The 144,179-nt window shown below is 39.7% G+C and overlaps 2 protein-coding genes across 2 annotated transcripts; one reads left to right on the top strand and one right to left on the bottom strand.

Moving 5' to 3' along the window:
• The first annotated feature begins 58,281 nt into the window (after positions 1-58,281).
• S1PR3 (sphingosine-1-phosphate receptor 3) lies at positions 58,282-59,424 on the top strand. The gene has a single exon (XM_008506024.1). It carries the CDS (start codon positions 58,282-58,284, stop codon positions 59,422-59,424), a length of 1,143 nt encoding a protein of 380 aa, XP_008504246.1.
• Positions 59,425-68,892: 9,468 nt separating this feature from the next.
• SHC3 (SHC adaptor protein 3) lies at positions 68,893-133,842 on the bottom strand. Its single transcript, XM_030467454.1, has 12 exons — positions 133,303-133,842; positions 111,110-111,180; positions 95,747-95,810; positions 93,241-93,360; positions 88,488-88,541; positions 82,956-83,007; positions 79,103-79,229; positions 77,821-77,974; positions 76,663-76,759; positions 75,557-75,751; positions 73,264-73,559; positions 68,893-69,021 (listed from the first exon to the last, which is right to left on the bottom strand). The coding sequence occupies exons 1-12, from the start codon at positions 133,840-133,842 to the stop codon at positions 68,893-68,895; spliced, it is 1,899 nt and encodes a 632-aa protein (XP_030323314.1).
• Between the last annotated feature and the right edge of the window lie 10,337 nt (positions 133,843-144,179).

The raw sequence follows: 144,179 nt of genomic DNA, 5'->3' as shown, positions 1-144,179 counted from the left end.
ATATATGATGGTGCCCTGCAATCATTTGGATTGGTGTCACCACTGAGAGGAGTCAGCTGAAGAGCTCTTGATGAGAGCACCAAAAAACTCAGCTGGCTGGACTGAATGGTACCATAGGGGATGGGAATCCCAGCTGCACTGCTTATGTCCTGCCACTGAGACTGTCAGTGTCATTCCCAATTACTTCCTATTTTATCTGTGCTCCCATTCCTGCAAAAATCTTTGCACTCAAATCACTGTGCTGCTGAGGTCTGGCAGAGCCTTCCACACTCAGAGGAGGCATGAAACTGATGCTTAGGTTGTGCTGTCAGGGTGGTAGATTTTTGTTTGTTCACCAATAGTGCTGTTTGATTTTTGCTGACAAGGTGAGTGCTTCAATTCATCTCATATCAAAAACCAATCTGTTCCTCAGAGACCCAGCCCAGCAGTGCTGTGTGTTTTGGCTGCTGGGAATTGTTAATCATCTGGGCAAGTTCAGCTCTCTCACAGACCTGGAGTACATCATCCCCCGTGACACATGCTTCCTCTGGACTGCACTCCACCTCAGAACATCCTTACAGAAAGGCTATGTGAATTCCACCAACACAAGCAGGACCCTGCCAAAAAAACCCACAAACTTCTCATTTTGGGACCGAAACATCATCTGCTGAGTATTTTCTTGATTCTGAACACTGCAAAGTCTGCAGTTTTTCACCAAGTCTTTTATTAGAAGAGGGGATGTGTCTTACGATCTTTTGGGAAATCTCTGGACAACTATTTCCATTAATATTTTTTGAGGAGGGCTTGAATCCCTCATTGACTAGGATAACATTCCCATAGTGTGTTCCAACTTCTGTGAAAGCCATTAACACAAGCTCCTTTGAGCAGTACAGTTCTGTTGGCTAGAATACAACATTGGTTATGGAGAGTATCTAATTGCCCTGTATAACTTGAATGCATTACAGAACAGTTGAGGGGAATAGAATATTTCACCATGTTCTGATGGGTGTATTTGTTTAAATATAAAAGGGTGTTTTCTTATCTTACATTTCTGCAAGTATCTTGAATATTATAAAGGAAAAAAAAAAAAGAAAAGAAAAAAAACCCAAAACAAAGAAACAAAAAAATCAGTTCAAAAGAATGTGTGATTTGTGCTGTATTCCCCACATCAAAACAGCAAATGAACAATATGCCATTGGAGGTTTGTGACAACCTTTCAAGTACACAGGGTGGAGTACAGGCAACAAATGGGCTTTCAAGTACTGCAGACAGGTTTTCCAGAATGAGCTGTATTTTGGTGGCAAATATTCTCATGGTATCATGTATCTCTAAGAAAAATCATCCAGATGATGAATAACAAAAATGAGGGGCTACTTTTTAAAAATCTGACTGTTCTTGGTCTATTTTTCAAGTTATAGTGATCAGAACTAAAAAGAGAGAGGGATTATGGGCTTTCTCTGATTACCTCCAAGCCTTCATGTATCACCCATTACACAAAAGGGAGCTCAGAGACCATATGAGCAACTGGTATTCTTGATACCTGTCAGAGTCAAGTGAATAAAAATATATGCTTCTATTTATAGACATAATAATGAATACTGCAATTGTTAAGAACTTTCCCGTACAACAACAAACCGTGGCCTTTGAAAATTTTTTGTGTTGCTTTAGATACATCAGTTCTTTCTGAAATTTAGAACAGATTTGCTGTATTCCAAAGATCCTTCACAAGAAGTAAGCCTGATATAAACTTATTAATGGTTATTACAAAGAGCTTTGATCTGGAGCTCCTTTGTATTGGTTTGCCTCACTATCATGACTGGAGAGAACCTAGTGCTGCAATGCACAGTTTAACAATGTCAGTTTGCAAAATGGCACCACTTTCCTGGCCCCACTAGAATCTGCTCTTGGTTATCAAATGTATGACAGGACAGGCAGCACACCCTTCACTTTCCAGATGATAGACTTTGTTTGCTATCTATATATGGAGGTATGGTATCTCGAAAGTAACTTCTGGTGCTCTTAAAACTGTTCTCATATTTGTTCTTAAAACTCCATACACCAGTGCTGAATATAAGCACACAGCCTGCCTATGTCACCTCATTCATTCAGTTTTTAAATACCTATAGTCACGTGTGTTTTACTAAAACCAATTAGTTTGATGAATGTCGTTACATAGAAATTCAGATGTTTTCTACTATCTTGCCTGTTTTTCTACTTCAGCCATGTTAGTAAGACAGAGACAAAGACAAGCTCTCAGAGAGGTTTCCAAGCCAGATTTAAGAGCAGTGGAAAATGAAAATACAAAGAATAATGGCATAAATAGCATCATTTTTTCTTAATTCTTAGCATAAAATGTCAATCAGTTTGTGTTTCACAGGTGTTAATCCAGAGAAGTCTTATTAATGTGAAAAAAACAGAAGAATTTTATTGCTCTTTCATTAGTTATACTTTAGAGTCAGCTATTTCCTTTATGTGTAAAGAAGTATGCATGTTATTAGGAAGCGCTTGTTTAGCACAATCGATTAGGATGATGTCTGGAGGTGCTTTTAAAGGCCACATTTTTCTCTTGGACAAATGTGTTTACCTCATTAATGTCACGGTGTTGAAATCTGTGAAACAATGATATGGATATTTTTTATTGTCTAGCAGTCTGCAAACAGATTGCATTTCTGTAACGGAATTATATCTGGTGATTAAGCCTTCCAAAAGTTATACATTCAGGAGCAGTAATTGCTCACTTTCAAGGCAATGTAATATGTGACTGGCTCTGTACTCACTTCACACAGTCCCCCCTTCTTTCTATTGACCACATCTGCTTAGTTTCTATGGAGGAATGCTGACAGTGTATGACACCATGGAGTTTACACTTGTGAAATCTCTTCTACTCTTTTGGAACATGGAGGTGTGAGCAGTAAACCATGATTTCCAGGACTATCTCATGGAACATTCCCCTGAAAGGTTGTAATTCCAGAAAACTGCCAATCTGTGTGAAAATTTGGGGTTTGCTTAAATACAGTCTGATTAGTCAGTCCTTCCATGTCAGTTTTAACTCAGTCCTTCCATGTCTGCTCTGCATAGATGGTCTAGTCCTTTTGCTCTCCTGAACTTCTATGAACTATCTTGGTAGGTGCTGCCACTGGCTCAAGTGGATGGGAGACCAGTGGACACCAATAGACAAGAGTCTGAGATCAACTTGCCAGAGAAGGAACATGTAGCAGATGAACCTGTGGCACAGTTACCCCCAGGAACACAACCAAGAGCAGTAATTTGCCCTCTGAGATATCACGGGCGACCTCTCAGGGAGAATTTTGGAACTGGTCACACCAGTGCTTTCCCCTTCCTCTCTCCACAGCCACTGGAGTGAGGAGGAGCTTTAGTGTCTGAGTCCTTCTTGCCTTTTGGGACGATCTCTCTCCATGTATGAGGCTCTTAATTAAATGGAGGCAAGGGCAAAAAAAAAGTAATGATTGCACCACATCACATACATGGAAGAAATCAATTAGAAGGAAGTGATAAAATGGTGTGACAGGGCTTGGGTTGGGACTTCCAGGTGTGCTATCTAAAAGGCAAAACAAGATCTTTAAAAATTAAATATGAACAGTAACAATTTAGATAAAAGTGATCAGGCAGACAAGTCCAACAAAATGAATATTACAGAAACATCAGTGGCCAGAAGTGGCTTCAGAAAACCATCAAGAATTGTAACCAATTTATACTAAATGCAGTCTAAGTATTGAGGAAGCCATATCAGACAGAGAGACCAAAACAGAGAGATGATGTAAAGGTTACAAATAGGCTGCAAAGGGAAGACTTGTGAGTCACTCATTGGTTAGTCATATAAGCAGATTAACAAATTCAAAGAAAGAAGGAGAAAGGCCTTGACTTTAAAGGGCAAAAAAATTAAAGGATTATCTGGAACACTGCAGGATTGGAACTGAATGTCTAGTGTCCCTTTCAACCCAAACCATTCTATGATTCTGTTAATATGGAAGATGGGATACTTATACAAGTTTACAGAAAAATTACAAAGATTTTGAAGATTCCAGCAATCACTATCACACCCACTTGGGCAGATCTTGTTAGAAATTCCAGTGTCTTCCTGCTTCATTTCTCTTGTACCCTTTCCTCTGCAAGTTTTGTTTTCTGGCAGCCCTATAGCGTTTGGCAGAAGGGGAATTTTTTCAGTAATATCCCCTGGTGGCTGAAAATGCTTGATGTTTGTTGGTGTCAATGGCAAAACAGTTATCAGTGTCGTGGGTATAGTTCTGTCAACATGGAGGAGTGCTAAATGTCTCAGCTGATACTGAATTTTCCAAATTGATAAGGGATAAAGGACAATAAAACTCTACTGTCCTAGTCAGATTAATAGAGCCATAAAGACTCATGAGTTTCTCGGGGCAGATGATAAATTTACGTGACTAGTGGATTGTTGTCCCCTCCTACTGTAGACCTATAGTCTCTAGGAGAACAATTAAAAGCCTGTGGAAATGATGAGTCTTTCTGCTTGCTTCAACTCAGGCCTTGGTTTCTCTGATGTAAATGCAGCAGCTGGAAACCACATGGAAACTCGTGTAAATTTTCTTGATCTAGAAACTAGCTCACAATAAACCAGGTGATTTATATTGTACATCAAAATCCTACAGCTAATCTGTAGATATGAAACATCTATATCACACACAAATATGTGTGTGTGCCATTGCTTACCAGGGAAATAATCTAGAATCAGCTGCAGCATTTGCTGACCTCTGTTACCAGAGTTCATGTTTTCAATTCTCAGAATGTCCTGCCTTTATGGGAAGAAATTATTAGAAATTATTCTAAACAGGAAAGTATCCTTTCTCACATAATCATGATGACAGTAAAGTGAATTTGTTTAGGTTTTTTTTTTCTCCTGAAAGCTCTAATATCAATGTTCTAAATATTATTTCAGTTTCCTAAGGTGTTAGTAATACATTCATTCCAAAGTCACAAAACATGCATACCAGCTGGTACTTATGGCCTGACAAATACAAAGTACAAAATGGCCTTCCAGCTCACATCATTCAGGAAACTCTATGTTCAAGTTCCCATCGATTAGAAATAATCTGTGTTTATATTAAAGGACAAAAATCCCTATGCCTCTTAGGACATTCTTCTCTCCATTGTAATGATGAGCACCCAGACAATTGCCTTTTGGGAAAGTTGATATTCCTCGCACAGCATCTGTCTTGCAGAGTGTCATGGCTTAGCAGTGTGGGCGGACCACAAAACCTAAGGGCAGAATTCTTCTCTATCCACCCTATCCCCACAAAGGGAAGACAAAGGAGAATAAAGACTGGAGACTTTTGGAAACCGAAAACAATTGGGTAGAAATTTACCCCCAGATCTAACCCTACCTTAAGCCACAATATCAGCTCTTTCACCTGTTCTTGGTGCTTATTCCTTTTGCTGACTGCTTAGACTGCAAACCTGGCCTTCTCTGCCAAGTCTTTTCCTTCCTTTCATGTTGTGAAGCACTTCATAATGCCATCCAACTCTAGCTCTAGGATAATTTTGCAGAAAACAGAATCATTATTTCACATCAAGCTCATTCCTCCAGAAGTCTGAAGGAAGCAAAATGAAGTCTAGATTAAAAGTTGATTTTTGGTTAATAGGGTTACAGTGGTGAGGTACTAGGCTAACAGTGTTATAAAAGTAAAATTGAATCTTAAATTGCAGGATATTAAACATTTCCAAAATATTTAATCAAGATGCTTCCAGTCCATTTGAGATCTGACAAGGGATCTGACTACCTGAAAAATGTGGAAAAAATAGACAGATCCATCTTATGATGGTGGATTGAAGACTGTTATGTCCATCTCCTTTATTATCAAGTTTCAAAACCATTCAGTAGCTTTCTTTTCAGCTATAAACTATTTTTCAAAACACAGAAGTTATACCTGCAAATTATTGCTTTTCCTAGACTTCAGAAAAATGGGGAAGTCCACATAGCATCTCTTATCAGCAGGTGATGTGCAGGACTTGTAAGAACACATTTCTATATGCTGTGAACATGAGGCAGACAGCTATTTGGAAAGACAAAAGCTCTCCATACCTGAAAAAAAAAATGCTGAAAGACTGTGAAGTCACTTCTGTGGTTGGTGGTCTGAGGGGAAAACTCCCCTGATGGTGCACCTCAGTAGCTGTGATAGTGACTTACAACACAGAGACATCCTGGCTGCCTTGGTCATCTCTGTTCCTCTGGCTTTCTGAAGGGAGCCTCATGAATGGCAGTTTGGTGCTGCTAAGACTGCTCCTCTTCTGTACCTGTGCTTCAGTGCAAAGTCTTAGTTCTAATATTACCTACATTACATTCTGCTGCTTGAGTGCTCTGAATGTGCCTCTCGTCCACCAGGGGACTTCGCAGCTGTGGTCTTGCCATTCTTCTCACACACACTTCAAGTATTTTTTTCATGAACCTACATCAATTGTACCGAGCAGTTCTCTGTGTTTCACATTATATTTATTATGGGTTTTCTTCATCCTATGATCCTTCCATTTAGGTTCCATTTCTTTGCTTGAGCTTGGGTTTTAGACTTGCTCAGATTTTCTCACCATAATCCTGGGAAACTATAGAAACTATTTTTACATTTGCCAAATACCTTACAGAAAATCTCTAGGCACACAAGCTTCTGTATTGTTTTGAAAATTTGTGAAACTCTACTTTCCCAGGAAAAAACACAGGGTAATACTTGCTGCAAACAAAAGCTGCCACTTTTCCAAAGTCAGATTATATACCATGTCTGAATTGCAATTACATCTTTTGTATACACATGTAAAAATATCAGCCAACTAGGCCCTCAAAACATTTCTTTTTGGAATTTAATTTTGGTAAATGCAACTGGATGTCTTCCTTTAAAGTTAGGCTGTGATTATAAGTTATGCCTGCACAAGCAGAGATCCTGGCTGCCCAGAGCAGCATGGGCTTCTCATATTTTGGATCTAAGTGAGTGGAAGTAATCAGGTATAATCACTGGCTTCTTCTTGCATAGGTGCATAGAGAACAAACAAGAGATGCCCTTTTCTAAAGGCTCGTAGTTGAAAAAGGCATAGATGCTACCATCAGAAAGAGACATAAAATGTTATTTTCAAACATTATTCCTGCAAACAAAGCATACCTTCAATGCACTTAGAATGAGGCAATAGCAAGCATACATGCAACATAGAAAATGACGCATTGATAAAAAGATATCAAAATACATAGATGCTTAGGCCTGAAATCTTTTAATTAATTTGGGAATGCTACAGACACAAATTCAGTAGTTAGTCTCTACAAGGTAGGAAAAAAAACCCTAGGAAGTTGGGCTCTTTCACATACATTTTTAGTAGCTAATCTCACTGTAGCACTATCACTCTGCATCATTGATAGCCATTATAATGGTAACCATATGTGCCTTGGTTTTAAACCAGAATTTAGGGAAATCTTCAGGAATCTTAATTTAAGGTTCATAGGCATATTTAAGATTCATCTCCAGGCACATGAAATTTGTTTTTCCAAAGAATGTTATAAATCTGATAACATACTCACCATACAAAGTTTTTTAGGTTTTAAATAGCAGAATTTTTAGGTTTAAATAGCACCCAACGTAATTTGTTATTAAGTGCACCTACGAATTCTAAGATATGCATAAAAACACATGGCCCTTTGATTAAAGTACAAATATAACCAATGAACTTATGTCACTGTCCAAGCAGCACATAGTATGTACTAAAAAATATATGCTGACACACGGGGAAGCAACTGTGTAAAAATATTAATAAACCTCAAACTTTGCTATTATCTTTTAACTATTTTGGTTAAATAAACTTGAATGTGTCTAACTTGTCATCATAAGGAAACCTCCTTCCCAAGTAAGTGTCAAACATATGAAGAGACCACAGCAGAAATTGTTAACGCAAGGAAAAAGTTAAGTAAGGACCTATGACAGAAAAAATAAGAGCAATGAAAGGCTTTAGAAGAAAAGATGCATCTTGGGCCTTGAGAAGGATGAAGAAGAAACAGTCTGAGCAAGAGAAAGAGGCAGAATAAAAGACTGTGAAAACAGAAGTTTAAAAACCAAACAGTGCCCTCTGTAGTACCACATCTCCACCATGGAGAAATCTAGACCAAAACATTGTTTCAGTTTTCCTGTTCCCATCTCATTTTGTTTCATTGCTCCTGTTGCTGGGGAAGAGAGAAAAGAGCAGGGATTTGTTAATATAAGTATCTCAGTTCGATTTTTATTTATCGGGGGGGAGGTTGGCTTGGGTTCATTTCTGTACTCTTGTTTTCTAGCTATCCCTTCTCTTTTCCCCTGTGAGCAGAAAAGCATTTGTTTCCCAGGGATAAAATGTCTCCTTACTCACTTTTGATGGATATGCTGTGTTCCTTACCAAGATGGAAAAGATGATTTAGATGATTTAGCCTACAGGCCTGCACATGTGAATGACTGTTCTGAACATGCTGCACCAAGACACCTGTTGGTTGCCTTCAGGCTATTCCTTTAGTCAAAATATCTAGCTGATTTGACTTTGTGAAGGAGGATTAGCATGTGAGGTAGGATCTCACCACTGTCTCCATATATGAAGTTACCTCACTAGCACTGAATAGCGGAAGCTGAGACAAGCCTGGGAAGATCTGGGCACCATCCAACAGCCTGTTGTGATGTTTCAGCCTCGCCCTCACAAGTTCTCACTTGTTAATGTTGCTTGTATCACGTGTCATGTGCTACAGGTACAGACATAGAAATTAAAAGAAAAGAAGCTTTTTTTTTTTTTTTTTTCTTTTGTCCTATGAGAAAACACTAAAAGGAAACCACAAAAAAACAACCATGATCACTTCAGAGGTATATTGGCTAAATGTAAAATAAAGCCAAGAACTATTTGTAATGCAGGGCAGTTTTAGGGAATTTCATAAATTCTCTTCTCCCCTTTCTAGCCTCACAGAGGAAGCAAGTAAGGTGAGTAAGCATATGAGTCACCTGTCAGTCCATATCTCTGAAGGTCTTTCAGAGCCTTGATTCCAAGAAAATCAATACCATGGCAATGAAGAGCTGAGAGCAAGGTAACTTTATCCATGCTTAGATTTTTGGTAGATCTTTTTTGGCTAGTTTTTGTTCTCAGATGGTTTTCAGGATGGGTAATCCAGAAAGATTTTTTTAACTGATCTCCCTGGTTTTCTGCTCTGACTGAGAAATATGAACACCCATGTACATTTTCATTCATGGAAATGGTGTAGGACTACTTCCTGCTTCTCACTATCCTACAGCTCCCTGTGTCTTCATTTATTATCAATAGTATTAAATCTATGTATGTTCATTAACAATGAACTAGAAAAATCAGAGATGCACAGAGAGTAGTATAAATGTTTTTCACAGAGATGTAACGATTGAAATGTAAATCTGCCTCCTGCTGAGATGTAAATTCAAACCCCAGTGCAGCCTGGAAGGCATTTGGAATCAAAGCCACTGCTCTTAATCTTAATATTTTGTCTCCTCCTTGCTGGACTGGCAGTGACAGCACCTTAACTGTGTAAGTGCCAAGCACAGGAAGGAATTGAGTTTTTTCAGTTTGGCTTCATTTCTTAAGTCCTATATGAATATATATTCCTGAGGAAAGACCAGAGATTAACATATCAAAATATATTTGAGGCCCAATATTTATAAAGACTTACTGTTCATGGTATGAGTCTATGCAGATAAGTGAAGTAGAAGCTGTGAAGTAGAAGTGTGAATACTAAGAATATTTAGCCTGGGATATTAAAACAGTATAGAATATATTAAATGTTGAAGGTAAGCTGGAGGTAGTCTGAAGAAAACAGTGGGAGTGATAAGAAGTTAAGAAACATGTCCTGTGAGGAAAGGTTGAAGAGAAAAAGAAGTTTCTTTAGAAGGCACAGGAACATGATAACAGTAGTCCCAATGCTTTGAGGTGTGTTGCTAAGAGTCTGGTGGTGTCTCGTGTGTGAGTCTCTTGTGACCTTGGAGGAGGTCAAGAGGTAAATTTGAATTGTTACAGTAGTGATTTGTAATAGATGTTATAATTGTTTTTCTCATATCAGGATGGTAGAACATGGTAGGAATAAGGTAACATATTCAGCAGCAAAAACTGAGCACATTTCAGGCACAATTAATGTAAATGTGCCCTGGCAATACTCTTTTTCTCCCCTCAGGCTCTGAAGAAAGCCAGGGGTGACTAATTCCAGTGTAGTCACCCTCATTTCATTAGATGACTTCCCATCCCAGATGTCGAGTTTGGCTTGATAGTCCCAAAGCACAGGGGATGTCTTGGCACTCTGACAAAATATAAGGATGTTATTTTTTTCCTGAAGCTTTGTCAGGACACCAGATTTTCCCTGTCTCTTCCTGTCAAGCTGCAGCCCTGAGAACAGATTCATTCCCAGCCACATAGCAAGGGAGATGTCAGGACCTCTCATGTCTCAGTTCTTGACCCAGCAATACAGCCTGCTGCAGGACACGGATGTTTCCACCTACCTTACACCTCTTTAAAAAAGCCACGACTTAATACTTTTAAGAAGTGATGAGAGAAGTGCTATTTGTGGTCAGTCCAGGTATGATTCATCCTCTTTCTGTGCTGGGACTCTAATTAAGCTCATCAACTGAGATCTCATTTTTTCTAAACTCATGGAGTTAATGAGAGAAATGTGATAGCAAAGACCACAGAATACTGAGTTCGTAAAGCACTGAAGTTTACTTATAGTAAGATTTGTTAGAAATAGAAAATTATCTCAAGGATGGAGAGGAACAGCAATGGATCACTTAAAAATGGATTGGGAGCATGTAGAATGTGAGTAATGTTCCCAAGAGGACCTTGAGGGCCTGGATCAGAAGTAAATTAAGAGGTCTTTTTGATCATTAGCCTCTACAAGTTTCAGACTGCACTGACACAAAGTATATTTCTGTCACAGGTAGGAAAAAAAAAAAAGCCCCTGTAAAATAGTGGTATTCAGCTGAGTAAAATCCTGGAAGGTAGCTATCCATATCTGTTCACATGAGGATGGTACCCTCTCTTTCTCATTGTCTGGGCTGGTGCAATATTACAGGCTGATTAATCTGAAACACCTGAAAATTAAATCCTCCCATCTACAAGCTTTTCTTTTAAAGCTGTGTCTCTACATATCAAAAGCTGCTTTCCAAATGCAGTTTCAAGACATGCCTTTATTTTAATTTTTTTTAAAAGTTTTCCTAAGCACCTGGTGGAAAACTTGAGCATTATTGTAAGGCATTTTAAGGCAACTGAGGCTGAAGTCACCTCCTCTCCTTTTTCCCCCTCCTTCACTGCCCAGTTTCCAGAGACTACTGTTTACATGACTAAGAGTAGGTGCAGCTCCTTTCCAAACTCACTCTACAAATGACCCTTGTCAATCTGGGTGCTCTAAGAGAAAGGTAAAGCCTTGAGTGTTTATATGGGAAGGGGGGAGGTGGAGGGCTGGTGATGGTGGTCTTTTAACACTGCTGTGTCAAAGGCAGAAAAACACAGTTAAGCCGGGATAACCAAGTGCAAATTTATAGAATGAGCATGAAGGAAATGGGACTGAGTAGAAACATGGAAAGGGTGTCAACAAAATCTTTTTCTTAGTGGAATGAATGCACTACACCTTCATGCTGCCAGAAGCTGCCTCCTGAGCCTCCCAGTCACTCTGGGGAAAGCTATCTCAAGACATATGGAAGGTTTCTTTGAGAAAGGGTGATGGGTCAAGCCTTGGTGTCTGCCAAAGACAGCAGTATGGTTGGGTGAAGCCTTTCCTAAGAGAAAGCACACAATACAGATGGCCCAAAGAGTGATGATGAACCTTCCTGAAAGCTGTGGATTTGCATGCAGGGCCTATTTCTGACTGTTCATACTGACACTACTTTCATTCAGTAACTCTCATTCAGTAATGATAATTTAATTCCTCTTAATTCCTAACAGGTGTGCCACTCCTGCTAGCTTCGTGAGAAACAGAGATACACACTTCAGTGCTGAAAAGATGGAATAACAAGGGGTAGCATTACTTTTATTTGTTCTTCCAAAAATGTACCTGTGTTCTCCTCAGGAGAGTTTCTGGACTGGTAGCTCAAAAGAGCAGTGCTCCCTTGTTATTCAGCAATCCCTGTGGAGAGATTCTCATGCCCTGAGATGAGTATGAGCTTAAGTGGCTTGATGGATGAAAGTCAGCTTGCTCAGCAATATCCCTGTTGGATAAGGCAACCAGAAAGTAGATTGAGAGGGCAGATGAAAAATTCATCAGTCATACATAGCACATTCCACCTACCCAGGATCCTGCTCAGAGGCATTAAGGATGTATTTTAATTTCTCAAAGCAAAGTCATTCTGCTTTTAGCCAGTGCAATATTGCAAAGGAGCATACAGTGAGTATAAGAAGATGTCAGTGAATATAAAGGTACACAACCAGGAAGAGTTACGTAAATATTAAGAATACTTGGTCTGAATCAGAGCTCTCAAAAGGGTTTTATAGAGGCATAAAGCTTTAGTCCCAACTCACATACATGAATGTCTGATGTCACTTTACTTCAGTAAAATGGCAGTTAATGCAGTCATAACAAGAACTAGAAAAGATCACTAGGGGAACTGTAGCAGCACTTTGTATTAAGATGCACTCTTATTCATCATTGAAATTAAACTTTGCATTTGTTTTCCCTTATGGTGACCTTTGATTTTTAACCATTTTCCTGTGGCCTTTTTCAGATGTCTCTATTCATTTTACATGAATAAAGTATGGATTTTTTTTTCAAAGGATTTCAGGATTTTCATAGCAATTCTGTGCAATAGAAAAAGTTTAGGTCTTATATGAAAAGTTATTCCATCAGATTTCTCTTTCCATAATCTCACTTCTATTTCAATAGTCACTTGAGTAACTTTATTAAAAATTTAACCTTTCAAAATGTGATGCTTCTACCACCTTTGACCAGAGAGAGGTTTAGAACTATTTCACAAATGTTCATGCATTCCTGTGAGTTACAATTAGATAAACATTACAGTAATGTTTTTGCAACAGAAGAAATAGAAGTAGATATAGGTACAACAACAAAGAAACAGCACCTTTGGAGAAAACTGAACAATGCATTACTATTGTAACAAGATTAATTTCTTTCATTCCAAGAGCAACTGAACTGAAAACCTGGAAAACCCCATTTCTTTGCCCACTAAGTAGAACTTGCAACATCATCTTTAAAAGGGATCTTTTTGTAGAAGATATGGAAGACTTTTCATTCATGCAGTTCTTCTATAGTTTTTTCCAATCAAGGTAATTTTTCCAACCAGGACAAGGTTAAAAAACAAATTTGAAAAAAAAGCTAGTGTCTGGCCTTGATGATCTTAAGGGTCATTTCCAACCTAAATGATTCTGTTATTACATGAAAATGGGAGGTGCTAATGCCTGAAAGCTGTCAGAGTCAGGCTGAAGGTATAGATCTTGAAAGGTAGCAGCAAACATTTATAATATAGAAGACCCCCATTACAAGCAGAATTTAATTATATTTCTAATTGCAGCTGAATGTTGGGCAATGAGGAGGGACAGGAAGCAAGCTGAAGTTTACTGTTCCCCGTGCACCTAACTATGAAACTTGATAAAAAGGCAAAACAGTGAGTGAAGTGACTTCATGTGGTTTGTGGGTAACTTTAATATTAATTTTCTAAGGCTAAAGCCAGGTGATATCCCTCGTTTCAAAATATACTTCTTTTGTGCTTGTTCTTAACCTACACGTCTAACAGGAGTAATAACTTGATGGGATGTTGGGTGTCAGAGTGTGCAGCAATGGCAGTATACTATTACCTTATTTCCTTTTTCTCATACATCAGCTTTAGCTGCAGCAGTGTGCTGAGATGGGTAAGTGAATGAGGAAAAAAAGATATAAAATAGAGACCTTCCACAGAGAGGTAGAAATCTAGATTTTTCACTCCTTTTCATCAGAGAGATACTAAACCTTTGATCACAGTTTCTTTTCTGAGGCAATTCACCCTGAATCCATGAAAACTAGGTCCCAGACTCTACAAGCAGCTGTGTGTAACAAGTCAACTTCACAGGCAGAGAACTGGCAAAAAAACACAGCCTTAATGTGAGGACTGCATAGCTGTAGGAGTTTACAGCCTCCTTGTACTCACTGGTCATCCCTGATTTCGGTTAAGGCATGGATTTTCTTTAAGCAATCTTAACTGCAGTAATTCTAGATTCATAGAAATCCCTTCTGAAATTTCCTAGGACTGCCAAATATGAACTATAAAATGACATAAGATAAAATACCTCAAGCTAGCCCCAGACCATGTGGTGGGGCTGGTTTTCTACCATGGGTATCAAATTTGAAGGAAAGTATGTGCCTGGATGTATGTGCATATAGGGAAGTATGCTGAATAATAAGGGACTACTGCTCCCTCATTACTGGGGCTCCTAGTCCAGAAAAGAAAATTAATTGAATTAATTGAAAACTATTCTCCTTACTTTTCCGGGACCTGATATAAATCAAAGATCAACCTTCACTACAAGTTTATTTTACAGACCACTAAGTAGGGCTTTATTAAGAAATTAATGCGGCTACGTATCTCTTCTCCCTTTTCTTACTTGCAGCAAAAAAATGATGCACATGGGAAACAAATTGTGAAAGGCTGCTAACAGCAATGTGTCTGCACACTGAAATATTAACTGCTATAGACTGTAAAAAGAGTTATTACTCTTTTACAGAACTCTTTTACAGATCTGGGACTCTCTGAGTCTGAGAAAGAATAGGTCATTAAACTAAATAATGAAAATAACAGAGAAGGTGTAAGTCTTCTCATTAACAACCAGGTATAAAAAGACAAAAATCATTGCAAAAGCAGCTACCAGTAATTATAGCCAGATAAACCACCTAGAACATTAGGTGATTCTTGTCATGTAATGGTCACCATGGGCAGAGAACACCCAGTTCAGCTGCGCCTGCATCTAATGGGCTGCAAGCCTCAGCCTCATGGTTATTCTTTGCAGGGAAGTCACAAGGCAGTCATTTGAACCAGCCACTTATTTTTCATCACATGAAGGTTTTAAAATACGCACAGTGCTAGCATTTGGTGTGGGATAGGGGAAAAAGTGCTGGTGGAACTAGGGACAGGAAGGTATGAGTCTGAAGAACATAAGTTGGCAAGGATGTAGGGTCAATTTTATTTGGAAGGCAAAAATACACAGGTATACAGAATGAAGAATATCTCATCTACTAAAAAACAGGCACCACAAATAGCTTTTTGGATGATGCCAGCACAAAATTAACCTTCCTAACAGCCAAAGTTGTGTTGCATTTATTGACTTAGACAAAGGCAAGGTATATTCAGCTAATGAAGATCTGTGTCAAGACACAGGTTTTCAGGTCCAGCTGTCTCCAAAAGAACTCCAAAAGGTCCAAAAGGAAATTATCAGGAGAAGGAAAGAATTTCATCCCCACTTCTTAGAATAGAAGGAGTAACACAGATGAAACAAAACAAAAGTAGAATTAGCTGTATTTCTTCATGATTTAAGTAAGAATGATAGGAATGCTGCTCAGAAAAGGTGCCAGTTAAAAGTATGCTAGTCCCACAGAAGGAATTATTAAACATCATCTTTTAAAAAAACAGGAAATGCAGAATATGCCAAAACTGCATTTGGAAGAAAATCCTCCAATAAGACTAAATTTCATGAGCTATTGAGACAGTCATCATCACTCACTAGCCACAAAAAGGCCTATGAATTAAATATTATTTGTGTATTTATTATTTATTTACTAATTATAAAAATACATTAATTATACTAAATAATTTATTATTAATAATCAATAAATAACATTTAGTATTTCTTAATGTACACTAAATGTACAGCATGTTTCATATATCTCAAAATAACATTCTCACTTAATTTGTTTACCACCTTGTTTTGTGCTAGCTGATTATTTGACAAAATATTGAAGAATGTTCTTCCACTTTTAACTTTGATGAGTTTATTTATGTTTACTACTTGTGAAATTAATTTTGAAGAGAACTGACTTACAGGTTTCATAGAAATTTTCCAAGTAGCAGCTGGTAATAAAAATTGCAATCATTAGTTTAGATCAAATACTTATCGAAGGTGTTTGCTTCTCTAAATGGTAAGTGGAAGATTAATCATAACAGACTATCTGCAGTTTCCTCCTTTAAATGTTTTAAATGTTTGTTTTAAATGCTTTATCTTGATTTCTGTAAGGTATTTGACACCATCTCCCACAGCATCCTTGGAGCCAAACTGAAGAAGTGTAGCCTGGATGATTGGGCAGTGAGGTGAATCAGGAGCTGGTTGAAGGATAGAAGCCAGAGAGTTGTAGTCAATGGGATGGAGTCTTGTTGGAAGTCTGTTTCTAGTGGGGTCCCTCAAGAGTCAGTAGTGGGACCAGAACTATTCAATATATTTATGGATGACCTGGATGAGGGAATAGAGTGTTCTATCAGCAAGTTTGCTGATGACAAAAAGCTGGGAGGAGTGGCTGACACCCCAAAAGGCTGTGCTGCCATTCAGAGGCACCTGGACAGACTGGAGAGTTGGGCAGGGAGAAATTTAATGCATTACAACAAAAACAAATGTAAAGTCTTGCATCTGGGAAAGAACAATCCAAGCTAATCCTTCAAGAGATTTTGCAATCTCACAATACTTTTGGAGGCAAGAATACTCTTTGATATTCCTGTAGTGACAAAGATTAGGATGAGGATGAGTCTTTTTTAATCTATGTCAGAGTGGGAGACTCTGACTGTTTCACATGACCCCTATCTCATTTTGAGACTGGACTACTGCTCTGTACCCTGAATTAACCTAGCCATTAAGCCAGCTAGGAAATTGTATTTGTATACAATGGAAAGATTATTTTTTCATGTATTCATGTATCATCAGTGTATTGCAGGTTGGCCCTCTGCACTCTTTAAGAGAGACAACACTTGAAGATTTGGCCTGATGTTGATCTGAAGAGCAGGTAATCCATTCTGAACACTTTCACAATCCCAGAATTATATTTAGATCTAAAATTGCTCGCAGATTCTGTCCAAGGAGTATCTCTAACTGTGATGTTAAAATATTGATTTACATTATGGAATGCTGTAGCTTCAGAAACCATAGTCTCTGATGCCAGTTAGAGTAACTGGCCAAAATAGTAGCAATAAAAAGGACCTTTATTTTTTGGAAAACACTCACCCAATTTTCTCTTCTCCTTGTTCAGATTTTTTTAAAAATAGCCTTATATTTAGCACCACAGATCTCTGGGTTTTCCCTGGAATCATCTGCTGATAGGGTGAAGTTTTCTGCTCTCAGACAAGCTCTGAGCCCTTTTTTTAAGAACAATCATGTTCCCAAAACCTGGGAAATTTTCTCATGCCACCATTAATTTGTCAGAGACAAGCTATGTAGCCATCTGAATTTTTTGCTAAAATCCCACCAAACACTCCTTAAACAACTGAAATGTGGCAATAACACAGAGACAAAACCTGTGATGTGGCAGCTATGGCTCTTCATCCTGAAGCTTATCCAAGCTTACCCAGTTCTGGGACAACCACATTCTTCATTGTATGAGATTTATTAATAAGGTCTGAAAAGAGGGAGAGGAAAAAATAATCCTGTAGGCCATTTTGCCTAAGTAAAGAAGTCCTGGCTGTCCATGAATGAACATGACTACTGAACATAAAATAGTTTGATTTTAAACAAGTTCAGATTTTCTGCCTCTCATACATGACAGAAGTATTTCTTGCTAGGGCTGACAATATTCTGGTGTTAAAGGAGATTCTGGAAGCAAAGAAATGCAAAGACAGGTGTCAGTGTCAGAGAAAACCCAGGTTTATAAGCCTCTTGGCCACTCCCCTTTCACTACAGTGATGTTACACAGCTGTGTGCTGACAGGATTTATGAACTAAGGCTGGCTTAATCTTGCAATTACCTGCATGGGTGGCAGCAACTATATTACAAATAGGTGCGTACAAGAAGTATGTGAGCCATTTGAGGCAGTGTTTGTGGGGGTGCATAGGCATATGCAGGCATTTAAAAGCAAATTGGGGAAAAATAAACATAAAACATAAGACCCAATGAGCAACAAGTTTCTTTTTTGTATTCTTCCTCTCTCATTGCATGAAGAGTAGACAAACAGAATTTTCCACAGCTGTTCAGCAGTGGCTTTTCACCCAGCAAGTCACACACATGGCTGTTCTCAAAGTAGGAAAGCTGCAGCAGCAATAGAAAAGGTGTTTTTTTAGTTGCACTGTTCCTAACAGAGAACATTGCAACTGTCTTGAGACAAGGCAGAGGCATAGTTAGCACTTACATGGTGGCATGATGGCCTGACGAAGGCTGACTTTACCAAGTCAAACCCAGTAAAGACAGATTACAAGTGCCTAAAAGAGGCAATATGTTTTACTTGTTGCCTAGTAGCAGAGGCTTTGGAGTATGTTCTGTGAAGCTCCAGCATGCTGAGGTGGGTCTTAACTAGAAGTGCTATTTTATTTACATGCCAGGAACACAGATCAAGACTTTATTTCACATTAAATTGTTTATTGTTAGTCCATCACTTTCATTAGGCTCCTGAGCAGAGAAGTGAGCACCTCAAAAAATCTAAACCAGAACATCAGAGCAAAGCAGGGACTCAACATATGGAAATCCAAGGCAGTACTCTATTTTATAGAGTGTGCTGTTGAAGTAAAACCCTTTGATCCCTTATATCCCCAGCATGTGAGCTTCCACAACAGCAGATGCACTTACTAATTACTACTAATTGCTGCTGTCTAGACACCATGAGAAGACTTAAATATCAGTCTTGTTTACAAATCAGCAAATACCTGCATACTCTTCTGGTATTATTCTGGATTCCTGTGAGCTAAGGCACTAGTGCGGAGCTTGTATATAATAGTGCCAAACAGAGTATTGATTTGCATCATTTTTGCAGGAATTTGGACAACTGCCTAAAATGAAGAGAACTGTAGTTCTCTGTTGCTAGCAACATTTATTTTCCTACGTCAAATCCTTACTGAGTTTATTAGTTTATACCACAGCATTTATACCACAGCAAGCATTTCTCTGCATTACATTCTGGTAATGAGAAATGCTCACAAAGGCAGCTTCACAGTTTTCTGACAGAAAACTTTTTGTTCAACCTCTTTCAAAACTGGTTGTACTTGATGATCTTAAAGGTCTCCTTCAACCAAAACAGTTCTACTGAAAAGGTGGAACACTCAATTTTGTGTGGTTTCATTTAAACTGATACCAGTTTAAGAAGAAAATTATAGTACCTGTCATTTTTTTGTAAAAAATCTCCTTGTGGTTGCTTTCACAAAGAAAAAAAAATCCAACTTTTTTTCACAAAGTTCAAAATTTTTTACTCTACCTTTGTATGTGGCTGATATGAAGTCATGAGGTTGTTTCTCTGCTCATCTTTCCTCTAGATACTAATATATGGATGCAAATAAGGAATAATATCAAAAAGCTTATATATGGAACATGTGGAGTATCTACCATCTTACCACCACTGAGAATTAGTGTGTCTACCACTCTTCTGCTTCATGGTTCTTTCTCCCTTTTTAGCTGTCACAAAAACTAAATGCAGTATTTTATGTAGCAGATGGACTACGCTTTGAAATATCTTTTATTGGCATCTGCACAATAGCATCCTACCTGCACCACACTATTCTTGCACAAGAAAACCTGCCAGATTAGACAGCACAACAGAAGTTTAAACTGAGAAATGGGAGTAGTAAATTAAAACAGACTAATGTGCAAGTACACAGAAATGAAAGAAGTAGAAAATAGGTTTTGGAAAAGTAAAAAAGCTTATCAGGAGGGATTGAGTTCATTTATTGTTTATCAGATGGAGTGAGAGTTCTTTTACATGTTTTACTTCCCTAAATAGAAGAAAAGCTGACATCAAGAAACTGTACTATAAGCCAAAATGAGCCTGTATTTAAATTGGTGTTACTGAAACTGAGGCCTTTCTACAACTAGAAAGATTATTTATTATTTTAGGCTATTCATGTTTTCATTTCTGTAGACTGCACACAAACCTTACGTAAGGACTAACAAGAAGATACTAAGGTCTGGCAAATAGAACATAGTTACTGTTTGAACACAGTTGTGAGATGAACTGGATGACCCAAGGCTAAAATTATCTGAGTTAGCATAGATTGAGGGAAACCATATCCAGCAACCAGCCAGGAAAACACAGATAAACTCTGCTTTGAGAAATAGTGCAAGCTGAAATGTAAGGTTTGGGATAGCTTCTTTTTAAATCATCAAGAAATAGCAAACTGGTATAACCAGTGACAACCTCCTCTGTCAGCCCCTTGTACAAAATATCCTCATGGCATGGTTTGTCCACACTGGTCTTGCCATGGAGTGACACAGAGCATCTGTTCCCTCACTCACTGTGTGGAGAGGAGGAGAGGTGTTCAAGGCATCAGTTCCCTGTGCATGCCTTCCCTATCTATTATCACACATTCAGTACTCTTTTTTCCATCTTAGCTGAAGTATAATTACTGTGAAACTGACTTCCCTGAATAGCTCAGCATTTGGAAGTCTGAAACTCATTTGAGTTAGAAAGAAAAACTGGTGGAAAGGACATGGGACACAAACCTTCCCCTCTATTTACAAGAATGAATGAATGCACGCTTTCCAGGGCACACAGGGGACCCAACAGCCAGAAACAGAATTCCAGCTGATGACTTCCTGTGTCCTTAAAAGAAAAGCATCCAGATGTACTTTGCCGAGCCTTTACTTAGTGCTAAACTGGTGTTTTTCTGGAAGCTCTGGAAAATTCTTCTCTATCTCCAAAGCTTTACACTTTCCTCACTTCTATTCTCCTCCTTTTCTGAAAAGACCTTTTCAAACCTCTTCTGTCTAATCCACCTGAGTTTGTGAACCACCACTTATTTATCATTTGTTTTGGTTGGGAGAGCATACTTAGGTCTCTTCTATAGTTCTTAGAATTTCCAGATAAATTCAATTTACTCTGTAACTCTTGGAACCCTTCTACTTCAGACCAAAGTGCATATGCTCTTATGTTTCCAAGCCTTAGCCCACATCCTTATAAAACAAGCAAAGAGGAAAAAAAATAAAAAGAACACTGCTTGATATTAAAGTTCATACTCTCTCCATCCACTTCTGGCATCTCCTCAGCTCTTACAAGTCCCAAGACACAATTTATTTACTCATGTTCTTAACATTTCCAGAGACGTCAGTGGCTGTTCTCTTCCACATAGGAGAACTGGACTTTCCAAATGCACAATTATGACTCAACAAAGCAAAAACATCTCTCAGCAGCAATCATAAGAAATAACAAATCAAAGTAAAAAACAAGTTGCAAGCTATTGTCAGGGTCTGAAGGGATGAAGAGTAAGTCTTTATGAAGGCCAGAAAAATGGCATTGAACCAACTGTGGTGGTCAGTTAGATAGTACTTGGTCATTATCTTATGAATAAAGGTTAATTGTGGTTCAGTAAAACTTTGTATTTTGCCATGTATTTCATCAAGGCCATTAATTGTTTTATAAATCTTGAGATATTCTGATAGTCCTGGAGGCTTAAGAACTCCTGAGTGTATGCCAACACAAAAACAGGAGGTTACTGAGTATTTGAGAGCTTAAAATAGAGAGAGCATACTAGAAGACTGTGAGGACACTTACTAAAACTCGTAAGACAAGTAAATTAGAAGTTATATGGATTTTCTTCCTCTGTGTTAGCACTATGAAAAAACCCTCTCTTGACTGCAAGGTGTTGTCCCTTGCTTGCTATAGAAAGAAGGATGTACTGAGCTCTCAGAAGGGCATTGTAACGGAAATTAACAGCAAAATAAAATAGCTCCACAGGACAAGAAAGCAGAGAGCATTGTTGATAAGAAATAGGAGAGACTGAGAAGTGAGCACTTGGCTTGAATTCAAGAGCCAACTGCAAGATTTACTAAGGCTGAATTTCTATCCCAGTTTGTGGAGATGTTTTCTAGTCACCTTGGTTGAAACTGCTGTCAGTCATAACAGGGTGCTGTGGGAACCACAAACCTCTTGCTTGCAGCAGCCATCAGAGCTCAAGGGAGCCACTGGTGGAAGACAGAGGGTGGCTGTGCCTGACATAGGCACCTTGCTGCACCCAGTTTTGTCCAAACTACTGCTGTAATTCAAAAGTTTATCAGGCCCAGGCCATGCCCATAGCACATGATCACAGCTGGTATGAGCAGCAGCAAGGCTGGCTGGGGTCTGGAGAGTGGGACAGAGCACAAAGTGTTATTTTTGGTTTGCTTCATCTTGTGTAATCAAACATCAGGCACTTCAGTGCCAGACCCCATTCCTGGGGCAGTGGAGGGATAGCATGCTGTGTTCTTTGCACCCAGATGCTTCAGGATGTTGCCCCTTTCCTCTGGGGACCGTGGGCAGTATCTGCTCTAAGGATGGACATGACTCCTGGGACCAGCAGATGTTAGTGTTTATGAAGGAAATTGTTTTTGGCAGGAACAGATTCCAGAGGACTGTAGCTAAAATTTAAACAGTGACTTTTTACCCAGGGAAAACTGAAGCCCTTTACTCTCTAAATGAGAGGAGAGCATGCTAGTACCACCACAGTGTGTAGGCAGGATGTCTCATTCCAGACACCAGACACCTTCCTTCTGGAGCTCTCCTGAGGGAAGCTGTGTTTTTACAGAAACACGGGCTGCAGAGAGGTAGGCTCTAGTGTGGATGAAAGGAGGGAGTCACCAAAAACCAGGCACAGCTCTGGCCCTGGGAAGCTGCTGACCCTGGGTCAACAGAGACCAGGGAGAAGTAACATCAGGTGATGAAGAAATAGTCTCCAGGCCACCACAGAAGTTTTGAATGAATGTCTTCTGAGTCTCACAGATATAACCAGGGATGCACAAAGCTAGTCTATCCCAGATGCTCACTGCAAGAGGGTGCATTATGGTTAGATAACCTTCTTTCTTAGTTTTGTTTTGGTCCCTGTGAGCTGCTCTGGAGAGTCATGGAAAATGCAGAGCTTATTCAGCCCAGTGAGCACAGTGAGGAGCACAGCACATGGCCACAAAATGTTACAGCTGTTGGTCCTGTTCCCACCATGATGTTAGCCAGCTGGCTGAGATGTAGCCAAGTGAACATACACACATTCAGGGAAAGCAGTAAATCAGGATGTGCTATAGGTAACCCCAGACATACAGAAATGATGAGTCATGCCCAGAATAAACCAGAGATTAGCTTTAAAATTTGTGAGTGTTGAAAAGCATGAGTATTGAGTATTGTACTGCTTTTCTCTTCGTATCATTCTTTAATATTTCACATGCACTTTGCCTGGCTAGTAAGTAACCATATGGGTTAAAACTTATATTTCAGAAGCTAGATCTTCAAAGACCCTATAATGACCTGACTGACGTTGCTAAGGCTTTCACCAAAAATCACCATTAACAGTGATTTCAGTGCAATTGCAAAGGCTGGTAACACTGAAATGCCCTCAACCTCACCCTTAACAAAGTCTAAGAGAGGAACAGCCTCCCTGACTTTGTGTCAGGATAAATATCCATGGAGAAGTGTCATGGCTTAACAGTTTAGGTGGACCGAAAACCAAAGGACAGAATGGATGAGTAAATTCAAAAAAGCAGCATATAACAAGTCTTTTACCAATGCCATTTTGAAAACAATTTTTTTTTAATCCCAAACTTCCCAGCAATTTCAGATAAAATGAAAAGAAAAAATTGAATTTGTGCCACACATTCAAGCACCAATTATTCTGTCACAGCTCAGCAGTTTGGGCAGGCCAAAAACCAAAGGACAGAATTGTTCTTTATTACCCTTTCCCAAAGGGAAGATAAAAGGGGAATAAAGACTAGAGACTTGAAGTTGAAAATGAAAAAATCTGTAAACCGATTTGCCGGCACAGGTGAAAAGCAACAACATAAGGGACAAACAAAGATACAAATATATATATATATATATGTATATACACACACACACAACCCGATCTCAATGCTGTCAGGGATAGGTGAGCATGTGGAGACCTGGGGTAAAGGAGCACAGGGGAACAGCAGCGCAGCGATGAGCGGGTGGAAAAATAATAGAGGATTGGCTGCTGGTCTGCCTGAGCTTTATAGGGTATGGGCAGGAAATGGAAAGGAATAGACGCCTCTGTGTTCTGCCTCTCTCAGAGTCTGAAAGCCCTCCTTCTTCAGTTCCTCAAACTATGACAAGAAGTCATCAAGTTGTGGTTATCTTCCCACAGCACATCAAATTCTAATATGTCAACAACTTGAAAACAATTATTCTCCTCCAGATAGCTTTTACCACTTTGTCTTAAAATAGGGCTGTGTGTTCCTCTTTTTCTGGCTTTTTAGGAAACATCAGCCTAGTCTTTGTAAAATCTCTGTCCCAAGTCTCCTGATAGTTTAAGTTGCATAAGTAAGCCACACTCTTTTAACTCATGGTTTCAATTCCTTTGTTTTTGTCACAACTAAGACATGGCTGAGAAAATGGAGTCTTAAATAAATATCCATGTATTTCCTAATCTGCTGCTCCACTGATGAAATCTGAATACAAGGAAAACTTGGACAACCTTTGAACTACTGTGGAACAACTACAGTGAAATGAGATACAGCAGCTGATTTGCCTGGGGCAGCCATAAAACAACTGGCATCTTCGTCATTTGTGGTTCATTGTAATGGGGCTTCAGGTTTAGCCACTCCAGCCAAACCAGTCCCTTTCTAAATTTGCTATGTTTTTTTATTTAAACAAAGTTCAACTCTCCCAGGCTCTGTGAGGAGCAGCAAACTCGGTGGTCCTTACTTTCTGTTTTCTTTTAAAAGCTGGGACATAATCCTGTATTTGCCCCCTTACCACCTGTGCTCTCCCTCTACTAGCTTTGCAGACACCTCAGCTGTTCATCCCAGGGAAACTTCCTCTGCTACTACTCCCAGGAAGAGAAGACATTTGTAGCCAAGCTGGTAGTAACTCTGTGGTTGCATGCATATTTGTAAAGTTGTTTTTTGGGTTTGTTGGTTTTTTTTTTTTAATAGATTTAGTCTGAGGCTAAGTGACTGGATGGAAGTTTCTGCTACTTTAGTCCATTCACAGATATTTTGCCTGAGGTTTCCCTATCTCAGCTCACATGACTTTTCATTCTGAATGAAAGTGAAATACTCACAAGCTGAACATTCAAAAGAAGAAAAGCTTAATTAATTTTCAAACTTTAAAAACATTTCAGACTCTCCCAATCTTCAGAAAACAAACAAACCAAAACCAAACAAACCTTATGTGGGACTAAAAGAGAAAAGAGCTCATTCTCTAACTCCCTCCTCCTGTCCCCAGCAGCTTGCCCTGGAGGAGAGGACCTCTCTTTCCACATCTGTCAGAGAGAGACATGGCTGAAAGGAACAAAAAGCCAGACCCAAAGCTTGTTTATTTAACAGAAGCTGCTGACCTGAGGTCAGGAGGCACTTCTAGCAAAGAAACAGCAGGGAGGCGCATCACAGAATGGGGAGAAGTTCACAGCAGTCATGGTCAGAAACCTGAGCTACTAGCAAACATGCAGGTGTGCCCCAAGTTAGTAGTCCTCCTCTCCAGGGAAGAGGTTCTTACCTTGAAGCCTACAGGGTAAAACAAAATAAATAAAAAAACCCAGAACAAACAAAAAAACAGAAAAAGAGCCCGAAAAGCTCTAACAAAGCCAAAAAAAAAAAAAAAAAAAATCCATAAAATCCATTTAGGGATCATCACAGAACTGAAAAGATAAGATTCCTGTTCTTTTGAGACAGCATAGTTCCTTTGACAGTAGCCTTATTGTAAAATGGAGTCCAATTTTGTGTTGCTTAGTTTTCACAATGCGAAAGAGCGTAAATGGCTGGACAAAAGTGCTGCTAAAGCATCTGAGTAGGACACTCAGATCATCAACACGTGTGGTGGTGTGTGGGGCAGGACTTTGTGAGGGGTGCAGGGGCCTCGTCGCTGGATGCAGCCAGGCTGATGCCACAGCAGGAACCAGAGAGGAGAGCAGCAGTAGGAAGATCTGCAGATATTCTGAGGAGTAATCCAGGTATTCGTTCCTTTATCTGCCGACTGCTTTGGCCTCATAATTTTTAGTAAAATACTAAATTATGTATGTAAATTATGTTTGGCAAGGCAATTATTTTTCTTTATAATGGGGAACATTAATTAACTAAGCAGCAAGTTTTATTTTCCCAAACATCTCGGTAAGAGCTTGAACTGGTCTTTTATTTGTGATCCCTCAAATTTGATCCTGACCCTTGGAAGTCTGGCAGTCGATCTGGGATACAGGGCCATTATGTATGTGAAGATGCATCTAGTGTCCATGAACTGCTTACAGAGTTTCTAGCTGATCACTGCTTCGTTAGCATGTTGGTGTCCATTTGTATAAATTGAAATATGTGGTGATGCAGTACTCCACTGTTTCAAGAAACTTTACCTTCAACAGATAACACATTAGCATTTTTTTTCCTCATATCTTTTATTTTTTCTGATTTAAGTAAAGCTTCCAGTTCTGTAAGTATTCATTCTGACAGTGTATAATATCTAATTAGAATCAGCAAATGGTTTGGATTGGAAGGGACCTTAAAGATCGAGTTCTAACTCCCCTGCATGGGCAGGGACACCTCCCACTACACCAGGCTGCTCAAGACCCCATCCAGCCTGGCCTTCAACACTTCCAGGGAGGGGCAGCCACAGCTTCCTTGGGCAACCTGTGCCAATGTCTCACCACTCTCAAATTAAGGAACTCTCCCTAATGTCTAACCTAAATCTTCCCTTTTCAAGTTTGAAAACATTTCCCCTTCTTCTCTCACTATGTGCCCATGTAAAAAAACCAACCCCACCTTTCTTGTAGGTCCCCTTCAGATAGGGTTGCTATAAAGTCACCTCAGAGCCTTCTTCTCTCCAGGCTGAACAACCCCATCTTCTTTAGCCTGTCTTCACAAGGAGGGGTGCTCCAGCCCTCTGATCATTTTAGTATCTCTTCTCTGGACAATGTTGTTTCCTGATGTGCTGGGAGCAAAAGGAAGCTAGCAACTTGTGGTTTTTATTAGGGCTTGCTCACAGGACAATTTCAGCTTAAATTTGATGCCTCATGATGGTGCCTTCTATTTGTGCAGATGTGAGGCTGCAAGAAGCACAGCTTTTGTGTAGATGTCCATATGTTTGGAAAATTTAAATGGTGTGGCATGGCATCCATTAAAGAAGGTAAGATCCTGGTATATTTCAGACATGTAACCCATACAACCATATTATCAATGTAATGTTCTCTGTATTTCCATAGATTTCTCCTTCTGCCTGTGAACCACATCCTACTCTTTTGAGACAGCATAGTTCCTTTGACGGTAGCCTTATTGTAAAATGGAGTCCAATTTTGTGTTGCTTAGTTTTGACAGGAAAAAAGGGCAATAATATGCATTCAAATGTCTCTCATTTTATCTTTCCTCCTAGTTAATGTGTTTATTACGTACTCATTGCAGCATCTTGGCATTTATATTAGCTGTTCATCCATAGGAAATACATTAAAAAAAAACTATAGGAAATAGTTACATTTGTATTGTAGGTCCTTTTGGACTATGCACAGCTGATGAGCAGTGCAGAATGTTCATTATAATAAGCAGGCCTTTGCTTACAAGCTGTCCAGGCTGCTTGTATTTATCAGCAACACCAAAGGTGAGCTCTCAGAGACTCATTTTTCTATTGGATGGAAACAAAAACTGGTTCATCAGCCTTTCAGCCCAAGGGTGGGCCCCTTTTATTCCTATTGCAATGACATCTTCAGTTTGCTTGGAGTCTTTGGGCATTACTGCAACAGAAACATTAAGTACTGATAAGAATCACAGAATCACAAAATTTTAGGAGTCCAATGTCTTGGCCAGGACAGGTTCACCTGGAGCAGGTTGCATAGGATGGCATCCAGGTGGATTTTGAACATCTACAGACATAGAGATTCAACCGGTTCTCTGGGCAGCCTGTTCCAGTGCTCTGGAAAACCTTAAAAGTAATGAAGTTTCTCCTCATATTTAGAGGAAACTTTCTACATTCAAGTTTGTGCCCATCTTGTCCTGTTACTGGGCACCATAGATAAAACACTAGATAAAACATAGATAAAACCTCATCCTTGCTCCCCTTCAGCCTTCTCTTCTCTAGACTAAATAGACCCCAATTCCTCAGCCTTTCTTCATAAGACAGATGTCATAGTGCCTTAATGATCTTTGTAGACCCTTGCTGGACCCTCTCCAGAAGTTCCCTGTCCTTGAACCCAGGTGCTCAGAATTAGACATGGTACTCCAGATGTGGCCTCACCAGGGCAGAATAGAGGGGGCGGACAACTCCCTTGCCACACTCTTCTTGATGCACCCCAGGATGCCATTGGTCTTTCTGGCCACCAGGGCACATTGCTGGCTTCTGATCGTCCTGTTGTCTGCCTGGGAGTCTGTGGCATCTCATTTGCCACAGAGATGCTTTCAACCACAGTGGGTTTAATTCCCCAAGCCACCTGGACACAGGCAATGGTGTGGGTGCTGGATCATGCTGGGGAAGGAGTGAGCAGGCAAGGACCAATAAGGTGGAGGCAGCAAGTGGGAGCTGCTGGGTCTAACCCTGCAGCCAGGAGAAAAGTCCATGGATGTGTGGTCTCTGAATGAAAACACTTGAAATGTCACTCCTCACAGACTCCAAAAGTTTAGCAGAAGTAGCAAGATTTGCAAATAAACTCTCAGATGAGAGCCAACAGCAGTGCTCCAACATTCTGAGCATATTTCTCCATACTTCCTGCATTGTGCTACGAGGGCACTGGAAGGTTGCTCTTTTCCCCAGCAGAGACCCTGTTGCCATGGATGCAATGCACAAAGTTTAGTCCTGTAATGAAACTTGTGTGTGGCATCTCTGCTGATATAGTATGATGTGTTTGCATTTATCTATCAAAAATACAGAAACTCAAGACAAGATCTTACTGGAAACAGTTCTGTTTAATCTAGGGACTATCTTTAGTCAAGTCATTTATCAATCTAGAGTCCCACAGTTTCAGCAAGTTGTTACTAACGGAACAGCCATTACTGGAGACAAAAAACAGCTCCCATCCAAGCATCAGAGCCAAATATATCAATAGCAGTAGAGTTACAAGCTCCTAGATATGTATCATAGTCTATACCAATGGCTATGGACAAAATAGCTAGCAGAAAAACTGTGATTATGAAAGAAAAGTGTTAATGATGGGTGAAAGCTTGGGGCCAGCAGAGTCAGGTAGGCTGATTCCTCACCTATCTCATACAGCAAGCTTCTCACTCTAACACAGCAACAATATGGGAAATATTGTCTTGGCTTGGATGCACATGGATTTTCATGGCTGATTTACTTCAGTCACCCAGTTACAATTTCAGTAAAGCAATGAATCCAAAGAACTGCATTATGAAAATAAGCATAAGCTGTGTCACAAACTAAAACCTCAGAAAACATATCCAAAAGAAAAAGGATGTGGTAAGCATCTGTCAGTCTGCGTCCTTTTAAAAAAGCACCCAGGGGAATACATTTCATTACTGACTACCCATATTTACCACAAGCTTAACCTTTTCATTGAGTAATTGGGTCACCTTTATATTCTGAACCAGATGAATGGTTTGGGAGAGTTAGGGAGATTAGGTGGCCATGTAAATAATTCTGGCATCCAGCCATTATGTTCTTCTCTCTAGAGGGAAAAAAAATGTCCAAGAATGAAAGAAGATGACTGCAGAGGGACCAGTTTCAGAGTAGTGGGTCATAAAGTCTCAGCTGTTCAGGAGCTGTTGAATCACTCAAGGAAAAAAATTAGTTTGTGCTGACTGAGACATATGTCCTATATTTATTTCAGAAGATTTGGAAGCAACCTAGCAGTCTTCTATGATTTACAATGCGAAAAACTTTGCATGTAAAAACTCCCACTGTATGTGAAAAAAAGAAAAGCCAGGAAAATTAATAATTAAGTATTGTTGCAGGAATGCTATTAATCATACATACAAGAAAGGATTAGAGTTGTTTGGATTTATATTAATATTAGGTGAAAATTTTCTGTCTATGCAAAGCGTTATTGTTTGATAAATACAACATCTTCATAATGTATTTTAGAACATATTATGTCTGTATATACTCTACATCTTAACACCATTTTAACATACTTTGCCTTTGAAAACCAAATCAGGTCAAAAAGGACAGAGGTACAGTCCACTGGAATTTTATAAATCTCAAGAGGAGTTGGCCCTGTTTGGTTTTCAAACAGACTATTTTAAAAAATCTTTTCTACTGTCAGACGAAGTCACCATGAATAAGGCACAGGAGAGGAAGCAATTGCCCAGCACCTAAATTATACTTTGCCTTTTGCATAATTCAGGTTAGCATTTTCAGTACCTCAGAGAAACAAGTTTTGCAGTTTTTTTGACCAAAGAAATTAAGAAGTGGTGCCACAACTCAGCTAATCTTTGGATGGGTACTTAAGATAGATGAATAATTACCTGAAATGGGTTCACTAGGGTTGGTAGGGAGAGAAGGCATACAGGGAGACTTGTCCACCAGCCTTTGGGATGTATGTGTGTGCATGCACACGCGTGTTTGTATGTGTCCCTTTAACTAAATGGCTGTCATCCCACCCAACCACCTCAGCTTAGGACTCACAAGGGTGGGGGAGTGAGATACAAGTGGCTTTCCTTCCACAACAGCGCTAAGACTTCCATATAGGGGAGTATTGCCTTTATGTTTACATACTTGTTAGACTCCGAGTCTGCAGAAGGAGTCAGACATGGTTTATAGCTCTGTGTTTATTTCTCTACACCACTAGAAAGCTATCACCTCTTTTTATACCAAATGAACCTTCACAGCCCTGATGTATGTTTCCAAATGGCATGAGGTCAACAAGTCTTGAGAGGAGAATTTACCCAAAAGACTGAAGGGGCACTTTACATAACCAAAACCTTCAGTTTTGCTCTTAGCAGACTGGAGCTTGATGAAAGATAAGCCTTGTTTCTCCAGTCAGGCATTCTGATCCAACTTGTTGGGCATTTTTGTCCAGTCATGGCCAGAAGCACAGGATTTGATTCCTTCCAAAATCAGCAGTCAAAATCTGATCATTCAGATGCATCCATCTGTGCTATTGCCCATAAGCATGTAAAGAAGCTAACACAAAATTGAGAAGAATTAGAAGTGGCTGGATGCTGTGCCCAACCAGTTAGCTGAAATACTACAGGTGAAAGGGTGAGCTAGACCAGGTAAGTAGAAATCTTCTAAAACTTCTTGCTTTTTCCAGACACGGCTAGCATGAGCTAATAATTCTGCTCCATCAAGAAATGTATTACTTCCATGTGAAGTGATAGTGGGCAGTTGTTATGCAACAAGACAACTGCTATTTTATTACCCATCTATTTTGAAACTGCAGTTTCAAAAAACACACCCTTCTTGTATTTTCTACAAAATAAGTAGAATGATAATATCAGATGCAACTCATTTTACTTTTTTTTTTACTTCATTTTTACTTTTTTTTTTTTTTTTTTTTTTACAAAGTTGATAAACCCTTGGGTTTTTAAAAAACAGAATTACAATATAGGAGCAAGGGTTTATTTATATTGCATAACAGAAATGCTTAAGATTCACTGATGGACCTGAATCTAGAAGCAAAGCTATCCCATCAGTGCTGCTCCTAAATGAACCTGATTAGTTTAAAGCAACAGATGCAGTTTTTCAGAATAAGGTAGTATCCATTAAATGTAGATATTCTGACTTAGACTGATGTCAGCAATTGCATCAGTCTCATATATAACTATATCCTGAAGCCCAGAGTCAACCCCTCTAGCTTCAGGCACCTAACTGAGACACATTTATTAGGACCATATTGCCCTAGTGTCACTGTACACTGGAGAGACAGACACTTAATTAACACTCAGACACTTAGGAATTTTAAGACACAGGTTCTCATTTTACTGTGAAAATACTGTCCTTTCTTTCCAGCTTCAACAGTTTTGAACCTAGACTCAAAATTAAATGATAGTTAAGTTTTCTTCTGTAAGTCATATTGCTCTCCATATGTTTATTTATCAGTTTATCGTATATTATGTATATTAATACAAAATAGCATGTGAAATATTTGGAGCATCAATGTATTCGACATCATTTGGTACAGAACTTCAAGTGCAGTGCATCAAAACCAGTAAGTATATTACATATGCCTTTACTCCGAGGTGCTGCCTAGAACCCAGTTTCTATTTGTAACATTTTCTCTGAGCATTTACTTTCAGGAGCAACAAACAAAAGACAAACTGCAAAGAGTTTCACACTTCTGAATCCCAAAGTTCAGTGGAAAAAACAGTCATACACAGGAGAGAAGAACAACGTGTTGGACATGGATTGTACTGAATATTTTATACTGAAGTAATTGATATAACTAGAGAGTGATTTCAGTGCCTGCTGTTTGCATGTTGTGTTAGAGACAATAGGGAAGAGGCATCAGTGAGGTTAATTCAGAAGGCATTGATGACCCTGGGCTTCCCTGACTCTGACCCCAACCCCAGCATCATTCTGCTCTTCAGGTTTCCATGAATTCAGAAGTCCACATGGCGCTTAATCAAAACATACTTGAAATCTTGAAAACAGAAAAACAAGGAAAAAAAATTTTAAAAAGCTGCCCTTGGGGACTTGGCAGGATTGGTTAGCTGAAGCTCAGTACCATGCTGACAGATTCATGTGGTCCCTGGCTAGCATAGCATGAATATACAATGCAGGCATACTGGCAGCAGGGTCTGAACATTCAGTGAGATGATAGTGATTTGGAACTGCACAGCCTTAAGCTACTTCAAACATGCACTAGAGCTAGCAGCACCCAGATGTCATATATCTGAGCAGTGCTGGGTTGCATGTGTAGGCTGCAGTTGCATGTGTATGCTGCTTCGGTTCACATTAATTGCAATTTTGCACAGTGGAAATCCCAAAAGAGAAGGAAGGAAGTCTCCTGGGAGCTTAACTTATGTGTAAGCCAGGTTAGTTTACAAAAATAAAAAAGGAAATTCCTCTTGCCAGAATGCCATAGAAGGAGCTATTGGAGTTTCCTATTAAATATTTGCTTGCTAGCCATGAAGCACACTCCAAAGAGTATTCATGTAACATCAGGGATTTGCATGCCTTTTCCCTATGTCCACAATCTTCTGTCACTTGAAGACATTTTGAGAGTTACTCTAATCTGCTTCTGTCCAGAGCTGGCTCTAGCATAAAGGGTGAGCCTGTAACCTCTGTGATTCGTTCCAAAATCAAATTCCTTGAATAGTTATTTCAAGCACATTCCCAGGAAGCAAGACTCAGATGTAATTGCATTCTACATGAAATTTATTATAGGTTGGCACTACATGTTGCCCTTTTAGTGCCTGAGTCCAGAGATCAGTCAAATGATACTTTACACACTCATTGCAAGAACAAAACCTATTTATGAGAAAAATAACAGAGATATTTTGCAAACAAAAACTTAAATGTCAGACAAACTTCAGCAAACACATTGCACCTTTCATTGCAGCCCCATGAATTCATACGTCTCTTTATATTTCAAGATGTTTAAAAATTACAATCAAACAATTGCTGAAAATGAAAAATTAGTATTTATTCTTTTTCAGACAAGTCTTCTTAAGCGAAGGAAGGCAATGAGCACAGTGGCATCACTGCATGCCCACACAGCCTCCCTGCTGCCTTTGGTGCATATTTGCTGGATGCAGAAGTAAAGAGTTATTAGTACAAAGAAGAGATCTTGAAAGCAAGCTTTAACACGTATTTTCTTGGCTGACTGCTTTTTGCTTATCACACCCTTTATGTGGAGTTATGCTGTCAGATTTAATACCTGTTGAACTGTGCCTGAAGGTGCCTCTGGCTCTCCCTGTGTAAGGAGGCATGGAGGGCTGGGCTGGCAGACCCTTCGGGGAAAGGTGCCCTGGCTATGCCACTGCTAACATTCCACCCCCAAAACCTCAAGTTTACACTTGGGTCCTTCCCCTCCACAGTCCCAGTGGTGTGCATCAGACCTAAGATGCAGAAATCTTCCCTCTTCTATAGTAGCTTTCAGTGTTTCTTGCACAGACACTGCATCATGACAGCATACCATACACAGACATGAAAATAGAGAACTTGCACAAAAATTATCTCAGAAACAGCAGACTGATCTGTTTGCTCTAAGCAGCACAGAATTCACTGTCACTTCTGCAGCTCTCTTGTACACAAAACCATAGTACCTTTGCCTTCTATGTCACTTCTCCAACAAAAATTTCCCTGTCTTTTGTCTATATTCTTAATGGCACTATTATCCAAGCCAAGTGTTTTTTCTCTGTTATTATTAATAATTGTCTGTTGTCTTCATTGTTTATTTCAAGGTCTTTGGAGCTATCTTTACATCTGTAGTTTTGAATCCTGAGCCATTAATTTTCTCCCACTTGAACAGCATAAAATGTGAACAAGCTTTACACAAGAAATCCCAAATGCAATATACTAAAAACTTCACCAAAAGAAAAAAAAAAAAGGTAAATATTAGATAAGATAATAGATATTTGCAGTAGTCATCACCAAAGGCTGTCAAAGAAGCATATACATTATTCCCAGGTTTTCTTTTTATAGGAAGAAGAGTACAGAACACCAAAGACTCTGTTTGCAGAAGCTGTTACAGCATTTTCCAAGGCAGTTCAGTATGACTGATGGAAATGCTCAGCACTCAGCCAACCTCATCCTGCCTTACAGTTTTCCCTACTTTTTAAAAAGTTTTGGAAACTAGCAAGAAGCACCCATAGTAGGCAGATATTTCAGAACATAACAGAACCCTTGCAGGAATATCTGTATATTTTTCATTTCTTTCTGCAGCTACGGGTGGGTATTACCATAAAGGAGGGTATTACCAGATCCTTTCTGCCACCCAAGTGCAAAAAAGATTCTTGAGCTCTAGAAATAAAATGTCTGCTTCTCCAGAATGAAGAATGAATTCCCCAGAATGAATGAAAGCATCTCAATGCCATAGGTGTTTCTGAGCACAAATCTTCCACTTGCAATCACAAAAACCAGTTCAGATCTTTTACTGTTCTTGGTGTCGTAGACCTTTTATGATGTCCTATATAACAACTCGGACATCTTCCATGGCAATCAAATGGCCTTTAAGATTGGGAGGGGTAATTACTTTTTCTGTACATAAATTGATGTTTCTCAGCAAAGAACAGACATATGCTTCTTATCAGTAGTCCCAACTTTACTCAATAATACTCACTGTGAAACTTTAGAAAGGCCCCAGCATGAATGGCTAGTCCTAATATTAAGGACAATAGCAATGCATACACCTGGCCCTACAGAACCACAACACTCATTACTAAGCCACTTAGCAACTAACCAATTATAATGAGAGATGGTAAATTTCTATGTGACTATTGCACTTTCCTTCATAACAAGCAGGAGTTCTGCGAAGGTCTTTACTAGGAAGGTGCTTGGAGCAGCTCTGTACATCACTGACGAAGTGGTCTTTGACATCCAGGAACTAATCTGCTCCTACTCATTATGCTTCTTCAGCTGCATCCTGCCTCAGATGTAATTTTATTTCTTCAGCCAAGCACAGAAGCTCTTCTTCAGAAAATGCACCCACCTGGAACCCACTGCCTCAGGGCTTGAAGCACAGTCCCAACCATCTGCCATGGACTGATCCACACTGCATTGGAGAAGGCTGAAGCTCCAGACCATCTGCAATACAATACAATGCAATATGTTGAAGGTATTGCTCTATGAGGTAGGACAGCTGAAGAAATCCTTGAAAAAGGCAGGAAAGCAATTTGCATGCTACCAGAAGCTGGTTTTGCTGTAAAATGAAACAAGGTCAGGGGACCTGCCAGAGAGATCCAGATCCTGGGAGGGAGTTAAATGGGAGCCGGCACATCCCTATGGATGCAGTCAGCAAAACTGCAACCATGTCTTCACCCTCTCATCAGAAAGAGACGCAGAGCTTCTTGGGTGCGGTGGGATTTTGGAGGATGCACATTCCTGGGTACGCTCCCAGTGTCAAACCCCTTTATGGCGGCACCCCAAAGAAAAACGGTTTTACATGGGGCCCTGAACAGCACCAGGCCTTTGAGCAGCTAAAGCGATAGTCAGTCCATGCCGTGGCCCTGGCCCCTTTCCCTGTCCTGAACAGGACAGGAGAGGAAAAATGTGCTCTCCCCTGCAGCCCCTGTCAGAAAGCACCCAATGAGACTCAAGGTTGAGCCCTCAGGTTTTGGAGTCAGCAGTATCAAGGTTCAGAGGCCAATTACACTGTGACTGAAAGAGAAATATTGGCTGCTTCTGAAGGAGTTTGAGCCGCTTCAGAAGTGATTGGTAGTGAGGCAACGCTCCTCCTGGTACCCTGCCTGCCAGTTCTGAAGCAGATGTGCAAGGGGAGAATCTCATCTACACACCATGCCACTGATAGCACCTGGAGTAAGTGGACTGCCTTGATAATATAGCGAGGTTCAATAGGGGGCCCTGATGGTCCAGGCATTGTAGAGGTGATTACAAGCTGGCCAGAGGGTAAAGATTTGTAATGCCACCAGATGAGATAGTGAACCATGCTGAGGAAGCCCCTCCATATAATGAACTGAAAAGTTTGCTCTCAAGATAGATCCTGCTGTCTTGTAGGAAGTCAGCAGAGGTGGACAGCAGCAGTTTGCAGTCCTACATGAGGAGCTGCTCAAGCAGTTGAGAGGGATGGTGAATCCAGGCAGTTTGCAGAGGTAAAAGCCATCCAGCTGGCCCTGGACATTGCTGAATGGGAAAAGTGTCCAGTGCTTTACTTCTACACTGATTCATGGATGGCAGCAAGTGCCCTGTGGGGGTGCCTGAAGGAATGGAAACAGGACAACTGGAAGTGCAGGGGGAAGCTTATTTCGGCTGCCACTCTGTGGCAAGATAACACTGCCCAGTTAGAAACACTCAGGGTAAGAGTATGGCACATGAACACCCATGTACCTAAGACTGGGGCCAGTGGGTGATTTCAAAAAATCTACTTTCAAAAATTGAGGTATGCATTTGGCAGAAGCCTCCTGGCTAGTTAAGACTAGGGGATCTATCAGTTGAGCTGGTCCTGTTCAGTCAGACCTTCTACATACAGTGGATGGGGATAAAGTCCCTGTTGTGTGTCAAAAGAACCTGTTTAGATCTATCCTGCTTTGGGCCAAGACAAACCCATCCACGGGATTATTTCTGCTCAAGGTCCAACACAGGTTTGGTAGGTTATGCAGTAGGATGGGGAAGTCCATTGTGTACCACAGGGGAACTTAACTCTAGCTGAGAGCATTTAGTTTCACTTTGTATAGCTTTAATGGTTATATAATTGTATTATTAATTATTATATAATCGTTGTAATAAGTGTTTTTTCCCTAGGATAATGCAGTGGAATGCAAGAGTCTCAGGAAGAACTTGCAGCACATTAGGGCATGAACCCTGACAGACCCTGTACCATCTGTCTTGCTTTGAGAAACTGCCATGATGAGGATCTGCAGCCTGGACTTAACAAAAATCTTGTTTAAAGACAGGGCATCGCCGGGTGAATGAGCATGGAGAGAAATGGAATGGAATAAGGGGTGGAATGTCACCATTTGAACAGGAGGAACTAAAGAAAGAGGGCTTTTGGACTCGGAAAGGGGCAGAATGCAAAGGGAAGGATCTATTCCCTCCCATATCCTGCCATACTCTATAAAAGAAAGTCAGAAATTCAGCACCTTCTCCTTCTTCTTCCCCCTTCCTTCTGGCTGTGCTGCTGTTCATTACCTCCAGCTCACCACGTGCTATCAGGTTGTGTGTGTGTGTGTGTGTGTATATATATATATATATGCGTTTTGGGTGGGGTTTTTTTGTATTTTTTGTTACTTCATTTTTTATGTTCTTACCTTTCCCTTGTATTAGTAAAATCTGTATCCAATTGTTCTTTGTTTCCAACTTAAAGTCTCCAGTCTTTATTCCCCTTTTATCTTCCCTTGGGGGGTGGGGTACAGGGGGGGTGGTATAGAGAGGAATTCTGTCATTAGGTATGTAGTCTGCCCAAACTGCTAAGCAGAGATACAGAGAAAATAGCTGCCAGAATTTTCCCTTTAGTTTCAAGCTTGTCTTCCACAGTACTCGTATGACTGGTCCTAAAGCTTCCTTAAAGGATCCGTATTTGCCTTTCTTTCCATTTTTGATGAAAGACTTGAAAGACTAATGAATGACTGTGAAGAAGATAATGACTTCACAGTCAGTGGAAAAGATGAGCAACACAAAACCAGGGAAGACCAGAGAACAAGAATTATCACTATCTGCTATGGAAAATTAACAACAAACAAACAAACAAAAAAACAAACTGCAAGCAAAACCAAACCAAAATAGAACAAAAAAAACAAAAAACCCACAAAAACACAAACAAAAAAACCAAGAAAAAAACCCTCATGACAGTGTTGTAGAGACTTTTTACACAAACAAAGCCTTCTGCCTTTATCTCTATGAAGAAGACAATATGCTCATGAAAACTCCAGTTGCTTTGCCACACGAACACTCTTACACTCTTGCACACTTGCAGTTCTGCCACACTTCATCCATTAAAGCAACTACTTTCAACCAAGTCATCCAGCTCCTGTATATTTATGGAATTTATGTTATTATTTCACTCTTTTTGTGGGTGATCTCCTGAGATTCACTTCCCCCTGCATCCTGTGAATATTCTTGAAATCTATAAATACATAGTTGAGTGGGTCAGCATACCCCTTCCCTTAAAGAGATCTAATCTACCCAGATACTCTTGTCCTTGTTTTCTGAGTTGAGAGCTCTTCACTGCTAGAATATGCTCACAGAGGATATTACTGAGACTACAGTATCTAATGAAATAAAATCACTGAGGTGCATTTTGCCAGCTCTTCTGGGGAATAGAAAGAGAAGGAACAGAGGCTTATATAAGAAGAATAGGCAGATGTTTTCTCTTTGCAGCCTCACATGACGCACAGCACAGCATCTGTGAGGAAAGCTTCTCAACTCCATTATCTCTAACCAACAGCTGCATGGTTATTTATACCTGGAATCTTGACATCAAATGTCACTGCACCATTTCTTCTACTTCTGTTCTTGGGAACCATGCATGATTCTCCACTCTTGCAACAGGAAGAACCAATAGCAAACAAATTATATTAAACCACAGGTAGGCTGACCATACATTATAGGATGTTAACTAATAGGACAAGAACCAAGGTTCAACAGAAAACTCACCAAACAAGCCTGTAAAATCACCAGCCACTGTCATTATAACCACTAATTAGTGCAGGACAGCAAATGTGGATCATAGAAATCCTCCAAACTGAAATAATGAGCTTCAGAGCTCACAGTGCTAGGCAACTGCCTCACCTCATACACTAATGGTATCTGTTATTAAAGTTCTCCTTAACATTTGCACATCTCTTGAGGACTGCGATAATGTGTTGAACTTCTGAAAGCAAGAGGTACAAGTCCCATCAGGTTAAACTCCAAAATGAGCAGTATGCATTTTCCTTTCTTCTCTTCAAATGAATGGGAAAAAATCAGGAAAATCTTATAAAATTAACAAATTTATGCAGAGAACCATCTGAACTTCAAAAAAAAAAAAATCCACATAAAATGCTTCAGCAGTGGAAATCTTAGGAAACTGCTCATAAATGACAAACAAATACTTTTCAGTAACACAAAAGTTGGTGCTTTCATAGTCTTCTGTAGACAACCCACTCACAGGGAATGGAAATGAAAAGAAGACTGCAAAAGGCATGAGATGCATACACAGAGATTCCATAATGTGTCTATCTTGACTGAGACTACGGAATCAAGTCTTTTAAAACTGTGGCCACAAAACACGTTTTGAAATTACCAAGCAGCAGTAAAAATAACACAGATCTTGTTTTCAAAACTTTCCTATAAGATGTTGCATGCATACATTATGGATGAGATCTCTTAGGAGGAAATACCCTTTCAACAGTATTTCTCCTTATCCAAAGGGAGATAGATATCTGTTTTATGTTGAAGGAAGGAGCATCAAACTTTATTTCAGTCTTTCCAGTCTCTTCTCCTGCCCTTCAAAAATCATGATTCTCAGATGATGATGTTAAGTTTTTATTTTTTCATGCATAAGTAAGCTTTAAAGAGTTAGATGTTGAGGACAGAGAATGTGTACTCCAGTAGATAAGAAAAGCCTATCTGTCTACCAGCTTCAGTGTCTTTGGGCTACAGTTTTGACGAGATGTAAATTATTTCAGAAAAGGAATTCATGGCCCATCATTTCTGGACCATAATGAAACTAAGACTGGAGAATAAGAACACTTAATTTCCTGTTCCTAGCAAGTGAGTGAGGAAATTAACTGAAAATTGCACATTGCATTTGAATTATTTGAATTATTATTTGTGCAATTTTGCACACTAAATGTGCAAAACTGACAGGACTCATTTCTTAAAGTCTGCAAATAAAAAGGAATCCTTTAAATTATTTTCCACCACAGCCACTATCATGTATTATTCTTTTGTCATCCAGAACAAGGACAACAGTGTTTGTAGGCAGTGTGAGACAATGTCCTGTAAGAAAAGGAATGGATATAAACCAGTGTTTTCAGAGAAAGGACAACTAGTATAAACAAAGCTATATCTGTATACCAGGGTTAGCACCATGGCACTATTGCCTATACCCTATACCTATGAGAGTACATGTGCACATGGAGTTTTCATCTGAACTAATAGTGTCGAGGTGCTTTAACTGAGAACAGAATACAATTCCTGACTTGACTGTTCTTTCTTTTTGTATCTGGTGCAGGTAGTCTGTGCCTTAGTAGCTCAAAAGAATGTGCCATTGACAAAACATCACAATGCAGATCTCCTATTAGCAGTGCTTCTATTAGTAGCACAACATTTTTTATTTGTTTGCAACCTTAGTGACATCTTCATGTTTTGAACTCCACTCCTAGACAAGCTTGTCTGTGGCTGGTACCTTGTGCTGGTCCAGGTCCTATAGCTCTTAGGAATACTATGAAACCACACTTCTCCCTATTTTTGTAATGAGAGCTTATCCATTAGCCATTGAAACTAAATACTTCAACATAAAGATACACAGAAAATTTATACAGCAGCAAAATTTATAGAATCATGGAATTTTCAGTGTTGGAAAGGATCTTTAAGATCATCTAGTTCCAGCTCCACTAGGATCAGGTTGCTCAGAGCCCTGTCCAGCCTGGCCTTAAAAACTTCCAGGAATGGATCTTCCACCACCTCTCTAAGCAACCTGTTCCAGTGTCCACAATGCAGTTAATGCAGTAACAAATCTTTTTCAATGAAACAGAACAACGACAGATGCTTGTAAAAGTATGTCTATATTTCCCAAAAATTAATACCACAAACATCAAACAGGTCTCAAAATGAAGCAGACTACTACATCTTTATAACAACATGTAAAGGGTGCTCCTACATATAAGTTAAGGGATTTTTAAATAAGACTTTCCTTTGGAGGAAATGCCAGTACCAGCAAGCCTGTACAGTACCACCAGCCTTTACACAGCTCCAGGCACAGCTGAAAGAGCATTAAAGAAAATACAAGATATGACAGATTTTAAACTCAATGTCATGCTGAGCTACAGAGTTTTTGACTTCTTTGACAGCTAACCTGAGCTTTCACCTGCTTGGAGCTGAGGTGTAAATGAGACAGCCTAAGCAAGGAAGAGTCCTCTGCCTTGGCACTTATTCCCCTTCCTATGCCAGTGTGGTGGGTGGAGTGGGTGCTTAAATTCAGCAGGGATCTGAAGTGTAGTGGAGCATGTCTGCTGAGACATATCCTTTTGTATTTAACACCATTGTGTTATAGCATCTTACAGTGTAGTAGCAATGATGGCCCTGGTGCATGCAAGGGTGTTCCACTTTTCACAGCCCTCCCCAGTGCATGCCCAGTTACCCAAACCTTTAGACTGGAAGGATACCACTGGTAATGATTCTGTGCCCACATACTCTATATAACCATCAGGAGAGATGCAAATGAAGGATTTGCTGTTCCAGAACCACAAGGCTCTGTACTTGAGCTAAATAAGGCTTTGATTATGCCTTTTCTTCCCAGGCTTGCCACTGGGTGGGGCATGAATAATGATATTCCAAAAGCATTCCAGAAAATAATGTGCCTCTGGAGACATACATTGCTACTTTCCTGTGGAGGTGGGAGAAATTATTAGAAATAATGATCCACCGCCTCACATATCACCTGACCCATGAGCTACATCTAATTCTGCATCCAATTACTGTCAGTGGTGCCAGAGACCCCAGGAGAGAAGGTTTGATAGACACCACCAAAATTAGTCAAGTACTTTCTGCCTGGGCAGGGAGCAGAGAGCTTTTGAGATGTAGCACTAAAACTGACAAAGTGTTAACTTCTGGTAACATTGACACTTTAAATATTGCTGCCCTGGTCCTTCTTAGAAGACTATTAGAAGAATTACAATGAACAGCTAAGAGACATGAAAAGAGTAGGCAGAAGGTGTGGAGAATTAAAGTAGTGGCAAAAAAAGATCCAGACTTTGAAGTCTAAGAGAAGAAAGTAGAGTTATAGGAATATGTAGGAATACAAGGATAGTTAATGTAGCAAAGTGCATAAGAAAAGAAGACTCCAGAGCTGGAGAATCTGAGCTTCTGAGTAAGGTAAAACATATGGAAAGCTGAAGTATAATAGAAAAAAGAAAGGAGAAGCTGTAGATAAAAAGGAGCCTTAAGAAATAAGAATAAAACAGGGACCAATGGGGATCTTTGGCAGGTGAGATAGACTGAAAAAAAAATAAGATAACCAAAATATTATTGCCAAATATTTCTGCTAGCAGAGCTCAGTCAGTGAATTAAGGTCATCCAAGCAAAAAGGATAGAAAACTCATATGGCATGCAGTGGTTGCTAATGTGAGTCCACTAATGCAGCAGCACCAGAAAATGTCTTCATGTAAAAAAATGTCAGAATTTAAGTGCATAGCATGCGGTAAGGACATGGCTCTGATTTGTGACACTAAGAATGTGACATACAGGACAGAAAAGTGGTAGGAAGTCACTGAGAATATGCATTGCTTAGCAGAGCTAGTAACCAACGAGTGTGCCACAGCAGTAGTAAGGCTTCTGGTGTCTGACTGAGCCAGTGTGGGTGTTACCACACAGCACTGCCTCACACCACACAGAAAAACCCAAGAGGATCAGTGCAAAACACATTCAAAATACTTAGCACTTCTTTATGTGCAGATATGGTATAATGTTGCTATGTGAGAAGGTGTTGGGCAGCCTCACTCACCTTCAGGTTTTGATCTACCTGCAGTCCCATCCCATCCAGTGATGCTACCTGGGATAAGTGATCTTCAGTCTGGCTTGCAGGGCATATTTAAACTGGCTGCTACTTACACACACCCTTACTGTGACACTTCAACCATCACATTCCTTGAAACAACAACAAACACACCAACCACTAAGAGCTCCTAAGAAGCTCTTCAAGTCTGATTCACAGAAGGGCCACATAGTGTTTCTGGTGAACTTCTTGTTTCAGCAAGTAGTAACAGTTCTTAAGAATGCTATGTGGTATGGGAGGAATTTATCTCCTGTGTAAAGGGAAACAGATGTCGAAGGGAGCAGGACATGAGATCATAAAGGGGCTGCTGTGAGGGGCTGAGAGCTCTTTTCTGAACAGTGCTTGTTTTCCATTTTCTAAATTATAGTGTTGAATCATTATTATGAAGTCAATACATATGGCTGATTTTTAACACTTCAGAGCACTCAACCTCTGCTCAGAATTTCTCAATGGTTTTGAAAACCAGATCCATTATCTCTTTTAAAATTCATTATTTCCTCTCCTCCCCTCTTTCATTTATCTTTTCCTTCCTTCTAATTATTCTCATCATATAAATTGTCCATGACATAGTCAGCTAGCATTTCAGTGCTTAGACTGTCCTTAATGATCAGCCTGTTCAGATATAAGTCTAGGTACAGACTTTAGCCTATCATGCTGCTAATACAAATAGGGTCCACTATTTGAATTTTTTTTTCCCTTGCAGCTATGTCCAATGACCACTGCAGCACAGGAAAACTAGCTTATGAGGAAATATGTGTGTTCTAGGATATCCTGATCTTTCCAAGCTGGTCTTAGGACATTGTAGGTAGCCTTGATCCAGGCTGCCCACACTTTCAGGTACACTACAATCCTCTACAGAAATGTAGAACCTTAACAGCTTCTTTCTTTCCAGTCCACTGCTACCCGAACAGCCTAGGAGTACTCGTCGTCTATTTACTTCAGCTGTTAAGGGAATAGGTGTTAAGTTTCCATAGCTGAGTTCTGGATGTCATGCTAAGAATTTCCTTCTTAGCTCTTGACATGCCTCATCATCAGTGACTTGTCCTAGATGGTGGTAGCCAAGATGTAACAGGACATACAGTCCCCACACACTGCTGGTGAGCATCAAAACACCACTTGAATTGCATTTTCCAGAATAAGCTTTGAGATAGTTTGTAGGTAATTAGAGAGCATAGAATTAGCAGGAAGGTCACTTGTTAACTGAATAAACTGATTGTGGGACACAACCACATTGTTTCAAAACATGGCATATCAGTGAGCCCTGACTCATGACCTCTCATGGCTCAGCAGAGGTGATTCAATGCCAGCAATCTCAAGTCACTAATCATTGCAGAAGGTCATCGCTTGGTGTCCCCTGACTGTACCCCAGTAACATCTCCTGCTCTGCCCCACACACTGCTAAGACCCATAAGTGAGGGCCTGGCGATGTGAGATGGCCTTCAGCAGATTAGGCCCTCTCTAGACTCCCATATATTGAAGTTGTTATCATCATAACTTGACCGTACCTGTTTGAACATCTCTTGCAGCCCCTTGCAAGGGGGAAATGCAGGGTTGATACTACCCTAACCCATGCTACTCTGGAAGCAAGGGTGCAACGTGGTCACTGGTGGTTCAAAGCAAGAGACCAAGCTGTAGGCTGCCTCTGTGGAGGAGGTAACCATTTCCAGGGTAATGGTTGATAAAACAAATGTGGGCAGCAATAGTTACATCTTAATTCTGCAGGGTTAGAATGTCAGAACCCCAAATATTATGACAGTTAAACAGCACACATAATAGGTCACAGTGAAACAAAGCCCATTCTTCCAGCACTGCAAGAATATTAGCAACCTATCAATATAAACTCAGGGTAAAACTTTAGCTTCTTGCTTTATACTTCTTTGCTGTCCTAAAAGAGGTCCATTTTCAGCAAGATACCAAGAATGCAGCCTTAGTCAAATTTAGGTTTTATTTGTTTGTTTTCTACTGTTCCAGGCCTTTGAGACTCCTAATTTAAAGAGTTGTATCATTCCTTGATGCAAAGCAGCAATATTTCAGAGAAGGAAGCCTGCCATGCTATATAAAGGCATTTAGCAGCCAGGGAACTAGATCTGTATTTTGCTTCAGTGCAAGGAAACCTTCTTGAACTGTACTTCAAATGCACTGAATCACTAGGGGATCCAATTATCTTTGAATTAAAACTGTTCCGTTTACTCTGAATACTATTTACAACCATTATCAGGGTCTTGGTAGACACACTATTTGCATTTCTGAAAGCTTTCAATCTGCAATTGAGAGATTCAAGTTTGCTATTTTGGCTTAAATCTTCACCAGATCTCAGATAGATCTCTTCTTCTCCACTGGTTAAAATCCTTGCAAAAATAATAAGCAAAACCCATCTCCTGCTGATTCAAAATAGCACTTTGCTACCCTGCTGTTCTGAATACTGAAGTTATTTAAAAAGTTTGAATGTGTTACTTCTGTATTCTGTGGATTTGCCATTTTCAGTTGAAAATGTCACTGCAAATTGAACCCAGACTCTTGTCCAGCAATGAAACTATCCTTGTATGTATCTCCATCTTCATTGGATAACACCTGCTTAGTCTCTGATTAATTACACTTCTTACTAATAAAATTCTGGGTTTGTACTGTGTAATGTATTCAAAAGGCTCAACTTTATTAAAAAATATTCTTTAAAAAAAGTTTCTCTGTATTCATACACACATACTAAAAGACAGACAAAATGGGGCAGTTTGCTCCCATCATGTAACATGGCATTAGGGGGGAGTAGCACTCTCCCAGGGATGGTGTGCATGGTGTTATGCCCACAGAGCTGGCAGTGGGCACAACTCCTCTGCTGTGTTCTGCCCACCTTTCAGAGGGGTGCACAAATGTCTGTGGCTGGTCAAGGCTCCTGTGGAGACAGCTTGGGGATCAGGAGGTCTGCAGGAGCTGTTGGTGATGGGTGACGATGCAATAGTGGCATTTAGGTGGGCTTAGGGGTTCACCCTGGAGGGTCCCCCCAGTACCCTGAGGCTGAGTGAACAGGAGGGGACTACACCTACTGGGAAAGGGTGAGCAGAGCTACAGTCTGGGGACAGAATGGCTGGAGAGCAGCCAGGCAGAAAGGGACCTGGGAGTCTGGATTGACAGGAAGCTGAACATGAGCCAGCAGTGTGCCCAGGTGGCCAAGAAGGCCAATGGCATCCTGGCCTGTATCCGGAACAGCGTCGCCAGCAGGTCCAAGGAAGTGATTCTGCCCCTGTACTTAGCACTGGTGAGGCCACACCTCGAGTCCTGTGTCCAGTTCTGGGCCCCCCAGTTCAGGAAGGATATCGCGGCCCTGGAGCAGGTCCAAAGGAGGGCAACCAGGCTGGTGAAGGGACTCAAGCACAGACCCTATGAGGAGAGGCTGAGAGAGCTGGGGCTGTTCAGCCTGGAGAAGAGGAGGCTCAGGGGAGACCTCATTGCTGTCTACAACTACCTGAAAGGAGGTTGTAACCGGGTGGACGTTGGTCTCTTTTGCCAGACGACTTTCAACAAGACAAGAGGGCATGGTCTTAAGTTGTGCCAGGGGAAATTTAGGTTAGATATTAGGAAGAATTTCTTTACGGAGAGAGTGATCCAGCATTGGAATGGGCTGCCCAGGGAAGTAGTGGATTCTCCGTCCCTGGAGATATTTAAAAAGAGACTGGATGTGGCACTCAGTGCCATGGTCTAGCAACCGCAACGGTGGTAAAAGGGTTGGACTCGATGATCTCTGAGGTCCCTTCCAACCCAGCCAATTCTATGATTCTATGATTCTAATGTGCAGAAAAGAAATGAGGGATGAGCCTTCAGACAGTGATGTAGGAGGACAGTCTTCATGTCTGGAGTGTCAAGCCACAGGATGCAGATGGGGAAACCCAAGGAACTATTTCACTGAACTCATTTCCCCTTTTCCTTTCCCTGCATTTCACTTTTTACATCATGTCTGGCTGGAAGTGCTGTGATAACAACTATCTTTTAACATGTGTTATCTGCACAGTGCTGTATTGTTGAGCTGAGTCTGTCTTTACATAATGTTAACAATAAGTTTATGGCCGTCCTCTGAGCATCTGCCCTGTTACCCCTAGAGGAAGGTGTTGCTTACAGAAGCACACAGATTCCACCTTAGCTAAGCACGTGATCCCAATAGTTAGTATAGAAAATGCAGATGAAATATCTCCTTTGGGCATATGTTTTACTTATACATTAAATGTACAAGACTGTACCTCTCAAAAATGCCGTTAGAGTTATAGAAAAGAAAATTAAGAAAAAAAGGAGGTCCAAACCAACAGCCTTCATATAGGCTTGCAATTCACTTTGTAAAAAGTCGAATTCTTTCCATTTTCATGGAAATAATGATCTAAATAATGATCTAAAAAATCAGAAAGTACCTGTGAACCTAAGTGGTATGTTTAGTACTGTGGTTATTGATCATTTCTAAGACAAACTCCAGAATGGTGTTTTAAAGCAATGTCAATATTTGAAAGTGCTTTGAATCAGAAAATTATTTTCCAAAGGCATCAAATTTAACTACATTAACTCAAATACAAATACAAAGACACCAAATTTAACTACATTAACTCAAATACAAGATGCTGTGATTCAAACAACGCTTACAAAATGTTAGAAATGCTTCACTAACAGGATATACAATGTCTTGGCTTCAATCATTCCTGTCATAGATTTATAGAGATAGAGTGTTGACTTTACTACTGCCAAAGAAAGGAGAACACATATTTTTAAAACACTTAAATTAAATAGTGTTCCATTCAATATTGGCTCAAATGAGCTGGAGGTAAAGAAATAAGCAAAGAAATGGTGTTAGAAACAAAATATCTTGCAGCACTTCATCACCTAAACTTAACAATGCATCTTTGTTAATATAAAAAAGCTCAGCAGCAGTAGAAAGGTAGAGAGAAAATATATATTATAATATAATCAGATAAATAGCATACTGTTTTGAAATGTAATTTTAGAATTTTCCTGATGCTGTTTTGTTTATGTACCAAGACAGTCAAAAATAATGACCAGTTTTCCAAGTTACAGAACATTCCTTCAGGAACTCCATGCAAGTAGATCACTGTCAGACCTGTGAGGCAGATAATGAGGACATTATAACTAAGTCTTATTAAGTAAGGCTTATTATTTAAATTAATAAAACATTGCATGAAAGATTTTTTTACTTTTAAGCATGTGCTGTAAACTCATTTATATCAATGGTATCCATCTTTCACTGCAATCATTTAATAAGATGCCATATATGGAAGTAAAAAAACTTTTTTAATCAGTTATTCTCCATGTAATATGCATAACAGAATGTCATGGGCTGCTGCAGTGTGCTGTGAGACTTAGGACCACTTGGATAACTGTACTTGGTCATTTTCCAAGTCCATTGCCTTAGCTGAGCCATCTCCTCTGAGTGACGCTGCTGAGTCTTTCTTTGCCACATGTAGTGTAAAGTGTACAGAAACCTTTCCTTTTTTCAATACCCAGAGAAGTGTGTAACAGTCATGCTGTTCTTGTCCACTTAGCCAAGACCAGGCCTTCTTGCAACCCAGAAGACCCCAGACAGGATTCTGCCCCTGCTTGGGTCCCCCAGCTTTCTCATTGTGTTTAACAGCTGTTGACAGGCCTTTGCTCCATGTGGTTCTTTTAACCACTTTTTCTCTTTCTCTTCTGCAGAAACATGTTCCACAATTCTATGGTACACTGTCAGAAATTGGTTTCCTTTTGTTTTCAACTAATATGTCTTGCTTTATGTCTCTTTTGTCTTTCCTCAGACCATTGATTAGACCTAGCTAACTTGCATTTTCCCTTTGGGGATTACTTTTATAGTTATTCCGTTGCCTTTCATGCCTTTTTGTGTTCTATTGCATTTGTGAGGAGATGAAGAAATCAGAGGCATCTGCAGTATTCAAGGTGCAGTACTCAAAGAAGAGCTTAACCATATTTTTCATTTTGTTCTTCATTCCTTCCTTAATCGGTTCTAGCATTCAGTTTCCCTTTGACAGCTAGTGAATGTAGGATGTTTTTTAAGAACTATCCACAAAGACCTCCCTTCTAGATTATAACAAGCTATGTAGAGTTGTCCGTGTAATATTAGAATTGTTTTTCCTATGCATCACTTAGCAGCATGGAAATGAACACACCATTTAATCAGCAGGTCACTCAGGAGCTTCAGATCTTGGCAACATTCACCCACAGTTTTCATTTCACTGTCAAGTATCTCCAGTAACATCAGCAAATGCCACTGTCCCATTATTCAAACTGGTTGACCACTCACTGATGAATTTCTAGGGCAGAAAAGACTCCTGATCCCAAGGAAATTCAGCTGTTAACCTTCTGTTGGTATGAAAATTGATCATTGTTCTGGGCCACTACTTTCTATCTCTTACTTGGTTATCCATGCTTTTATCCCACAAAAATGGGATTTCTTTTAAGAGTACTACAAGAAGGTCACGAGCTTCATGGAAAGCTGAGGGTGCTACTCATGTCTCATAGACTGTTGTATGGTCTTCTGAAATTAACTGGTGGGTTGTATCAGCTATTGCAGCTATTGCTGACTCAAAGGTCACTGCCAACAGCTGCTTTGGTCTGAGATGTCACCAGAGGCAGCTTCTGTGCAGGAACTCTCTACCATACTTTGCTCCTGGGTGGTTTCTGTGGTTTGCATTGCAGTGTTCTGCTACCTGCCACCTATGGTATCAGACCCACCACCAAAAGGACCAAAAGACAGCTGCAAAAAATTGCTGACCACTGATAAGCCACACATTCCTCTGGCACAGATGTGGCTGAGGTCCCTTTCCCATGATGGAGAGGAGAGCTGGAGCCTAAAAACCCCACACTCACTGGTATAATTGCAGTGCTCAAGGTGCTTTGCAACAGAAGAAGAGTTTTCAGACACCACCACCAAAGGCAGAGATAACATCTCATCTACACCATCCATACACCAATGCAAAGGAGAGCAATGTCCTTGTACCATAATGAGGCTTTGCTGTGGGCTGCTTCCATGGGGCGGTGGCAAGACTGGATGAGGAAAATAAATCGAATCCATCACAGACATCAGGATACTGTTTGGCACTTCTAGAACCATTGCCAATAAATGTTTCTTGTATAAAAAATCTTGTACCCTCACCTAGTGATCAGAATGATCAGAATGCCTATTACTTCTGGCTCTGCTCCTGAAGTAGACAAAAGGTAGTAAGGTAACAACAAGGATATAGGGAAAAGAATAAGGAATAATAGCAGACCACAGAGCATGGCCAGAGGCTGCTTCCACCTGTTCTACAAGAACTGAACCTTGAAGACAAGTGGCAATAGCTGGAAGGACTTGCAGAGCTTCCTGGGGTGCTTTGTAGCAAAATGGTTGGACTGTTGGACAGCAAAATAGTTGGACAACATTTTTCTGTAGGAAGGGAGAATACTGGTTCACAGGGCTCCCCTTTGCTGAAAAGTACTGTTTGCTTTTACATAGTGTGGAAGTTTTACACTCCTACAGAAGAGATCAGCTTTCACCCAGCTCATGTGATGAGAGGACAAGGAGACAAGTCCAGGATCACCAGACATTGCAACATAGTCTTATCTGTAGCTATAGGGGGCTGTATCCATTGCATAGATCAGGTTTGAAGATGTTTTACCAGTGTTTTACCCTGTGTAGTTCTTATTTCCTACCAAGGCCCTAACCCAGAAGATTTTTACTGCTCATGTTCACCAGACAAAAAGCAGTCACGGAAACACACCATCTGTTCTGCTATATCTACCTATACTTCTGGCTACAAAAAGCCTAGTTCTGCTTTCTTTCAGGGATTTTCTTCCCTACTAAGCAGCAGTGCAGGCAACCTAAGAGATGAGCCTATGGCTTGAGTCTCAATATAAAGATGTTCATCTCCAGACAGTAGAACACTGGTTGCAGTGAGACAGCTAGGCAGCCCTACAGTTTTCTGCACTTAGCAAAACTTTTGTAGTGTTTGCCAGCTCACTGTGTCCATTTCTGACAGAAAGTCTTGCTGTACCCAGAGGCATCTTATACAAGTACTTTTAAATTAGATGGCTGTAGAATCCAATTTTCAACTTATTTTCCAAAGTACTGCTCTCATCATTGAGGCAATCTGCGTGCCTATTGCTATCTTTGAGTTGCTGTTAGTCAGTAACTCTTAAAAGAGGAGCCTTACTAAGAACATGCTGTAATTGGCATCTCAGGGTCAAACCAGACGTATTTTTCATTTCGTTCAGCATTTCTGAACATTTCGCCCCGTGTCACTCCTCTCAAGCTCTTTGGAGGTCACATTTTTAGATATTCTTAATACAGAGGGCAAGGGCAATTACAGATGAAGGGCAATTAAACCTCATTCAAGCATTGCTAATAGCTTGACCTGAGTAAGGACTACCCAAAAATTTCCTCCCTCCCCCTCCCATTTTTATGGACATATACAAATACCCTCGCCGACGGGCTGCTGGTCTCATATTTCATCCAAGCTGCCCATAACGCCGGGGGTTATGGGTTCCCTGACAGCGGCAGCCAGCGCTGCAGGGGTACCCCCTTAGGCTCGGGACACGAGTGGCTGATAGAGCCGAAAGGCCGGGGACGGAGAGAGAAGGGAGGCGAGCGGAGAGCCGGCAAGAACTCCCGGAGTGAGCAGCCAAGCCTAACCGGGGGCCGACGGCGGCGTGGGAGCAACTCCGCAACTCTCTGGAGGCAGGAGCCGGGTGCGGGGGGAGGGTGTGGGGTGTAGGGGGTGGCGGGAGGAAATGTGGGGCCAGAAAATCCCTGAGGGGTGGTCGGGGGAACGGGCGCCGGTCCTTCGGCTGGGCTCCAGGGAGCTGCGGCGGGGAGCGCGCAGCCGCAGGGAGTGGAGGAAGAAGCGGTAGGGAAGGGCCGGGGCGATCCCTGCCCCGCCCGACCTGGCCCGGCCCAGCGCAGCCCCGAGGTCAAGCGGCGGCGCGCAGCCGGCTGGGTCGGATGTAGCATCCGTAGAGCGCTGGGGGAACTCGGCGGGAGTGCTGCAGGTACTTCGCTTCTACTCCGGGACAGCCTTGCCCGCACCCTGCCTGCCCCCTCCCCCATCCGCTCCCTGCCCATGCCTGCCCGGCGCGCAGCCCGTTCGTCGGGGTTGTCGGAACAGCCGCGCCGTCCCGTCCCGTCCCCTCCCCTCCCTTCCCGTCCCGCTTCGGGGTGCCGTGGGTGGGGATGCCCCGGGCCCGCTGGGCCGGCGGAGAGGCTTGTATTGCCGATTTTTGTCTGAGCGGGAAAGACAGAAAGAGTGAAGGAGGTTGCTTGGGAATGTCACGTTAAGGCGTCGCGGCGGGCACGGAGCGGCGGCGGGTTGAGTAGAGCCCGAGACTGTGAGTGGAATAGTGTTGCCTGTGTGAGACGGTCACGCCGCGGTTATATCGGGGATTTTTTAGGTGGTTTAGAGAAGTTACTTGGCACCTCGGAAAGTTCAGGTCGCTGCAATAATGCAGATTTGCGATAGGAATACTGGAGTTTTGGGTAGGACTGGAGTAGTTCGGAAGTTCTGTGTGCGAACTGGGTGCGAGGAAGTTATTGTGCCCTAGTGCAGCATGCAAAAATTAAACTACTGGGGAGCCTTTGTGTGAGGTATGTGTGTGTGCTGCTTGGAATTGTAAAATACAGAAGAAAAACAACCAAGCAAAAAAACCCCAACAATCTAAAGAAGTCTAAAATCCAGAAACCAAGAAAATTAACGACTTATTAAAGGTTTTTTGAAGATGTAAGCTGTCAGCACGCTTACTTAAAAAAATATAAAAGTTTATTTGAGCTGTCCAAGACATTGTTCTGCAAGTTGGTTTGTTGTCTAAACTTCTTTTGCTGCTAGCACAGCTTGGTTTTAGAGTGGAAAAGTTTAGTGAAATCTGCTACTTTTCTCAAAAGCCTTTCCTATTCTTAAATTTAACACTGCCAGGGTGTGCCTGATAAATTATGTGTGTTTACTTTTAATCTAGAAAAGTTTTGAAAATTAATGAAGTATACAAAAGTTTGGCTTCAGAGGCACATTTTTGACTTTCCCCTTGCTTTTCTGAATATTGTCAGTGGTGGTCAAAACTTATGTCTGTGTGTGGAAGAACTGCTCTGTATGTCATGGTGGTGAAGGAGGGTCTGGTCTTTTTGGTGAAGTCTACTTATAGGTATTTGGAAAGCAATAAAATATAGTTCCAACTGAATTATAGTGAATATACTGAACACATTGCATCGTGTGTGCTTGTGTAGTACAAAATAGGTAGTGAAAAGTTAAGTCCTATTGTCACTTGTGCTTTATTTTCACTTCACAGAATCAAAGACTCACAGAATCATCCGAGTTGGAAAGGACCTCCGAGATCATCAAGTCCAACCCTTAATCCACTGCCACTGTGTTTATCAGACCATGGCACTAAGTGCCACATTCTTTTTAAAAACCTCCAGGGATGGAAAATCCACCACCTCCCTGGGTAGCCCATTCCAATGTCTGATCACCCTCTCTGTAAAGAATTTTTTCCTAATATCTAATCTAAAGCTCTCCTGGCAGAGCTTAAATCCATGCCTTCTTGTCCTACTGGTAGCTACTTGGGAGAAGAGACCGACCCCCCCTGGCTCCAGCCACCTTTCAGGGAGTTGTAGAGAGTGATGAGGTCTCCCCTGAGCCTCCTCTTCTCCAGACTTGTTGCTTTCACTTCGAGATACTGTGAAAATGGGGGAAGTCTGGCTCACTGCTTTGAAAAGAGAAATTTCTTATTCTTCCAGCTGTGAAGTACTCAGTGACTCATGAGATAGTAAAAACTTTCAGCTCCCTGTGGAATTCTCATCAGGCTGCCTCATGGAAGCTAAGAATGGGGGTGGACTAAAGTTGGTTGCTTAAGGGCTTTGGCATCCCTATACTCCCAGTTCCCCATTGCGTTCTGGCACTGGGAATTACACATTCCCAGAGGGTAGTTGCAGGTTAACCTAAGGCATTGTTTGTGGGGAGCTGGTAGAGGTAGAGCCCTGTGTCTCTGCCTGTACCAGTGGGCAGTGGGAGTGTGCTGGAGGGTGTGGGTCTGCCACAGAGCAGACCAAGGGGTTGTGGACTACCACACATCATCATTCTTTTCATGGCACATGGGGCACAGGGAGCATACAGTAGACCTTAGGGTCGAGAGCCATGGTGGAGAGCCCCTGCTCCAGCCTGAAAGAGTGTTCAGCCCTACTAGGATCCTTAACCTCTGCAGCAGAGCACATTAACCACTGTGGAAACCCCAGACCACGGTGGTGGGAGATTTCTCAGGAGGGTCAAGTGATGGTGTTTGCTGCTGACCCCAACTGCTCCCTCTATCCTTGGAGCAAAGAGGACAAAGTTTAGCTAAATTACTGAAGGAGGCAAATGAATTGTCTGCATGACTGTAGTTCTTGACATTGTACCACTGCATTTATTTGAGTAATTTAGCAATTGGTGTTTCAATGTCATATCTGTGTGGAAATATACTGAGACTGTCCCTGCACTGCCTATAGGTTTATCATTCTACTCCTACCTGGTAATGCAGCGATAATCCTCTGGTTTGATTTAGTGTGAGTAAAACTGTGATTTCATGAGCTTGAGGTATTGAGGTACTGAATCAAGGTAGTGCTCAACATACTACATGCCACAGATAGGCTCTTCAGATCTTTTCTTTAATATTTCAAGCATGTACTTTGCAGCTGATGGCTAGTCCTCTGTGTGTGTCTGGAACAAAAGTATTTTGAGGAGCAAGTTGTAGAGCTGTCAGGAAGCAGTGACACTGCTGTTGTCCTTTTATTATAATATACGGCTAACTTTAATTTTTCTAACTCTTAAAGAATGGGTATGCTTTCTGAGTTACTGGTTACAAAGCAGGAGGGAAACAAACAAACGAACAAATAGTATGGATGAAAGATATTACCTAGAATTGTTGCTACCTGAAGAAACCAAATTTTATTTTCTTGCATGAATACTTATACTAACTTTCAGTTGACTTATGAGGCATATTCATTCCATAAGAGCCCTAGCAAATAGCAGTGTTGCAGTTTCCTTTGCCTCACAGAGGCAAAGACTTACTTTTGTGATACTGTTTGCTGTAATCATTTTAAAAGAAGAAATAATTATGAACAGTGTAAAGACTGTCTTATGATTTCTGCTGAGTAAGTACATAGCCTGTGCCTTTAGCAGAGTCATGACAGTTCACAGCTGCTGAGTTGTGGGTGATAGGGTACTAAGTCTGGCATATAATTTTCTTTACAGAAAGAAATATATTTGTCCTTTCATATAATAACTCTGTTTGGAAGAGACTTGCAGAAACATTTATTTTGCTGCACTTGGTGCTCTTAAATGATACGAATATGATCAGGCAGCCACTAGCCAGTTTGGTGAGTATTGCTAGTTGAGCTATTTTCAACAAATACTTTCTAGTGAAATGTAATTGTTTATTTTATAGTGGAAGACACTTGTAATTCATAGGGACACACTAGCAATTTGTTACAAGCCAATACAATGGAAGACTGTAGTAGTTTGTGTGATAACAGTGTGCAGATTATAACTGAATTGCAATTAGATTGAACCTTAGCTGAGGGGAAGTTGTTTTGTTGAAAAGCTTTACTCTTACCATGCTTCAGAAAAAAGGTCAACAACGCAAGGGCCCAATTCTGCTTCTGGGAAATAAATAAGATGGTTGCTCTAATCTTCAGAGTAAAAAAGAGAAAGGACACCAAGCATGAACTGTGTTTTTTGGATAATGTGTGTCTCCCGGCAGGCCTCCTCACCAGAGCAGTTGGGAGCTAAGAACTAGAATGAGCAAACAGTGGGGTAAATAGTAAATTATTTTATCAGAAAATAGTTCAAAAACATCCTTAATGTACTAAAGAATTCAAGTCAGTTCCCTGTAGGCTTTTGTCAGATTGCTTCTTTTCTGAAGGAGTCAACCCAGGAAAAGGGAGGGTGGGAAAACAGAGTGTGGAACATCCTTTAAATCCCTTTATATTAATCTGGGATGTAGTTTGCTGCTACAGTCTTCCAGAAGGCAGTTGAAAATGCACTTCCCATTTTTCAAGTACCCAAAACAGCATGATAGAACAGCTCACATGGTTTTGTGATCTTAAGAAACCTGTATTTTAAATCATAGAATGGTTTGGACCAAAAGGGACCTTAAAGATCATCCATGGGCAAGGACACTTCCCACTAGGCTAGACTGTGCCAAGCCTCATCCAGCCTGGCCTTAAACATTTCCAGGGATGGAGCAGCCATAACAAATCTGGGCAATCTCTCCCAGTGCCTCATCACCTTCATAGTAAATAATGTCTTCCTAATATCTAATCTAAATATATTCTCTTTCAGTTTAAAACTGTTACCTCTTGTCCTGTCCCTATGCTCCCCAATAAAGAGTCACTCACCTATAGGGCCCTGTAAGTACTAGAATGCTGCTATTTTCCTATGCAAGCACAGACAATTTAATATTAACCTAAGCCTGCTGACAGTAAGGCTGCTTTGTTACCCAGAGAAAATCAGATACTCTTTGGGATCTATAGGCTGCAAACTGTTGGTGTGCTGGTCTCAAGCAGAGACTGAGGTGTCAATTTCTTCCTTTGGTACATATCCTTTGAAAGTATCTTTCATATCTTTGGTAGATGCTCATGATCCTTAAGTAAATAAATGGTTAGGTCAGGAACTCTAACTTCTAAAGAGTTTCCTAAACTAAACCGCTTCATTTTAGACCAATGGAAAGTGTCTCCCCATCTAGCACAAGACTTTTTTTTTCTTACCTTTCCTCATTCCCATCCTGGTTTTGCTACCGAGCTGAAAATCTGGCAATCTGTTCATCCTGAATACATAACATTTTGAATCATGAGCACTGATTCTCATTGCATTACTTAGCAACTAAACTGTAACATTCCTGGTAAAAGAGCCTGTGAAAATATCTTCCAGTATGTACACATCACAATGGAAAAAAGACAGCCAGGAGGGTCTGCTGTGAAAATGCAGCCTGCCAAAGTCTGTGGGAAAACATGAGTTAATCTAAGTCACAACTAAAAGAAAAACAGAAGTAAATTGAGAAGGACAATTAAAGTTGGTATAATGTTTTTTTTATTTAGAAAAGACCCAACAACATTAAATGTATTTCTTGCATACTCATGCAAAGGAAAAAAAGTGAAATGAACTATAAAGAAAAGCAATACTCATGAAGATATGGCTTGCTATATTTATTCTTAAAGGGGTAGGAAAACTGCAACTCATTTGAATGGGCAGTAGCATTGGTCAGAGCATCTCCTTTATTGTAAATAGAATAATTTTGTACCATTTAAGGGTGGGAAGTTATTTTAGGCACCAGCAGCCTGCACACTGACTTTAAGACTTGACACCAACTTTGTCAGGCTCTTTGCTATCTTAGGTCTGCACGTGGAGCAGGAGCAATCTTTGCAAGCCGTGAGTTTTCCCTGCTGTTAGTGCTCAAACAGGGATGGTTAGGTGCTGTTTTGGTAGCGCCGTATATACTTTGGTATCTCTGAGGAGTGAGCTTGTTTCTGTGCATACTGTGTTGCTAGGACTGTTGGCTAATCCTTCTCACCACTCTTCTGCGTTTTTTTCAGCATGAAAATTTTGTAGGGGAAAACTCCTGTGAACGGTTCTCCACATTGCCCTCGTATATCCACAGCAAAGCTGTGTATCTGCAGAGCATGACATGTGGCTTACCCACAGCTACCTTGACAAGCATGCAGCAGTGCTAAACTTTGGTACCCTGTCACAGTCAGCATTCCTCTCAGCTTCTAGGTGGATGTTGTGGCTTGAGCACCTGTGCAGACCATGGGTGACATAGGAGGGTAGTGAGATTTATATTGCATTTTTTTTTATTTTCAGAGCCTGGTTTGCAAGCCACTCTTCCCAAATTAATATGTGAGGCTTGCTGGAGCTGGAGATACCAAAGGAGTGCTTGCAGAAACGTGGCTTGATCTCCCTCTTGTGGAAATTTATCGAACTAAATGCTTATGATATTTAAGTAGTCCAGCACTGGCAAACAAAATATGGCAGAAGTTACCATGCAACCCGATGCCGTTGACAGCCCTCAAGAAAATGAAGAGATGGACTCACTGATCGTACTGCATTATAATTACACAGGAAAGCTCATTTTAAAGGAAAAGGCAACTGATAAAGTAGACCCACCCACTATCACATTTCTGATCCTATGTAGTTTCATAGTTCTGGAAAACTTGATGGTGTTGATTGCTATATGGAAAAACAATAGATTTCACAACCGCATGTACTTCTTTATTGCCAATCTAGCCCTCTGTGATCTTTTAGCTGGAATTGTTTACAAAGTAAACATTCTTATGTCTGGCAAGAAAACCCTGAGATTGTCCCCCACAGTCTGGTTCATTAGAGAAGGTAGTATGTTTGTTGCCCTGGGAGCCTCCACTTTGAGCTTATTGGCTATAGCTATTGAGCGTCATTTGACCATGATTAAAATGAGGCCTTATGATGCAAACAAAAAATATCGAGTATTCCTTCTCATTGGTACATGCTGGCTTATTTCAATTGCATTGGGTGCCTTACCCATTCTTGGCTGGAACTGCATCAATAACTTACCAGATTGCTCAACAATTTTGCCTCTGTACTCTAAGAAGTATGTTGTGTTCTGTATTAGCATATTCATAGCTATTTTGGTTGCCATTGTCATTCTTTATGCCCGCATCTACATCCTGGTAAAGTCCAGCAGCCGTAATGTCACTACCCACCATACCTCAGAGCGTTCCATGACACTCCTTAGGACCGTTGTGATCGTTGTTAGTGTCTTCATTGCCTGTTGGTCACCACTCTTCATCCTGTTCCTCGTTGATGTGGCCTGTAGAGTCAAGGAGTGCGCTATTTTGTTCAAAGCCCACTGGTTTATTGCTCTTGCTGTTATCAATTCTGCAATGAACCCTATCATCTACACTCTGGCCAGTAGGGAGATGCGTCGGGCTTTCTTTCGCCTTGTTTGTGGCTGCCTCATTAAATCCCAGGTGACCAGAGCTGTGCCCATTCAGGCCATACCAGAGTACAGTCGCAGTAAATCCAGCAGCAGCAACACCCAGAAGCCAAAGGAAGATTTCCCACCAATGGAAGTTCCCGTATGTATCTCTGAGCCAAATGAATCTTCCTCACACAGTGGAAGCTTCTATAAGTAGAGGACACTTCAAGACAAGTACGTTTCTGTGCTTTTCAGATTTAAAGTGAAAAGTGTAGTTTTAAGTGTAGTTTAAGTGTAGTTTTAGCATTCATGTAGTTTAAGCATTCATGCACTTAAGTTACAGGGGAAAACACTAACCACTTGTTCAGCTTCGAGGACTTATTTATCAGCAATCATTTGCTTTGGTTGTTCATTCAGTAACACACCTCATTCAGAAAAAATCTTTCATGTTAAGCAACAGCCAGCATAGAGTCCAGGCACAGCTAGTGACACTGTGCACCATGATGGCATTGCGTGTTAAGGGTGCATTTGTCACTGCCTGAACTTGCAAGATATCAAGAAAACCTGTTAGAAACTTCAGTATTCACTAAACATTGCTGAAGATCAGAAAATAAGCCTAATTATTGCCAGCTGGCAGAAGAACTCTGGATGTTTGTGCTTACAGTTCTCTCAATGTATCTTGCTCTTAATGGTGTTATATGTATGCGGTATAAATAGCTGTATATTTTTGCAATTCCTTGTTAAAAATAATTGTTAAAAGTTTACAATATGCTAAGCATGGTATTGTACACAATATTGTGTTGTATTGTATAAGTGCAAGGTGACAAATTATACAAATAGATATATGTGATTCAGTGGGGATATTTGAAAATATATGAAGTAGTAGTTTTTAATTGACAGGAACTTCAGTGTGTTATATTGGTGCAGTATTTTTAATGTTTTCACTGTTATTCAAACTTTTCGTGTTTAGTGGAAGACAACATGACAGTTGTCACTGTGACATTTCACAATTTATTTTAAACAAACAGTAGTAAGCATCGAGAGAGGATGTATATGTTTTCTGTGTAGTTAAAATGTGACCCAACAATACATGTGTATCAAGTGTATGTATTGTTTCAATGCATGTACTTCTACTTACTTTTTCCAATGTATTTAAAAATTTATGTGAAACCTGTGTAAACCTGTGTACATTGTGAATGCACTACCTAGACTGAGATTCTTCAGTAGTGAAAGATGCGTATCATTTCAGAATGCAATGAACCACAAACAGGTCCCTGTGGAATTTTTTTTTTTTGTCTCCAGCCACTACCACAACATAGGATTATGTTAGCAATTCTCTCTGTAAAGAAGTCTGTAGGGTTCCACTGCCAGTGTGATAGGATCCCATTTTCTGGCAATGAAACCCTATACTTCTGCTGTCTTGGAGCACTTTTGCAGATACAAGAGGGAAGATGTGGTATAAGAACAACATGCTGAAGACCGTACCTCCAATTATACCCAGCCCCATCTTGGATGTGGAATGAAAGCCTGCTTAATTTGGAAAGCCTTCCAACTTTCCAGGAGGACTGGACTTAACTCTTTTGAGAGGATATTTCAGGGAAACCTGTAGGAAAAACTTTGTGGTCTATCACTGCCTTGCCACAGGATGGCATGAAGCGTTAGAAGAATTGCCCGGGACCATGGAAGTAGACCATGCTACTTCCACCATTAGTTGTTTATGGCTGTAGGCTTTCGTGGAGGTTCAATGCAAAATACTGAGATTAGTTCCCTTTGTCTTTCAATAATAATGTGAGGATCTAGCTTTATCAGTGATTTGTGCTTGATATGGTAGGGGAGTTGGAACTAGATGATCTGTAAAGCCCCTTCCATCCCTAGCCATTCTGTGATTCTGTGATTTGCTTTGTGAAAAATTAGAAGTAGTTGAGGCTCTTTTGATACACAGCCTGAAAGAGCTTCATTTAAAGCAGCAGTGTTGGACTCTTCCCAAGCATGTACAATGTGTAAGTGGTGTGTAAGTGGTGTAATGTGTGTAGCTTTTAAATGTAGAGCTTTTCATTGTGATTATATTTAAGAAGCTAGCAATCTGCTTGTAAATGTTTTACACTGTTAGAAATGTGTAAGAACAAAAACACCAAAAAAACCAAAAAACAACAAAAAAAAACAAAGCCAAAAAACAACTCTATTTGAATAAAATAAATGTGAGAGAGTGATAAATACAAAATAATTTCTACCAAGTGTTTTGAAAAGTATTTTGAAAAGCAGTCCACTTAGAGATGAAGAAAAAGCTAAACTAATCTGAGACCAGTAGAACTGTATGAACTGCAAATACAGGCCAACTTTGTGAGAAATAGACTGGTGGCATTGCCTTGCCATGGTTTGCTTAGGTCTTTAGATCTTACGATGTTATTTGTCTGTATTTGCAGTGTGGAAGTTCTCCCTCAAAGCTGTGTCTTTGAAAACTGCCAGATAAGATACTTGGATACTTCTAAACGTTAATTCATGACATGGTGGAATATTGCAACATTCCTTGCTAATGTGGAGCAGAAAGGCCTTAGAAACACAATGGGTTGAGAAAACATGGTGGTTTACACCACACTAACTTTCATGTCAAGGATGCTAAGATTTCATGCTAATTAGGTGAAAAAAATTTTAATAGCTGAAGTCCAAGAATATAAAAGTGAGTTTTCATATCTGGATTCTAGGCTTAGCTATTGTCAGAGTGGATACGAAATATAAGTAATGCGAACAGCTCCACTGTTGATGACCATGTGATTGTGTATCAGTACAAAAACCTTTCTCTCTGCTTTGATTTCCTTCTCTTATTTTGGAGCTGTGGGGATATTCGCTCAATTCACTACCCTGCTGTACTTGAAGCAGGCTCCTAAGATTGATGGGTTCACAAGTAAGACTGATAATAATAACTTACAATCTACTTAACAACTGAAGATTAAAAAACTTCTGGAAACAGTCTTCAGTGGGTACACCACAATGGGATATATTAGGTAAAGCACAGATTCTGGAAGAATTCAGAGTAAAATTTTAAAGTAAGGCAAGTCAACAGCTTTAACAGCAGTAGACTATAAACACCAGGACTATAAACACCAGGAAGATGGTCTATCCTTGAAGCTAGAAAAAGATGGAGAATAGTTTTATATCATTGAGCATACAGGAAAATTAATCAGGTTTCCCCCTCCCAAGTGATTTTGCATTGAGCCAAAGCTAGAAAGTCAATTAACATTTCATTTATACTGTTGCATGAATTGGAATATTTACTGAATTACAGTTTGTTCTGTAATATTGTAATGAACTTTAATATTGTTCTGTAATATGTAATATTGTTCTGAATTACAAAAGAAATGCAAATCAAGCCACCGAAGGAGAAAGAAAGCCTCCACAAGATGCTTTCCAGGAGTCTTTTATTGCCAACAGTCTTACAGAGTGTTTTCAAATTATAAAGTACTGCAAAAATTTTGAAAACTTAATTAAATCTCGAACCTTTGAACCAAAGTTGTGTAACAGTCATTTTTCAAAGAATTTTAAGGAAAGCTTTGGCCTTGTCTGGAGAAAATGCATTTGACTCTTCTGGTGTCATGCCTGCAAGCATTACCCGTGGGTATACTGCACAGCCAAAGGTGGTAGGCTCTACATCTGTCACCCCTGCAGCTGGAGGAAGACTTTGCCTCTTGGTTTCCTGGGAGCAGGCTCTGGTGTGTTTTATATTTCCTTACTTTTTATATTTTCCTTACTTTTTCTATTTTCCTTAGTTGAAAATTACAAGGCTCACAGGCAGCACAACACCTTAATTTTTTAATTACACTTTAAAAAGACTTCATCCTGCCAGATGTCTGCTGTGAACTCCACACAGCAGAGAAGAGTCAGTCTAGAAGATTCCTGAAGTATATAGAGGATAATTTCCTACTCCAGCTGGTAAATGACCTCACCAGGGATGGGTCCCCATTAGACCTTCTGTTCACAACAGAGAGGGGCTGGTGGGAGATGTAGTGGTCAGAGGCCATCCTGGGGCACAGTGACCATGAAATAGTTTTCTATACTCAGGGATGCAAGGAGGGCCAACAATAAAACCTCTACACTGGACTTCCAGAGGGCAGATTTTCACCTTTTTCAGAAGACTGATTCAGAGTGTACCCTGGGAAACAGCACTTGAAAACAAAGGGGTCCAGGAGGGATGGGCGTACTCCAAGGAGCAAGTCCTGAATGCACAGGAGCACTCTGTCCCTGTGTGCTGAAAGGCAAGGTGGAGGGGAAGACGACCAGTCTGGCTGAACAGGGAGATAGTGAAGGAAATTAGGGTAAAAAAGCTTGCAGATGATGGAAAAAAGGGCTGACTACTCAGGAAGAGTTTAGGAACATACTTAGGTCATGTAGAAAGAGAGAATTAGAGAGACAAAGGCACAATTTGAACTCAATCTTTCAACTTCCATTAGGGATAACGAGAAGTTCTTCTACAGATACATCAAGAGCAAAAGGAGGGGCAGGGAAAACCTCCATTCTTTGTTGGACATGGGGGGAAAACACAGTTACCAAGGATGAGGAAAAGGCTTTGGTGTTTAACGCTTTCTTTACCTCAGTTTTCAACAGTAAGACAGCGTGTCCTGAGGACAGCTGCTTCTGGGGTTGTAGAGAGAAACAGGAAGCTGAGTAGCTCCCCTGTAATCCAGGAGGGAACAGTTAGAGACCTGCTGAGCCACTTGGATCCTCACAAGTTTATGGGACCAGACGGGATCCACCCCAGGCTGATGAAGGAGTTGGCAGAACAGCTCCCCAGGATGCTCTCCATCATTTACCAGCAGTCCTGGCTCACTGGGGAGGTCCCAGATGATTGGAAGTTGGGGAATGTCACAGCAATCCACAAAAAAGGATGAAAGGAGAACCCAGGAAACTCCAGGCCTGTCAGGCTGACCTCAGTGCCTGGCAGGACTATGGAGCAGAACATCCTGGGGGCAATCACAAAGCACCTGCAGGATGGACAGGTGATCAGACACAAACAGCACGGGGTTAGGAAGGGCAGGTCCTATCTGACCAACCTGATCTCCTTTTATGATCGAGTGACCCCCCTGGTGGATTAGGGGAAGGCTGTGGATGGAGTCTACCTGGACTTCAGCAAAGCCTTTGACACCATCTCCCATAGACTTCTTCTGGAAAAGCTGCCAGCCCAGGGCTCAGGCAGGAGCACTCTGTGCTGGGCTGGGAAATGCTGTAGGCCCCCAGAGAGTGGTGCTCAACGGTGCTGATCCAATCGGCAGCCGGTCACCAATGGTGTCCGCCAGGGATCAGTGCTGGGCCCAGTTCTGTTTAATATCTTCATTGATGATTTAGATGAGGGGATTGAGTCCACCATTAGCAAATTCACAGATGACACTAAGCTGGAGGGGAGTGTGGATGAGCTGGAAGGCAGGAGGGCTCTGCAGAGGGACTGGGACAGACTGGAGAGTTGGGCTGATGCCAATGGGATGAGGTTCAACATGGCCAAGTGCCGGGTCCTGCACTTTGGCCACAACAGCCCCATGGGGAGCTCCAGGCTGGGCACAGAATGGACACAGCCAGGCAGAAAGGGACCTGGGAGTCTGGAGTGACAGGAAGCTGAACATGAGCCAGCAGTGTGCCCAGGTGGCCAAGAAGGCCAATGGCATCCTGGCCTGTATCAGGAACAGTGTGGCCAACAGGTCCAGGGAAGGGATTCTGTCCCTGTACTCAGCTCTGGTGAGGCCACAGCTTGAGTCCTGTGTCCAGTTCTGGGCCCCTCAGTTCAGGAAGGAGATTGAGGTGCTGGAGCAGGTCCAAAGGAGGGCAACCAGGCTGGTGAAGGGACTCAAGCACGAGTCCTGTGAGGAAGGGCTGAGGGAGCTGGGGGTGTTCAGTCTGGAGAAGAGGAGGCTCAGGGGAGACCTCATCACTCTCTACAACTCCCTGAAAGGAGGTGGGAGCCAGGGGGAGGTTGGTCTCTTCTCCCAAGCAGCTCTCAGTAAGACAAGAGGGCATGGACTTAAGCTCTGCCGGGGAGGTTTAGGTTAGATATTAGGAAGAAATTCTTTACAGAGAGGGTGATCAGGCATAGGAATGGGCTGCCCAGGAAGGTGGTGGATTCTCCAGTCCCTGGAGGTTTTTAAGAAGAGACTGATGTGGCACTCAGTGCCATGGTCTGGTAACCACAGTGGTAGTGGATCAAGGGTTGGGCTTTGTGATCTCAGGGGTCCTTTCCAGCCTGGCTGATTCTGTAATTACAGCTGCTCCTTGTAAAATTGTGGAACCAAAATCGTTTGGGTTGGAAGAGACCTTAAAGATTGTTTAGTTCCAACCACCCCTGCCCCTTTTGTGGTCTGGAGGCACCATGCAGAGGAATACAGAGGCAAGCTGGTGCCCGTGTTGCTGTCAGAGCTGCATTTCTCTTCCCCAGGACCAATGTAACTTCCGAGGGCATCTCAAGGCTCAGCTTTTCTCCACATGGGTAAGAGGGAAAGGTATTAGCAAGGTGACATTCAGACAGTGTAGAAAGGAGATTTGGGGAGTATAGGTCCAGCTAAACTTGGGTTGGAAGGGACTTTTAAAAATCCCCTAGTCCAACCTCCCTGCAGTGAGCAGGGATGTCTTCAACTACATCACCTTGCTCAGAGTCCCACCCAACCTGATCTTGAAAGTTTACAGGGATGGGGCATCTGCCACCTCTCCGGGTAATTTGTTCCACTGTTTCTCTACCTTCAGCCAATCGATTGATTTCAGCCAACCACACAGTATTTGCATCCATCTCATTAATTTCTCCATCTCTTACACTGTGGGCAGTGTTGGTTTCTCACAGAAGTGAACCCTGCAGGTTTAATTTGCTCTGGTTGAGCTCAGTGTAAAATGGTCTTTGACTTTAACAGAACAGGTTTGTAACTGCTCTCTGAATGGCTATACAGTTTTTATATAATTTTTATATAGGAGAAAGCCAAATCTACCGGAGTAACAGCACAAAAGCAATGGCATGTTCCACAAAAGGAGCACTGATTGGCCCATATGCCCTTTAATCTGGACATCTTTGAGATCGTTTTATTCCCATTGACTAGAAAAGCTTCTGGATCATCACACCTGAACAGATAAGATCTCCTGGCCCATTGCACTGTGCCAATGTTGTAGCCCCAAGGCACTACCACTATCTAGGACCAAACTGCATATTATCAAGCTATGTGTAACCTTTGTGTAATCAGTGGGCATGCTGAGCTGAGCATATTAGCTGTGCTGACAGAGCAGCTTAAAATAACCACGTTTTCCTGGAGTCAGAGTTTGTGTAATGTAGTCTGGGGAATTTAGTATTTCCACCGAGCTATTTCATTTTGTGTCTCCTTGCCACCTGCTTTAATTTCTAAAATATTTCCCTGCTAAATTATTAAAGCTACAGCAAAGACAATGTTAAAATTTAGATGCTTATTTCAGTGATAGTTTACTGCCTTCATTCATACAGACACCCATGTTCTACTTTTTCAGACATACACTGACAGGGTGTTTAGGAATCTAAAACAGATGTAGGCAGCAGATGGGATTTTTGATGAAACCTAAGGGATTTAGGCACCAAGCTCTTACTAAAGTGGTATAAATATTCAAAGTACAAAAGATGCCTTATAGTCAGCGATAGCGCACTAAAAACTTTCTAAAACATGGCTGTAGGAAGGTGGGAGCATGGAATGACTATAATATATGACAAAAATGTGGCAACTGAGTCACTTCAAACTGGAATATGGTAAGATATGGATGCTCTTAAGTAATTTCGATGGGTACTGCTTTGGAGTATAAATGCTTTCCTCATTGCCCCTTGCAATTCCTCACCTGGTGAAAGGACAATCCAAATCTTAAGAATTCTACTAAGAATTTGCATTGCAATGCAGCATTTAATTTCTTTCCTTTGCTCTCAGCTCTCACCCAGACCTAGAAATATCAACTAATAACAATCTGCAACAAAATAAATATCAAGCATTTGGTTCACTAATGTCTTAGTTTGGCTTTTGAATGTCTTGATTAGAGAATCAAGTGTATTTTATTGCACAGATCACATGATTAGTTTTAGATGTCTCAATCATTTTCATTTTTGAGATCAACCAAAACCAAACTTTGCAAGTTGCAACCTCCCTGTATTTCAAAGCAGAAGGTACAAGAAAAATACTTCGAAATTTTAATATCATGATCCTACCTAGCATACTCTAAGTGAATCCTCCAGTTTGGCTGTGGTTCGCTAAAGATTTAAACTTAACAAGTTCTTGAAGCCGAACCTATTTTTAACTATATTTAAGTACTGACTCCTTCAATGTAGGCAGGTGCTTAACCTAGGCATAGCCTGCTGAGTCTTGGCCTTTAGGAATCAAGTCTGAAGATCTGATTTGAGATACTGGTACTAGAGAGAAGACCTTGCAACAGGTAAGTCTAAATCCTGACTCTGGCACAAACTTTGCCAGGAACTTCAGCTATTCAGTTTGATAAAATAGGACAATAATTTCATATAGTGTTTGCATTGGAATAGTACAAACCCTCCTAAGCACATTTCCCAGTACCAAGTAGATTTCTGCATCTTTAGCATATGCATATTTTTCAACTTGGTATTTAAAGAAAAGCAGTATATTTGCAATTCCCAACAACTGCTGAATGCCAAAGTCAAATTACACTTTGGCAGGTAAAGGCAAATGCATCACTTGCAAAACTAACCACTGTATCATGGTAGTTTTCATTTGTTTTAGGAAGAAAACCTTTTTCAAATATGTCTTTTGAACAGCCACGTACATCTTGCATTAAACCCATTAAACCCAAGTTATTTGAATTGCCTAATGGGTATGTAACATCTCATTCAATACTGGTAGTCAAGTACTCCAAGATCTTCACCATAAGCAGAGAACTACTCATAAATAACCATAGCACTCAAATTAATAAAGTTACAGAATATTGTTACATTATTGTTAGAAAAAAATCAAATGCAGACACTTTGTACACAAAGAAATCACACCAAATCATTGTTAAAACAAGATACAAATTTTGGGTAGCATCACATAAGAATTTAAAATTGACATCTGAAAGATAAAATGCTTTTTATATCAGTGACACTGAATAACACTTTAAAAAAACATTTTATGCTAAATTTCTGAGTTGGAATACTAGTTCCTAAATTCAGATTTTGTCCATGGTTAACCAGCATAATCCACCTCAAATCCCCATAGTTGTGCTTCTTAAGTAAAACCAAAAATAAGATTCAAAATATTCATTTTATGAAGAAATTGAGACTGCATGAATTCTATTTTTATCTGAACAATCACAACAGGTATTTTTCTACTGGTAGAAACACATGGTATAGAAGGTTGTTCTATATAATCAACAGACTGACTTGAAAAATATAAATATATGCTGTTTCTATATATATCATGTGTATTACACTATCAATATTCACATTAGAGAATCTGAACAATTTTATTGAAACTACTTTTAAGAAAGCTTTCTGATGTAACTTCATGTCTACATAAAGCACTGAGAATTTTGAAGTGTATCATGTGAAATGGGGCTCCTTAAACCTAAAGAAAACATGCTGGTGAAATATATGTGCATACATTTTTGCTTTTTTCTTTTTTTTTAATGTAGATGTTTTTTTCAGATCTGCAATTTCTAACAATTACAGCTTGCAAATTACAAGAACTAAAATAATTATCTGGAGTCAGTGTTTCCTCTCAGCAGGCTGCTGCAGGCAGAGTTCACTCCCAGAAGAAACTATTGGCAAATTATTTTTAAGATGATGATTGATGAGATGACTTATGCTTTCGAAGACATGATCCTTCGTTCGAACCTTGAGGAAAAGGATGCAAGAAGATAGATTAAAGAGCAAAATACTTTTTCTCTTAAGTTCACACTAAAATTCTCTAAGAATAAAATGACACAATCATGTCTTAGAGACTAACCCCTCTTCCATAAAAAAAAGGTGATAAATGGACATTTCTAGAGTTTTGCTTCTGCTTAGGTTCTTTGTCTATTAACAACAGAAGTTGTACATGCTACCTATGGGCCAGTCTACTGCAGTTACTCTTTCTGAATAACCTTTTTTTTGCTTGAAAACTTTCTGTACAACATTCTGTTTCACTGTAAGCTGGATTTTAGCTCAAATTTTCCTCTTCAAGAGACCACCTGCTTCTTTTAAATGTTTTCACCTTTTTCACTAGAAAGAGGTGTTGCTCCAGAGATGCCAGAAATGAACTCTTCTCCATGCACCTCAACATCTTTGTGCTTTCCTTATCAAAGACCTTCAGCTCCAAGTGCTGAAAAATCTTCCCCAAAAGTATTATAGTCACCACATTTTCTTGGCTTGGATTTGCTCCATGCTACATGATACACTCCTGTGCCTTTGAAACTGAAATACTTCAGGGTAAGGAATGTCACTTTTCTAGCCCATTTAACAGCCCTCTGCACCAGCATCCTCTTAAGTAAATTAATACACTCATAGTAAGAGGAAACTGCTATGCAAGGTAAAAAAGTCAGAACTACCAGGACAGGCCAAAACTCAATCTATATAGCAAAAAACCCCTTTAGTTATTTAACCTCATCTTTGCAAAACATTTTATTACTGTATTTAAAATGAGTCAGGTGTACAGCTTCCACATGCAGACAGAAGACCCTGTCAGGAAAATATCAAGCTGTAGTACAGCCTTGTATTGGGACGGCTCTGCACTGCCTCAAGAAAAAGCCTGTGGGTACTTCTCTGAAGTGACACATATCCATTTCCCATGAACGTGTCTCAGAAAGAAAGACAATGTCTGTTAAAACTTTCCAAAGTCAGCTTATATGGAGGTGGACACCTTGCTTGAAATATTTCCATTTTCATAATTAAGACCAGCATTCTGGCTAAAAAGCTAGAAAATAAGCACAGGGTGTCCTGGGGTTAAAAATATAACAAAGCACTTTGATGGAGAAGTATGCTATCTGCTCTGTTTACATGTAGCTGCATCACTGAAGAAAACCTATGGAGTCTCCCAGTTTCTGAAATGAGCCACTTGGAAACATGACTTTGTGTAATTATTCAAAGGTCCTTTTCAAAATTAAAAAATATCTTTGGAAGGGCAGTAACATGCTTTATCTATACATATTCAGTCTTGTCAATTCAGTGTAGATCTATCCCACCATAAACAATAAAACCTCTGCCATCACCAGAGTCCAAGCCCTAATTCTTATTCTGGCAAAAATCCTGGAGTCCTCCATTTTAAACGATCCTTTCCTGAGCCAGACACCTTTTATTTTTTGGTCAGCTGGATGAGAGCAGAAGTATATGAACAACTAACTCTGTTCTGAAAACACAGCCTTCAGAGCTGTAATGTGACACTAGGTAATTTGTGTGTGACATGAATTTTCAGGCAGCATTTGTGTGAACCAGTTGTTAAAAATAATGTATTTGAGGCCACACTGAAGAAATGCAAGCCACTGGCATGCTGCTGGGGCTGGATAAACACTGGTATTTTACTGACAACTCTCTGCTCTGACAAGTCACAAATAGGACTGCTCAGGAGCTGTGCCGGGATCCCACAAGTCATATAGATAGTACAGTTAACCTAAATACGGCACAGAAAAGCTGTAGTTCTCAAGTGGTTCTTGCTGAGCAAGAAATTTCCAAGCTATTTGGGCCATGATGGCACACAACAAGTAGGATGAGAGAGGGGATAGGTGCAGAGAACAAGCAGGTCCCTACACAAGATGAACAGCAAATTGTGGTCCTAGAGGCAGTCCAGAAGTTAAGGAGCTTCTGTCTTTGCAAGAGGAAAGCATCCCAGAAGTCATAAACCATACCTAAGTAATCCATGCCAGTCAGGAGGTTGGGTGTAGCATCCCCGCATTCAGCACATCACACAGCAGGATTTTCCCTGCAGTAGCCTGTAAGAGCTATTTGTGGGATTATATTGAAGGGAATATTCGAGGGTCCTGCTGCAGGAGCCGTAAAACTGATGGTGAAGGTTTCACGAAGGAGGCCGTGTCCCCAGAGGCACAGGGCCCATTCCCCGGGCTGGTGCCGCAGCCAAGCCCAGGACCAGGCAGTGGGTACAGAAACATTCTTTGACTGCCCTCGTGTGGCAAATGTAATTGCAGCGACTGCCACGGACATTCCTCGTACCACGCGGTAGCGTTACAGACGGGGGCATAATTCTGCCGCAGGTTTCATAGCTGGAGCAGATGCCAGCAGGTCAGCTCCTTTACAGGGAGTTACGTTTGCTTTAGGGCTTGTCATCTAAATTTGTCCTGTAGAAAGGAAAACGCGCTGCTCACTCTCAGCTGTCAGGAGCGAAGAATAAAATGTGTGGTAATTCTTTCATCCTCTCCGGCAAGAGACTGAGTGTGCACAGAAGTAGTACAGGACAGCTACAGGAAACTCCCTTTACCCCTCCATTCTGCTACTGGGAGGGTCCCTTTGCCAGCTAAGGGGAGTTCCTGGGCAGCATAGAGGTGGAGCAGGTTTATCCCAGTTCTATCCTGAGCTTACATGCAAGAAAATACTGAGGTCCTGCTCCATATCCAGGCTGAGAGAGATGTCTTGTAGAAACTGCCACCACACCAGTTGAACTTGCAGAGCCAAGAGCAGCTTCTCACCAGGAAGGCTAAAGAGGTGGCATGGGCAAAGGTTGAACTTGCTGGAGAATCAGGTCTCTAAGGCTCCCTATGAAAAAGCAGAGTCCTATGACCAAGTGACCAGCCTATTGGACAAGGGAAAGGCTGTGGATATTGTCCACCTGGACTTCAGTAAAGCCTTTGACTCTGCCTCCCACATCATTTTCCTACAGAAGCTGATGGCTCATGGCATTGACAGGTTTATTCTTCACTGCTTGCATGGCCAGACCCAGAAAGACGTAATCAATGGCGTTAAATCCAGAAAGTGGCTGGTCACCAGTGGTGTTCCCCAGGGCTCAGTTTTGGGGCTGGTCTTGTTTAATATTTTCATCAATTGTAGGGGGATATAGGGCTTCCTCAGCAAGTTTGCAGACAACAGCCAGTTGTGTGGGAGTGTTGATCTGCTCAGTTGTAAGAAGGCTCTGCAGAGGAACTTGAACGGGCTTGAACCAATTTCATTAGTTTCAATAAAGCCACGTGCCAGGTCCTGTGTTAGGGTCACAACACCACCAAGCAATGCTACAGGCTTGTGTGGAAAGCTGCCTGGCAGAAAAGGACCTGGGGTTGTTGGTTGACACCCATCTGAATATGAGCCAGCAGTGTGCCCAGGTGGGCAAGAAGGCCAACAGCATCCTGGCTCGTATAAGGAATGATGTGGCCAGCAGGAGAAGGGAAATGATTGTGCCTCTGTACTCAGAACTGGTGAGGCTGCCCCTTTAGTACCATTTTCAGTTCTGGGCTCCTCACTTCAAGAAACACATTGAGTTGCTGGAGAAGCTCAGAGAAGGGCAACCAAGCCGGTGATGAAAGTCTGGAGAAGAAGTCCTTTGAGGTGAGGCAGAGGTAATTTGGGATTTGTGTGGTTTGGAGAAGAGGAGGCTGAGAGGACACCTTACTGCTCTCTACAGCTACCTGAAAGAAGGTTGTAGGGAGGTAGGTGCTGGCCCCTTCTCTCAAATGAACACTGATAGGACTAGACGAAGTGGCCTGAAGTTGCACCAGGGGAGGCTTAGACTGGATCTGAGGAAGAATTTATTTACTAAGAGAGTAGTTGTATGTTGGAATGAACTGGCCAGGGAGGTGGTGGAATTACCATCCCTGGAGGTATTTAAAAACCATGTAGATGAGTCATTTTAGGACACGCCCTAGTGGGCATGGTGATACAGATATTGATAAATTTATTTTGCTTTTTCATTGGAGGGGGATGTTGATGGTTGGATGCAGTGATTCTAGAGGTCTTTTCCAACCCTGACAATCTGCAATTCAGTGAAATCACAGAATGGGTCTTTTACTAGGAACTGGGGAAAGAATGAGACATATTGCGGTATATTGGAGAGGAGGTTCTATTTATGATCAGTAGTGAATAAGTAAACAAGATTAAGCACATTTAGAGAAAATGTGTAATGTCAGGAAACCCTTGTATTACTAAGGAGTCAGCACTTACTGTTCCCTCTGGATCCACCAAAAGAAGATGCTTGGCTTGCCCATTCTGCATGCCTGTCAGCACATAGGAGCCAGGATTCGTGGTACTCTTCCTCACCAGGAAGTCTCCACATTTCTTTAACATCTGTTCTGCTTCTTTCCTGCTCATCTCTCCCTGATACCATGGCTCTGCACTCAGTTCTTCAGCTACAGTCCACTCAGCTGCTCTGCATAAAACAGGACTGGTGCATCCCATGGAGGTGGATTTCCTCAATGCAGCCTCAGATGTTTGAATCTTGAGGGCATCTTCAAATGGTTCTGATTATGGAAACAGAAACAAAGGTAAGATAATTCAAAGATAAATCATGCTAAGAAATGGTGATTTTCCTGTCACTTTTACCTGGATTTATTTTATGTTATATCCAGTTCCTTTTATCTTTGTGAAAAAAAAATGAGGGGAGATGCACTGATAGGCCTATTGATTTATGGATTATTGTAAGACTGGGGAGTGTAGTATTATAAAAATGTATGCTATGCACAGAAAGATGCTGATAAAAATCAGAGAGAACCTTGGCAGGAGCTTTTCAAAGGTAATTGTATGTAATGGCTATTGTCAACAGTTTCGTTTATATGCTCTGGTGTAGGGCAGAGCTCACTTTTTGTCTTGCCATGTATATCAGACTGTTTCCTTTTAAATAAACTGTTTAATATGGGTCCAATTATATCTCCTCTCTCTTCAACCAACATATTAATTTTAAAATTATCCATTAGTGAGTCTCCAGCCCAAGGGCAAAACTAGAAGGGATCAGTCACCCTTACTGCTCAGCCTATCCCTGGCCTTCACCTAGGAAGATCGTTTTGCAACACAGACAGGACTAGCTCCTTTAACATTATTTACCTAGTTGAAATCAGCTTCAGGGAAGCATCTTTTAAACCATAGCTAAATAAGTGTTGCTTTCTGTAGAGTCAAATGGGAAGATGTGTCATTACACATTTGAAAAGTCTTAGAGAAATAGTACAGTGCATGATTCACTATAAGCTGCACTGACCAACTGGAAGCTATTTTCCCTTGCAAGACCTTCATCTGGCAAAGCAGTGAATATTAAAAAGAGAGAAAACCTGCAGAGCAGTACCATGTAGCAATGCACCAGCTCTAAATAGAATGTTCAGTTACAAGAGTACATGGCCATATTTGTATGGGGTCACAGAGAGGGTATGTATGGGGCCAAGGAGAGGTCAATTTAACTCAGAGAAAGAGGCTAAATACTGTGTTGCCACAGCATTGGTACCTTCAGCAAATACCTAAAACCAGCTTAAGTGTACCTTTACCATGTTGCAGTCTGCACTAAGCACCTGTATAGCTTGACAAACTACCAAGTTAGGGCTAGTTAGAATGTTTTCTAATATCATTTTTCCCCATTAAGATCAATGAAGACTGGAAGATGATAAATCAATTTTTCCTATAATTAGGAAAAGAATATGAATAAAATAGAAGTAAGCACATTCATGTCTTAAGGGCATGACACAATAGAAATAAAGAGTAACATCCCTGATTTCAGACTGCAGACTTTTCTCATTTCAGATCTATAATCACAGACAGATACTCTCTCAACTTGCTTCCCTTCTCCTTTCTTTTGATTCAAAATCTCCCTAAGCTGAGGAAATAGTGTCATATATCTCAGCAAACACATTCAGAAGGATAATTTTATATATTCTGAAATAACAGAAATGAAGATATGTTATTTTACAAGTAACATAGGCATCAACTATTTTGTGTCTGCCTCTTAATTACATAAACTGAATTAAATAAATCATGTGTCTGCAATTGATTGGAAATAGGAAGAGTAGAAAAAGAAAAACTTCTGTACATCAAACTACTTCCTCCATATTTTCTCTTAAGTATCTCTTCAAGGCTGAACACTACATATATTGGTAGAAACAACACTAAAATAGGACTGATGCTTAATCCACTGCTTTACAGCTATGTCTATGATTGTAATTTTGAAAAAGCTGACACAGATAGCTAGATGGCCTATTCACAGCAAGGCCTATTCACCCAGCCTTTTAATTTCCCTCCCAGCTTTCTTGTTGCACAAAGCCTCCTGTTTTATTCTCCTGATGTAGTTGCCTGTCATAAGGGTAACATAGATTATAACTCACCTTAACTCAGAGGTAATACAGGGAATTCTAAAATTCATCGTAATTGTACCAAGAACACTTAATTTTTCATAATTTAAAAATATTTTTACATAGAACTAATGCACAAGTACATCAGAGTGTTTCTTAGAAAAGGAGTGAATAGGAAAGGCACTCACTCATGTCAAACAGATCCTTTCCTGGGCTGCTCTCTTTGGTTCCATCTGCTGTTCCACTGAAGGTACATTCAGCATCTGCCTGAAGTGCCAATAGAGCTTCTATATTTATATGCTGAGTGTTTACATATGTTGCCATCTCTTCTGTAGGGGTTACTTGTATTTTCCCTTCCGGCATATTACGAGTATCCAGAGATCCTAGAAAATTCAAGACTTTTTTTTCTACTTTTTTTGTGTCTGACAGAACAGTGTTGTTAGAATGATCAGATAATTATCAGGGCCCATTACCACAGGTTTAAAATTCCCTAGAGAGCAAGATGTAAAGTCAATAGGTGCAGGATATAGTAGAAAAAAAAAATTTAATTGATTCAGAACTGTATTTCAATGGGGAATTGCACAGAGTGGGTGATTATTCAGGAGTCAAGGAAACATTAAAAATAAAGGCTATCAGTTTCAAGAATTATATTCAGTTCAGGAGTCATGAGAGGAAGAAATAGAATAAAATCCTCAAATCTGAACAGAATAGCAACAGATAACATGCACTAGCATTTGAGAAGGAAGTGTCCCCAGAAATACAGTAAAGGTGTTGAATTACAGTGAATGGGGTGAAATTTCACATATGTTTTGATATGACTTACTTAAAAGTCAGAGAGAGCAACAAAAATTAAAATGTATTATTTGTTTATTCACAGATAAGCATTCACACACATAGGCACACACATGCATTGCTCCACATTCTGACATTAGGTTCTTTCTTCAGAAATTCAACCTTGCATGCCCTAGTGGGGCAGATTTTCAGAACAGACCATGCAGCATGGTTTTTGGGGCCATGGGGATTTAAGACATGGCAAGCTACAGACCTAAGGGGTTGGTGCAATTCTTTTATTAATTCCTCTGCAAAAGGTTTCCCAAATGTCTGCATTTAATAATTTATCCAGATGTAAATACCAAACATTTCATACTGGTTTCAACACTAAAATTCAGACAAAGGCAATCTATAAAAAAAAAAAACCAATTCATTGCCTTAAGACTTTGAGGCATCAGCCTTTTAAATGCCTTGCTCGCTCAAGATGTCCTGTAATATTACAGCTAAAACTAGCAAAACTCACCTTCCTTAACAGTTTCCTGATGCAAATCTTCACTGAGTTTTTCTCCTAAGTGGCGACTCTGGTAATAGATTTGTTCTCCTCCAACTCCTGCTGCAGACTATAATGGACACATGAGCAAAGAAAATTTCAATTTCCTCTAAAATGCTCAGATATACTAGGAGTAGCACTGACAATTTCCCTGGCTGTATTCTGTGTACTCCCACTCAAAATTTCCAGTTCATCATAGGGTCAGAATATATATCTCGCAAATGCATTTGTGTAGGAGCAAGATATTACCAATGACCTTCATGTAAACTTCCTATTTCTTGCTTCTATTAACCTCCATAACCCCTAATGACCCATCATCTCCTCTAATACATTTGCAAGCCCTAACAAACTGTGCTTGGGAAAAGTGTTCCACAGAAACACACTTGGGATACCTCCAGCACCCTCCCAAGCATGAGCTGAAAGATTCATAATGGGACCAGAGGATGCACTCAGGTACTGAATGAAGTCCCTAAGGATTTAAGCAGTTGTGCTGGACCTGAAAACTCACCTCAGGTGGCTACAACCAATACTGCAGTCAAACTTCCAACAGCAATGCTGACAGAAAGCTGACCTCAGTTCAACATGTGGTGGAAAACCTACCTATAATCCTGGCAGAAAATGACCTGGGGTTGTTGGTCGACACCCAGCTGAATACGAGCCAGCAGTATACAAAACAAAATTAATTAATTCATTCTATAACTGTACCCATGTACCTGGATTCTGTAATCCTGGCAGAATATTGATAGCTGCTGAGTTATTAACTTAATGAACTGTTAGAAATGACTGCACCAGAATGTTTAAACAACTCTGCATCTAATCTTTCCCAGTTACTGTGTACTATTTGATACTCTCTGAAGCAGATATGGTTTTTCAAATGTGGTTACCCTCAGTGATTTCTTTTCTTTGGAAGTGAGCAATCTTTAGCACCATTAGGAACTTCACCTGTTTTTGGTTTGTTTTCTACCTGCCTCATTTGCTGCTCCTTATATCTTCAATGCTCATCCAAAAGGAAACCAGCCACATACAAAGGACTGTGAGCTATAAATGGTCTCAATGTATCCATCTAAAAATACAGATTTTTAAAATATCTTGGATCCATCAGCAGGAGGGCAGACACACAAATGCACTGACCTGAGCTGTTTCTGGAGCAGTGGGAAGTTTTGCTCTGAGCCTGGTATCAATGAAGCCACCAAGGGGGGGCATTTTTTTCGGGATGTTGTTGTAATAGGGATGTTCTGTTGCCTCGTTATCTTCCTCCACCCACGGCTCATCAAAACTCTGCATCCTTTAAGAAAGTGAATGCTTTATTTTGCCCCTCACTTGCAAAGAATTTATTTGCAGCACCTTAAGATTGCTTGTGAGATGATTGCTATTGCATATTCTGCTAAAGTTCAGGAAACAATGGTGAATGCTGCAGTAGACCTTCCCTGTATAGACAAACTAATCCAAACCTCCTATGCAAAGCATAAAATTCTTTACACTGAGTAAAGGATGTTTTTACTTAGCTATAAACAGCATTAACAAATAATATTATTTAACCCCATAGTAGCACTTGTAATATTATTACCTGGTTGATTGACCAAGCTCTAAAACTTAAATTATGGGTTTTCTACCACCAGTATAAACCTGGAAGAACTTCACAAAGAGATCAAATCTGTAGTTTCACTCTACATTTAACAGTCATTTACATAAATCTAAAGTGAGTCTAGAGTCCTTCCAGATTAGGATAGTAGCATTTATATTTACTATACACTCATTTTACCCTGATACAAGAAATTACACAGGGTATCAGTTAACGTGTTTTGATTTATTTTTTAATAGTTTATACTTTTTATTTTAATAATATATATTAATGTTATAAAGCATAAAGCAATCCATATCAAAAACACAGTTCACCGAAGAAAACAATATAATAGCCCAACTTCTTAAACATACACAAGGAGACAGATTTTGTATTTCCAATGAACATGCACCCAAAGCCTTTGTAAAATTTATTGCATTCACCCTGGCTAGTATCCAAAACAGTGTAACACCGTTAGGTATTGTGAAAGCCAAACAACCCAAGCTTACTTCACCTAAATTGACAGGACTGCTAGAATAGTAATAATGAGGAAATGTTACAAACACATCCTTTCTTGGCCACCCAACTCTTCCTAATAACTACAAAAGAAAACATATGAACACTTCAGTAAGTTCACTGTGAAGTCCATATTTAGCTCATTCTTTTAAAATTGCTGTGATCCTTTCACGTTCTTTAGGCAAATACGCTTTGCTAATTCAGCAGAAATCTCTTTATAAAGTATTTAAATCCTGTCCATCACCAAGAACTTTACCCACAGCACATTTCATTAAGCTACAGAAGATCATACAAGCTAAAGAAGATGACTGAACAGTTTTCTGCAACAGTACTCACCTGTCATGGAAAGCAGGTATCTTAGAGGGGCACCGCAAGTATTGTTTAAATCGAAGCTCGAATGCTTGTCCTATGGTGCTGATGACATCCTGGGCCAAGCCATCACAGCATTCCAATATATGACAAGCTAAATGAAAAAGATTTGACATGTGCACATGCAGTCATTGTTTATGTTGTGGTGGGATGCACTGACCTACACATCAGGAATAGTTGCCCTGTGCATGGTGTATATATTTCAATAAAACCCAGTTCTGGCACAGTGAATTACAGGCAAGTGAGTCTTTTTAAAGACTAAATAAAATTGCTCTGGTGTGTAATTGCAATAGCCAAAACCACAAATCAGTTCCACATTTTAACATGTCTTTAAAAAAAGGAAATCTCATAAAATGGAATTTTTTATTATCTGAATGCAATAGATTATATGTTTAAGTTGAAATCATAAAAATATTAGTAAATAGTAACAACTAAAGAAGCTTTCTTTGCTTTCCTTAATGTTATTACCACTTCAGTTTTATGTCTAATCCCTCCAAGTCTGCAAGCTGTCCACTTCCTTTGAGTCTCCAAAATTATCTAAATTACAGGCTGAGGGAGGATCAGTAACTAGGATACTTCCTAGATCCTAGGCCCTGCTCCAATTCCAGTAATACAGAGGCTGGTAACTCTTCTTGCTTCTCTGAATGAAGAAACTCCAGCAAACTGCAGGACCAATGGGGAGCACAGAGCTAGGGTTCCAGTTAATTCCAGCAATCACACATGTGCCACCTGTTTGAATCCACTGTGGTAAGATGGGAGGCTGGCAACCATTATCAGCTGTCCAAGCAGCCGAATTTATCCCAATTTTAAATCAGAGAGTAGCGTGGAACTATCTTATGTGACAACATAAACAAGCAATCATGTGAAGATTCCTCCTAAACACTTAACACAGGAACATAGGTGGGAGTTAGGAGATGGAAGCCTAAGATTTGAACGAACAACACCTCGGTGATACTCAGAAAAGCACTGGAGTTTATTTTCCATATTCTGTACTGGACAAGCACTTGGTCTACTGGATAGAGCCTGAATTGGAACTGAAACCTGCAGTTACTCAGGCAAGGAATGACCAAGGCACCAAGCTGTCTCTCTCAGTACCTCACACAGCAAGAGATGACACTCCTCACTGTGCTTCCCTGCTAAACAGATCCACTGTTGCTCTCTTCTCACCTTGTAACACCTGCTGTGCCAACCAGCACGCTGAGGCAATACCTGATACGGGGAAAATGTCCTAAGCAGCATGTGAAATCAGCAGCCAAAACCAGGACCTCCATGTATTCAAAGGCACATAGCCCTGGCTGTCAGCAGGGTATTTGCTGTTTAGCTCTCCTGCACCACTGTTAGAGGCAGTGAGTAATCACCCCACAGATAAGGTTCTGGCTTATCTCCCTGAACATGAACCAAAAGTACTTAGGCCAAACAAAGCTTTAATTTTTGCCCACTGTAACTAGAATAGGGATTTATTAAAACATGGATCACTGCTAAACCTGTCGGGCTGAAACAAAGCATGAGTCATTAAGGAGTTTCAGTAGGTGACATAATGAGCAGCCTGTTACCTTGGATACATGAATCGACTTTCAGCAGGTAGGAGGTGCACTTCTTGTAAAAGGATGAGAAGGTTTGGCTCACACAGAGATGATTTCTTGTGAATGTTGCAGCCGAAGACTGCAACAATTAGTTAGCCTTAGCTTGCTAGATGCAGAGTATAAAGCATAAGATCTTTTCCATCCTTGGGATGAAATGAGTCTAATATGCAAGTGAAAGCTATACCACAACACTGGTGCTATTGTCAGTAACAGCAGCAGTAGCATGTTCACTATATATAGAAGTTTCAGCTAACTTCTAAAATAACTTGCAGATAACACAAAGACTTTCAGAATGGTGTGATGGTGAGAGAGGGCAATCCTGATCGCTTGTTAAACTAGACCTTGTAAAGAATGTGTTTTAATACTGCTAACATACAAAGTCACTGACCTGCAAACCACTGAGGTACACACAGCTGAGGAAAGATACTGTGGAAAGCCCTAACACAGAAAGCTTAAAGATCACAGCATGAAAGAATTTCACATGAGATAGCAATGCCTCACTGCAGCAAAAAGAGCTTACAAGAAACAGGCTAATGACAACAACAGAAGCAAGTAAGAATAGGAAGGTGCAGCCTCTGTTATAGGTTGCTGATGTTAATATTAGATTATTCCAAACAGTAACAGGAAGCATCTACCTATTTTAAACAATGCAGAAAAATTAAAGAGGAAGGACTGGAAATTATGTGAAGGATGGAAGCACTGTAGCTAGAGATGTACAGGGTTTTATTAAACTTTTCTTGGAGCAAACTGAGAAACTATTTGAATTAAATACACCACAGTAAGACAATATGAGGTGGAAAGATGACTCATTGATCTAGAATAGACTAGCTGAACACGGAACAGTGATAGGAAGCTAAGTCTAAAAGCATACAATTTAGATATAAGGGATATAGTACATGAAACAGTTTTATACAAAATCCTCCACACAGGAACAGAAAACAACGCACAAGGCTCCTTCAAACCCTACAATGCAAACATCTGATCTGCAATGCTAGTCCACTACACTGCCACTGAGATCTCTCAGAACAGCTAAATCAGTCTCCAGTTTGGGGGACTGCTAAGGTAGGTGGGGTGGAGAGCAGCTCTGTGCCAGACAGCCTAAAGTCTGAGGGCAGACCCTTTATACGGAGAGATACATGACATTGGAGCATAATAAGCATGGCGAAGAATTGGATTACCTCCTTACCTCCCACTCCACTTAATTTTTCTATGTGTTTTGCTAATATTCAGCAAATTAGCAAATTAGTGCAGGCCTTATTTATGAGCTAATGCTCTCAAGTATGGACATCTCTGCACATGGCCACAGCAGTTTGCTGAGGTATCTACAATCATTAAAGGTGACAAAATACAGAAGCTATTGAACTAGTGGTACACATGGTAACGTGACAGCTCAGAGTTTGCAGGGCTGGAATTTTGGAGTTACATTGCCTGAATTCTGCAGAAATACTGTTAGAAATACTTGAGGTTTTTTGCAGCTAGTCTTCTTGCAGACATGAATAATAGCAGATTCTCAGATACATTATAAAGTACTTTGTATCTAGCAATGTATCTAGCATTTGTATCTAGTGATGAATTTTGCATTACAAGCAGGAACATTTTCTGTACCTATTATTTCAGCTTGTAATTTATGCCTCTTATAAATCCCTTCCATTTTTTAAAGTCTGAACAGGTTCGTAGCATTCTAAGACACTCAACAAGAGCTTCCCTGTTCTTGAATAATTGTTCATAAAGCAATACAACCTTGAATTAAATTTCACGAAGGAAGAGTATTACAGCCTCCTGCAAGCTGACTCAAAAGCTCGCTGTTTGGTGAAAAATCTGATTCTGCAAGGAAGAATTAGGTATGAATACTGAGAGGACCTACAAAATTCAGCCACCTCCTCTTTGGACTTAATCAGAGGACTGCTTAGCTCTTACATAGCAATTGGATGTAGGTATGAACTAGCAGTTGCCTAGAAGCTCACACAGCCAAGCAAGGCAAGTTGTTTGATTTAAATGATGAAGAGAATCAAAATTATATTTGAAGATGAACTACAGGCAAGACTTGTTCCAAGTCTGAGAACTAATTTAAGCATGGATTTTGCTTATTGCCATAAAATCTTTCCATGACTCTGTCAAAGGCAAGCTTTCTGTTGGTATGCATTTATTTTTTTCTGCAAGAAAAACCCCAAATTATACCATGAATAATTCATGTTTCTCACAGGAAAAAACATGGCAAATAGATATTTCTAACTTACCTCTCCGATTAACAGGATCCTTAGCTACATAAGCAATGTAGTCAGTTGTATCCTGCCAAAAAATTAAAATATCTACAGTGAATGCAAATTATTTTTGCATTGATCATAGCAAAAGATCACAGTCCCGAGTGTGCTAATTCCTGCAGGTAGAGCCACAGATAACATGTTTTGCTCTAGGGTAATATAAACGCCATAAAAATGTTTGTGATTTTTGGTATTGATCCCACCACATTGCTTTCTCCAGAATGTTACCTGTTCCAGCAGAACTTACAAATCTCTTCTTAGGCCTTGGAAAAGCATTTAAACAAATTCAATAGGCTTTGGATCAGAAGGGAGTAGAATTAGAAGTCCAATTCTTCAAACTGGCCAGAGACTTTCAGAACATGAATTATCAACTGTTTCAGTGGCAGAAAGGGTGGGAGTAGCAGCCCTGTTCCCCAGAAATACTGAACAATGTTCTTTATTCATGTGTCACATGCAGGTGTGCTTACCTTACTGAATACTATGCCATATGGCACAGAGGTGCTTAGCCACTGCTTGGTTGTGCCAAGCAGCATTCCAGGGCACTATCCCCCAGCCCATGGGTGCTCCTAGCCATCCCCTTTGCCATACACCTTCTGGAGTTTCTGTCACTTTGAAAGTGACTTCTTTGAAGTGTTTTTGCTCACACTCCTGCCACTCGTATGGTCCTGTACACAAGCAGCACAGGCTTTTATCACTAAGTACATGAAATGGAAAGGGAGGTGCTTCTGGGAAATGTGAGGCCTTCAGGCACATCTAGAAAATGCCACATATCCTTGATGTGATGATTACTCAGATAAACCTAACTGAGGTACATATAGGTTATATTAAAGTTGGCTGCATAAACCTGGACGAAGCCTTTTCAGGTGACTGATTCAAGAATTATGTCAAGCTCTAATGTCATACCAAATATCAATCTTCAGTTAAAATATGGACTTCTTTAGCTCAGCCTTCTCTAGCACAAGAACACACCACCACACACCCAAAACAAACCACTGTGCTGTGTGTATAAACAATATACTTCCTAAGGTGAGGACAGGGGAAAGGTAAAGCACATTCATCGTTCTGGTGACAGAAGTGTAGCCATATCACTTAATGTGCCATTGGAGAGCACTTAGACACAGCAGTAACAAGGCTGGTTTGTGAAAAATGCAGAGCAAATAACAACCCTAGTATTTTGTCCAATAATTTCCTAAGCACCCAGTGACATAGCATCTGGGCAATGACTTGAGTGGAAGTAATGATGCATATCAAGAAATAAGTGGATGAGAAAAGTGGCTGTGTCTGTAATAGCAAAAAAAACATTGCCAAGGTAAAGGCCTGAGAACTGTCATGTTTAAAATTATTGTTATTCTCCTTTACCTGGTTGTGCTTCTTTCCCATGCTATGCTCTGAAACCATCTGAGGAATGAGTGCATGTTAGGCACAGAATCCAAGGGACCACTGTGAGGGGACTGAGTGAAATGCCTGTAATGTGAGGGAGCAGAGTGAAATGGATGTGAATTGCACTATGCTATTTATTTCGAGGGCCAGAAAACAGGCCACAGATAAATTATGCCTGCACTAGTCAGTAAAATTCACTAGTGCAGGCATAACATACTCAGTCATTTACTCATGACCGAGTAAATCTAGATCTGTCTCATAGCTAGTGTATGTGTGAGTCTGGGGCCACCTAGACATTTTTCACCTAAAACTCTCAGATTCAAGCTAACTATGACAAACGACTAGGGATCTAGGATGGGCACCATTCACAGTGGCTGAATTAGAAGACACCCATCAAAAGTCTATACATGGCTGAGCTGATCTCTGATCATGACTGAGCAAAGTGGTCTCTGATATTCAAGGACTGAAGACAAGCATGAATGAGCCATAATTTTCAGCTCAAAGAAACTGCTTTGTGGTATTAAAATTTAGAGGCAGGTCTGAAAGTGAAAAATCACTGCCTTTAGGGACATGCCTTATTAAAATCTGTCAGATCAGCCTCCAAAATTTCAGCAGGCATCTCCAAAAACAAATATCTTGTCTAGCAGCTTGGAAACAGCCACCTGAAATGACTGTGGATGAAAATTGTTTAGTGTTTCATAAGGAGGGGTTGAAGAGAGCCAAAGCAGATCCAGAACACAGACTTGAAAGGAAGGAAAAAATATTTCAAAGTAGTGTGTAAAAGGATTTGGTGGTGAGATTTTTAAGCTGCCATGTACTGACAGAGACAGAAACTGACTCACTGCAAAGGGGAATATTGCAAAAATATATATGGTACTTAAGCTATACACTAAGACTGTGCACTTCTCTAGTGAATACATTTTGAATTATGAAAGTAATTAATGATTAGGAAGGGGCAGAAAAGTTGCAGAGCTAATTCTCACATGACTGTGTCTCAAATACCCAGAACAGTGGATGGGATGAATAGCCAGGGAAGTCTTGCTTCTAAATAAACCAAACTACAAAACTCAAATTAAAGAAAGTATTTCCTGAAGAAATATGGGTAGAGATCTGGGTCCCTAGTTCAGTGTGGCTTTTCTCCATCTAATTTACAATCTCATAGGAGGAGATGAGTTCATGGGCTGGAGCTCAACTGTGCTTGAGAGATACGGTTTAGTGGTAGCAGGCCTCCAAGTGGAAATCATCAAGGGCTGATGAAAGTTATATCTGGATGATCCTCAGATGGCTTAATAAATTCATCTGTATGAGGGACAAAGGGAGCACCTGTTTTATCAATAAGCATTTGATTTAAAGTTGTGCCAAACACTACCCCATCGAGACAAGACTGTAGAGTGATAGCAGATACTCATAACCACCCTCTGAACCCCCAGAATGAGATCACCATGTGGCGGTATTATTTGGAAGATATTTTCACAATTCCACTGTCTTTTAAAGGCTCCCTTACAGAATGCAATTTTATTTCTCTGGTAGCTCACTGACTCAGTAGCAGGATTTTTATCTCTCTAAACCATTTGAAAGAGCTTGTTTACTTCTAATCCCATTTCTACTGCTGCTCCTCTCCTCTTTTCTGGTAAATCACTCTGTCAGTGGGCAGTGTGCAAGTGTTTCCAGGACTTATCATTTGGGATAGCAGATGGGTAGCAAAGAATCTTCTTATGGAGTCAGAAAACTGTACTAATCATTCCTCTGCCCACTTCAGGAATTGTTCATTTACAGCATTCTCTGCAGTCTGTTGCAGTTCAAAGGTGATTTTGATCCATGTTTAGTACCCTGAATAATTATCATGTGGTGTCTTTCATCCTTCTGGAACAGAACTGAACTCAGCAGACCTATACCTGTAGTAGATGACTGAAAATGACAGATTATCATAGGATGGAGGAAAGGGCAGACTCATTCAGTGAATCTCAGTTTAAAAGCTTTCAGATCTCTAAGGTAAAAGGTGAGAAATGCTCCTGTTTTATAACTCTCTCGTTGCGTCCTAGACCACAAATACTTTTAAAACACATATAATATACCTTTGGATGGACTCTATAAAAACAGGGAAAAGCACAGGAAGCAAGAACCTGCCCTTTGATCTTAAATGAAATGTGCAGGTACATCTGAAAGCTTTGCAGAACTAGAAAAAAAGAGCTGAGCTTTTCCTGAAAGCTACATGCATGTAGCAAATATATCTGAAGGCACTAGTGAACACCATCTTCTCAATGCATATTTAAAGATGAGAAGACAAAAAAATACTTTCATGTATTGGTATAAAAATAAATGCAACATGGTCTATTACTGTAAAAGTACACTTCAAGAGGATAGATTTCAGTCTCTACAGGGATCTCCTCAAGGTACTACCATGGGATAACATCCTGGAGAGAAGAAGGACCCATGAGAGCTGGCTGATATTTAAGGATCGTGCCTTCCAGGCAAGACGATGGAACAGATCCTCCTGGAAAATCTGCTAGGGCACATGGAAAATAAGGAGGTGACTGGTGACAGCCAACACGGCTTCAGTAAAGGCAAGTCATCCTGATCAATTTGGTGCCCTTCTACAACAAGGCTACAGAAATGGTGCATAGTGGGAGAGCAACTGATGTCATCTACCTTCATTTGTGCAAGGCGCATGACACTGTCCCAAACAACATCCTGGTCTCCAAACTGACAAGACATGGATTTGACAGATGGGCCACTCTCTGGATAAGGAATTGGCTGGTTGGCTGCACCCAGAGAATTGTGGTCAATGGTTCAGTGTCCAAGTGGAGGCAAGTGATGAGTGGTGTTCCTCATGGGTCACTATTGGGACCAGTGCTGCTTAACATCTTTGTTGGAGACATGGACAGTGGAATCAAGTGTATCCTCAGCAAGTTTGCTGACAATACCCAATACCAAGCTCTGTGGTGTGATTGACACCTTAGAGGGAAGGCAGTCCATCCAGAGGGACCTTTGCAGGAGAGGGAGGTGTACCCATGCTACCTTCATGAAGTTCAACATGGCCAAGTCCAAGGTTCTGCACCTGGTTCATTTCAACCCCAGGCATAAATACAGGCTGGGTGTGTGTGTGTGTGTGTGTGTGTGTGAATGGATAGAGAGCAGCCCTGAGGAAAAGAACTTGGGGATGGTAGTAGATGCGAAGCTCTACATGAGCCACCAGTGTGCACTCACAGCCCAAAAGGCCAACTGCATCCTGGGGTGCATCAAAAGAAGTATGGCTAGGAGGGTGAGGGAGGTGATTCTGTTCCTCTACTCTGCTCTTGCGAGTACACACCTGGAATACTGCAGCCAGTTTTGAAGCCCCCAGCATGGGAAAGATATAGACCTGTTGGACAGGATCCAGAGCAGGGCCACAAAGATGATCAAAGGACTGGGGCACCTCTGCTATAAAGACAGGCTGAGAGAGTTTGGGCTATTCCAGCCTGGAGAAAAGAAGGCTCCAGGAAGACCTTATCGTGACCTTCCAGTACATGAAAGGGCCTACAGGAAGAGTGGGGAGGGGCTTTACATCAGAGAGGGTAGTGACAGGACAAGGGGTAATGGTTTTAAACTGAAAGAGGATAGAGCTAGGCTAGATGTCAGGAAGAAATTCTTCACCATGAGGGTAGTAAGATACTGGAATAGGTTACCCAGAGAGCTTGTTGATGCCCCCTCCCTGCTAGTGTTTAAGGTCAGATTGTATGAGGTCTTGTGGCACCTGGTCTAATAGGAGATGTCACTGCCCACACAGGGAGGTTGGATCTTCATGACCTTTAATGTCCCTTACAACCCAAAACATTCTATGATTGTATGATACAGGGCAAAAATTAACATCATACCAATATTACACTACTCTGAAAAACAAAGCTCTGGTTATAGGTTATTATATGAATGTGCACAGCCCTTTGATATATTTTGTAAGAAGGATTTATAACTGCTTGTCAGAATTTCTCTCAGAAAGAGTTTAATGGCAATAATCAAGAGGAATTTATGAAACAAGAAACCGGAGCTATTGTGGTTATATTTTTCTTTCAGTGAGCTATGCAATAATTTTTGCCACACAGTCCTCCTAATGCAATATCCATGTGAGAAAAGCTTTAAAGAAATGCTTACCGGATCACCTCCAGATGCAAAGGAAATAGATTGCATATGGTGATTTGCTATGATCTGTATGGATCAGAAAGAATAAGTGTGAGTCAGTAGGCTTTCTTATTGTTTACCCTTTTGATTTATTTTTCATTTATATAGGGGTGAGAATCCAAAACCAAGATCAAAACAACCTCTTGCATTTCACCTGTAAGAAGTGCAAAGGGTAGCAAGATAATATAAGCAAACTCAGGGATGAATGTATCCATTCTGGTGGTTCTTAAAACCTAGCAGGACAGAGCAAAATCACTAAATGTGCTCAGAATCCTAGTAAATCACATAATCTGTCGTATAGTATCTTTGGAGAAACTTTAATCTGCTAAATCTCACTTTCTTTATTACAGATAGTGATGAATGGAGCAAAGAGTCCTATTCATCAAAATACTCTTCTGCTGATGCCACTCTGATGACATAAATTAAATCATGGCAATCTGCACACCAGCTAAGTATTCTGACGTTTCTTTCAACACCTACTGTGTCATTCTATGTTATCCCAACACCAACAGGTTTTCAATATTCAAATGGAACTTTGAATCTCCCTGCAATATAGCATTGTGGATAAAACCTCAAGCATACTCTAGGGCATTTGAAATTCAACTTACTTATGTACATTTTGAACTAATATGATCTAACTCTGGGAAGAGACAAAGTGTCATGAATCTCTAATACAAGGAGAAGAGCTCTGTTCCATTGCTATTCTGTGATTTAACTTATAAAACCTTTTAATAGTGAAATAATTTAAGAAGCAAGAAAGAAAAGATACTTTTAAAGGAAATTTCACTTGGCTATTTGAGCCACAGAAACCATGCCAAGGAATTGGTGTCATACAGGACAAGCCCCTTGTTTAGTACCTCAGAGGATATGAAAATAGTCATTTGGGCCTTAATTGATTGCTTTGGAGAGGGTACCACATACTTTAGAAAACAGTTTTGGGAAAAATTAAGCTAAGCAGATATCTTCTGGGCTGTTTACCTCATCCTACATCTAAAGACTTGTACTATCTTCTTTGGGAAGACAAGAAACTGATGTGAGTTTCTTTGGATCTTGCTGCTTCACTAAGTTAGAAAGAGCTGACAACTCTTTGTAGAGCTTTTTTCATGTAAATTGTGCTTCACTGACCCACAACAGCCTCTGAAGATGTGATTAATTTTAAGTGTTCAGTGGTGAACTTTGTTCCCTTACTCATCAGTGAGGATTTCCTTCTTTTTACCAGAAAAAATTGATCCTTACAATAGAGATTAATTAGCAGAGTTTTGTTTCACATTTAATAATGTCACTACCTTGAATTGTGCAAATCACCCAATTTTTTTGCTCAGTGTCACAAAAAATCCAAACCAAAACAAAAAACCCAAAACAAAGCAAATTACCTCAACTTGCCTCAAAACATTTTAAGAAAATTAAAAAGTGCTTGAAACCATTCGCTGAAGGCAGACACATTTTGTTTGTTTGTTTTTAAATTGAACAGCTCAACAGTTCCATTTAGTCTGAGGTAGGAGTATGTCCCTACTCAGCCCCATAGTCCTCTCTACCACCAATAGCAAAGCATTGAAACAAGGCATGGCAAATTACCTCATTGCTTGAAACAAAAAAATTCATGAATGTTGGCAGGTAGTTTAGAAATACCTCTATCTACTCAAATCTGCATTTTATACAAATAAGCAAACCAAAACAAAGTCATCTTTCACTTATCCCTGCTGCACAAAACTGTTGTGCAGGAATACATGCAGTTGCTTTCCTGCCGCCCCAAGCGCCAACAGAATGACAGATTCACAGAATTACTGAGGCTGGAAAAAGGCCTCTGAGATCAGCAAGTCCAGCCTATGACCTAACACCACTACATCCAACCTTTCCTTAAACACCTCCTGGGACGGTGACTTCAACCACTTCCATGAGCAACCAATTCCAGTGTCTAAACACCCTCTCCGTGAAGAAGTGCTTTCTGATATCCAAGCAAAACCTCTCCTGGCACAGGCTCAGGCCATGCATTATTGTCCTTGTCACTCTTTGCCGGGGGGAAGAGCCTGATCCCCCCCTGGCTCCCACCTCCCTTCAGGTAGTTATAGAGACTGATAAGGTCTCCCCGGAGTTTTGTATTCTCCAGGCTAAACAACCCCTGTTCCCTTAGCCGCTCCTTGTAAGATTTTCCCCCAAGTCACTTCACCAGTCTCATTGCTTTCCTCTGGACCTGCTCCAGCAACTCAATTCATTCTTGAAGTGAGGGGCCCAGAATTGTACACAGCACTCAAGGTGAGGCCTCACCAGTACTGAGTACAAAGGGAAAATTACATCCCTAGTCCTGGCCACACTATTCCTGATAAAAGCCAGGATGCCATTGGCTTTCCAGGCCACCTGGACACACTGCTGGCTCATGTTCAACCAGTTGTCAAACAGTACTCCCAGGTCCCTCTCTGACAGGCCACTCTCCACCATTCTTCCCCCAGTCTGTAGCGCTGCCTGGGGTTATTGTACAACCCTGCACTTGGTCCTGTTGAATTTCATACCGTTGGCCTCAGCCCACTGACCCAGCCTGTCCAGGTCCCTCTGCAGCATCTTCCTACCCTCTGGCAGATTGACACTACCCCTCAGTTTGGTGTCATCCATGAATTTATTAGGGATAGGCTCAATCCCCTCATCCACGTTATCAATAAAGATGCTGAATAGGACTGGGCCCAGTACTGATCCCTGGGGACACCACTGGTCACCAGACACCGACTGGATGCAGGACCAGTCACCACCACTCTCTGGGCCTGGTCATCCCACCAGTTTTTAACCCAGCAAAGGGTTCACCTGTCTAAGACACAGACTGCCAGCTTTTCCAGGAGGATGCTGCATGAGACCATGTCAAAGGCTTTGCTGAAATCTAGGTAGGCCATATCCACAGCCTCCCCTTCATCCACTAGGCAGGTCACCCAGTCATAGAAGGAGATGATATTGGTCAGGCAGGACCTTTCTTAAACCCCCATTGGCTGGGGCTGATCCCCTGGTTGTCTTCTACATGCTGCTTGCTGGCACTCAGGATGTTCTGCTCCAAAACCTTGCCATGCACCAAGAGCAGACTGACAGGCCTATAGTTTCCCAGATGCTCCTTCCAGCCCTTCCTGTGGATGGGCATCACATTGGCCAAACTCCAGTCTTCTGGGACCACCCTGGTTAGCCATGACCAGTGATAAACAGTGGAGAGTGGCTTAGCCAGTTCTGCCAGCTCCCTCAGCACCCTAGGATGAATCCCATCCAGCCCCATAAACTTGTTGGAATCTAAATGGCACAGCTGGTCCCTAACTATCTCCTCCTGTATTACAGGATGGGAATTCTGATCCCCATGCCTGTCTACCAGCTCAGGAGCCCAGTTGCCCTGAGGGTAGCCAGTCTTTGTGTTAAAGACTGAAGCAAATAAGGTGTTAAGTACCTCAGCCTTCTCCTTGTCTTCTGTTACTGTGTTCCTCTCAATAGGGAATGGAGATTTTCCCTGACCCTCCTTATGTTATTAGTATCGGAGATGTTATTTTTTACCGAATTTTTGTTTTATTGCTATAAATGTTATTGATATGTGAGAAACCAGACTTCTCCCAGGACTGTAGCATTCATACCAGGTCTATCTCAAAATAAATGATGTGAGAGAGAGATAAATATTTTTTTCAACTCATAGAGAATGCAAAACATCTGGGGAGGATTCTACCCTGGGATTAGTCAGTTTAACTCCATTTCTACCCTGCTGTCATCTTAAGGCAAAGCAGCTTTCAGTGTCTGGGTCTTCTTTAGTATATCTAATTAACTTAAATTTCCTATGCTTCTGACTGATGACAATTGCCCTTATGAGAAGCACAGTTGTGTATGTTCCTTAATAAGGCTCCAAACTACTGCAACATGCCATAATACTGCTCCCACAGGCTCAGTGCTCACCACAGAAGATTATGACACTTCCTAAACAAGGATAAGATTTAATATAAATAAAGGCAAACAGAACAAACAGTAAGCTTTTTTAATAGGCAATGTATGTATTCTTTCTTACCCTTTAACTCTGAGGCTCCTAAGGAACTCCAGCTATATCTGTGCAGAAAGTTTTGTGCCTTAATGCAGTATGTGGCTCACAGAAAATAGCACAGAAGTGACTATGTATCTGTCTCTTCTTTACCTTATATATACACCATGAGCAAAGAATTTTCTCATCTCATACATCCACAATCCACTGTAGCTATTCCCCAAAGTCTACCTGTTCCTTCAGGAGAATGAAGAAGAAATGGGCTACTTGAAAAAGGCAGCTTTGTTTCACTGTACTGCAAAATCCTTTAGGCTGCCGTTTTAGCAGTGCCTCAGGAATAGATTGCTCTTTAAGGCTATAAGTGGTAAGAATTACCATAAAATTTAGGATGAACACTCAGTCTTATAGTCATGTACTCTGAATGCATTCCTTTTATCACTCTGAAAGTTTGTGATTGTACCCAGCAGGAACTCCCCCAACCAGAAAATGTAACTTCTGCTTTGTATCTTTAAAAGCAAAACCAAGCTATCTGAAACATGGCAAGAAGAATGCAGTTCAAAGCTGCATTGAATACCAGAACAAACTATGACTCTCAATATGCTTTATATCCTGGTTTGATTCACTTCATAGACATTATTGAGAAATAACTCTGATCAGCTGAGTGTCTTGGCAGACAGCAAATAGTTGAGCACTAGGCTCTTCATCAAAAGCATCACAAACTAATACAGCAGTTAGACTCACCTGTTTTGTATCAGGAGTCATTAGGTTTAAGCTGGTGGTAGAGATATTCAGCATTATGCTCATTCCTGCAAACTGAAGGTTGCTCTTGCCCAAGATGCTAGAAAGAACTTTGCTTGATGGCTGTGAGGAGTGGCGAAAAAAAACACATTTTTGTTCTCTGCTTATTTGAGATGACCTTCATTGTATGCAGGGTTAGCTGTAATGTTAAAGTTCCTAAAAAGTTGCTGACTTTTCAAAAATCATTTCATTGCAACAATTGTTTTCCTCGGGACACAGTAATAGTAGTAGTAATAATAATATAAACAACAATAACACAGAGCAATAACAATAGCTAGACAGGTATTCATCCATTCTTGATCTAATAAAATAAGGTTTTCACAGCAAAGTTTCATTGTCACCAAGGAACCATGTGAGCAGACTAAGATGAATGCCTTAAGTTGGTATTTTAAAATGGCATGTTCTTATTCTGTAAAAGCAGCTCCAGCTCCTGAAAAGATATCTTGTTTTTCTGTCTGCATCTACTAACTGTTGTACTCACTACCAATGGGAAAGTGGCAGTCTAGTGACACTGATGGGATGCTCACAAAAATGGATATACACACTGCCATTATGCTTGTATGACCTCTCAGCAGCAAGTAAAATCCCAAATACAGGGCTAAAAAATAAATCTGCCAATGTGTATTGGCATGAAACATAAAGCTGAAGGTTAATCCTAACTCAGAGAGTAAGTTCAAAAGTTTTAAAATATTATAAAGAGGATTTTATAATATAGATAACTTTTGTGGGCTTTTCATTAGATCTTAGTTATGTTCTATAGCAATACAAGTAATGTTGCAAAAGCAAAATTTATAAAATTCTCATCTTTGACACTTCCAGAGAACTACACAGCTGCAGGAGCCCATCCTGATTCAGGTAACCACACACTGTGCAAAATCAGACTGCCCAGATGATCTGTTTATAACAGATAAACTTCTTCCATGTGAGGAATTTGCACTGATGAATGTTTATGTTGATCATTAGGGTATAAAAGCACAACTGTACTGGAGACAGTATTCTTCCACTTTATTTGCATTTGTTTTAATCTGTCTGCAAGCTTGGAAAGTTTTGCCTCTAGCAGGGTGGACACTCTGGTGCTTCTTTACTCCTTGAAGTTTAAATAGACATGCAGTTTTAGCTTCCTTACTTTAACTGATTTAAAATATGATACCTACATCCCGCTTATATGTAACATTTGTGTTGTGCTATATTAGCTTTGTCATGTTACAGACCTAGTACTTCATTAACTTTTCTTTAAAATAAACTTTCTTGCCTATTCTTGTTTCTCTTCTTTCCTTAAGCCTTCCAGTTTCCCAGCTCATGCTTAAGGATCACCTTCTGACAGTGTGAGTAAAGTGTGAAAACCTGGCCTCCAGAAATACCCAACTTCATAAGCCATACCTTACCCAACTTAATAAGCCACTACTTGCACGAACATGACAGAAGTACAGACTGGCAAAAGATACCCATCTTTAACATTTTTCTCAGTCTGCTCCTGGGCAGATTTTCTTCACAGTCAGTACACTTAGTTTAAAAATGCTACTCCTTTTCAGCAACTGATAAGAAAAATTTCTTCTAAAACCAGTAATGCAGCAGTGTGTCTCACTAGGAGCTTGGGATTCTGTTTAACCTACTGTCCTTGCTTGAACAGGAGAAACTAAAGGAAGCTTTCAGACTCTGAGAGTCTGGGACGCAAAGGGAGGACTCTATTTCCTCCCCTTTCCTGCCCATGCTCTATAATAAAGATCGAGAACTCAATAGCTCCTCCCTCTTTCTTTTCCTCCCATTTCCTGAAGCTCTTCGTTGACACCGGCTCACCAAGTGTTATCTATTGGGTTTTATAATATATATATATATATGTATTTGTATTCTTTGTTACTTTGTCCTCTATGTTACTGCCTTTCCCCTTGTGTCAGTAAAATCTGTATCAAATCGTTTTCAGTTTCCAACTTGGAGTCTCTGGTCTTTATCCTCCTTTTATCTTTCCTTTGTGGGGGCTGGGGAGAAATAGAGAGGAATTCTGTCATAAGGTTTGTGGCCTGCCCAAACTGCTAAGCTTGATACCTACTTTTCCAGCAAAAATTTGCACCATTTTGCTCTCCAAGGAAAGAGGTATTTTCCTCCTTAAGGTTTAAACACAGAACCCAGAGAACCCTTTTGATTCTTTCAAACCTTCCACCTGCAGTCTAAAAAAGAAAGACAAGAAAAACTAGGGAGTCTCTACAGTAAGAATGTAAGGGCAAGCCACGTTCTTTTTCTTGGGTATACCCATACTTGCAGATGCCTATAAAAGCAGTTCCTGACCAAATGGGCAAAAGGAAACCTACGGGGGTGAAAACAAGCCAATTCTTTAGATTAGTAAGGACCTGCAATTCTCAAAGCATTTATAAAGTCATCTGCCTGCTGTGTGGTGTTCCCTGCGTTTAACTAAGCAAATAGAGTAATCTGCACTATAGGAAAAGAAAAATACCTTTCGTTTCTTGAGGGCTCCTTTGGCACCAGGTGCAGCTTCACAAACACGACTGATTGCTTCCCTGAAGAGAAAGAAAAAAGCTTTATGGCAAATGAATGTGTAGGTTTTTTCATGGTACATGAAATGCACTGGGAGAGAGCAGCTCCAGACCATATTTCTGTTTGCAAGTGTGGATAGTTGGCAGGCCAATTAGCTCTCAAGACTAAAATAAGTACCATTCAAATTTAATTACTTCACTGTGAAGCAGAAGACAGTATAGTCAGTTACTGCGAGGAAAAGTATCTTTATTTACTACAAAGGATGAAACTGTTTTCTCACACTATTTAAAAGACCTTTCCTAACAGGAGGTTAGAGTATTTGTCTTAACATCCTCTTTCAAGTCTCATTTTTGTACCTTATTAAACCATGAGGAGTCTGATAATAAGGTATGTCTTTAATCAATATTGTTACTCAACTTTGTTTTCAAACTTTTTGTAATGTAAGGGGTAGTAACTATCATTTTTCTCACTACTATACTATGTCAGGGCAAACCCACCTGGCTTTAGACAATATCTCTAAACAATACATATATGATGTACTAAATTTAAATTGATATTTGTTCAATACAATCTCAGTAATTTATTTGTGGCCTTACTCTTATATTGTAAGCAAAATTAATACCATTAAGATTTTGCTTCAGTTTTCTAATAGTGCTTCATCCTTCTCATTGAAGTCAGGTTGAATGACAAAAACACACACTGAAAATTCATCTGCACTCTCCCATAGGAGAGTAACTCTGTACTACAAAATATTATTGAAATCATACTGCTGCAAACAAATCTTACAGATTGTTTCTGTATTTAACAACTTATTAACAGAAGAGGAAATACTGGCCAGTATTTGTAATTTGCTATTACACACATGGGGACCTTCTTGTTATGATTAGCTACAAAGCTGTAATAGCCTTGTCCTGTTGATTCTGCTCAGTCACAGCAGTTGCACAGGGACAAGAAAAGGTAACTCCCAGCCTTGCTTAACTGTTTTAAATATGAACTGAGACTAACTGTACCTTATGTTTAGACCTAAGACATACAAATAATGGAAAAAAAAAAAAATAAAGATTGGGAGATAACTACAAGCTAAAGAACAAATAAAATAATCAAAAACTTGAAATATCATCTTGATAAAAAAGATAATATCATCTTGATTAAAAGATAATTTTTTAAAATTTTATGCCATGTGCTGGATGATACTGAACTCCGCATTAGGTGAATGCACAGGATCAAGTGAGTCAAGAGAGAAATGTCATTTGCTTCTCAGCATTCAACATATAATAGCTCAGCAAGTGTTACAGATTTAATGGGTTGCAGTCAGTAATTACTATATAGTTATGCCTTGGGTCTTTTTCCTTGGACCCAATCCCCAGTTTGAATTACCTGAAAGAATGGCATGAATTTAGTATTTTTGGGGGGTGGGTCATTGTCAGAGTGGAAAAGGTCTTACAGCAGGTTTAAAGTCCTGTCATTCTGAAGAAGCATGAGATTCATAGTAAGAAATAGTAAAAAAAGCTTTCAGGGACACAATCCGTTCTTTAGGTTTAAAGAAGAGCTTGTTTGTCCCACAGCTTTTCTTTTTCCTCTCATCTGCACCTCCTCATCTAAAAAAATACTGTCTCACTACAAACCCTGCCTTGCATAGGCCCTCAGACCATCACAGCTACAACAGCACTCCATTTCACAGTTCAGTGCTTGTATTTAGTTCCCACATTCCCCTTCTTTGAATTCAAACAAGTGTTTTAGTTAATTAATTTACTAACTTTTCTTACAGAGCAAGTAAAAATTGATTGGTTTATAAAAGCCACCCTGATGCATCTCAGAAATACAGCACAGCAAGCATCACACATAATGATAATCATGACACTGAGACATGGATTAATCCTGAAAGTGCAATCAGGATAAACACAGGTCATTCTTCTCCACAAAAAATGATTTGCTTTGACTCACGAAAAGCAAACAGACAATGTTACACAGAGCCACCCCCTCAGACATGCTACTGAGCTAAAAGTGGTGGTTTCTCTTATCTTGCACAAAACTAAGTCCTTTTAGAGGCCATGGGGTAGCTGTCACCAGGCCACTGATGTCTTTCAGACCCATGCTTCTTGCTTCACCAGCAAGTGTGTCTGAGCTTCCTGTATATTTTGGCTGCAAGCTGCTGCCACAAAGCATTTCCAGCACTTCATCCTCTTTGTCACCTCCAGTGGTCTGATAGATCCCTCATAGGTTTTGTCTCTCTCAAAACGGGTTTCATTTCAGAGATATAAACTGTGTGTGAGAGAAATCCACCTCTAACTTCCTTTCTTCTCCTATTTGCTTCTACCACCTTCTCTCTCTAGCAGCAAGATCAAGCAGATAGGAAGAAAAGGGAAATCTCAGGCCACTACTGATAAAGAGCATTTACAAGCTTGCCGGTTTTCTGGTGCAAAGCTGGGTACTGGCGCAAAGCTGGGTACTGGCGTGGTTTTGTTACTACCTCTTCTGCCTAGCAGTTCCTGATAATCAAACTTTAAGCATGTTACCCAACAAACTCATCTGATTCAAGAACCCTGCTGGTCAAAACTGTCATTTGAGTGTGGGAGAGAAAATGCACCAGTTGAAAAGGCTGAAACAAACCCAGGTCTGAGAGGAAAGGCAGGTGTCGTTAGTGTTTGTAAGCCCTGCTTCAGCAGAGCAGGGAAAGCACTAACCAGCTGAGAAGCTAGGATGTACATCCTATCCTCCCATTCAGTAACAAAGCACTGTGGATTTTCCAAGTACCTGTCTTCTTTTTAGTAAAATACATCAGTTTTATAGAACTCAGTGGGCCTGAAGTCTGCAGGAAGACTGGAAGTGGGGGGCAAGTGTGTGGAGAAAGGTGAGAGCATGTTGAGGTTCACAAAAAGTGAGGCAGGATGTCTGGACTACAACTTGACAATTCTTTTAGCTTCCCTTTTGAAAATCTGAATGTCCTCAAGCAACTACAATTTTAACTACTGTTAACAGTGCTTTTCATGGAAATGCTGGGAACTTCAGAAAATATATTCATAGAGCACTTCTGCCTAGGCAAGGTCAGAACGATCTGGCAGCCACTCTTCATGTACCCTCAACAAGAGGCACATTATTTTCCCCACCTGGAAGTTAAGGAGTCTTTAAAAATTAGCTGTTGAAAACAAGATGATGAAGAAGGAAAAAGGATGCCTAAATATCTGCTACTTCATTTCCAGGAACTTTTTCAGTGGAAAAGTTCTTGGATCTCTCTGTGCAGAATATTATAGATCAAATGGGGATAGAGAGGTTGGGGAAGGTGGTCTTTACACAGATGGCTTGGTGATGTGGAAAAGACATCCTGAAGACTTCCTTCTAGCTTGAATTGACAGGCTGCATAGAGGAGAAATACGTCTTTGCAGCAAATCAAATTTGCAAATGCCTCCAGAGCACAAATACTTGAGCCACAGAACAAGGTCAGAAATAGGTATTGCAAACACTGTATAAAGCAGACAAAAGCAGAAGTTCTGGACATATCTGCATGGCTAAACATTTGCACAGAGTTTGGAAAATTTGGATGTGACTACATTTAATTCCTTTCCAATAAAAAGGTTATTTGATCTGGACACACACTACACCATTCTAAACCACATGCTGTTTAATTAATTAATTAATTAATATACCAGCGTAGAATTATTTTGATCTCTTGTAAAATTAGCTATTGTGCTGTCTGCAGTAGGGACCACATACATGCTGAGTTCCAAATTTGTCCAAAAGTATTTTCTCCTTTGCAGATGGTCATTCTGTAATTTTCTTTGCACAAAATATGTTGTGTATTTTGAGCATAATTTCAGCACACAAATACACCCAGTGAAAAAATACTAACTGAGGCTGACCAGTTCTGCTTTAATGTGACTTGACAACTGAGAAAGAAAAAAAAACATTTTACATTGTTACACTGTGCCATTAAAAAGGTTAATACCCTGATATTTTTCATATTTGCTTTAGTCATATTTTACTTTGATTTATATAAACTAGCTCACTCGGGAACCAAAAATTTGTTCCTCTGTGAAACACGTCTAAAATTAAAGCATTATGTTTCTAGAAGAATTGTACAGAGGAAACCATTTATTTCAGTATTGTATTCCTGCCATTTTTTAAAATAATTTATAAATCACTACCAAATGTTTTACCAGCATTTGCTGAGAAGAAACAAAACCTGTACTAAATATAAAGTTAACTTACTTCTGAAAACAAACAAAAAAACCCCAAAGGAACCCAAAAACAAACCAGAGACCAAAAATATATTTTTAGAAATTCATTTAATAATTGAAATATTATTGGGTTCATTTGCAAAAACAGGAAGATGAGCATGTGCTGTCTGAAGTAACACAGGGAACATACACAAGCTCTGAAGACTAAGCCAATATATTACTGTTTACATAACTTTAAGTGCCAAGTGGTAAAATGATCATGTGTGGAAGATGTAAGTCTGAAGAAGTAGGTAAGCAAAACAGAACAGAGAGTAAGGAAAGGAAGGGGAAGTTAGCTGCGTGTCATGGATGTGCCTACTCCCACAAATTCAGAGTACCACTCAGGGTGCACCCCTTCAGAGGAGCACCCCCAGAAAGTGACACAGAGACCAAGCAATGCCATTTGTCACACACGCCTGAACAAAGCGAAACCTGTCCTGGCCACACAAGTGACAGAAAGCCTGGAAGAAAAGGTTTGCAGAATAAGGCATCATCATCAGACGTGGCACCAGAACTGTTGTCACTGGTAGAACAAAGAAGGAGACGGTGACTTCTCCTTTTCTTCCCTTCCACTCTTCATTCTGTTTCTTGAAACGAAGTTTTTTCACACGTAGAAAATCTACAAGCAGAAAATGAAAGGAAGCTGGCCAACTTCACTTTTGATTTAATGAATAAACTTTATACAGTAAAAGGGCTTGGCAACTGTTGGACCAAGAGTACCACATGCTATTAGATATATGCAATCTATGCAATGGCTGTTACTCTTATTCTCCTGCATCTTCAGTGTGAGAGTTCCACCAATTTGATAACAGAACTCAATGCACTGGAGAAGCCATTTTTGCTTTTGCTGCCAAAGAAACCATTACCCATTGGTATGCTTAATGACAGCTCTGCTCTCAGTATTTATAGATGGTCTGATTTTAAGGAATATTTGAGGCAACTTTGGTACAATCTCTACCTTCATTTATAATATACAAGTAAGTTTCAGAAACTCTGTTTCATTCACCAGTAACAGAAAAGTCTTCCTGACCTTAATGATTTCTAAGATGGTAGTTCCAAACAAGGGTCTTATTTTTAGAAATACATAGTGAAACTGTTTATCAAGTAGCACACCCTTTTTAGATATATCTCTTCATTCTGCAGGGACAATCATATTTGTGATTAGCAAAACTGGAGCAAAAATATCATTTTTTTCCTTATACCTATGACAGATGTATGCCACCAGCAGGTGATGCTAGATAGCCATACATCTACTCCTCCAGTGTTGAGATCACAGTCTCACTGCACTGTATCTGCAGTTAGCCATTGTTTAGACTTTGGCAATCTTGGTCTAAAATTTGGAGTATCTTTCAAAGAGGAAACGTTTTAAAATATAGGTTGCAGCTTCTATGAACATGACGTTGGGGTATACAAAACCTTTGTGTTGAATGCCCATACAAAAACCTGCCTTCAGCATAACCCTCCAGCTGTCAAGAACAAGGTCAGTGACACCAAGAAATAAAGAAAAAATGTGCTTGTAGGTTTCAAACTGTTAGGTGTCTGAATCCTTTAATGTCCTGTGTGACCTTAAGGCTTTTTTTTTCATTCAGCCTGTTCTCTAGGTGTTTATCATAGTTGTGGTCAGGGAGATGGAGAGGAAGAAATTAACTGTCTTCCAAACTGGGTTCAGCCTCAGGTCATTTACTCTCAGGTATCTTCTCATTCAAAAGAGTTGCATAACAGTTGAAATACCCATAGCAGGTGTTTCAAATGAAGGCATAGGAAACCTTACAAAAACTAATATGAAAAAATTTGGCCTAATGAGTATTTTTTGTGAACCCGTAATTGCCTTCATGTCCAAAGCAGGACTTTGGAGACAGATACCTTTAAAAAAATGCTTTTAATTAGAGGATTAGAGCTCCAGCTGTGCTCTTTCACACAGATTTGAATCACACAGGATTGTCATGGTTGAAAAAGATCACTGACCCCAGCCATCAACACCCTGCCTCCTCACCCCTTCCCCCTAAAAAAAAGTTAAAAATCACCATGCTCATTAGAGCATGTCCTGGAGTGCTTCATCTGCACAGTTTTTAAATACCTCCAGGATGATACCACCACCTCCCTGGGCAGTTCATTCCAACATCCAACTACTCTCTTAGTAAGTAAATCCTTCTTCAGATCTAGTCTAGTAAATTTTTAACTCAGAAAAAAATACATCTGTCTAGCCATGAGCTGCCAACTTCTCTAGGAGAATGCTATGGTAGATAGTGTCAAAGAGCTTTACTAAAGTCTAAGTAGGCAACATCACAGCCCTTCCCTCATCCACTAGGCAGGTCACTTGGTCATCGAAGATCAGGTTGGTCAAACAAGACCTTCCTTTTCTGAAGCCATTCTGGCTGGTCCTGATCCCTTTTTTATTCTGTACTTGCCATGTGAGTGCACTCAAGACAACGCCCTCCATAATTTTTCCAAGTACAGAGATCAGGATGACAGCACTATAGTTCCCTGAATCCTTCTTCTGGCCTTCCTTGTAGATGGGCATCACATTGGCAAATTTCCAGTATTCTGAGACTTACTCTGTTAGCCAAGACTGTTGTTAAATGATGGAGAGAGGCTTGGAAAGCTCCTCTGCCATTTTCCTCAATACTCTTGCATGGATCCCATTGTGTCCCATAGACTTGTGAGTGTCCAGATACCACAGCAGGTCATTAATTATCTCCTCCTGGATTATGGGGGGGTTGTGCTGCTCTACATCCTTATCTTCCAGCTCAGGGGCTAAATACCTCAGAGGTAGCTCATCTGACTAATACAGACAGAGGCAGAGGCAGAGAAGGAATTAAGTCTCTCAGTCTTCTCATCCTTGGTTGCAGTGTTCCTTTCTACATCCAATAAAGGATGGGGATTGTCCCTGACTCTCTTTTTACTGTTAATGTATTTGTAAAAAGTCTTTTTGTTGTCCCTTATGACAATGGTAGATTGAGCTCCAGCTGGGCATTTGCCTTTCTCATTTTTTCTCTCCATAGCCTATCTACATCCCTATACTCATCCTGAGATGCCTGCCCCTTCTCCCAAAGGAAGAGGTAAACTCTCCTTTTTTTCCCTGAGTCACAGCAAAAACTCCCTGTTCAGCCTCGCCATTTGTTTTTCCTGCCATTTTGTCCTGCAATGCATAGGGACAGCTGTAGCTGGGGACAACAGGCCCAAGCCAGAGCTGACCTATAGATGAATCCTGTCTTGGTATCTTAAGAATTTCTGGTTTGCAACCTTGTATTAATCATCAAAAACACAATTTATAAAAAATAATTGACTTGATACTCAGAAAGAGTGTATGTCAGAGAGACCCTGCCAATCACACCCTGGACTATGGCCCAGTCCTGGTTGTGGTTGGTTGGTCAGGAGATGAACAAGATGTTTCCACCTAATGTAATATGGGAAGTCATCTTGACTTGTAGGTTTTTTAATATATAAGGCTGGACCCTCTTGCAATGACTTTGGATGCCTCAGCCTACAGGTGGATGCACTGTGTAGGATTTTCCCACTTGCTGGGAAGGGTTCTCCAAATCCTTGCTGCAACTGAGGCTCCCCAGCAGCTGCGGAACTGGATGATGGTAACGTATGATTAGTGGTGATTTCTCTCTCTTAATCACTGTCCTTTCTTTTGTGTAGTAATGATTTGATGCATTACCCTGTATATTTTCTATCTGTCTGCTTTAGGAGCTTTGCTCTGTATTTTTAAATTTGTTTGTGTTATTTAGTTACCACCAGTAAAACACACCTGCTCTTTGCACTCTAATGTCCAAGTCTCATTACCATCCTCAATCAGCAAAATAGCAGTCCATTTGTATGCTTTTATGATTTTCTTCTTGAAGAGCATCCTGCCTTCCTGGTCCCCTTTTCCCTTCAGGACTGTCTCCCAAGAGACTCTCTCAACCAATGTACTGAACAGCCCAAAGTCTGCCCTCCAAAAGTCCATGATGGAGGTTTTGCTAACCCCCCTCCTTACTTCACTACGGATCAAGAAATTAAGCATTTTGTGGTCGCTAAGCCCAAGACAGCTTCTGATTGCTACATCCTCCACAGTCCTTCCCTATTTGTGAACAGCAAGTCCAGTGAGGCACCTCCTCTGGTAGGCTCACTGACCACCTGTGTCAAGAAGTTATCTTCCATACCCTAGAGGGACCTCCTATCCTGCCTCCTCTCTAATGTGTTTTATTTCCAGCAGACATCTGACAGGTTGAATTTCCTCACCAGAACAAGGGCTCATGACTGTAAGACTTCTGCCAGCAGCTTGCAGAATGCTTTTTCTGCCTTCTCATCCTAGTTGGGTGATCTGTAAGAGACACCCAACCGGTATCCAGCTTATTTGCCTTCCCCCTCACACTTACCCATAAACACTCAACCTTATCATCACTATCTTCAAATTCCATACCATCAAAACACTCTCTAATGTATAGAGCTACTCCATCACTTCTCCCTCCCTGTCTATCCTTTCTGAAGAGCTTGTAGCCATCCACTGAAGCACTGCAGCCATGAGAGTCATCCTACCATGTTTCTGTGATAGTGACTACATCATGGCTGTCTTGCCACAATGGCTTCCAGCTCCTGTTCATTGCCCATGCTGAGTGCATTGATGTAGATGCACTTGATCTGGGCTGTCAGTTTCACTTCTAACATTGCCATGCCATCCACAGGCTTATCTCTAGTGGTCCTAGTTTCATCCCATCCCCCCTTCAAATCTGTTTTAAAGCCCTTTTAATGAGCCTTCCTAAGTCCTGGGCAAGAATACTTTTACCCCTTTTGGATAGTTCCACTCCATCTCTCACCAGCAGGATCAGTAAACATCCCCATGATAAAAGAACCCAACATTCAGCCTGAGGCACCAGCCCCTTAGCCATGTGTTGATCAGGTGTGGCATTACCTGCCACTGAGGGAATTGAGGAAAACACCATCTGTGCTCCTCATCCCTCCACTAGCACCCTGAAGTCTCCTTTCATTGCCTTAGGATCTCTTTTGGCAAGCTTATCACTGCTTACTTGCATGACCAGTAGCAGGTAGCAATCAGCAGGTCACACTACACCTGGGAACTTCCTATTTACACCTCTGACTTGGGCTTCAGGAAATAATTGCCCTATATGTCACAACATTTTATAACTATACAAGCTCTATTTGCCAGCAGGACCATCCAGTGATAATGAACAGTCTGGTGTGACTGGAAATGTCTTATGAAGGACATTCAAATTCCTTGTGCCTTCAACCACAACGGTGGTAAAAGGGTTGGACTCGATGATCTCTGAGATCCCTTCCAACCCAGCCAATTCTTTGATTCTATGATTCTATGATTCTATGATTCATTTCTCTGTGTAATCATGCTGCTAGGTGCTCTTTGCAGTAGAACTTGAGTGTCCCTGTTTCCAAGGTGCTAAGCTCTTGTTAATTTGCATTTAAAACATGTGAAAGACCACTGTGCCTCAATCCTGCTTCTGCAGAACCATGTGGAGTTAACAGCTATCTAAAAGCCCACATATATACCCATAACTCCTTCTATGACCATTTAGCTTTCAACTCACCTCCTCCTCCATCCCTCAGAGCCTCTTTGCTTTCTCACAAAAGCAAGTGGAACGGAGGAGTTCAATTAATAACCCTCATTCAGGCTTTGCATTACCATATATTAGTCAAATTAATCCAAATACTAGCTAATACTTTCCGCACTGATACTATATTGAAAATTAAAGATTTCAGTATGAAGAATAGAACCTCTTATTTATTCTAACCCATTTTTGTGTTAGTTATAGCTAAACTAGCAAATGTAAACTATTCTCTGAAAGTATCAAGCACTATAGCTGTCATTGCCCCTCTTGGAGGTGTGCTTTATGAATCATAAATTCATAAATTCACTTTTGAGAATCCTCCCTCCTGTTGAACTGAGACATATTCAGCATCCCATGCCTCCTAGAGCTTTGGTTCTGGAGTAATTGTGAACAAGGAAAGAGGATTTTTGTTCACACTCTTTCCGGTACACAGGTGTGTTCCCAGACTGCCGTGCAGGTATGTGTGTTCCACCACCTCCTAAGCACCATCCCGTAAGCACTGCCCCATACCTAGAATCCATGTAGCAAAAAGCAGAGTGAGCCACACACACCTGCAAAAAAGACACCATCTTAAGGCGAAGGCTGAATATAGAATTCACTGCAGATAACACGTTACCTATCCACTTTGAAAAATCTCGGGAGAAATGTTCTTCCTTTCCAATGTCTTCCATTCTTTTTTGTTGATGTATCCTGATGATGAATTTCTACAAAGAATACAGTTACAGTTGAAAGAAATAATACATTAACTGAAGCAAATTTTTTAGCACTGGACCCAAACCCAGCTCTAAAATATAGATTTCCATCATCTCTTCTCAGGAAACTTGGGATATTGGCATAAATATGCTTGGTTTTCATAAGTTCAGGCCCCAGATATGGAGAGGAATATCTTCCAAATTCTTCAGCCCAACCACATTTATTGAGAGGACTGGGATCAGGGTTTGGATTTGGGTCCACTGCAGATAAAGAAGCATTTCAGTCCTCTGTCTACTTGCTTTAACACAGCATGCAGTATGTTTACTCAGGACAGGGATTGCTTTCTAAAGCATGACTTTCTAAAGCTGCATGCAGTGAACTGATTGTATTCCATTAAATATCAGTGTACATGCAATTCTGTAGTTCAGACACTGCTATACACTGCACACACAGTGCATGCAACATTATTCTAATTCAAGCCAGTGCGTAACTACACTCATGCATACACAGTAGTGAAGATTCATTACATTGTAACAGATTTAACAATAAGCAAACAAATATAGTATATGAATTGAAAACACGGTATGGGTTGCAAAAAAAAAAAAAAAAAATTTACCTGTTGTTTTTTGGGGGTAATTTTGGTTGGTTTTCTTTTTAATAAATAGCCTGAGGGCTCAAAGGACCTGGCCCCACAAGCTTAAGAGTGGTCTCTTTCTGTGATGATGTTGGAAGGTTTCAGATGAACTTAGGACCACTTGCCAATTGCAGTTAACTCAGTAGTCTTGCCTGCTAGAGTTCCTGATCCTCCTTTGTATTGGAAAATGAAATGCTTCTGTTCATCTTGCTGCCCAAGAAAGTCATCCTGACTTCACATGTGTTACTGGAATTATCACTGGGTAATAAATGGTGCAACATGTAGATTCAGCTGGTTTTTATTTATCATTACACATGACTGCTGTCCCTTGATTTTAGCAGCTATTTATTCACTCAAGAATTCACATGATATTACATCCATTACAGAAAAGGATAATACAACAAAACTGCATAATACTACTCTATTTCTCCTGTTTCTCCTGTAATGAAAGAATCTTGAGGCTTCAAATGTGTAAGGATAAAGAGAAAAATCCGTTATAAATTGTAGGTAACATAGTTGTACATAGTTCATTCTGCCACAAAATGGATCCAAAAATAGGACAACAATACCTTTTGTCAGGCACCACCAAAGTTATTAAGATCCAATGAAGAGTAGGATAAGTGATAGTGCTTGTTCATTGCTTTCACACAGACAAATACACTGCTGCAACTTTTAACATTTTAATTCACAAGAATTGAAAAAGCAAAACCAAAACAAGTTACAGGCCAGGTACAACAGTGTTAGATGACACAGGCTGATTTCTCATATGACTGTGACAAGGAAGGAAACACCACTGACCAAACTGTTTGCACTGAGGCTTCACTACAGTTCCTAGAGTTGAAAGTCACAGTTTTTATTTGTTATACTGGTCCACGTGTGGTGTATATGATATCTTAATGTATTAATTATGATAGCTGTGATTTTAAAAGCCATTCTAAATATCCGACCAGCCTTTTCCCATTCACTTCTTATTTTAAATGTTTGTCTGATTCACTAGATAAGTGGAAAACTTGGCCCAATTTTAAAATTACTTCTAAATGTTTATCCAACAATTTAGTTGTTCTTTACAAGCACCAGTTCATTGCATCACAGAATTGTTTGTAACTGAACCTAATATTTTCTCAAAAATTCTGCCCAAAGTTTGCAGCAGAGCCAGAGACTACATCTCTGACCCTCCCCATGACTGAGCAACAGTAGTTTTTTCTTCTTGTACCTGGTGCTGTTCATCTTACTTTGGGATTTTGTTCCTCCTTAAGCAAAGACATAAAGTGACATATGCTATAATTAGAAAGGCAAATGTAGAATTCCTAATGGCTAGCTCCTATGTTTGAGCTCTGCCATTTGGAGTAAAAGCGAGGATAAGAAAATAGGAGGGACAGGAATGTGATGCAGTGCTAGAAAGGAGGTAAATGCTTTGTATATGTTAAGCACAATGCATGCTTATTCAGAAGAGATGTATTCAGATTTCCATGCTAAATCAGGTAAATTGGCTTATCTTTTCTGGTTCTTAATTATACTTAGTAAATACTGCATAATGCCAGAAGTCTTACAGGCTGAAGGGAGATCAGCCTGTCTTGGGAAAAAGTAAGAGATTAAACAGGTGTGATACATGCAGTAAAATCACTTTACAAAGTTATGAGTCAGAAAGGAATCAGAGCTCCCTTGACACCTGTTTCTCCAGTTATGAGAAGTTTACACAGAGAAGTTTACACATCCCTATACACAGGGAAATTTTCGCTGCAGCTGTGGTTCCTTAGGTGGCACTAAGATTACTGAATCTACAAAACCAAGCCTCAGTCACATACTGTCAGAAGCCATCAAGTTACAAGGACAGATGTCTCACTGGCTGTAGAGAAATCAGCAATGGATATACCTAAATAGAAACTTATAAAATAGCAGACATAAATAACTTTCAGGTGGTTTTATTTTATTTGTAATCAAGGTGCTGCAGAAACCATTTGGTGCCAGAGGGAATTAGTGCCTATAATACCAGCCTTATTAATTCACTTCATATCTTGAGGTCATGTTATGTTTCTTAATTCAGATGAGCAAGTTAGGCAGCAAATGTGAATTTTAATAAATACTTAACAATATTTTCTTAATAAAGAATAGGCTTGTATGTGAAATGCTACATGACAATACATGTCACAGACTGCTATCTGCGGGTACTTAAAATATGGCATGGGGATTTCTAGACCCAGATGAATTAATAAATTGCAGATTAAGATACTAGATCATGATTCAAAAGCCACCTAAAAACTTCTCATTTCAAAAAAGGTTTTACATCAAAGGAATGATGAGTCTTCATTGTTTTACAATAAGCTGAAAATTGCAAATGCAAAATAACAAGTAAAACAGGAAGATAAGGTTTCTAGATTGGAAAAAATATCCTGTGCTCTAGGTGTGTTCAGAGGAATATGAGCCAAGAAAATGACGGCCAAATTATGCTGTAATTTCAACAGAAAAAAAATATATAATACCAAGTGTGTCTCAAATTAAAAGCCAAGAATCATTCTTTATTGAAAGAATTATGATACAAAGATACTTAGCTTGTGCAGACCATATTGCTTCAGATCAGCAAATATGCTCGAGTATTAAAGAATAGTTGTGCCTTTAAGCTAGATAATAAGAAAAGTGCAACACTATTCCAATGAAGACATATAGTGAAAGACCAATTGTGTTCAGATGTAGAATACTATCCCTGTAGTGATCATAACTGTTTCATGAGCCAGAACAATTTAACTACCAAGAGGTAAACATAAATGTGCCACCAGCATTGGAACTACAAGTTTGCTTACATATGAAATAATTTCAAAAGGTTACTGCTGCAAATACAACAAATATGTACAGAATGAGTTTTTAAAGTACAGTAGTAACATTCTCAAACGCCTACATAGTCTACATTGACTGAAAAGCAGAATCCTGTAATTTAGCTGTCCTTGTGCTTCTGTGCCCCTTGTAAGTGCAGTATCTTGATACATTAATGATTAACATTTTGTGTTAAGTCAAAGTGTAACTCAAAGTCAATGCATGTAGCTTTAGACTAGACATAAGGAAGAAATTTTTTACAATGAGGATGGTGAAACACTGGAACAGGTTGCCCAGAGAGGTGGTAGACACCTCATCCCTAAACTGAAACATTGAAATTCATATTGGAAGGGGCTCTGAGCAACCTGATCTCGTTAAAGATGTTTGCTCACTGCAAGGGGGTGACATTAGATGACCTTTAAAGGTGCCTCACAAGCAGAATGATTCTATGATTTTAGGATTCATATAGACCACACACATTCAAGTCATACAATAAGTAATTTTTCTTTTATAATAAAAGAAATATGTATCAGTCTATGGTATTACAAAAAACTTATGAACTATCAACAACTGTAAGAAGCCTCAGAGAAGTGAAATTCAAGCACTGTATGTACCCAGTCAAATCACTTGATATATTTATATGTGTTCCATTTGAAAGGAATACTTCATTGTTTTGAAGACAGAATTTGAAACCGTGGCCTCCTGTTGCTGGAAAATATCAGCACTACAGTTCTCCGAAATTAGTCTGCTCAGCATTTCAAGTGCAAATGTCTGCAAAACATTGTTTTCTATAGCTCTCAGAAATTAGTTTCCTAGAATGAAAAAATTATTCATGGACGTTTCAAAAGACAGCATTGTTCTTATGTACCTCTGTTACAACAGGCTTACTATTTCTTACACTACACCTGGAAAACAAAATTTTTTCACTTGTCTCATGTCATTGTGAGGATATATTTTCATTTATATCCTTTGTACAGTCAGCTTGTAATCTGATATCTTTTCATAAGAAATGACTGTCAAAACCTATAAACAGGCAGCTCCTAACCAGTTCCTTTTTTGACTAATTTTTGAAGAATAAACTGTAGATTTTAAGTATATTCTAATTTGCGTTGGCTAAAATGTCATGAATTTTGGACCTGAATGAGTGCTTTATTTAGCATAAGAAGTTGGCAAAAAATTTCTAAAGCCGTTACTTACACTTCAAAAGATCACAAAAATATATCCTTTAAACCCTTTTGGAGCTAAATTAATAACAGGTGAGATATTTACCTGTAAAAGCAAAATTAAAAAGTAGAGTCATGGTATCTCAAAACTATTTATTATGTGTTTTGACATTTTCTGGCCTTTCCACTTTGGGGATACAATTCAGAAGTCATTTGAAAAAACATACTTTTACAAAGTCTTACCTGGTAATTTGTGTTCTAGTACTGAAGTCAAGAGATCTCATTGAACGTAAGACTTCTATACACCCCAAGTACTGTAAAGAAAAACAGTTGGAAAATGTATTATAATTATTCTTGAGTTCTGGGAGAAAATGCAGTTAATAACTAAAAGACATTATACAAGTCTTATTTTCCCATTTGATTTATCCTGTGTCTCAATTAGTTTTTTGTGACTATGATCACATGGAGTATGTCATGGAGCTGGTCCATGAATATTTTATTTCATTTAACTCACAAGTTTAGTTCACCATAACTTTTTATATTTGATCAAGTTCTTGTAATACACCTGGTTCAAAATGTGTTGATGTGCTTTTTCATTTTCCCCTATCTTAGTTGTTCCATTTTATTCATAAATATAACCAAAGGAAAAAATAATATTAATAAAAAAAAGAAAGTGGTGTAAAGCAAATTCATCTAGCACTAGTTAGTAGGAAAACCTTTCTTAGAGTGATAGAACTAAGCCTCACTAAGAAAAAAAAAAGTAAATTATATTAGGGAAAGCTGGAAAAAAAATCAGCAGTCCAAAAAGGATTTTGTAATAACCAGCTCAGGCATTTATGAGATTTAATATTTTCATTAATATTTAATATTAATTTTCATTTAAATATTTTCATTAATAACACCAGCATAAATATACAGAAAGATTCTAACAAAATATACTAGTAACCCATGCTGGGAGATGGCTTCAGCAAGGTCATTCAAGAGTGGATTGACATGAAATTTAGCTAGCATTAGGAAAAGGACAGACTTAATCACTCAGATTTCTGCCCTGCATCTCTAAAAAAAGAGGGAGTACTGTTAGAATATGTGTTAAACTAAAACAGCATCACAGGAGTGAGAAAAACTCAGGTGAACCTTCTAGATTTGCTTCCAAAAATGGCCATAATTTGTATATGCTAAAGTCTACATGCTATTGTCAGATATTTTGATAGTGGCTTTGTACAAACCAGCTCATGACTGGCATATTCCATGACAATATCTTTGCATGTATGTTACGAATTCAACCACACACCTGACTTCTGAAAGTCAGGAGAAACATACATAAGTCTGTTCATAGAGACTCTGATAATGCTATTCGTGTATTGTATTTTAACTCCATTTTAAAGTTAATCAGGAGGTGATTTGGTTTGCTTGGAGAGGAAATTTGTTAAGTGTCAATTGAGATAATCAGCTGAAGTTAATTAACTAATGACAAGATACTGCAATGAAAGATGGTTTCCTGTACTCTCTTTGTGTCATTTTGCTTTAGTTTTAGGATGCTTTTATAGACAAATTTTGCCAATATTTATTTTGTATGACATATTTCCATAATTAAGTAAACTGTAAATACTATAGCAATGCATGCCTGTGATTTGTTGCTGTTGAGATACTTGGTTTTCATTATTTCATCAACTTGTCCATATAGACCATTCAATACTAAACACCCTTTTATTGCATCTGTTCCTTCACTGATCTGTATTTGCCATAAATCTTTTAAAGTGAAGCAATTGTAAAAGTTTGACACTAGGTCCAAATTTTAGAAGCAAACTAGAAGGTCATTTAATGAGTACATGCAAGCATGCAAATCAATACACAAGCACATATGCACACAAGTCACTGTCAAAATAAACATTTTAAAAATCAGACAAGTACTACTTAGAAGGCGTGCACTTAAGATTCCTTTGGTTCATGTTACCTGATCTGCATTACAAAAGTAGAGACAAAGCCAGACTGAAGGAAAGTTAGATGGAAAAATTACCCTGTACTGGTTTTATGTGTAGCATGGAGACAACTGAACACAACATAGTAAAGCTTGCAGTGTCCTGACTGATCAAGGCAAAGATGGCAATTGATTTTCTGAGATAAAAGATGTAAACACTTAATCACCACGGCATGTTTTCAAATAACAAAATTACTATAAAAACTGACATCCAAAAGGTCCAAGGGCCAGCTACAGGGACATATAACTCACCTACTGCTATGCTTCAATTATTCCCCAAGACCAACATTGCTCTATAAAAATATCCATTTGAAGTACATCGTGACAAGGATCCACAAAAAGGAGACATACAACCAAGATAGCAAGTAAATATATTATTCATTTGTTTCAACAAGTAAATATCCTGATTAAAAAGAAATGCTACCTTTTATCTTTTGCTTTAGGCATTCCATGAAACATTTAAAATATAGTTATAAAACAATCTACTTCTAAAAAAGCACTGCTTCAGCAAGCACTTAAGGTATATTCTAACCAATCTGCACTGTGATATTTATGAGTTCCCACTAACATCCTCCCTCTCTTTGCTTAGAAAACAAGTATGCTGAGATGCAGCCCACCTTGAATTAGGATGATGTGGAACTACCAGTTCTATGCACTCCTGGATAATGTCCTGCCTTCTGTCCACTATCTGATATTTGAATGAATTTACAACTTGAATACCTTTGAGTGAATACAAACCCCGAGGAAGAAGTCTTGAATATTAATTAATTCGTTCCTATTCAGAGGTTTTGGATTCACTTTGCATGCTAAACAGCACCTTGCAGGAAGCTGATGTAAATCCAAAAGCTGAGTGCCATACACTTTTGGGACCATCTCGTAGAATGAGGTTCCAACATCCTTACTAGCTACAGTTTTTCCAAATAAATGTAAGAGAAGGCCATATGTGTCATAGTTAAAGATTTTTTCCATATTCCCTAAAGTACCTCCTCTGTTTTCTCTGCAACTCAGTGAGAAAATCCTTATTTAACAACTAAAATGGTTTAATGTGCCCCATGTAAGAAAGGGTATTAAATTCTCCCATTAAATTTATTAAATTCTGATAGAAACAGAAAATTCAACAGGTGAGAACTGAGATCATTCGTGTGTGTGGAGTGAAAAAACAAATTAAGGTAGCCATTGCCAGAGATGTCTTTTGCTCCATGAACATGAACAACCTTGTTCAGTTTTTCCTGACACACTCTTGAAAACACCAGTTTACTGGAAGAAATCTTCTAATGTTTGACTCAGAAGCTAGTACTAGTAACAACAACAAACACGTTTATAAAAACATAGCAAAATGTAGCCCCACACAGAACTGCAGCACTCCAGCCTAGGAGCTTAAATGCTTGAACACTTGAATAGCATATGCACATCTAACAGCAGATGAGTGCCTGCTAGTACAAGTACAATGCTAGTAGCGTGAAAATCTGCTCATAACCTACTTTAAAGCAAAGAAAGGACTCTTACTCTTTGAGGCTCAACAACTGGAATATCAATATCTCAGCAAAACTGCATAGGTATTCTTATTAAATTAAGATGAACTCATTTTAATCTGTGTAGCCATCATCCAAACTTTGCAGATTGTGCCTGCAGCACACAGAGCCTTATGTGAGTCATGTAAGAGACAACATGGTTACATCAGCAAACAGACAGCGCTTTGATTGTTAGCCAAAAATTAGTTAGTGCCTTCGAACACTGATGCATCTGAAATCTGCATATTATTGAACAGCTGATGATAAACCAGGGGCTTAAAAATAAATTCATATTCCCAGGGTTTTGGGTAGTGTATGTAGATCTAATTTTTGAAAACAGAGGTAACATAAGAAACCCTGTAATAGGCTGGTCAGGTCACTGCAAGTTTCTCACTTGCAGTGCTTTTTCATGGCAAGTGAGCATCTTTTTGTTTGCCTCATCTGTTCATCATGTCTATTTCAAGTCATATGCCTACATTTTCACTATTCCTTTTGTTGTTGTTGTTCTTGGTTTGGAGATGTGTGGTTGAGTTGTGTTTGGTTGATTGGTTTTGTAGTGATTTTTGTTTTGCCTCTATTCCCATTAGCCAAAGACCTATAAAAATATAAATTTTTATATACCAAAATAAAAATTTTGGTATTATTTATAATAATACAAAATAGTAATTGCCAAGGACTTGATTTCATGATAGTTTGCCCACATGTAACTGTGGACCCAGTTAAAAGTACTGTTGGTATTTTTAAAAGCCGTACCAATGCATGAGAAGAAGAAAAAAAACACAAAAACAACCCATGTCATAGACAGAGAATGCAGGATTTATAATTGCAAGTGTTTTATGAGTTTTCTTCTTCAGCAAACTAATATGAAACAGCAAACTTGAATCCTCTTGCTCTTATAATTAGATTCATTACCCACCTTTAATGAATTTACAGTATCTATTCCCTTAACCACTGTTTTTAAAATAAACAACAAACCCTAACAAGGAACTATACTGAGAGGGCATCTGCTCTAATAAAATAAGGAAAAGAAAAATAAGTGCCACATTGTTTCCTAATTTTTTAGGAATGTTGTGTTTTAATACTTACTTACTAATACTAATTAGCCACACACACATGCACCACAAATCACTTTTCAGTTAATCAATAGAAAAAGATCACAGAGAGAGAAGGCAGCTTATCACAAAGTACATTTGCTTCTTTACTTCATAAAGTCACAGTTTAGTAAATGAAGAAACCTGTAGCAGTAAATTTATTGATTTTGTGAAGTCAGTGGAATATCAGAATCATTATAAATTCAAGAAAATGCTCAAATTTTATGTTGAGAGAGAAAGTAAAAAAAATGCATTTTTCTGAAATACTTCAGGTTCATCTGTCAATAAAAAATCCTTGCTAATCCATATAATAATCCTCTAATTGGTGGTTTCCGGTCAGCTGTGGACTTCAGAGTATCCATCTACTGACAGAGACAGTAAAAAGTCATTGCTAAAAGTCTATCTGAAGAAATACAGTAACAACACAGTTTGTCTTGAGTTCCTGCAGTGGTGTTTTGGAAGCTGGTGCGGCCACAGGGATGGCTCCAGTGAGAAGCTGCTGGAAGCTCCCCTGTTCCAGTGGTGACCCCACCGCTTCCCAAGACATATGAGAAGATGGATGCACCTCTGTGAGTAACATGTTAAATAAAGGGAAAACATAACTGGAAAAAAAAAAATTCTAAAAAAGAGACCTGCAGAGTAGAGGGGAGGACTAGGTAAGAGAGCAAAGGCAGAGAAAAGAAACCAAGGTCAGTGAAGAAGATGAAGAAGGTGGGTGGAAGGTGCCTGAGCAGGGATTTCCCTGCAGCCCATGGTGAGATGGCAGCTGTGCCTCTGCAGCCCATGGAGAAGCACAATGGAGCAGTCCCTGAAGAAGCATGATAAAGCAGTCCTTGAAGGACCATGATGGGGTAAATGTGGATTTGTTGCCCCTAAAGTGTCACAAGTGGGTAGATGTGAAGTGTCAACCTACACAGGATCACAGACAGGCAGATGTGGATCTGTAGCCATGGAGGACCCCATGCTAAAGGAGGTGACTGTTCCCAAAGGAGACCATGAATCCATGAGCAGCCCGGGCTGGAGCAGTCTGTGCCTGAGGGACTGCACCTATGGGAGGGACTCATGTCAGAGGGGTTCCTGAAGGACTCTCTGCCATGAGAGGGACCCCACGTTGGAGTGTGAGGAGTCCTCCCCATGTTGAGGAAACAACGTGTGATGAACTGACACTAAACCCCACTCATCATCCCCCTGCAGTGCTGCTGCTGCTGAGAGGGGGGCTGAAGCAATTGGGGCTGATAAGAAGGGAGCTGTGGGGAGAAGGGAGATGTGGCCATGTTTTATCTTTCTCTGATTATATTAGGGTTTTTTCTTTCCCAAATTGAACTTTTCTGGTTTTACCTTTTACCATAATTAGGGAATGAAAACCTCCCTATCCTCGTCTTGATTCATGAGCCTTTGGGTGGATTTTCTCCTCCCTGTCCCATAATTGGGGGGGGGGGGCTAACAACTGGCCTGGTTGGTACCGGGCCTAAACTGTGACACAGACCTTTCTATTTTTAAGATAATAGGAGTACAAGAGTTGAATTTGAAAAACGTAATTATCCTTCCAGTTACTCAAAGCAAAATGCTTTACGCTATGGGGTAAAGGACTTCCACAGAAGGCCGTAAAGATGTTAAAGATGTTGAGACAAGGCAGGACCTTTCCTTCCACATTGTCAGGAGTTAAGGTAAGTATTAGCATTTTTGCAGACAAATCTTCTATGCAGCCTATACAAGAGGACATAAATCCTCTACACCAACACATTTGCAACCATTGAATTTGACACAGTATGCACACCCCTGTACTAGGATAGTTCACTGGATCTGCATGGGAAGCACAGCAGGTCTAGAGACATGACTCTGCATCCAGGTAGCTGTGGGAGTCCTCTTTTTCATATGAAACAGTGGCTCCTCATCCTAATTGCAATAAATGGACAACACATAGAAAACTGAACTTCCTGAGTTCTTCCTTTACCTTGATTCCCCCCATTAGCAAAGCAAAACAAAAAGGTGTCCTGGTTTGGGCCAAGATAGAGTGAATTTTCTGTCTTGTAATTTTGCTTTCAGCTAAATTTGTCATAAATGACTGTACTTAATGAAATTAACAGCAAGTTTCTCAGTCTGTGTCTGCTTCTGTGACTGATAATGATCAATGTTTATAGTTATGGTTAGAGAATGTAGTGCAGAACCAAGGCCAGTGCTCCGTTCTGAGGAACATCAGAGAAAGGAAGAGCATGCACCTGTGACCCTCCGTTAGGGAGAAGCAGACAAGACCAGTGACAAAAATTGACCAGAGTATTCCATCCCACACATGTCATACTCGGTATAAATCTGAGGGATCATGAAGGCCAAACACCTTCCTCTTTGCCTTCCTCTTTGCCTTTCACCCTTCCCTTTGGCCCTTCTTCACCTGTCACTGTTTGCTTCAGCATCCTGGGAGGATTCCATCTGTTCATCTGCCTGTGGTCCTGATCCATGCCATCCTGAATCTGTGTGTTCCTGCCTCCAGCTCCCAACTGCTGCTGACTCCAGGAGTCCAGCCTGGACTTTCCCAGGGCTGCCCTGCAGCCTCGGTGGTGATGTGAGAGTTACTGGGTTGAAGGGGGGAGGAATGTGGTATCATTTTTCTGTATATTTGTATATATTAAGTATTTTTTCCTTTTTTAAAATCTTTACTGTTTCATTAAAGCTGTGTAGTTTAGTTTCCAGCCCATAGGTCTCTCTCCCTTTTTTTCTCTCCTTTCTTTATCAGGGAGGGGGATTAACAGAGAACACCACTCATTCAATTAACTGCCAGGCCAGCATTAAACTGTGACAGATTTATGGTGCCCAACACGGATTAAGCTAATTAGCTCAAGCCCAGGTTAAAATTTCTACTAATTTGCCTGAATGATTTGAATTCCAGCTTCAGTAGGAGGATACCCATATGGCTCCACTGAGCAGGAATCAAACTTCTTCCTTCTGAAATTTCACAGGGCTGGAAATTAAACCAGTCATGCCATACCTGTGGTATTTAGGGTATGAGATATGCTGCTCTGTAGCCAAGATTAGTGTTAATATGTTGTTTATCTTTCATAAGCACTGCTTAAGAACAGTAGTCATTATATGGTCTGCAATACTAATATACAGAACAGTACATGGTGCAGTGGTGTTTCATACAGAGGTAAAAAGCTTTGTTTTCAGTTTTTCAGTTACTTCCTTGTTTCACCTCAGGCTGAGTTCACCAGATGTTAGTCAAAATGGAATTATGTTTATTATAATTTTAATTCTCCTGATTTGTGTTATTAGCATTACTCATATATTCATATGTATTCTCATATATTATCATATATTGGTGAGGAATAAGACAACAACACAGGTATGGACATGAGCATGCCTTATGAAGAGAGCACTGCTGTTTCTGCTTCTGCAGCCACTGCTTGCCCCACCTCACACAAGGAAACAACTCGGACACAGTGGCCAGGGAGCAATGCCAGTTCTACACAGGTAGAACACCTTCCCTTCATCATGCCGCCAATGCTACATGGAGTAAACGGATTGCCTTGCTCTCACAGAGAGCTAGAACAGAAGAATTATATTGTCTAGGAATTGTAGAAGTGGCTACAGATGAGCCAGAAGGCACACACTTTGGAATGCCACCAGAAAAAGTGGTAAAACAGGCTGAAGAAACCCCACCATGTGACACACTATCAGAGAATGAGAAACAATATGCTCTTTTCACTGATGGATCCTGCCATCTGGCAGGAAGCCAACAGAGATGGAAAGCTACTGTATGGAATCCTAAGTGAGTAGTTGCCAAAACTGCTGAAGGAGAAGGTGAATTGAATCCATTTTCAGAGGTAAAAGCCATCCAGCTGGCTTTGGATATTGCTGAACAAGAAAGGTGGCCAAGACTTTCTCTATACTGACTCAGGGATGGCAGCAAATGACTTGTGGGGTTGGTTAAAGCAGCAGACAGAAAACAATGGGAAGTGTAAAGGTAAATCTATCTGGGTTGCTGAACTGTGAAAAGATATTGCTGCTCGGTTAGAGAAACTTGATATAAAAGTGTACCATGTAGGTACCCATGTCCCTTCACATCAAACCACTGAGGAACATCAAAACAACCAATATGCAGAGGAGGCTGCTCAAGTGTTCCAAATGGATTTGGATTGGGACCATAAAAGTGAACTATTTTTAGCTACGTGGGCCTGTGACACTTCAGGTCATTAAGCAAGAGATGGAACGTATCGATGGGCTCGTGACCAAGCGGTGGACTTTAGACGCTGCTGCGCAGGTTATCAAGGATTGTGACACATGCACTGCAACTAGGAAAAGCCATACTTTGTGGTATGAATGGGGATGGCTGAAATATAGGTATGGGAAGGCCTGTCAAATTGACTATATCACACTCCCTATGTGGTATGTGCTCACAGTGGTGGAAGCAAGAACAGGATGGTTAGAAACATATTCTGTGCCTCACGGCACAGCCTGGACCACCACCCTGGGCCTAGAGAAACAAGTCTTGTGGTGACATGGTACACCAGAAAGAACTGAGTCAGACAATGGAACTCATTTCAAAAACCGTCTTATAAGTAACTGGGCCAAAGAGCATGGTATTGAGTGGGTATACCATATGCCCTATAATGCACCAGCCTTAGGGAAAATTAGCAGGTACAATGGACCAGTAAAAACTACCCTAACAGCAAGCAATGCCTGGTGGAAATTTTAAAAATTGTGACAAGCATTTGGTACAAGCCACCTGGTTAGTTAACACCAGGGGTTCCATTAGTCGAGCTGGTCCTGCTCAGTCAGACCTTCTACACACAGTAGATGGGGACAAAGTGCCTGTGGTGCATAAAAGGAATCTGCTAGGGAAAACAGTTTGGGTTTTTCCTTCCTCAGGCAAATGCAAACCCATTCATGGGGTTGCTTTTGCTCACGGGCCTGGACACACTTTTTGGGTAATGATGGAGGAGGGAGAAGTACAATGTGTATATCAAGGGAATCTAACACTGGGTGAGAATACCTAATTTTTTCTTGACTAAATCACTAGAGCATGGAATTTTGGGGGTCACAGATTCTTGCCCCACATTAATTGCCATTATATGAATTGTTGCATAAACAGTGTTCTGTGAATATTTTTCAGGATAATGTCATGGTGATGAAACCAACTAAGTTCAAGGACTAGCACCCAGTAACTTCCTCAAAGTTGACATCTGTAACCTGTGGAACATGGACATGAACTGTGACAATTGTTCTCTCCCTTAAGAGTCTGGTACAATAGATAAGCATCTGCAATCACAGACTAAAATAACTTAGTGGGTTTTATTATAGCAAGATGGTTAATAGTGTATAGGTGTATTTAGAAACAAGAGATAGTAATGACTGGAACATGACGCAAATGGTATGGAATAAGGGGTGGAATATCCTGGCTTGGGCCAGGGTAGCGAGAATCTTCTGTCTTGTAATTTTGCATTCAGCTAAGTCTCTCAGCAGTAGCTGTACTTGCTGAAACTAACAGCAAGTTTCTCAGTCAGTGTCTGCTTCTAGGACTGATAACACTCAAAGTTTATAGTTATGGTTAGAGAATGTAGTGCAGAACCAAGGCCACTGCTCCATTCTGAGGAACATCTTATGCCCCAAAAAAAAAAAAAAGGGAGTAATGGGGTCACACCTACAACCCTTCTTTAGGGAGGTATGGACAAGACCTATGACAAAAATTGACCAGAGTATTCCATCCCATATACATCATATTTGGTATAAATTTGAGGAAACAGGACAGTCAAGCCCCTTCCTCTACACCCTTCATCCTTCCCTTTGGCCCTTCTTCACCTGTCACTGTTTTCTCCGGCATCCTGGAAGGGTTCTATCCATTCACCTGTCTGTGGTCTTCATGCATACCAGCCTGAATCTGCGTGTTCCTGCCTCCAGCTCCCAACTGCTGCTGACTCCAGGAGTCCAGCCTGGACTTTCCCAGGGCTGCCCTGCAGCCTCAGTGGTGATGTGAGAGTTACTGGGTTGAAGGGGGGAGGAATGTGGTATCATTTTTCTGTATATTTGTATATATTAAGTATTTTTTCCTTTTTTAAAATCGTTACTGTTTCATTGAAGTTGTGTAGTTTAGTTTCCAGCCCATAGGTCTCTCTCCCTTATTCTCTCTCCTTTCTTTATCAGGGAGGTGAGGGGAATTAATAAAGAACATCTGTCATTCTGTTAATTGCTGGCTCAGTTTTAAACCATGATAAAAGGAAAAAAGCGAAGGGAAATGTGCTAAATAACAGTGAGTATGCATTGCGTGTTACCCACAAACCCAGGACGCTTCTTCAGGGTCTACCCCCTTAAACACCATTACATTTAAATACAATTATTTACTAATAATGCTTAGTCTTTAAGAACAGTTAATACTGACTGGTATTTACAGCACTCGCATAAGTTAGAATAAAACTTTTTTTCCTATACTAATGATATGAAATTCCACGTGCTTATACAGCAGCTTTAAAAGCATAAATTCTCTCAGCAGTTACCAGAAAATCTTTCAAACCTTTTCAAAACGGGTAAATGGTTCATTTATCCAGCTAAATATGGAGGCAGCGTATGTTTTTCATCAGGCAGAAGAGGCAGCCTTTGGCAAATAACTACCAGCTACTGCGCAGATAGCAGTGTGGTGGGAAGAAGGTCTTGCATGCACACGTTTTAAATTTATGTTGGTGTACTTAGTTATTTTAAGCAGAAGGATTGAACAGAAGATTAGTTCTGTGACATTTCTAGTGCTGAGTGAGTTACAATATTAGAAAAAGCTGTAGGCAGAGGCAATATGGGGTATCCAGAGAGAAATAAATTTGTATGAGCAGTAGTCTCAGAGCTTTAAGTCAGCTGCCATAGATTTTAGTTTCTCTGATAGTCTGGGATATAAGTATTTGGCTTTAAATGCTGTGCTTTGCTACCAATTAACACAATACTGAGGTCCTACCTAACAAAGACTGTCATTCTGCCAGCCATGCCATAGTCTCCTGCCCTTCCCTTGCTTTGGACCAAGACACATTTTCAGAACTATCTGCAGATACAGATCTCTGTACCTGATGATTATGATTATTATATTATTATATTACCAGAGTATGCTGAGAGTCCAGCTCTGTACCTCTGCCACATGCTTCCCTGGTATCTGCATAACAGCACACCAGGTCAGGGGAGCAGCAATTCTGCATGAAAGAAACACCAAGCAACCTTGTTCTGAATGAGGAAAATGCCCTATACTTAGACGCTGTCAGAATCTAACACCAAAATGTGTCATAAACACATGCTGCAATGACAAACAGAAAGGCACTCTTCTGTGCTTTCATACTTAGGCAGCTAGTAATTTCTACACCATTAAGTAATCATGTATTGAGCCTCACAGTGAATCAATGTTTCCCGCAAAGGGTGTTTTCTCATTAAAGACTGCATGTTCTAATACAGACAGAAAACTTTAAGTGTGGATCGATTGAATGAAAATTGAATGGAAAATCTAAAAATAAGTCTCCCTTGGAGTTCAACTACAAATAAGCCTTGACCCTTTAGCTGTAAATTTATCATTACAAATTGCTCCATGAGACAAGTAAACTAACAGAGCTTCTGGACTAGGACAAATAATGATGGATATGGTTGTCAGTGACATTTCTCTTGGAAATAGGTTGATGACTTCATTAATAGTGGGCAAGAGGAGAACATAGTTCTTCCAAGAATACCTTCAGTTTTGGCCAACACACACTTTTTTGCTCTTGTGCAATAACTGGTTCCTGTGATATGAAAAGCATTTTAAATATCTGTATATATGTGGAGTTCAACAATTCTTAAGTGGTGAATGTTAGCCTACTCTTTCAATGAACTGCCTTACACTGTTTGAATGTTTAAGTGTGCAGCAATTAAAAAGAAATTTAGGAGGCAAACACATGTATTTTGTGTGAGACATCAGTACCTCTCAGCAATTATTTCTATGGTTTATATAATTTGATTCATTAATTGACATATAAGCTTGCTATGCTATTTTGGCAACTTACAATGTTCACAATGTATTGTTCTTTACTCTTTTTTAACTGAATGCCGTGATTTTCCGTAACAGGAATGCTGCTAAAAATACACAATTAAACTATTTTCATAGAAGTAGTAACCTTCATAACTTCTTGATTTAATGATTATAGTAAAGTTATAAAACATTTTTATAAGAGACTGCAGGAAAATAAGACTTTCTCGTGTATCCTTGCCTTGATATATTTTGATACACTGCTCAAAACAGAAAGAGTGTTTGCACACTCTCATAAAAACAGAGGTCATGTTTTGAAATTTTCACTGCATGAGTGTGAGTCAACTGCATATTTGGTAGACGTCTCACTTTAATAATGTAAATCCTTTTTCAGTGACTTTTCTGAAGATATTTGTAAAGGTTTTCAGTCATAGTCAAGTAAAACAAGTCTGATTTCCTGAAGGATTCTGAGATCAACTATTAAACAAAGTGGCTAGCATTAACTAATTAATACTGGAAGGCTGTGAAACTTTTGCATCTAAATAAATTCATCCTAAGTCTAACCCACTGCCAGTAGAAGAATGAGCTTCTAAACAACAGCAGGCAACTGGCAACTACGTTGTTCTATTGTGATCATATTTCTTGCACTGAGTTAAATGATAAAAAATAATAAAACTGCCTTAGTATACCAAAATTAATGTACACATGTATATGTGCCTGATTTTTAACCATATTATGTATATGTATGTATTTTTAATATGTACGTAAATCTTGAAATACTGTATCTTGACTTCAAGCATGCACAAATACACTGTTCCACTGTTACTAAGAAAGCTTATGAAGCATCATTAGGTCTAAAAAATTGCTAATTTTTATTATTTCTGAAATGTAGTAAATATTAATTGCTATTTTAAGCTTTTATCAAGGATCTGTATTTATCTATTAATAAATTGAAAATATTATTATACAGAAAAAGATAGAAAGATTTCCTAAAATTCAGAAAAAGCTGGAAATAGGTTATTTCTTTTTCTCCCACAGAGATCAGAAAACCAGTGCAGTCCTTCTTCAGTAACTTGGTATTCATAAACAAAGAGGTCTTGGAGAAGATGAAAACACCTGTGGGATATCTCAAATCTTTGTGGATGATGGGGCACAGAGATAGCATTTGCAAAAGAAAACATATGTCACTGATAACAGAACAGAAGGTACAATAAAACCTGGCAATACTTTCCATGTCTGCAAACACATTTTTGAATATGGAGATTTTATGTGACTAAATATTATCAGATGCTGGGAAAAGAAGATACCTGAAGAAAAGCTGTGCACATGGTGCAATATTTTTACTGTATTTTAGAGTACAGTTCGCCCCTGTATGTATTTTCCCTCTGAATGTATTTTCACTATATTTACTAGAATAAACTAGATTTTTTTCTACTTTTACTGAATCAGAGTTGCAAACAGAAGAGGCTGTAGAAACCACCCCACAATTTGAGAATATGGGCCACCTTATCACTGGGAAAACAATTAAAAACTCTACCCCATGAACTGCCATAAGAAAAGAAGGATCCATTATATTTGGGATACTGCTACAATTCTCACTAGATAGTAGTAGTGGATTTATGTTTGCCCCCTGTCACAGTTTAACACTGGCCCAGCAATTAAACTGAATGACAGGTACTCTGTATTAATCTCTCTCTCCTCCTTGATAAAGAAAGGAGAGAGAATAAGGGAGAGAGACTTATGGGTTGGAAACTAAACTACACAACTTTAATGAAACAGTAATGATAAATAGGAAAAAAAATTACTAAATATACACAAATATGCAGGAATGTTTCTCCCCTCTTTCCCCCAGTAACTCTCACATCACCACCGAGGCTGCAGGGCAGCCCTGGGAAAGTCCAGGCTGGACTCCTGGAGTCAGCAGCAGTCGGGAGCTGGAGGCAGGAACACACAGATTCAGGATGGCATGGATCAGGACCACAGGCAGATGAACAGATGGAATCCTCCCAAGATGCTGAAGCAAACAGGGACAGGTGAAGAGGGGAAGCAGGAAGAGGTTTGACCCTCCTGATCCCTCAAATTTATACTGAATATGACACATATGGAATGGAATACTGTGGTCAGTTTTGGTCATTGGTCTTGTCCACACCTCCCCAAAAGAGGGTTGCAGGTGTGACCTGTTTACTCCTTTTCTCCTTCCAGAGGGTAAAATGTTCCTCAGAACTAAGCAGTGGCCTTGGCTCTGGCTGTAACTATAAACATCGAGCATTATCAGTCCTAGAAACAGACACTGTCTGAGAAACTTGCTGTTAATTTCAGCAAGTACAGCTACTTATAGAGATTTAGTTGAAAGCAAAAGTACAAGACAGAAAATTACCTTTATCCTGGCCCAAACCAGGACATCCCTAGTGAAAAAATGCTGGCAGCATCTCACAATAAAATCATCTGGTAAGGATTCAGAGCCTCTTCAAGAACAAAAGTGAAGGATTCACCTGGGGCAAGAAGAACGTACTTTATCTGATATTGAAAAGCAATTTCTTATGTCAGCTCTGAGGTTTCGTTTTTAGCAAGTAAGGGGAAAGATACCACTGAGAAGCAAATTTTCCTTCTGACAGTTTTCTAATCTCCATCTCCAATGGGGCTGAAAACAACACATTTTCAGAGAAAATTTCTTCCTCATATTGGATGAAATAAGATTGCTAAAACCACACAGCACAGATGCTTAATAGACTGGGCTTTCACAAGATTAAAAAAAAAAATCCCGTATCCATAAGTTTGCATACACAGTATTTCTGACCGTCTTATTTTACAGATGTATTTTTTTCATGCAATCAAAACTGTAGAATCAGAAGTGCACACGTTGGACAACAATCTATCCTATTTTAAGTGTAAACACATTCTGCATTCCAGCCCCTGACATTCTGTGATTATGCCCCAGCTTTTTGTAGGTACCAGAAGTTTACTTTAAAAGAAGTTACAGTGTGCAAAAGTTCTATACATTTCAGGTTTAAGTTTAAAAATACATAATACTAGGTAAATGCAATTATTGCAGTGTGATGTTAATCAATGTGAAATGTTTAGAATCTGTATCACAGTATCACAGGTGAGTAGTTTTATTTTCACAGTTGCAAACTGTAATTCAGTGAACATTTTCCAGAATACTTTGCTTGTTATTTGATTATTCACTAATACATATTTCCCTTTAAAAGCACCATGCGTATTAGCTCTAACAGCTTGTGTTCTACATCAAAATTCCTTTAATATAAATATGCAAAAACTTCTGCAGCTAAACATTATGCTTCAATAGCTGAAAATAATTACACATTTGAAACCAGAAATATGGACACTGTAAATGTATCTAATTACTAAAGAACTTACACTACCTCAATCATCAAGTAGAACCACTTGATGAAGAGTATTACTACAGCAGAGACCCAAAAGATGCAAGATCTAGCAGGTGCTTTCTCACTGAGCCAAATATAAACCTATGCTAAATATCTGAAATTATCTATGACTGCTTTCAAAATTGTACATTTGGAGATGTGGTTTAGGAAGGACCTGTTACTGCTAACATGTACCTCTGGTCTTCCTCACCGGAGTCCTGCAATGAAAACACGTCTTTTACATGATTCTTTGTAAAATTTTCACTTTATAATGCTTAAGCTATAGTTACTTCTGTTCACAGCAAGACTGCCCCAAAAAAATCCTCCAATATGCAAAACAGAAAAATAAGGTAAGGGACCTCCCCGGCTGGATTTAGTGCATGGAAAAACAAACAAATAGAAAAAAAAAAAAAAAAAAACCACAACAAAAAACAAAAACAAAAACCCCAAAAACATAAACAACAAAAAAAAACCCCAAAAGGACGACCCACAAACATGAGACACCTAAAAGGGTCTTCTTGCAGCATAAAGGCTACGAAGAATCCCAGCAGAGCAGTTCTGCATGGCTGAGGGCACCATCAGGTCTTAACGGCCCCAAGCAGATTCACTTGGGACCCCCTCTCCACCACTCCTGCCCAAAAGCCCCAAGGTCAGCACCTGCTCAGGATGGGCATCCCCAGCTTCTAGCTTGTACACCTACACTAAGCAGCCCTGCTCTTTCATCTCCTTGGCAGAAATAAATATATTGCCACAGGGGGTTCATATAATGTTTCTATTTGCTTAGTGCTCTCAGCTTATTTAACCACTATAAGATGAAGTTACAAAACATTCAAGATGACAGAAAGATACATCTTCAGCAACCAGTACTTTAAGTTGGCTTTTCCAGAGGGGGCATTCACATGAAGATCATTTATTTAACTATTGCTGTTCAAATGAGTAGTTACAGAATAGACTCAAATCCAGGGACAATCTACATGAAATAAATAATAGTATTTTAAGTATTCACACTCTTATTTCAACTTGAAAAGTCTGCTGCACCTAACCCTACAGGATGCACATCAGTCCTACTTCTTCAGATGTCTCCCGTGTAACTTGCTGTTCTATCTGCATGTCACTGAGTAGCCTGAATTGCAATCCATAACACTGATCTAAAAAATACATTCATAAATATTACTCACTTCAAGCTTATGGCATTTATAAGCCTATGCCTCTAACATGTACAAAATCTATCTTGTATCTTACTGTAACCAGGGTATTCTCCACAACTCTGATACTGCAAAACATCCATGTGTCATATGAGCTTTAAGCTTATTAAAAACTTGTTTTTTGCAAAACATTTTTAGTTTTTCTGTCCTTTCAAAACCTCTACTCTAATGACTGTCATAATGTGCTCAGTTTGCAAAATAAAGAGATTTTTTCTGGTTTGCCTATTCTGTTTAACCAGCTAGAGATGGCTCTAATTTCTGGGGTTTTTTCTGACAAAAGCCAAAACAAACAAAAACTAAACTGAACAAAAACAAACAAAAAACAAACAAACAAACTCTGAACAAAAAGAACAACAACAACAAAGCAAAATAACCACATGGTATCAGCAAATATAATGTGTGGTTCTGTGGAAGAAAGGTCTAGACAGTTTTTTCTCTTTACTTCACTATTTTCTTTTTGTTTCCCTATACCCTCTTTTGTTTTTACTTTCTATCCTTTTGCCTGTAATTAATTCCTGTCTCATTAGACACGGAGCTTTTTTTAGTCTTTCAACTTTTAGCTGTGCCTTGGATTCCTGGCGTCAATCTTTTGAGACTTAAGTCTTTCCTGCCCCCAAAAAAACTTGTTTGAAAGTAAGGGCCTATCTATCACTCATTACACAAACCGCTCAATCTCTGTCTGAAAAAAAGTCATGACCAAGTTCCATTGTTATTCCCATCACAACTCAAATGAACAGGATCTGTATCAGAGCTGCCTGGAGCGGCCAAATTAAATATTAACATTGCATGACTATGTAAAACTGCAGAGAAGCAATGTTGAACCCCTCTTTCTCTATGACTATGCAATTTGTTTCATTGCTTAGGGGAGTAAATCGCCCTGAAAGAGTGTGAGTAGCTAAAAAGACTCGTTGTCTCTTGCATTTTCCCATGGCAGACCTGCATTTTTTCCTATTGCAAACCACAAGAAAAATTAATCTTGATATTTTTGTACATTCACTTCATCTTTCTACTATAAAAAGAAGTGAGGCTGCAGCACAAGTATAGATAGTATGTTAGTGTAAACAGAGTTCTTCAGTGGGTTACATGGTGAAAAGACAAGTGCCCTGTCACTAGAGCAAAGGAATGCCTTGTCAAGACAAGCATGGGTTTTCCCTAAGATCTCAGTTCATCTGAGATGAACTTGTTTTTCTTGACATTTGTAGTGGCAGATATATACGTTAGACTGGTGGTATCCTATTGTAACTATTATTTGAAAACAAATAAAGAAATCAACAATTAAATTTTCAGAGAAAACAGACAGAATTCTGGCTGAATGCAGTTTGGTCTCTAAGCCAACCAACTCAATTAATCTGTTGATTATAAAATGTAAATAATTAGCAGGAATGTATAATTCTTACTTTAAACAAAAACTGTTCTGACTTTTAACTATTCAAATCAACATCAAGGGTGACCAAATTGTGCAACTCGCAAAATATCCATAAGTGTGGAAATTATGCTAAAGCTTCCAAGGCATTTTGTAAACACTCTGCATGTTCTGCAGAACAGATGTTCAAGTTGAGGGTTGACTCCTTCAGCACTGAAATTATGACATGCGTTGTTTTCTATGAAAGGTGTGCAAATGCACAGTAATAATACTTGATTCATGTAATTAGAATAATATTACATTTAAAGACTCTACTGTATGATTTCTTCTCAAAGGATCTGATTTAACTCCTGTGAGAAATACTCTTTTCTTATCAGTTGGCTGTACAAGAGATCCATGGAGTTTTTAGATCCATGGAGCTCAAAAAACAGGTTTCTGACAGGGCAACAGGCATTAATAACATTCTTTTGTAGCCCAAATAACAGTGAAATAAAATTTGAAGCATATTAATGGAGTGCAAAGGAATTTCGCATACTAGGAAGGATTAATGGTGAAAACCAGTGTTGTCTCTGTCACTTACTTCTCTTTCCCCTAACCTGCATTCATGCAGCTTTAGAGCCTGTGGTGATAAAAGACTTTTTTTTTAATGTTTTTTTTTCTGACAACATGAACATTCATAATCACTTCCAATGGCAATCAATCCCTCTATGGATAAAACACTGACATCTTCAAGTACTTACATCACAGCAAAGTATTTAATTTATTTTCATTGATCTATGATCTGTTAAACTATTTGGCATTAGTATTAAGTAAAATATCAGTACCTCACCATACTACATCCCCTAGTCTGGCTATGGTAGCTGCCTAATTTGTTGCAAATAAATACTTTTTTTTTTTGTTCTCTGGAAATTTTGCCATTAAATAATATTAAAAATGCAATATAACATCCCCAGGGAGAAAAAAAAATTTGAAAGTGCTAGTAATTTTATAGCTGAAAATAATTCCACTGCAGCAGACCATGAGGATCAGAATAAAATTCCCGTTTTCCATAACCTACACTTCTAAGCATTTAAGTTAAACTGCTCATTTTAAAAATGGGTAATATCTGAAAACGTGGGGACAGCAGTAAAGTTACGGATTTGTCATACATTTTGTATCTCTTACTTCAGAAAGATTCCAGTGTGAGTTACTGAACTGGCCAGTAGCTACAATATACCCTGTTGCATACTTGATTTTCATGATTTGAATGTGGATTAATGAGAAAACAGTAACCCCATCCACATTTACACAGAAAGTATCAAAGCTTTCCTGGTTAACAACAAATCTAATTTTTGTCTCACATAAGTAATGACATATAAATTTTTCTGTAAGGCATTTAGTAGCGATTAAACATGATACAAGTCCTCCAGTAACTCAGTACAGCCATGAGGTATCCAAGAAATGTTTCCCTTCGGTGTACATTATATATGTATTGATTTGATGGTCTGAATGAATAAGAGCCCTGGGAACTAGCAATATTTAATGTTGTAGGAACTGCACTTCTTCTCTTATCTATAGGAATGCTGCAGTTGCTGAGGACAATTCATAGATGTTTATTCAACGTTTATGTTGTGCTTTGCAGTCTGTTAGCAACTAAAGAGAAAAGTAATTTTTATTAATTCAGTGTTTACTTGCAGATATCTGCTAGAATCACAGCTGCCCTGCATATGATGGGTATACTATACCACAGAATAAAGAATGCAATAAGATTACACAACACAGCAACTCAGTTCATCCTTAAGCACATAGTGAACTTTCAGCATAGCCTCAATTATTTCAGTGGGAACATTCCTGTAAACAGTGTCACACAGAAGTGCTTGCCGAGTGAAGCCTTTATTTGATGATGTGTTTGAATAGCTGCTCAAAAAAAATCTATTTTCTTCATCAGCTATAAATCCCTGTTATCCCCTCCTAGGAGAGGAAAGTGTTAAAGAAAAAATTGCAGTTAGGATTATACTCTTTAGATTCTTTGCTATACTATTAATAATGCAATATACTTTTTACTGAAATATTATTTTTCTGGCTTGCCATGTGGGGTTTTTTTAGATTAAGTCCTTTTTCCTTCCTATCTCTCAGTTATGATCTTTATGTCTGGCTTTTAACCCCATATTTACCCTGGATGGTTCTGTATTACTGTCTTGGTTTTACGGCTCATTAGGTCTTCAGCAAGCTTGTTGCAGCAAAATATTTAATTTCTTTTCATAAATCCATAATTTTTTTAATTGTTCAGCAGTAGTATAAAGTGAAATTCTGGTACCTCACCACTTAATGCCTCCTAATATGGCTAGGGTAATTTTCTAATTTACTACAAACTTCTTTTTCTTTTTCTTTTTCTTTTTTTTTTTTTTTTTAAATTTTTGTTTAGTTCTGAACTGCAGAGAAACAGCATTTTAAAGCCACTAATTCCTGTTACAAAACCCAACCATTAGTTGCCTAAGGAGAGATGTATATATATTTGCCTCCTGACTGTTGATTGTGCTCTTAATTAAAAGTATCAAAACCCACCATGTCTATGTCACAAAAAGCAGCAGTGAATTCTCATGGTCATCATCTGCCTTCTTAAAATATCCTAAGCAAACTAAAAAATAAAATAGATCAGTTCTCTGTGCTGGAAAAAAGATAAATTACCTTCTGTTAACTAGTATATTTCCATGCAAAATAATGATAGAGCCTCAACACCACTATATCATCAGTGGGTTATTATTGTACACTTCTAGAACTGTAGCAGAGCAGCAGTTAGTGTTCTGAAAGGTAGCACTGACTCTTGTAGTTTCAGTAAATTTCAGAGTAGTAAGAAAGATAGTACAGTTTCTACAATGCTCTGAATTGCACTCACTTGCAAAATCTGCTACCACTGCTAACAGAAAGAAATGAAAAATCCTTACTAGTGCTCCAGCTTTAAAATATGCACTCTGCTTTTGGTAATGAGACTTGAGAAAAACTAGTAAGAGTTAACTGTCACTCAGTCTTGAAGCATCCTGATACAAACTCACACTGTGACTTTTATACCCAGAATAAGATGAGATTAAAAATACACCTGTAATCATATTAATAGTCTGCTATAAAACTGTTTAACACTTAAGATATATAAGCCACTTGGCAAATAAAATATGGTGACTGAAGAATGAGTTCTGGGCAGTAACATTATTTTTACAATTTCTGCTTATTCTGCTGGAACGTGCAACCAGAATCTTACCTGACTACAAAACCACTGCACATACCCATCTCTCACAGGCTCTAATTTAACAGGCCATTACAAAATACTTTCAAAGCATATGGAAACTTAGGACTCTCTGCTTTTCATCTGCTATATCAGTGAACGGAAGAGAGCAGTAAGGTGGCTGAATTTTCATTATGTAAAACAAGCTGCATTTTCCTGCTCTACAGCATGAAAAGAACTGCGCTCTTTGCCTTATTGCTGTAAGATTTCAAAGATAAATTTAAATTTTAAAATGCACATGTCCTTGTATTTTCAAACTGAAATTATTCTTCACACATCAAGAAGACTTTCTTCCTTCCTCTATATTACGCCAGACATATTGAAAAACTGTACATCTAAGATACATACAGTATGCTACATAACACTGAAAACCTAATTCAAATGAAAGGAAAAAACAAAAACAAACAAAAAGTAAGAAAGCCAGCCATTAGGTTTGGAACAGTATTATTTACAGTTGTAGAACATTATCTGACAAAGGACCTGCTTGCATGTTTAATCTAACTTAACAAATTAACACAGCTTCCCAACCCTGGCTTACTACCTAACATAGCATGCATTATGCACCAAAAAAAAAAAAAAAAAAAGGATATAGAAACAGCAATACTTTTAGCCTCACTAGCCTGTCATCAAAGCCAGCAGAGAATCTTTCATTGATAAAAGCTGAGAATGGAAGAAAACAGACCAACCTTCACAATGTATGTCACTCCGGGTCCCAGAATCTTCTCACTTGAATGCAGCCATCCTCGGGAGGGTTTACTGACAAAGCTCCCACTTTGATTGCAGTTTTCACCTCCCGAATGCGTTTCCTCTGACCGTGTTTTTTTCCCCATACTCATCTTGCCCACGTCCTGCTGAGAACACGAAGTGGCAGAGAGAAGGTTACATGTGTTTTCTGAAGCCCCTACAGCTGAGCTGGAAGCACTTGAGCTTCCCTGCAACTTGGAGACAGCAAGCTCCTTTACTGCAGAGGAGAGGTTTTTGATACCCAACAGGCTGCCCGTGTTTGAGAGTTTCAAGTGGGACACTTTATGGATGAGAGTACACAGGGTGCTGGGTCCATCCTCTTGCTCCTTATGGAGAACCTCTGGTGACACCAGGTACGGAGACGCTGTTGAAGTCGTAGGAACTGCTGAGACCTTGCTGTTCATAGATAAATTGTGAATAAGATCATCAGCTGATGTCACCGAATCATTCCTGAAGCGGTTATACTTGGTACGTTGAAGCATGCCCTTCTATCTGCTTTCCTGCATATGTCCTGGCAACTCTGATGCCAATGCAGGAGATGCCTGTGCTAACATAGCAGGTGATTCATAACAATATGGATAGCAAGATTTGGGGGTAAAAAAGAGAACAGTATAAGAAAGAACAAAAAAAAAAAAAAAAGAAAATTCTATTTTTAAGAAATATCTTATGGTTCCCTGTTAAGGTTGGGTGAAGTAACAGTTTTCTCTGACAGAGATCCCAGTCCTGCTTACAGCTGCCAACTCGCTCACAGCAAAAGCATGACTCACACAAATGAGAAGGACCCTTTTCAACAAAAGGCTCCGTGAGCACTGCAAATTACTTCCTGTAGGGGAAAAAAAAAAAAAAAAAAAGTCCACCCACTAACAGCACAGTAGCACCAATCAATTCTCAAATTTCCTTTTCCTATCTCCTCAAACAGATATTTCCTTCAAACCTTCCTCCACCACCACCCTTTTTGCCCTTTTGGTACCAAATGCAATTACCTTTGAAACTAGGTTAACACCCTTTGTGAAACTCCACACTTTATTATTCTGTTTAAAGGTTCTCCCACCTCACATTCTTGTGAATCTACAAAGAAGTCACAATTAGATAGCAAATATCCAGAAAATCTTTAAACATACAAATAACACCTCAGCCATACAGAGGAATTTTAAAGGTTTGCAGAACAGAAAACAGAACTACAGACTATTGACATTTTCCACAAAATCAGCTTAACAGACTTTACAAGTGCCTTTGTGTCAGTGTTGTCTCACAAGGAAACTATTACATCTAATTTTTGATAGAGAAAAAAATCCTTCTCCCTTGTTGCTCCACAAAAATCATCTATTTAAATGCAAGAATTATGGAAGGATCTATGTGTGAAAACCAGTACTTATCTGACATCAAACAATTACGCTTAACAGATTTTTTTCTTTCACCACTGATATTCACTGCAAAGGAAAACATGAGGAAGACCTGCAAATCACTGGAATATTTGGTTTAATTCTGGAAAACTGAAAAAAAGTTAAAAATATTCAGAAGCCAAGGTAGCAGCAAACTGACATCCTGTAGTGAAAAATTAAAAAACAAAACAAAACAAAACAAAAAAAACCAAAAAAAAAGCACCAGGTTTTCAGCAAAAATGGCAGCCACAAACACTTGATCTGAGAAGCAGCAAAACATGCAGAAAACATTAATTTAATTTTCCCTATATTTTTTCAGTAAATACAAAATCTGTACAGCATTGTGTTACACAAATGCCATCACAAGCTTTATGGCTGTTTCCTATACATTTATCTTTGTTGCAAAACATCTTTTGAATGTAGGACAATACACTGCATTATAAACAGACTAAGACCACAGAGGCTGCATAATGCAAAGTTTTTTTTTAAACAAACTAATAACTGCAGCACGGTTTGAAGGAAAAATCCTATAGAATTCCTTCTGCCTCCCATGACTAAAGGCTGCAGTATAGAAAGTGCAAATACAGTGCAACAGTCAGCTCAATACAGGTATTTAATTAGTATATTCATGACACATTAAATTAAGTCAGCACCTCTTATCCCAGCAGTGATGAGTAATGGCAATGTCCTAGTCAGTGTAAAAGCAGCTTTCTAGTGATCTGCGGAACAGCCTTTCATCAGCACACTGCAAACCTGCTACAGCATCCACACAGAATTCATTTCTCTCTTCATCCTCCTAGCACAGCAACAGCAAATATACACACACAGCCTATTTTTACGTGTCTACTGCCCAGAAAACCCTATTGCTCCCGGATGACTCTCTTCATTAGAAGCGGTCAGCGAAGCTGCAAAATGTGAATGAGATTCTGTGCGAGTGAATGAAAGGGCTGGCGAGCATCCTCAGATTTCTGTGAATGAAGTGAGGCCTCGCAGCCCCTGCCAGGCAATCCCTTGGGTGCTCACCAGCCCAGCCAATACCAGCCGGCTCTGATGACTCATTCAGCACAGCCTTGATAAATAGTGGAAGATCCCATTTTGAGCACAGGCAGCACCTTTTTTGCAGCAGCAGCACCAGGAAACGAAGCCGGTGTCCGAGCAGCCCAGGGGGAGTAGCAAAACCCCTGCGGAAGGGAGAGTGTTGTGGCAGAAGTGCACAAAGTGTTTCCAGGAGTGGCAGGAGAGGAAAACCGGGGAGGCAGATCTGAGTTTCTCCCCGACATGTTCATTCACCTTGTTCATTTGCATCCAGGATGGGAACGTGAATGTGCGCATTTCGTTTGATGTGAGATTGCTCTCTCTGGGCTTCGGCAGATTCACAGATTTTACAGGCTTACCTTCAGAGACCCCTGGTCAAAAAGAACAAAAAAAACCAATCAAACAAGCAAAACCACTCAAAACTACACATACATGCACACAAAACAACCACACACACATGTATAATTAAAGGAAACAGAAAAAAAAACACACCAACCTAGTTGAAAAAAAATTCATATACCTACTTTATTAGCAAAGTAGATGCTGAAAAACGGTATGATCACCTAGGTCACTGAGGGAGGCAGAGCTAGAGGGTAAAAGTTCCTTGGAGCATCAGCAAAAGGACTCATTTCTGATACTGCTTCGTGCAGAAACCCTATAAAGACACTTGATGGGTGCTAAGCATTTCTGGAAATCTGACATCAGACACCGCAGAGAAGTAGCAGCCACTGTAAAACCCAGTGCTTGAAATCTGGAACTGATTTCAGCATCTGTTTGGGAAACAGTCTCCTTTACAAATCTGGCTCTAAATTGAAAGGACTAAACATTTTAAACCTCATCTTTCCTAGTTCTTGGGACTAGAAAATGTACTTTTTGTGCTAAGTGCTGTGCTACAAACAGCATGTTCAAACCCAGCTCCAGGAAACAATGAATTAAATTAGCAACCATGTAATATGCATAAATTGCAATTAAAATTAGCATCTAGTTAAATTTAACTAGTGCATATCTTGCTTACTGACCATAGCAGGCTAGCCTTAAACATTACTGCTCTTCTCACCATACCACCACTAACAGCAAGACATTCAAGGTGTCATTTCTCTCTAATCTCTCTGATTGCACCTATGGATCAAAGTTGAAAAGGAGCATTTTTCTTTTCTTTTTTTTTCCAGGGTTATGAGCCAATCACTGCTACCTCGAGTGGTAACAAATGGCTGCGAAACGATGAGTTTATTGTTGACTCAGCAATAACATATTGTTGACTCAGCTGGAAATTCAATGTTGTTATGTGCAAATATATATATATTATATATATGTACATATGTGCAAATACATACATAACCCTAGCAATAACTGCACCAGAACAGGCTGAGGGGGCAGGGGGGGTACACACTGCTTCTGATGAAGTAGCGTATTTCTTATGAACAACTGGGAATTTTGGCACCTCTAGCCGTTCCCTATTTTTGGAAATTTTTTTCTCCATTGTTTTTTTCATTAATGTTTTTTTTCACGGATCTTTCTCTTATCCTGACACAGTCCATGTCTCCTTTTCTCCCTCCAAGTGGCTCTCAGTGGCTCATCCTTAGCTGCTGCCTTTTTTACTTCTGTATCTTAACAACCTCTGCAGCCTGTATTTCAGAAGCAAGTAAGTTTTGTTAACAGCAAAGGGTACAGGAAAAAAAGATACTGGGGAGCAAGAGCAGAGGGAGGAAAGAAGAGAAACTACATATGGGTTTCCATGGTCAGGATGAGGTTTAAAAGGATTTAAATTGCTGCAGGTGCAAAATATTGTTATATACAAACTTACCAAGGCAAGATGGTGTCATCACTATAGAGAAAATAAAAGCAGTAAAATCTCTATATTCCACAGCCTGTAGTAAGAAACTCTCCCGAATGCAAAAAACAAAACAGACTGAATTTGGGTTGGGAAAGTGTGAGGTTCCTGTCAGGCTCCACCTCAAACAACAACTGGAAGTTGGCAACTGGAAGCACTACCACCCCAGCCACCAACAAATGGCATACACTAGGGAAGGGGAGGCAGCATGAAGTGGGAAAGAAATGTTTCCTGCATAGGATGGGCATACCATCCCAGGCCATGGAATCCTGAAAGTGGTGATACTCTCACCTTTCTCCCTCTCTCTGTAACAAGAGGGATGATTGATATGTTTGTTGAGCAGTCTGAAGGTCTTTAGAAGAAGCAGCTTGAGAAGAGATAGGAGGGAAGTCATAAAGTTTGAGAAAAAACAGTTCCTTGACAGGCCCAGGATGGATACTGTTAATTAGGAGACACAATTAGGAGAAAACACCTCAATAAAAACTGTAAATTCTGCTGACGCGGCAGGCGGCAAACTGCAATGGAGGCCACCACTCAATGGAACTTTCCAGGTCAAGTTAGGATAAGCAACAATTGTCTGGCAGCTGTGGCACAGGAAGAAATGGATAGCATAAAAGGAAGATAAACTCTAGCCCCCCTCCCCCCTCTCCTTGGATGGAACCACCCCACACACTTCTTGTCTGCCATGAAACCAATGGGACACGACTGGGTGGTGACTTGCCTCTCCTTTCTCTCTCATTCTCTCTCGTTCTCTTCCTCTACCTTTGGATGATGCTTTATTTTCCCTTCTTTTCTTTCCTTTTCTCTTCTCTCCCTCTCTCTCTCTAGGATTAGGCTAACAACTGTGGTTCTAATGCTTACCAGTTCTGTAGGTGTTCAATAAAATTGTGTAGTTGCACCTGATAACCTGATACTGTGCTATGTTATCTGTGTCCTTGTGGGATCAAATAAGAATCTCCACATTTCCAGCCTTTGGAATGTGACATTAAGTTATTAGAAATCATGAATATGGCAGACAAACTTAAATACAGATGTTGCTATGAGCTTTAATTGTGGTACATAAAAAGTAGGCATAAAGCTATCATAGTTGATTCCTCTTTTCAACAAGCCCTAAACAATTAGTGTTATGATGCAGCATTAAGCCATCAGCAAATAGGATGCTACTCCTCTTATTATAATATTACAGACACAAGTGTAAATGTTCCATTTTAGTAAATCATCTTGCAAAATCTTTAATATCAAAAACGATCAATTCTTCACATAAAAAGATAGCACTTAAATAGTGCAAAGGTTTCTTATATCCTGTGGGGACATTTCTTGTCTTAATAAGTTAATTGATAAGGGAAAATACAACCTTCTTTGCACGATCTGGTATATACCAGGAATCTCTTATCCCTGAATTAATCTGCTCAATCCAGCTTCATTTATGTGAAGCTTTATTTATGCTTTTGATGATGTAGTTATAGATAAGCATGACAATAACAAGACAAGCTAAGGAGCATTATGATCCAGCCTTCTTAAGAAGGTATGTGGCTTTATGTATTAGAAAGTCCTAAACTTCTATTTATTCATTCTCTTTGTAACTACCACATATTCTATCTTGCTCTGGATCTCTGAATTACCTGCGTAGAACTCAGTTATATGCTCTTGTGATTTCAAGGGAGACTCATCACATAGCTTACAGAAACACTGAAAGGCACTAAAGTTTTCATCAGTGTTGTTAAAAATAACCATGGCTACTTCCCTCTACTTCAAAACATTTTGCAGGAAAAAAACATAGACTGGGCTCACATTGCTTATATTTTTTCATACTGGGTGTTTTAGTCAGACCTCAGCTTACATTCCCATGCAAAAAAAACAACCAAACAAAACAGTCACCAACAAAAAAAGCTCCCCAAGGCCGGTAGGCAAAAGGTATAGGTCTCTCCTAGAAAAACAAAACCAAAGGAAGCAAAGCAAAGCAAAACAAAATAACAAAGCAATCTATTTAAACAAATTCATATTGATTTAGTCCAACAAAACTCTGCTGTAAATTGCCCCCATTTCCCTTTGGTTCTTGCTTCTTGTCTCTCGGCAGATCAGAGTTTTGCTGTTTCCATGGCAACCTTATTGCTATGGGTGGGCTGTGCCAGTAAATGGGAGCATTATCTGCACCTTTGCAAGTTTTTTTCTTTGGAAAACCACAGGGTTGGAAGTATTGCTGTTCGAAATCACTGATCATTAATCATTATTAATCAATTACCAGCTTAATTAACCTCAAAGGAATGATGCAAATTAAGCTAGAAATCAACGTCTGAAATATGCCCACGAATTTCTGTATGGATGTTTAGGTTTTGAGAGAGACACTGACCTTAAGCAAGAAGGATGATGTTTTCTATTAGTTGGAAATACTGAAACAATTTTGTATTAAGACACTTTCACCCTGTGAAATATGACATGAAATATTTGAAAGAAAATGAAACTTGTAACTCCTTCTGTTCCACTAGTGGTTCCTGAGGGCCTATTTTTAAAAGTCAACATACTATTAAAGTTCCTCTTAAAGATGAATCTGAGACAATGCCTGAATCTGAACAAGAAACTAAGCGTTTGCAGGGCAGGATCAGTCAGAGGAGCGCATTAAAATCTGCAGTCCAGAACTAAATCAGCTTTGTAGCATGGGACCTGCTCCTCCAAAAACCCAGATTTTCACATGTCCAGGGAGGATGGAAGGTACGGGAGAGAACATCCTTAGCAAAAACGAGCTCCAGTTAGGTAGTTTAACAGTGGTCTTTCTAGAATTGGCTTCTAAAATGCAGACACATAACTAGTATTTTTATATTTAATATACTGAAATACTGAAACAAAATGTACACATGACAAATAATTTTTCCTTTCCTTTGTTTACCTTCTTGCACTAAGGTCAAGTAGACATAATGTATATATACTTATACACATATGCTCACAGACACACACACAGATGCCCTCCTTCTCTTTCTCTGTAACCAAGATAAAGAATCAGTTTATTTCTAAGATTCTCCTTCTCTTAAGGTTTAATGATATACTGGCTCCTGTTATGCATACAGCTTTGCTATAATTTAAACCCATCGCATAAAGACCAAGTAGCAAAATCAGTAGACTCTTATATAATTAAATTTTTTTTCTCATCACTATGCACTATCTATGATAGCCAACTATGGACACATTCTGGCTTGTTAGATAATGTTCCTTCCACCATTATTTACCATTCTACCCTGAAAATTAATTTTAATCATTGCAGAATACCAATTGCAGTACTTTAGCATATGACACTTTTCAGTCTTTAAAACCTACCTCTTGAAATTAGCAATAGTATAAGACGAATTTTTAATTTCATAAGAGACAGTGATAGAAAAATATGTAGTATTCAGAAATGCAAATTTTTTAATGTTAAGTAGGAATCATATCACTTAAAAATAAACATTTGATTCCATGAACCACTTGAGTGTACTTGATACGGAGTCTGGTTCTGGTGCTTGTAGGGTTAACCTGCTGAGACGTGATTACTTGTAGCTGTCAAATTCTCTCCAAGGATAAATAATTAAAGCTTCAGGAAAAATAAGCACACAGGAAGTGGTGGAGGTTGGATGTACGTAGGTGTTGGGGGCATTCATTTTTTATACAATTGCTGAATAAAAAACACATTATTTATGCAATCTTGTTCATTCACTGCTATGTGACCTGCACCACAATAGAAGACTGCAGCATTCAGTGCTGAACTGAACTGCATTCGAGGCAACGAAGAGAGGACTCCAACAGTATCAGCACACAAGAGCAAAATGCCACACTGTAGGTGTATATGCATCCTTTGGTTAATGCTATAGCTCTTATGACTAATGCTGAAATTACACAAAAATACTGTTTCTCATAGAATTTTTTTTCTTTGGCGATAAAAATAGCCAATATTAGCATTAAAGTGAAATTACTTTTTTTTACATTTTCTTCAGCTTAGATCTCCCACATGTAAAAAAACCAAACCCATAACAAGTAAACCCCAGAAGTATTAACTCACTAGCAAAGAAAATAAATGCAATGCACTGTAGTATCTGTGTTAAAAATACTCTGAAGCAAAATACTTAAATAAAGTGAGCACCGAAAGGTGTAAAATTTGCAGCAAAGCTATCTCAGCTGTGAAGCCCCCCAAAAAAACTGCTGTGTGTTCCAGAATGTTTTAATGCACAAGAGACAAGAGCAACTCACTGCTCCAAAATAGATTCCTTTGCCTTCACATTCCTATTTCTGTCCCATGTTTACTCACTGTGAATTTTGTCTTTGACTTGACACCTCATATGCCTGCTAACTACTCTGCTAAGTGCAATTGTTTACTTGCTTGAATATTTGTATACCATATAAAAAAGTGAATCTCAAGCAAGACTAGTAAAGAAAATCAATGAATACTGAAAAGCCAGATATCAGTAATCCTGTTTTACGGTCCATGGTTACTGAAAAGCAAGGCACCTGCTAAAAGTGTTCAGATCATCTCCCACAGCTACCTACTCAATGTGGCATTTTTAAATACCAGATCAGTTTCATCATTCTCAGCAGCAGATGTTACAGTTTCACACCTTCTATCCAAACATAGGTACAACTGATGAAGATGTTAACTCTCACTTAACATGAAAAATAATGATCCTCTACAAAGGCTTGAAAGCTGAAGGATACCCTAATGGCAAACTTGGGTGTTTAAAATTTTATCACAATAAAAACTCATTTTATTTTTAAATAAAAGACAGAAGTAATAAAAAAATAACAACGAAAAAATACTGCCCACAGACATTCCTGCCCACAGGAATGACGGGAATTAATTACTTTTTCAGCAGGAAACAAGATACAAGCTGAAAAAGTACCAAAAGAGATTTAAAAACTACAAACATTGCTTTTTAAATATCCTTCCATGGATATGTTACCAAATACTGGCAAACTTTGGGTGTGAAGAAGACACAAATTTATTTGCAACAATTTATTGGGAAAATTAATAAATCACAGCAAAGTAAATATCTTACTGCTAAACTCAGAGAGTGTGAAAAGCTATTATATATGACAATGGTATTTTCAAAAGCTATCAGATACAGAATTAGGAATCAGCATGGAAGTTTGGACAACAGGTTACTCCTCTTCCACCTGCACTAAGGCTAAGGAGAGTGCTGCAGAGAATTTCAAATAGCAAATTGAAAATGGCAAAGCTTGCCCTCTGTGCTTTTCGCTGATCACCTTCTTCACGGAATCCCTAGTACAAAAATATACTACTATAATAGGATAATATGAGATATGGTTAAAGAACAAAAAAATTTCCTATGTCTCACTGATGTAGTAGGGAAAAAACCAGTTACCAGTGTTGCAAAACATTTGCCTTACATTTTTAAGGAAATCAATCAGCATAGTGATAAATCATATTCTGCAATTAACATTGTTAATGTTAGGATCCAAGATTACCATGATCCAGATAAGGTCTTATTTGTGTGATGTTAAAACAACTTTGTGACATTACGCAGGAGAAAACAGTTTTCATAATGTTAATAAAGAATATAACAATCCCTCTCTACTCTTCCAAAATCATTAAATGGAATGGAAGAGTAACACAAGATTAATTCTACACTTATGGCCAGGTTGTAAAATAATAGTCATACGCATAATAGGTTAATTTCAGGGCTTAGCCCAAAACAGATTACTGGTTTGGGAAAAGGGCACTGCTGACACTGCTGGAAGCCAGGTTTCTGATCGAACATTTTATGGAAAAGAGGATATTCTCTCAATGGTAGTGGCATAGACACAAAAAAAAATTAAAAAAAATACAAAAAGCTAAGATCAGGTAACTTTTATAATTCATGACTGAAATTCACAGTATTTGTAAAAATTAATTCCTAGATAGCAAGAGGCTTACCAACACAAACAAGTTTTTTCAGGGAAGCAAATAAAGGTGGCAAATGAGATATATTAATATTTGCTTGGAAAGTTCAGATATGTCAATGAGAATTCAATGTGTTTAAAATAGGCACAGAAAGCTCCCAAGTAAAACTACTGCCTCTGGCAGAAATGCATCATGACCATAAACAGCAGTTTGTATCTCTCCGTACATAGCACTTGTTTCTAAGTTAATACACAGTTTGCAGGTGGGAGGTTCCAGGTTCAAAGCTAGATTTGTCACTGAGTGACATGCCCCTTAAGTTAGTTTTCAACACCCCTAATTTTAGTTATTTAGTGGAGGAGCTTAAATTAGAAACCTAGTCACCCTAAACTCTCTCTAAAGGCTATGGAAAGAGAGTCTGAGGTAGAGGGCTGATTAGATTTTACCACAGCTGAATTACATTGATGAATGCCTGCTCAGTAATTCAGACAAGCTATATGCATATTAGCAGTTTGAATGTTTGAATAGTATTTGGAACAGACAAAATCTATCAAATCATTAAATGAGCTGTATACTTCTCTCACGTAATTCAACCTTCTCAATAGATGTTTCTGTGAAAAGCAACTCAGTGGCCTCTTAATCATCATTCTCTCTGTAGTATCTTTTAAAAGAGTTAATTCTATCTCCTCACTCCTCTTGTTTCCTCAGGTG

The sequence above is a fragment of the Calypte anna genome, chromosome Z (genome assembly GCF_003957555.1).
Source record: "Calypte anna isolate BGI_N300 chromosome Z, bCalAnn1_v1.p, whole genome shotgun sequence".
Taxonomy (NCBI): Eukaryota; Metazoa; Chordata; class Aves; order Apodiformes; family Trochilidae; genus Calypte; species Calypte anna.
The sequence above is the reverse complement of the archived record's forward strand: the minus strand, read 5'-3'. Positions and strand labels throughout refer to the sequence as shown.

What these genes read in the sequence shown, in the direction of transcription:
- S1PR3 (XM_008506024.1), top strand. Translation starts at nt 58,282, where the DNA reads ATGGCAGAAGTTACCATGCAACCCGATGCCGTTGACAGCCCTCAAGAA.
- SHC3 (XM_030467454.1), bottom strand. Translation starts at nt 133,842, where the DNA reads ATGCTTCAACGTACCAAGTATAACCGCTTCAGGAATGATTCGGTGACA. An exon ending in CTGCTCCAGAAACAGCTCAG is followed by an intron (nt 76,760 to 77,820) that starts GTCAGTGCATTT and finishes TGTCCATTATAG; the next exon opens with TCTGCAGCAGGAGTTGGAGG. An exon ending in TCAGGAAACTGTTAAGGAAG is followed by an intron (nt 75,752 to 76,662) that starts GTGAGTTTTGCT and finishes TGAATTTTCTAG; the next exon opens with GATCTCTGGATACTCGTAAT.